The following is a 144,179-nucleotide window of genomic DNA, read 5'->3' as shown; positions in this document are numbered from 1 at the left end:
TCTTTGAAACTTGGCACAATAAACTAGTTCCAAGTTCTATCTCTATTGTTTGTTTGCTATTGATGTAGCCCAAAGAAGAGACTTGTAAAAATCACTTTCATTGAAAGAACTTGCACAGTTTCCAAAAACTAGGAATCTCCTTGAATATTAGCAAATGTTTTTTCAACCAATCTTGATAATACTTCCAATTAATGATCACTACACCAGTCCCACTTGGCTCACCAAATTTCGTTCTTGTACGTTAAACGGTTCGTTTGCAGTAACCGTTTTCATTTTGCGGTTTTCCTCTGTTTTCTTCTATATGCATACATGTACTTGGAACTCTAAATCAAACACGGTTTGTGCTAGCTCTTTGAAACTTGGCACAATAAAGTAGTTCCAAGTTCTATTTCTATGGTTTGTTTGCTATTGATGTAGCCCAAAGCAGAGACTGGCGAAAATCACTTGCATTGAAAGGGCTTGACCAGCATTCAAAAAACTATGAATCTCCTGGAATTAGAGCAAATGTTTTTTTACCCAATCTTGATGATACTTTCAGGTAATGATCAGTACACCAGTCCCACTTGGCTCACCGAATTTCGTTCTTCTAAGTTAAACCGTTCGTTTGCAGTAACCGTTTTCATTTTGAGGTTTCACTCTGGTTTCTCCTATAAGGATACATGTATTTGGAACTCTAAATCAAACACGGTTTGTGCTAGCTCTTGGAAACGTGGGACAATAAAGTAGCTCCAAGTTCTATCTCTATGGTTTGTTTGCTTTTGATGTAGCCCAAAGTAGAGACTGGCGAAAATGTCTTTCATTGAAAGGGCTTGCCCAGCTTCCAAAAAACTACGAATCTCCTGGAATCAGGAAATGTTTTTTCACCCAATCTTTATGATACATTCAGGTAATAATCAGTACACCAGTCTAACTTGGCTCACCAAATTTCGTTCTTCTAAGTTAAACCATTCGTTTGCAGTAACCGTTTTCATTTTGAGGTGTCACTCTGTTTTCTCCAATATGGATACATGTATTTGGAACTCTAAGTCAAACACGGTTTGTGCTAGCTCCTTGAAACTTGGCACAATAAAGTAGTTCCACGTTCTATCTCTATGGTTTGTTTGCTACTGATGTAGCCCAAAGCAGAGACTGGCAAAAGTCACTTTCATTTAAATGGCTTGCCCAGCTTCAAAAAAACTACGAATGTCCTGGAATCTCAGCAAAGGTTTTTTCACCCAATCTTGATGATACTTTCAGGTAATGATTAGTACACCAATCCCAGGTTGGTTCACCAAATTTCGTTTTTCTAGGTAAAACCGTTCGTTTGCAGTAACCATTTTCATTTTGAGGTTTCACTCTGTTTCCTCCTATATGGATACATGTAGTTGGAACTCTAAATCAAACACAGTTTGTGCTACCTCCGTGAAACGTGGCACAATAAAGTAGTTCCAAGTACTATCCCTGTGGTTTGTTTGCTATTTATGTAGCCCAAAGCAGAGACTAACGAAAATCACTTTCATTGAAAGGGCTTGCCCAGCTTCCAAAAAACTACAAATCTCCTGGAATCTCAGCAAATGTTTTTTTACCCAATCTTGATGATACTTTGAGGTAATGATGAGTACACCAGAGCCACTTGTCTCACCAAATTTCGTTATTCAAGGTTAAACCGTTCGTTTGCAGTAACCGTTTTTATTTTGAGGATTCACTCTGTTTTCTCCTATATGGATACATGTAGTTGGAACTCTAAATCAAACACGGTTTGTGCTAGCTCTTTGAAACTTGGCACAATAAAGTAGTTTAAATTTCTATCTCATTGGTTTATTTGCTATTGATGTAGCCCAAAGCAGAGACTGGCAAAAATCACTTTCATTGAAAGGGCTTGCCCAGCTTTCAAAAAACTACGAATCTCCTGAAATCTCAGAAAATGTTTTTTTACCCAATCTTCATGATACTTTCAGGTAATGATCAGTACACCAGTCTCACTTGGATGCCAAAATTTCGTTTTTCTAGGTTGAACCATTCGTTTGCAGTAACCCTTTTCATTTTGAGGTTTCACTCTGTTTTCTTCTATATGGATACATGTAGTTGAAACTCTAAATAAAACACGGTTTGTGCAAGTGCTTTGAAACTTGGCACAATAATGTAGTTTTCAAGTTCTATCTCTATGGTTTGTTTGCTATTGATGTAGCCCAAAGCAGAGACTGGCGAATATCACTTTCATTGAAAGGGCTTGCCCAGCTTCCAAAAAACTACGAATCTCCTGAAATCTCAGCAACAGGTTTTTCACCCAATCTTGATGATTCTTAAGGGTAAAGATCAGTACAGCAGTCCTACTTGGCTCACCAAATTTCGTTCCTCTAGATTAAACCGTTCGTTTGCAGTAACTGTTTTCATTTTGAGGTTTCACTCTGTTTTCTCCTATATGGATACATGTAGTTGGAACTCTACATCAAACACGGTTTGAGCTAGCTCTTTGAACCTTGGCACAATGAAGTAGTTCCAATTTCTATCTCTATGGTTTTTTTGCTATTGATGTAGCCCAAAGCAGAGACTGGCGAAAATCTCTTTCATTGAAAGGGCTTGCCAAGCTTCCAAAAACTAGGAATCTTCTGAAATCTCAGAAAATGTTTTTTCACCCAATCTTGATGATACTTTCAGGTAATGATCAGTACACCAGTCCCACTTGGCTCAGCAAATTTCGTTCTTCTAGGTTGAACCGTTCGTTTGCAGTAATCGTTGTTATTTTGAGGTTTCACTATGTATTCCCCTATATGGTGACATGTAGTTGGAATTCTAAATCAAACACGGTTTGTGCTAGCTCTTTGAAACTTGCAGAATAAAGTAGTTCCAAATTCTATCTCTATGGTTTGTTTGCTATTGATGTAGCCCAAAGCAGAGACTGGCGAAAATCACTTTCATTGAAAGGGCTTGCCTAGCTTTCAAAAAACTACGAATCTCCTGAAATCTCAGCAACAGGCTTTTCACCCAATCTTGATGATTCTTAAGGGTAATGATCAGTACTCCAGTCCTACTTGGCTCACCATATTTCGTTCCTCTAGATTAAACCGTTCGTTTGCAGTAACCGTTTTCATTTTTAGGTTTCACTCTGTTTTCTCCTTTATGGATACATGTAGTTGGAACTCTACATCAAACACGGTTTGTGTTAATTCTTTGAAACTTGGCACAATAAAGTAGTTCCGAGTTCTATCTCTATGGTTTGTTTGATATTGATGTAGCCCAAAGCAGAGCCTGGCGAAAATCACTTTCATTGAAAGGGCTTGCCCAGATTCAAAAATCTACGAATCTCCTGGAATATCAGCAAATGTTTTTTCATCCAATCTTGATGATACTTTCAGGTAATGATAAGTACACCAGTCCCACTTGGCTCCCCAAATTTCGTTCTTCTAGGATAAACCGTTCGTTTGCAGTAACCGTTTTTATATTGATGTTTCACTCAGTTTTCTCCTGTATGGATACATGTATTTGGAACTCTAAATCAAACACGGTTTGTGCTTGCTCTTTGAAACTTGGCACGATAAAGTAGTTCCAAGTTCTATCCCTATGGTTTGTTTTCTATTGATGTAGCCCAAAGCAGAGACTGGCGAAAATAACATTAATTGAAAGGGCTTGCCCAGCTTCCAAAGAACTACGAACCTCCTGGAATCTCAGCAAATGTTTTTTCACCCAATCTTGATGATACTTTCTGGTAATGATCAGTACACCAGTCCCACCTGGCTCAGCAAATTTCGTTCTTCTAGGTTGAACCATTCGTTTGCAGTAACCGTTTATATTTTGAGGTTTCACTATGTTTTCCCTCTATGGTGACATGTAGTTGAAACTCTAAATAAACACGGTTTGTGATAGCTCTTTGAAACTTGGCACAATAAAGTAGTTTCAAGTTCTATCTTTATGGTTTGTTTGCTATTGATGTAGACAAAGCAGAGACTTGCGAAAATCACTTTCATTTAAAGGGCTTGCCCAGCTTTTAAAAAACTACGAATCTCCTGAAATCTTACCAAATGTGTTTTCACCCCAATCTTCATGATACTTTCAGGTAATGATCAGTACACCATTTTCACTTGGCTCCCCAAATTTTGTTCTTCTAAGTTAAAGTGTTCATTTTCAGTAACCGTTTTCATTTTGAGGTTTCACTCTCCTTTCTCCTATATGGATACATGTATTTGGAACTCAAAATGAAACACGGTTTGTGCTAGCTCTTTGAAACTTGTCACAATAAAGTAGTTCCAAGTTCTATCTCTATGGTTTGTTTGCTATTGATGTAGCCCAAAGCAGAGACTGGCGAAAATCCCTTTCATTGAAAGGGCTTGCCCAGCTTTTAAAAAAACTACGAATCTCCTGAAATCTTACCAAATGTTTTTTCACCCAATCTTCGTGATACTTTCAGGTAATGGTCAGTACACCAGTCCTACTTGGCTCAGCAAATTTCGTTCTTCTAGGTTAAACCATTCGTTTGCAGTAACAGTTTTCATTTTCAGGTTTCACTCTGTTTTTTTTTATATGGATACATGTAGTAGGAATTCTAAATCAAACACGGTTTCTGCTAGCTCTTTGAAACTTGGCACAATAAAGTAGTTCCAAGTTCTATCTCTATGGTTTGTTTGCTATTGATGTATCCCAAGCAGAGACTGGCGAAAATCACTTTCATTGAAAGGGCTTGCCCAGCTTCCAAAAAACTACGAATCTCCTGTAATCTCAGCATATGTTTTTTAAACCAATCTTGATGATACTTTCAGGTAATGATCAGTACACGAGTCCCACCTGGCTCACCAAATTTCGTTCTTCTAGGTCAAACAGTTCGTTTGCAGTAACCGTTGTCATTATGAGGTTTCATTCTATTTTTTCCTATATGGTTACATGTATTTGGAACTTTAAATCAAACACGGTTTGTGCTAGCTCTTTGAAACATGGCACAATAGAGTAGTTCCAAGTTTTAACTTTGTGGTTTGTTTGCTGTTGATGTAGCCCAAAGAAGCGACTTGCAAAAATCACTTTCATTTAAAGGGTTTGCATAACTTCAAAAAAAAAACGAATCTCCTGGAATCTCAGCAAATGTTTTTTCACAAATCTTGATGATACTATCAGATAATGATCAGTACACCAGTCCTACTTGGCTCACCAAATTTCGTTCTTCTAGGTTAAACCGTTCGTTTGACGTAACCATTTTCATTATGAGGTCTCACTCTGTTTTCTTCTATATGGATACACGTAGTTGGAACTCTAAATAAAATACGGTTTGTGCTAGCTCTTTGAAACTTGGCACAATAAAGTAGTTCCAAGTTCTATCTCTATGGTTTTTTTTGCTATTGATGTAACCCAAAGCAGAGACTGGCGAAAACCACTTTCATTGAAAGGGCTTGCCAGCTTCCAAAAAACTACAAATCTGAACTGGGAATGTGGCTTAAGTGGTAGCCCACTCGCCTGGCATGCGTACAGCCCGGGTTCGATTCTCAGCACTGTATACCAACAAAGATGTTGTGTCCGCTGAAAACAAAAAAATTATATATTAAAAAAAATTCACTCTCTCTCTGTTTCTCTCTCTCTCTCTCTCTCTCTCTCTCTCTCTCTCTCTCCTCTCTCACTCTCTAAAAAAAAAAAAAAAAAAAAACTACGAATCTCCTGAAATCTCAGCAAATTTTTTTCACCCAATATTGATGATACGTTCAGGTTATGATCACTACACCAGTCCCACTTGGCTCACCAAATTTGGTTCTTCTAGGTTAAACCGTTCATTTGCAGTAACCGTTTTCATATTGTGGTTTCACTCTGTTTTCTCCTATATAGGTACATGTAGTTGGAACTCTAAATCAAACACGGTTCGAGCTAGCTCTTTGAAACTTGGCACAATAAAGTAGTTCCAAGTTCTATCTCTATAGTTTTTTTGCTAATGATGTAGCCCAAAACAGATTGGCGAAAATCACTTTCTATTAAAGGGCATGCCCAGCTTCAAAAAAAAAAACTACGAATCTCCTGGAATTTCAGAAAATGTTTTTTCAACCAATCTTCATGATACTATCCGGTAATGATCAGTACACCAGTCCCACATGGCCCACTAAATTTCGTTCTTCTAGGTTAAACCATTCGTTTGCAGTAACAGTTTTTATTTGGAGGTTTCACTCTGTTTTCTTCTATATGGATACATGTAGTTTGAACTCTAAATCAAACACGGTTTCTGCTTGCTTTTAGAAACTTTGCACAATAAAGTAGTTCCAAGTTCTATCTCTATGGTTTGTTTGCTATTGATGTAGCCCAAAGCAGAGACTGCGAAAATCTCTTTCATTGAAAGGGCTTGCCCAGCTTCCAAAAAACTACGAATCTGCTGAAATCTCAGCAAATGTTTTTTCATCTAATCTTGATGATACTTTCTGGTAATGATCAGTCCACTAGTCCCACTTGGCTCCAAAATTTCGTTCTTCTAGGTTAAACCGTTCGTTTGCAGTAACCGTTTTCATTTTGAGGTTTCACTCTGTTTTCTCCTATATGGATACATGTATTTGGAACTCTAAATCGAATACGGTTTGTGCTAGCTCTTTGCAACTTGGCACAATGAAGTAGTTCCAAGTTCTATCTCTACGGTTTGTTTGCTATTTATGTAGCCCAAAGCAGAGACTGTTGAAACCCACTTTCATTGAAAGGGCTTGCCGAGCTTCCAAAAGACTACGAAACTCCTGAAATCTCAGGAAATGTTTTTTTAACCAATCTTGATGATACATTCAGGTAATGATCAGTACACCAGTCCCACTTGTCTCACCAAATTCTGTTCATCGAGGTTAAACCTTTCGTTTGCAGTAACCATTTTCATTTTCAGGTTTCACTCTGTTTACTCCTATATGGATACACGTAGTTGGAACTCTAAATCAAACACGGTTTGTGCTAGCTCTTTGAAACTTGGCCCAATAAAGTAGTTTTATGTTCTATCTCTATGGTTTGTTTGCTATTGATGTAGCCCAAAGCAGAGACTGGCGAAAATCCCTTTCATTGAAAGGGCTCTCCCAGCTTCCAAAAAACTATGTATCTCCTGAAATCTCAGCAAATGTTTTTTCACCAAATCTTGATGATACTTTCAGGTAATGATCAGTACACCAGTCCCACATGGCTCACCAAATTTCGTTCTTCTAAGTTAACCGTTCGTTTTCAGTAATTATTTTCATTTTGAGGTTTCACTCTGTTTTCTCCTATATGGATACATGTAGTTGGAACTCTAAATCAAAAACGGTTTGTGCTAGCTCTTTGAAACTTGGCACCAATAAAGTAGTTCCAAGTTGTATCCCTGTGGTTTCTTTGCTATTGATGTAGCCCTAAGCAGAGAATGGCGAAAATAACTTTCATTGAAAGGGCTTGCCCAGCTTCCAAAAAACTACGAATCTCCTGGAATCTCAGCAAATGTTTTTTCACCCAAACTTGTTGATACTTTCTGGTAATGATCAGTACACTAGTCCCACTTGGCTCCCCAAATTTTGTTCTTCTAGGCTAAACCGTTTGTTTGCAGTAACTGTTTTCATTTGCAGGTTTCACTCTGTTTTCTCCTATATGGATACATGTAGTTGGAACTCTAAATCAAACAATGTGCTAGCTCTTTGAAACTTGGCACAACAAAGTACTTCCAAGTTCTATCTATGGTTTGTTTGCTATTGATGTAGCTGGAATCAGAGACTGGCGAAAATCACTTTCATTGAAAGGACTTGCCCAGCTTCCAAAAAAATAAGAATCTACTGAAATCGCAGCAACACTTTTTTCACCCAATCTTGATGATACTTTCAAGTAATGATCAGTACTCCAGTCCTACTAAGCTCACCAAATTTTCTTCCTCTAGGTTATACCGTTCATTTGCAGTAACCGTTTTCATTCTGAGGTTTCACTCTGTTTTCTCCTATATGGATACATGTAATTGGAACTCTAAATCAAACACGGTTTGTGCTAGCACTTTGAAACCTGACACAATAAAGTAGTTTCAAGTTCTATCTCTATGGTTTGTTTGCTATTGATGTAGCCCAAAGCAGAGACTGGTGAAAATCACTTTCACCGAAAGGGCTTGCCCAGCTTCAAAAAAAGTACGAATCTCCTGAAATCTCAGCAAATGTTTTTTCACGCAATCTTGATGATACTTTCAGTTAATGAACAGTACACCAAGCCCACTTGGCTCACAAAATTTCGTTCTACTAGGTTAAACCGTTCGTTTTCTGTAACCGTTTTCATTTTGAGGTTTCACTCTGTTCTCTCCTATATGGATACATGTAGTTGGAACTCTAAATCAAATACGGGTTCTGCTAGCTCTTTGAAACTTGGCACAATAAAGTAGTTCCAAGTTCTATCTCTATGATTTATTTGCTATTAATTGAGCCCAAAGCACAGACTGGCGAAAATCACTTTCACTGAAAGGGCTTGCCCAGTTTCCAAAAAACTACGAATCTCTTGAAATCTCAGCAACAGTTTTTTCACCCAATCTTGATGATACTTTCAGGTAATGATCAGTACACCAGTCAGCCTTGGCTCACCAAATTTCGTTCCTCTAGGTTAAACCGTTCGTTTGCAGTAACCGTTTTCATTTTGTGGTTTCACTCTGGTTTCTCCTATATGGATACATGTAGTTGAAACTCTAAATCAAACACGGTTTGTGCTAGCTCTTTAAACCGTGGGAAAATATAGTAGTTTCAAGTTCTGTTTCTGTGGTGTGTTTGCTATTGACGTAGCCGAAGGCAGAGACTGGCGAAATCACTTTCATTGAAAGTTTTTTCCCAGCTTCCAAAAACTACAAATCTCCTGAAATCTCAGCAAATGTTTTTTTCACGCAATCTTGATGATACTTTCAAGTAATAATCAGTACACCAGTCCCATTTGGCTCAGCAAATTTCGTTCTTCTAGGTTTAACCGTTCGTTTGCAGTAACCGTTTTCATTTTGAGGTTTCACTCTGTTTTCTCCTACATGGATACATGTAGTTGGAACTCTAAATCACACACGGTTTGTTCTAGCTCTTTGAATCTTGGGACAATAAAGTAATTGCAAGTTCCCTCTCTATGGTTTGTTTGCTATTGATGTAGCCCGAAGGAGAGACTGGCGAAGTTCACTTTCATTGAAAGGGCTTGCCCAGCTTCCAAAAAACTATGCATATCCTGGAATCTCAGCAAATGTTTTTTCACCCAATCTTGATGATACTTTCAGGTAATAATCAGTACACCAATCTTACCTGGCTCACCAAATTTCGTTCTTCTAAGTTAAACCGTTCATTTGCAGTAACCGTTTTCATTTTGAGGTTTCTCTCTGTTTTCTTCTATATGGATACATGTAGTTGGAATTCTAAATCAAACACGGTGTGTGCTAGCTTTTTGAAACTTGGCAGAATAAAGTATTTCCAAGTTCTATCTCTTTGGTTTGTTTACTATTGATGTAGCCCATAGCAGAGACTTGCGAAAATCACTTTCATTGAAAGGGCTTGCCAAGCTTCCAAAAAACTACGAATATCCTTGAATCTAGGAAAATGTTTTTTCACCCAATCTTCATGATACTTTCAGGCAATAATCAGTACACCAATCTTACCTGGCTCACGAAATTTCGTTCTTCGAGGTTACACCGTTCGTTTGCAGTAACCGTTTTAATTTTGAGGTTTTACTTTGTTTTCTCCTATATGGATACATGTATTTGGAACTCTAAATCAAACACGGTTTGTGCTAGCTCTTTGAAACTTGGCACAATAAAGTAGTTCCAAGTTCTATCTCTATGGATTGTTTGCTATTGATGTAGCCCAAATCAGGGACTGGCGAAAACCACTTTCATTTAAAGGGCTTGCCCAGCTTCCATAAAATACGAATCTCCTGAAATCTCAGAAAATGTTTATTCACCCAATCTTCATGATACTTTCAGCTAATGTTCAGTACACCAGTCCCACTTGGCTCCCCAAATTTCGTTCTTCTAGGTTAAACCGTTAGTTTGCAGTAACCGTTTCCATTTTGAGGTTTCACTCTGTTTTCTCCTATATGGATACATGTAGTTGAAACTCTAAATCAAACACGGTTTCTGCAAGCTCTTTGAAACTTGGCACAATAAAGTAGTTCCCAGTTCTATCTCTATGGTATTTTTACTATTGATGTAGCCCAAAGCAGAGACTGGCGAAAATCACTTTCATTAAAAGGGCTTGCCCAGCTTCCAAAAAACTACGAATCTCCTGGAATCTCAGCAAATGTTTTTTCACCCAATCTTGATGATACTTTTAGGTAATGATCAGTACACCAGTCCCACTTGGCTCCCCAAAATTCGTTCTTCTAGGTTAAACCGTTTGTTTGCAGTAACCGTTTTTATATTGAGGTTTCACTCTCTTTTCTCCTGTATGGATACATGTAGTTGGAACTCTAAATCAAACACTGTTTGTGCTTGCTCTTTGAAACTTGGCACAATAAATAGTTCCAAGTTCTATCCCTATGGTTTGTTTGCTATTGATGTAGCCCAAAGCAGAGACTGGCGAAAAAACATTAATTGAAAGGGCTTGCCAAGCTCCAAAAAACTAGGAATCTCCTGGAATCTCAGAAAATGTTTTTTCACCCAATCTTGATGATACTTTCAGGTAATGATCAGTACACCATTCCCACTTGGCTCAGCAAGTTTCGTTCTTCTAGGTTGAACCGTTCGTTTGCAGTAACCGTTTTTATTTTGAGGTTTCACTATGTATTCCCCTATATGGTGACATGTAGTTGGAATTCTAAATCAAACACGGTTTGTGCTAGCTCTTTGAAACTTGGCACGATAAAGTAGTTCCAAATTCTATCTCTATGGTTTGTTTGCTATTGATGTAGCCCAAAGCAGAGACTGGCGAATATCACTTTCATATAAAGGGCTTGCCCAGCTTCCAAAAAACTACGAATCTCCTGAAATCTCAGCAACAGGTTTTTCACCCAATCTTGATGATTCTTAAGGGTAATGATCAGTACACCAGTACTAATTGGCTCACCAAATTTCGTTTCTCTAGATTAAACCGTTCGTTTGCAGTAACAGTTTTCATGTTGAGGTTTCACTCTGTTTTCTCCTATATGGATACATGTAGTTGGAACTCTACATCAAACACGTTTTGTGCTAATTCTTTGAAACTTGGCACAATAAAGTAGTTCCGAGTTCTATCTCTATGGTTTGTTTGATATTGATGTAGCCCAAAGCAGAGACTGGTGAAAATCACTTTCATTGAAAGGGCTTGTCCAGCTTCCAAAAAACTACGAATCTCCTGAAATCTCAGCAACAGTTTTTTCACCCAATCTTGATGAATCTTAAGGGTAATGATAAGTACACAAGTCCTACTTGGCTCACCAAATTTCGTTCCTCTATATTAAACCGTTCGTTTGCAGTAACCGTTTTCATTTTGAGGTTTCACTCTGTTATCTCCTATATGGATACATGTAGTTGGAACTCTACATCAAACACGGTTTGTGCTAGCTACATGAAACTTGGCACAATAAAGTAGTTTCGAGTTCTATCTCTATGGTTTGTTTGATATTGATGTAGCCCAAAGCAGAGACTGGCGAAAATCACTTTTATTGAAAGGGCTTGCCCAGCGTACAAAAAACTACGAAACTCCTGGAATCTCAGCAAATTTTTTTTTCACCCAATCGTGATGATACTTTCATGTAATGATCAGTACACCAGTCCCACTTGGCTCCCCAAATTTCGTTCTTCTAGTTTAAACCGTTTGTTTGATGTAACCGTTTTCATTTTGAGGTTTCACTCTCTTTTCTCCTATATAGATACATGTATTTGGAACTCTAAATCAAACACGGTTTGTGCTAGCTCTTTGAAACTTGGCAGAATAAAGTAGTTTCAAGTTCTATCTCTATGTTTTGTTTGATATTGATGTAGCTCAAAGCAGTGACTGGCGAAAATCACTTTCATTGAAAGGGCTTGCCCAGCTTCCGAAAAACTACGAATCTCCTGAAACCTCAGAAACAGTTTTTCCACCCAATTTAGATGATACTTTAAGGTAATGATAAGTACACCAGTCCTACTTGGCTCACCAAATTTTGTTCTTCTAGGTTAAACCGTTCTTTTGCAGTTTCCGTTTTCTTTTGGAGGTTTCACTCTGTTTTCTCTTATATGGATACATGTAGTCGGAACTCTAAATCAAACACGGTTTGTGCTAGCTCTTTGAAACTTGTCACAATAAAGTAGTTCCAAGTTCTATCTCTATGGTTTGTTTGCTATTGATGTAGCCCAAAGCAGAGAATGGCGAAAATTACTTTCATTGAAAGGGCTTGCCCAGCTTCCAAAAAACTACGAATCTCCTGAAATCTCAGAAAATGTTTTTTCACCCAATCTTCATGATACTTTCAGGTAATGGTCAGTACACCAGTCCCATTTGGCTCAGCAAATTTCGTTCTTCTAGGTTAAACCGTTCGTTTGCAGTAACCGTTCTCATTTTGAGGTTTCACTCTGTTTTCTTTCATATGGATACATGTAGTTGGAACTCTAAATCAAACACGGTTTGTGGTAGCTCTTTGAAACTTGGCACAATAATGTAGTTCCACGTTCTACCTCTATGGTTTGTTTGCTATTGATGTATCCCAAAGCAGAGATTGGCGTAAATCACTTTCATTAAAAGGGTTTCCCAGCTTCCAAAAACTATGAATCTCCTGAAATATCAGCAAAGGTTTTTCCACCAATCTTAATGGTACTTTCAGGTAATGATCAGTACACCAACACCTCTTGGCTCACCACATTTTGTTCTTCTAGGTTCAACCCTTTGTTTTCAGTAACCGTTTTCATTTTGATTTTTCACTTTGTTTTTTTCTATAGGGATACATGTAGTTGGAACTCTAAATCAAACACGGTTTGTGCTAACTCTTTGAAACTTGGCACAATAAGGTAGTTCCAAGTTCTATCTCTATGATTTGTTTGCTATTGATGTAGTCTAAAACAGAGACTGCCGAAAATCACTTTCATTGAAAGGGCTTGCCCAGGTTCCAAAAAACTACGAATCTCCAGGAATCTCAGCAAATGTTTTTTCACCCAATCTTGATGATACTTTCAGGTAATTATCAGTACACCAGTCCTACTTCACTCATCAAATTTCGTTCTTCTAGGTTGAACCATTCGTTTGCAGTAACCGTTTTCATTTAAAGGTTTCACTCTGTTTTCTCCTATATGGATACATGTAGTTGGAACTCTAAACCAAACACGGTTTGTGCTAGCTCTTTAAAACTTTGCACAATAAAGTAGTTCCAAGTTCTTTCTCTATGGTTTGTTTGCTATTGATGTATCCCAAAGCAGAGACTGGTGAAAATCACTTTCATTGAAAGAGCTTGCCCAGCTTCCAAAAAACTATGAATCTCCTGGAATCTAAGCAAATGTTTTTTCACCCAATCTTGATGATACTTTCAGACAATGATAAGTACACTAGTTCCACTTAGCTCACCAAATTTAATTCTTCTAGGGTAAACCGTTTGTTTGCAGTAAGCGTTTTCATTTTGAGGTTTCACTCTGTTTTCTCCTATATGGATACATGTAGTTGGAATTCTAAATAAAGCACTATTTTTGCAAGCTCTTTACAACTTGTCACAATAAAGTAGTTCCAAGTTCTATCTCTATGGTTTGTTTGCTATTCATTTAGACCAAAGCAGAGACTGGCGAAAATCACTTTTATTTAAAGGGCTTGCCCAGCTTCCAGGAAACTAAGAATCTCCTGAAATCTCAGCAAATGTTTTTTCACCCAATCTTGATGATACTCAGGTAATGATCAGTACACCAGTCCCACTTGGCTCCCCAAATTTCGTTCTTCTAGGTGAAACTGTTCATTTGCAGTAACCGTTTTCATTATGAGGTTTCACTGTGTTTTCTCCTATATGGATGCATGTAGTTGGAACTCTAAATCAAACACGGTTTGTTCTAGCTTTTTGAAACTTGGCACAATTACATAGTTCCAAATTCTAACCCTGTGGTTTGTTTGCTATTGATGTAGCCCAAAGCAGAGAATGGCGAAAATCACTTTCATTGAAAGGCTTGCCAAGCTTCCAACAAACTACTAATCTCCTGGAATCTCAGCAAATGTTTTTTAACCCAAACTTTATGATACTTTCAGGTAATGATAAGTACACCAGTCCCACTTGGCTCACCAAATTTCATTCTTTTAGGTTAAACCCGTCGTTTGCAGTAACCGTTTTCATTTTGAGGTTTCACTCTGTTTTTTTTTAATATGGATACATGTAGTAGGAATTCTAAATCAAACAAGGTTTCTGCTAGCTCTTTGAAAGTTGGCACAATAAATTAGTTCCAAGTTGTATCTCTATGGTTTGTTTGCTATTGATGTAGCCCAAAGCAGAGGCTGGCGAAAATCACTTTCATTTAAAGGGCTTGCCCAGCTTCCGAAAAACTACGAATCTCCTGTAATCTCAGCAAATGTTTTTTTAACCAATCTTGATGATACTTTCAGGTAATGATCAGTACACGAGTCCCACTTGGCTCACCAAATTTCGTTATTCTAGGTCAAACTGTTCCTTTGCAGTAACCATTTTCATTATGAGGTTTCATTCTATTTTTTCCTATATGGTTACATGTATTTGGAAATCTAAATCAAACACGGTTTGTGCTAGCTCTTTGAAACATGGCACAATAGAGTAGTTCCAAGTTTTATCCCTATAGTTTGTTTGCTATTGATGTAGCCCAAAGAAGAGACTTGCGAAAATCACTTTCATTTAAAGGGCTTGCATAACTACAAAAAAAACAACGAATCTTCTGAAATCTCAGCAACAGTTTTTTTTAACCAATCTTGATGATACTTTCATGTAATGATAAGTACAAGAGTCCCACTTGGCTCCCCAAATTTCGTTCTTCTAGGTAAAAACGTTCGTTTGCAGTAACCGTTTTCATTATGAGGTTTCACTCTGTTTTCTCCTATATGGATACATGTAGTTGGAACTCTAAATCAAACACGGTTCGTTCTAGCTCTTTGAAACTTGGCACAATTAAGGAAGTCCAAGTTCTATCTTTATGGTTTGTTTGCTATTGATGTAGCCATAAGCAGAGAATGACGAAAATCACTTCAATTGAAAGGGCTTGCCCAGCTTCCAAATAACTACGAATCTCCTGAAATCTCAGCAAATGTTTCTTTCACCCAATCATGATAATACTTTCAGGTAATTATCAGTACACCAGTCTCACTTGGCTCTCCAAATTTCGTTATTCTAGGTTAAACCGTTCGTTTGCAGTAACCGTTTTCATTTTTAGCTTTCACTCTGTTTTCTCCTGTATGGATACATGTAGTTGGAACTCTAAATCAAATACGGTTTATGCTTGCTCTTTGAAACTTGGCACAATAAAGTTGTTTCAAGTTCTATCCCTGTGGTTTGTTTTCTATTGATGTAGCCCTAAGCAGAGACTGGCGAAAATAACATTAATTGAAAGGGCTTGCCCAGCTTCCAAAGAACTAAGAATCTCCTGGAATCTCAGCAAATGTTTTTTCACCCAATCTTGATGATACTTTCAGGTAATGATCAGTACACCAGTCCCACTTGGCTCAGCAAATTTCGTTCTTCTAGGTTGAACCATTCGTTTGCATTAACCGTTTTTATTTTGAGGTTTTACTATGTTTTCCCCTATATGGTGACATGTAGTTGGAATTCTAAATCAAACACGGTTTGTGCTAGCTCTTTGAAACGTGGCACAATAAAGTAGTTCCAAATTCCATCTCTATGGTTTGTTTGATTTTGATGTAGCCCGAAGCTGAGACTGGCGAAAATCACTTTCATTGAAAGGGCTTGCCCAGCTTCCAAAAAACTACAAATCTCCTGAAATCTCAGCAAATGGTTTTTCACCCAATCTTGATGATACTTTCCGGTAATGATCAGTACACCAATCCCACTTGGCTCACCAAATTACGTTCTTCTAGGTTAAACCGTTCGTGTGCAGTAACCTTTTTCATTTTGAGGTTCCACTCTATTTTCTACTATATGGATACATGTATTTGGAATGCTAAATCAAACACAGTTTGTGCTAGCTCTTTGAAACTTGGCACAATAACGTAGTTCCAAGTTCTATCTCTATGGTTTGTTTGCTATTGACGTAGCCCAAAGGAGAGACTGGCGAAAACCTCTTTCATTTAAAGGGCTTGCCCAGCTTCCATTAAACTACGAATCTCCTGAAATCTCAGAAAATGTTTATTCACCCAATCTTCATGATACTTTCAGGTAATGATCAGTAAACCAGTCCCACTTGGCTCCCCAAATTTCGTTCTTCTAGGTTAAATCGTTTGTTTGATGTAACCGTTTTCATTTTGAGGTTTCACTCTCTTTTCTCCTATATAGATACATGTAGTTGGAACTCCAAATCACACACGGTTTGTGCTAGCTCTTTGAAACTTGGCAGAATAAAGTAGTTTCAAGTTCTATTTCTATGTTTTGTTTGATATTGATGTAGATCAAAGCAGAGACTGGGGAAAATCACTTCCATTGAAAGGGCTTGCCCAGCTTCCAAAAAACTACGAATCTCCTGAAACCTCAGAAACAGTTTTTTCACCCAGTCTAGATGATACTTTAAGGTAATGATCAGTACACCAGTCCTACTTGGCTCACCAAATTTCGTTCTTCTAGGTTAAACCGTTCTTTTGCAGTTACCCTTTTCATTTGGAGGTTTCACTCTGTTTTCTCCTATATGGATACATGTAGTTGGAACTCTAAATCAAACACGGTTTGTGCTAGCTCTTTGAAACTTGTCACAATAAAGTAGTTTCAAGTTCCATCTCTATGGTTTGTTTGCTATTGATTTAGCCCAAAGCTGAGACTGGCGAAAATCCCTTTCATTGAAAGGGCTCTCCCAGCTTCCAAAAAACTACGAATCTCCTGAAATCTCAGAAAATGTTTTTTCACCCAATCTTCATGATACTTTCAGGTAATGGTCAGTACACCAGTCCTACTTGGCTCAGCAAATTTCGTTCTTCTAGGTTAAACCGTTCGTTTGCAGGAACCGTTCTCATTTTGAGGTTTCACTCTGTTTTCTTTCATATGGATACATGTAGTTGGAACTCTAAATCAAACACGGTTTGTGGTAGCTCTTTGAAGCTTGGCAAAATAATGTACTTACAAGTTCTACCGCTATGGTTTGTTTGCTATTGATGTATCCCAAAGCAGAGATTGGCGAAAATCACTTTCATTAAAAGGGTTTCCCAGCTTCCAAAAACTAGGAATCACCTGAAATCTCAGCAAAGGTTTTTCCACCAATCTTAATGGTACTTTCAGGTAATGATCAGTACACCAACACCTCTTGGCTCACCACATCTTGTTCTTCTAGGTTCAACCGTTTGTTTTCAGTAACCGATTTCATTTTGATTTTTCACTTTGTTTTTTTCTATATGGATACATGTAGTTGGAACTCTAAATCAAACATGGTTTGTGCTAACTCTTTGAAACTTGGCACAATAAGGTAGTTCCAAGTTCTATCTCTATGGTTTGTTTGCTATTGATGTAGTCTAAAACAGAGACTGGTGAAAATCACTTTCATTGAAAGGGCTTGCCCAGGTTCCAAAAAACTACAATCTCCTGGAATCTCAGTAAATGTTTTTTCCCCCAATCTTGATGATACTTTCAGGTAACGATCAGTACACCAGTTCGAGTTTGCTCACCAATTTTGTTCTTCTAGTTTAAATTGTTCGTTTGCAGTAACCGTTTTCATTTTGAGGTCTCACTCTGTTTTCTCCTATATGGATACATGTATTTGGAACTCTTAATGAAACACGGTTTGTGCTAGCTCTTTGAAACTTGGCACAATAAAGTAGTTCCAAGTTCTATCTCTATGGTTTGTTTGCTATTGATGAAGGCCAAAGCAAGACTGGCGAGAATCACTTTCATTGAAAGGGCTTGCCCAGCTTCCAAAAAACTACGAATATTTTGAAATCTCAGCAAAAGTTTTTCACCCAATCTTGATGATACTTTTAGGTGTTGATCAGTACACCAGTCGCACTTGGCTCACCAAATTTAGTTCCCCTAGGTTTAACCGTTCGTTTGCAGTAACCGTTTTCATTTTGAGGTTTCACTGTGTTTTCTCCTATATGGATACATGTAGTTGGAACTCTATATCAAACACGGTTTGTGCTAGCTCTTTGAAACTTGCAACAAGAAAGTAGTTGCAAGTTCTATCTCTATGGTTTGTTTGCTATTGATGTAGCCCAAAGCTAAGACTCTGAAAAATCACTTTCATTGAAAGTGATTTTTCAGGAAATGTTTTTTCACCCAATCTTTATGATACTTTCAGGTAATGATCAGTACAGCAATCCAACTTGGCTCACCAAATTACATTCTTCTAGGTTAAACCGTTCGTTTGTAGTAACCGTATTCAGTTTGAGCTTTCACTCTGTTTTCTCTTTTTGGATACATGTAGATGAAACTCTAAATCAAACACGGTTTGTGCTAGCTCTTTGAAACTTGGCACAATAAAGTAGTTCCAAGTTCTATCTCTATGGTTTGTTTGCTATTGATGTAGCACAAAGAAGAGACTTTTGAAAATTACTTTCATTGAAAGGGCTTGCCCAGCTTCCAAAAAACTACGTGTCTTCTGAAAACTCAGCATATGTTTTTTCACACAATCTTCATGATACTTTCAGGTAATGATCTGTCCACCAGTTTCACTTGGCGCACCAAATTTCGTTCTTCTAGGTTAAACCGTTCATTTGCAGTAATCGTTTTCATTTTGAGGTTTCACTCTGTTTTCTCCTATATGCATACATGTAGTTGGAACTCTAAATCAAACACGGTTTGTGCAAGCTCTTTGAAACTCGGCACAATAATGTAGCTCCAAGTTGTATCTCTATAATTTGTTTGCTATTGATGTAGCCCAAAGCAGAGACTGGCGAAAATCACTTTCATTGAAAGGGCTTGCCCAGATTCCATAAAACTACGAATCTCCTAGAATCTCAGCAAATGTTTTTTAACCAATCTTCATGATACTTTGAGGAATGATCAGTACACCAGTCCCACTTGGCTCACCAAATTTCGTTCTTCTAGTTTAAACCGTTCATCGGCAGTAACCGTTTTCATTTTCGGTTTCACTCTGTTTTCTCCTATATGGATACATGTAGTTGGAACTCTAAATCAAAAACGGTTTGTGCTACCTCTTAGAAACTTGGCACAATAAAGTAGTTCCATCTTCTATCTCTATGGTTTGTTTGCTATTGATGTAGCCCAAGGCAGAGACTGGCGAAAATCACTTTCATTGAAAGGGCTTGGCCAGCTTCCAATAAACTACGAATCTCCTGAAATCTCAGCCAATGTTTTTTCATCCAATATTGATGATACTTTCAGTTAATGATCAGTACAGCAATCTTACTTGGCTCACCAAATTTCGTTCTTCTATGTTACACCCTTCGTTTGCAGTAACAGTGTTCTTTTTGACGTTTCACTCTGTTTTCTCCTATTTGGGTATATGTAGTTGGAACTCTAAATCAAACACGGTTTGTGCTAGCTTTTTGAACCTTGGGACAATAAAGTAGTTTCAAGTTCTATTTCTATGGTTTGTTTGCGATTGATGTAGCCCAAAGCAGAGATTGGCGAAAATCACTTTCATTGAAAGGGCTTGCCCAGCTTACAATAAACTACGAATCTCCTGAAATCTCAGCCAATGTTTCTTCATCCAATATTGATGATACTTTCAGGTAATGATCAGTACAGCAATCTTACTTGGCTCACCAAATTTCGTTCTTCTATGTTACACCGTTCGTTTGCAGTAACTGTGTTCTTTTTGACGTTTCACTCTGTTTTCTCCTATATGGGTATATGTAGTTGGAACTCTAAATCAAGCACGGTTTTTGCTAGCTCTTTGAAACTTGGCACAATAAAGTAGTTCCAAGTTCTATTTCTATGGTTTGTTTGCTATTGATGTAGCCCAAAGCAGAGACTGGCGAAAATCACTTTCATTGAAAGGGCTTGCCTAGCTTCCAAGGAACTACGAATCTCCTGTAATCTCAGAAATTGTTTTTTCACCCAATCTTGATGATACTTTCAGGTAATGATCAGTACACCTATCTTACTTGGTTCCCCAAATTTCGTTCTTCTATGTTAAGCCGTTCGTTTGCAGTAACCGTGTTCATTTTGACGTTTCACTGTCTTTTCTCCTATATGGGTACATCTAGTTGGAACTCTAAATCAAACACGGTTGGTGCTAGCTTTTTGAAATTTGGCACAATAAAGTAGTTCCAAGTTCTATCTGTATGGTTTGTTTGCTGTTGATATAGCCCAAAGCAGAGACTGGCGAAAATCACTTTAATTGAAAGGGCTTTCCCAGCTTCCCAAAAACTAAGAATTTCCTAAAATCTAAGCAAATATTTTTTCACCCAATCTTGATGATACTTTCAGGTAATGATCAGTACACCAATATTATCTGGCTCACCAAATTTCGTTCTTCTAGGTTAAACCATTCATTTGCAGAAACCGTTTTCATTTTTAGGATTCACTCTGTTTTCTCCTATAAGGATACATGTATTTGGTACTCTAAATCAAATACGGTTTGTGCTAGCTCTTTGAAACTTGGCACAATAAAGTAGTTCCAAGTTCTATATCTATGGTTTGTTTGCTATTGATGTAGCCCACAGCAGAGTTGGCAAAAATCACTTTCATTGAAAAGGCTTGCCCAGCTTCCAAAAAACTAGGAACCTCCTGGAATCTCAGCAAATGTTTTTTCACCAAATCTTGATGATACTTTCAGGTAATGATCAGTACAGCAATCTTACTTGGCTCACCAAATTTCGTTCTTCTATGTTACACCGTTCATTTGCAGTAACCGTTTTCATTTTGATGTTTCACTCTGTTTTCTCCTATAGGGACCCATGTAATTGGAACTTTAAATCAAACACGGTTTTTGCTAGTTGTTTGAAACTTGCCACAATAAAGTAGTTCCAAGTTCTATCTGTATCGTTTGTGTGCTATTGATGTAGCCCAAGAAGGGACTGTCGAAAATCACTTTCATTGAAAGGGCTTGCCCAGCTTCCAAAAAACTACAATCTCGTGAAATCTCAGCAAATGTTTTTAACCCAAACTTGATGATACTTTCCATTAATGATCAGAACACCTGTCCCTCTTGGCTCACCAAATTTCGTTCTTCTAGGTTTAACTGTTCATTTGCAGTAACCGTTTTCATTTTGAGGTTCACTCTCTTTTCTCCTATATGAATACATGTAGTTGGAACTCTAAATCAAACACGGTTTGTGCTAGCTCTTTGAAACGTGGCACAATAAAGTAGTTCCAATTCTATGGTTTGTTTGCTATTGATGTAGCCCAAAGCAGAGACTGGCGAAAATCACTTTCATTGAAAGGGCATGCCTAGCTTCCAAAAAACTACTAATCTCCTGAAATCTCAGCCAATGTTTTTTCATCCAATCTTGATGATACTTTCAGTTAATGATCAGTACACCAATCTTACTTGCCTCACCATATTTCGTTTTTCTTTGTTAAACCGTTCGTTTGCAGTAACCGTGTTCATTTTGAGGTTTCACTCTGTTTTCTCATATATGGGTATATGTAGTTGGAACTCTAAATCAAACACGGTTTTTGCTAGCTCTTTGAAACGTGGGACAATAAAGTAGTTCCAAGTTCTATCTCTATGGTTTGTTTGCTATTGATGTATCCCAAAGCAGAGACTGGCGAAAATCACTTTCATTGAAAGGGCTTGCCCAGCTTCCAAAAAACTACGAATCTCCTGGAATCTCAGCAATTGTTTTTTCACCCAATCTTGATGATACTTTCAGGTAATGATCAGTACACAAGTCCCACTTGGCTCACTAATTTTGTTCTTCTAGGTCAAACCGTTCGTTTTCAGTAACCGTTTTCATTTTGAGGTTTCACTCTGTTTTTTCCTATATGGATACATGTAGTTGGAACTCTATATCAAACACGGTTTCTGCTAGTTCTTTGAAACTTGGCACAATAAAGCAGTTCCAAGTTCTGTCTCTATGGTTTGTTTCCTATTGATGTGGCCCAAAGCAGATACGGGCGAAAATCACTGTCATTGAAAGGGCTTGCCCAGCTTCCAATAAACTACGAATCTCCTGGAATATCATCAAATGTTTTTTCACCCAATCTTGATGATACTTTAAGGTAATGATCACTACACCAATCTTACTTGGCTCACCAAATTTCGTTCTTCTATGTTAAGCCGTTCGTTTGCAGTAACCGTGTTCATTTTGACGTTTCACTGTGTTTTCTCCTATATGGGTACATTTGGTTGGAACTCTAAATCAAACACGGTTTGTGCTAGCTCTTTGAAACTTGGCACAATAATGTAGTTCCAAGTTTTATCTCTATGGTTTGTTTGCTATTGATGTAGCCCAAAGCGGAGTTGGTGAAAATCACTTTCATTGAAAGGGCTTGCCCAGCTTCCAAAAAACTAGGAATCTCCTGGAATCTCAGCAAACATTTTTTTTTTTTTATTGGTTGTTCAAAACATTACAGAGCGATCCCCCGCAGCGGACACTCCACCAAGGGAATCAGCAGTCAGCATCTTGAGCAGCTGATATATCCACCCATTCTCCGACAGATCTCAACAACAAAACAGGTGTGTGGCACTCAGCCCATCCCCCATACATCGGGAACTCGCATAAACTCTCTCCTAGGCTTGCCGGGGGAGGGAGAATCAGAGTGAGCCTGCATAAAGACTAGGGGGGAACTAGAGGCACCTGACCTGCAACCCCCCCACCCATCTGCAGCCAAAAGGAAACCTGTCTGGCTAGAGCTGGGGGTGGGGCAAGCAGGAAAATCCAAAGGACAGAGTGCCTGGGATCCCAATTGCCAACTGTGGGACCCCGGAGATCCAGGCCCACTGATTCCTGCGGCCTGCCCTGCGGCTACAGAAGGCGTGGCGCCCCAGGGAAGCCATTAATTAGCAAGCAGGGAGAGGCTTGGCTGCGACCAGGTGGAATCCCACCAGCCAAGCCCGCACTGACCCCCCGGGCTGAGTACGGGAGTTTAGACGGGGAAGGAAGCGGTACAGTCCCATCCCCCGCAGCGGACACTCCACCAAGGGAATCAGCAGTCAGCATCTTGAGCAGCTGATATATCCACCCATTCTCCGACAGATCTCAACAACAAAACAGATCTCAACAACAAAACAGGTGTGTGGCACTCAGCCCATCCCCCATACATCGGGAACTCGCATAAACTCTCTCCTAGGCTTGCCGGGGGAGGGAGAATCAGAGTGAGCCTGCATAAAGACTAGGGGGGAACTAGAGGCACCTGACCTGCAACCCCCCCACCCATCTGCAGCCAAAAGGAAACCTGTCTGGCTAGAGCTGGGGGTGGGGCAAGCAGGAAAATCCAAAGGACAGAGTGCCTGGGATCCCAATTGCCAACTGTGGGACCCCGGAGATCCAGGCCCACTGATTCCTGCGGCCTGCCCTGCGGCTACAGAAGGCGTGGCGCCCCAGGGAAGCCATTAATTAGCAAGCAGGGAGAGGCTCGGCTGCGACCAGGTGGAATCCCACCAGCCAAGCCCGCACTGACCCCCCGGGCTGAGTACGGGAGTTTAGACGGGGAAGGAAGCGGTACAGTCCCATCCCCCGCAGCGGACACTCCACCAAGGGAATCAGCAGTCAGCATCTTGAGCAGCTGATATATCCACCCATTCTCCGACAGATCTCAACAACAAAACAGGTGTGTGGCACTCAGCCCATCCCCCATACATCGGGAACTCGCATAAACTCTCTCCTAGGCTTGCCGGGGGAGGGAGAATCAGAGTGAGCCTGCATAAAGACTAGGGGGGAACTAGAGGCACCTGACCTGCAACCCCCCCTACCCATCTGCAGCCAAAAGGAAACCTGTCTGGCTAGAGCTGGGGGTGGGGCAAGCAGGAAAATCCAAAGGACAGAGTGCCTGGGATCCCAATTGCCAACTGTGGGACCCCGGAGATCCAGGCCCACTGATTCCTGCGGCCTGCCCTGCGGCTACAGAAGGCGTGGCGCCCCAGGGAAGCCATTAATTAGCAAGCAGGGAGAGGCTCGGCTGCGACCAGGTGGAATCCCACCAGCCAAGCCCGCACTGACCCCCCGGGCTGAGTACGGGAGTTTAGACGGGGAAGGAAGCGGTACAGTCCCATCCCCCGCAGCGGACACTCCACCAAGGGAATCAGCAGTCAGCATCTTGAGCAGCTGATATATCCACCCATTCTCCGACAGATCTCAACAACAAAACAGGTGTGTGGCACTCAGCCCATCCCCCATACATCGGGAACTCGCATAAACTCTCTCCTAGGCTTGCCGGGGGAGGGAGAATCAGAGTGAGCCTGCATAAAGACTAGGGGGGAACTAGAGGCACCTGACCTGCAACCCCCCCACCCATCTGCAGCCAAAAGGAAACCTGTCTGGCTAGAGCTGGGGGTGGGGCAAGCAGGAAAATCCAAAGGACAGAGTGCCTGGGATCCCAATTGCCAACTGTGGGACCCCGGAGATCCAGGCCCACTGATTCCTGCGGCCTGCCCTGCGGCTACAGAAGGCGTGGCGCCCCAGGGAAGCCATTAATTAGCAAGCAGGGAGAGGCTTGGCTGCGACCAGGTGGAATCCCACCAGCCAAGCCCGCACTGACCCCCCGGGCTGAGTACGGGAGTTTAGACGGGGAAGGAAGCGGTACAGTCCCATCCCCCGCAGCGGACACTCCACCAAGGGAATCAGCAGTCAGCATCTTGAGCAGCTGATATATCCACCCATTCTCCGACAGATCTCAACAACAAAACAGGTGTGTGGCACTCAGCCCATCCCCCATACATCGGGAACTCGCATAAACTCTCTCCTAGGCTTGCCGGGGGAGGGAGAATCAGAGTGAGCCTGCATAAAGACTAGGGGGGAACTAGAGGCACCTGACCTGCAACCCCCCCACCCATCTGCAGCCAAAAGGAAACCTGTCTGGCTAGAGCTGGGGGTGGGGCAAGCAGGAAAATCTAAAGGACAGAGTGCCTGGGATCCCAATTGCCAACTGTGGGACCCCGGAGATCCAGGCCCACTGATTCATGCGGCCTGCCCTGCGGCTACAGAAGGCTAGCAGGAGAAACCAGGAAGCTAGAGGCAAGGCCCTCAAGACTGGGCAGCTGGAAATTGCAGGCCCGCCGGCGACAGTTCACCCACTGCCCGCATAGCTGGGTGGTAGGAGAACACCCGGCCACAGGTGACCGATCACCCGCCCGCGGCCTGTGATACTGGGCGGCTAGAGACCGCCTGCCTGCCGCGACTGGGAGCTGAAATCAAACAGAGACAGTGCAGTCACACCACCTCATCAGGACACCCAGGCAAGGAACTGGGGCCAGTCATAGCAAAGTAGTGTCGTCACTGGAGCTGGGACGTCGGATCTTCCTTCACAGTGGAATCCACGTCAGCAGGCATAGTTTAACAACACTAAGGAGAGGCATCAGAGTAAAACAGAACCAAAACAAATCTATAGAAGAGAACAGAAACACGACAATCAAATAGAGCTGGAAAGCAACGGGGACAGCATGAGAAAACAAGGGAAAAAAGGAGTACAAACAATGCAAGACAACTTAATTCTACAAGAGGACATAGAAACATCAGAAGCAAGGATAGGGAAAGAACTCAAGGCATTCCTAACTCAAATGGAAAGGAATATTAGAGAAGACATGAGACAGCAAGTCCAAGCAATAAAAATATATTTTGAAAATGAATTAAACAAACAAATTCAAATGGCAAAGAACGAGCTCTACCAGGAGATAGAGATCTTAAAAAAGAATCAAACTATAATCCTAGAATTGCAGGAAACTATAAACCAAATTAAAAACTCAAACGAGAATATTACAAATAGACTTGATCAAGTAGAAGTCAGAACATCAGATAATGAAGACAAGGTTTATCAACTTGAAAAGAGTATAGTCAACACAGAAAAGATGCTTAAATCCCATGAGCAATCTATTCAAGAGATATGGGATGTCATTAAAAAACCAAATTTGAGAGTCATCGGGATAGAAGAAGGCACAGAGATTCAAACCAAAGGAATGGACAGCATATTAAATGAAATAATTGTAGAAAACTTCCCAGAGATGAAAGATGGAATGGATTGCCAAATCCTGGAAGCCTACAGGACCCCAAACATTCAAAACTATAATAGACCAACTCCAAGACACATAATTATGAAGATAGCCAACATACAGGACAAGGAGAGAATATTAAAAGCTACCAGAGAAAAGAGACAGATTACATTCAGGGGTAAACCAATTAGGTTAACGACTGATTTCTCAGCACAGACTTTGAAAGCGAGAAGATCCTGGAACAATGTATTTCAAACGCTGAAAAATAATGGATTTCAACCAAGAATACTGTATCCAGCAAAATTGAGCTTCAGATTTGACAACGAAATTAAAATCTTTCACGATAAACAAAAGCTAAAAGAATTTGCAGCAAGAAAACCAGCACTGCAAAGCATTCTGAGCAATATACTACAAGAAGAGGAATTGAAAAATAGTGCCCAAAACTAACAACAAGAGGTATCTCAGTAAAGGAGGAGGAAAATAACCAAAAAAAGTAAAACTAGCCAAACTAAAATAAATAAATAAAGAAGCATGACTGGAAGTACAAATCATATCTCAATTGTGACTTTAAATGTTAATGGCCTAAACTCACCAATCAAGAGACATAGGCTAGCAACCTGGATCAAAAAAACAAATCCAACAATATGCTGCCTTCAGGAGACTCATATGATAGGAAAAGACATACACAGGCTGAAGGTAAAAGGTTGGGAAAAATCATACCACTCACATGGCCCTCGGAAGCAAGCAGGAGTGGCCATACTCATATCAAATAAAATCAACTTCAAACCTAAGTTAATTAAGAAGGATAAAGAAGGACACTATATACTGTTAAAAGGGACCATCCACCAACAAGACATAACAATTATCAATTTGTATGCACCAAACAATGGAGCTGCAATCTACATAAAACAAACGCTCCTCAAGTTCAAGAGTCAAATAGACCATAACACAATAATTACGGGTGACTTCAACACACCGCTCTCGCCATTAGACAGATCCTCTAGACAAAAACTGAATAAAGAAACTATAGAACTCAACAGCACAATCAATAACCTAGACCTAACTGACATATATAGAATATACCAACCATCATCAAGTGGATACACGTTCTTCTCAGCAGCACATGGATCCTACTCAAAAATAGACCATATATTATGCCATAAGGCAAATCTTAGTAAATATAAAAGTGTGGAGATAATACCATGCACCATATCTGACCATAATGGAATGAAATTGGAAATCAATGATAAAAAAAGGAAGGAGAAATCCTACACCACATGGAAAATGAACAATATGTTATTGAATGATCAATGGGTTACAGAAGACATAAAGGAAGAGATAAAAAAATTCTTAGAGTCAAATGATAATACAGACACAACATACCGGAATCTATGGGACACAATGAAAGCAGTTTTAAGAGGGAAATTCATATCCTGGAGTTCTTTCATCAAAAAAAGAAAAAACCAACAAATAAATGAACTCACACTACACCTCAAAAACCTAGAAAAGGAAGAACAAAACAACAGCAATTGTAGTAGAAGACAAGAAATAATTAAAATTAGAGCAGAAATAAACGAAATTGAAACAAAAAAAACCATTGAAAAAATTGATAAAACTAAAAGTTGGTTCTTTGAAAAAATAAATAAGATAGACAAGCCCTTAGCTATGCTAACAAAAAGAAGAAGAGAGAGAACTCAAATTACTAATATACGGGATGAAAAAGGCAATATCACAACAGACACTACAGAAATACAGAAGATAATTAGAAAGTATTTTGAAACCCTATATTCTAATAAAATAGAAGATAGCGAGGATATCGATAAATTTCTTAAGGCATATGATTTGCCCAGATTGAGACAGGAAGACACACACAGTTTAAACAGACCAATAACAAAGGAAGAAATAGAAGAAGCCATCAAAAGACTACCAACCAAGAAAAGCCCTGGACCTGATGGGTATACAGCGGAGTTCTACAAAACCTTCAAAGAAGAACTAATACCAATACTTTTCAAACTATTTCAAGAAATAGAAAAAGAAGGAGCTCTTCCAAATTCATTCTATGAGGCCAACATCACCCTGATCCCAAAACCAGACAAAGACACTTCAAAGAAAGAAAACTACAGACCAATATCTCTAATGAACTTGGATGCAAAAATTCTCAATAAAATTCTGGCGAATCGAATACAAAAACATATCAGAAAACTTGTGCACCATGATCAAGTAGGATTCATCCCTGGGATGCAAGGCTGGTTCAATATACGGAAATCAATACATGCTATTCACCACATCAATAGGCTTAAAGACAAGAACCATATGATCATCTCGATAGATGCAGAAAAAGCATTTGACAAAATACAACATCCCTTTATGTTCAAAACATTAGAAAAACTAGGGATATCAGGAACTTACCTCAACATTGTAAAAGCTATATATGCTAAACCTCAGGCTAGCATCATCCTAAACGGAGAAAAACTGAAGGCATTCCCTCTAAAATCTGGAACAAGACAGGGATGTCCTCTATCACCACTTCTATTCAATTTAGTTCTCGAAGTACTAGCCAGAGCAATTAGACAGACAAAAGAAATTAAAGGCATAAAAATAGGAAAAGAAGAAATTAAATTATCGCTATTTGCAGATGACATGATAATCTACTTAACAGACCCAAAAGGATCTACAAAGAAGCTACTAGAGTTAATAAATGAATTCAGCAAAGTGGCAGGATATAAAATCAACACGCACAAATCAAAGGCATTCCTGTATATCAGCAACAAAACCTCTGAAATGGAAATAAGGAAAACCACTCCATTCACAATATCCTCAAAGAAAATAAGATACTTGGGAATCAACCTAACAAAAGAGGTGAAAGATTTATACAATGAAAACTACAGAACCTTAAAGAGAGAGATAGAAGAAGATCTCAGAAGATGGAAAAATGTACCCTGTTCATGGATAGGCAGAACTAACATCATCAAAATGGCGATATTACCCAAAGTTCTCTACAGGTTTAATGCGATGCCAATCAGAATCCCAAAGACATTTCTTGTAGAAATAGATAAAGCAATCATGAAATTCATATGGAAAAACAAAAGACCCAGAATAGCAAAAGCAATTCTAAGCAGGAAGTGTGAATCTGGAGGTATAGCGATACCAGAGCTCAAACTGTACTACAAAGCAATAGTAACAAAAACAGCATGGTACTGGTACCAAAACAGGCAGGTGGACCAATGGTACAGAATAGAGGACACAGAGACTAATCCACAAAGTTACAACTATCTTATATTTGATAAAGGGGCTAAAAACATGCAATGGAGGAAGGATAGCATCTTCAACAAATGGTGCTGGGAAAATTGGAAATCCATATGCAACAAAATGAAATTGAATCCCTTTCTCTCGCCAGCCACAAAAGTTAACTCAAAATGGATCAAGGAGCTAGATATAAAAACAGAGACACTGCGTCTGATAGAAGGGAAAGTTGGCTACGATCTACATATTGTGGGGGCGGGCTCCAAATTCCTTAATAGAACGCCCGTAGCCCAAGAGTTAATGACAAGAATAAATAAATGGGACCTACTTAAACTAAAAAGTTTTTTCTCAGCAAGAGAAACAGTAAAAGAGGTAAATAGAGAGCCTACATCCTGGGAACAAATTTTTACCCCTCACACCTCAGATAGAGCCCTAATATCCAGAATGTACAAAGAACTCAAAAAATTAAACAATAAGATAACAAATAATCCAATCAACAAATGGGCCAAGGACCTGAACAGACACTTCTCAGAGGAGGACATACAATCAATCCACAAGCACATGAGAAAATGCTCACCATCTCTAGCAATCAGAGAAATGCAAATCAAAACCACCCTAAGATACCATTTCACTCCTGTAAGATTGGCAGCCATTATGAAGTCAAACAACAATAAGTGTTGGCGAGGATGTGGGGAAAAGGGCACACTTGTTCACTGCTGGTGGGACTGCAAAATGGTGAGGCCAATCTGGAAAGCAGTATGGAGATTCCTGGGAAAGCTGGGAATGGATCCACCATTTGACCCAGCTATTGCCCTTCTTGGACTATTCCCTGAGGACCTTAAAAGAGCACACTATACGGATACGGCCACATCAATGATTATAGCAGCACAATTCACAATAGCTAGACTGTGGAACCAACCTAGATGCCCTTCAATAGATGAGTGGATAAAAAAATTGTGGCAGCTATACACAATGGAGTATTATGCAGCACTAAGAAACGACAAAATCATAGAATTTGCAGGGAAATGGATGGCATTAGAGCAGATTATGCTAAGTGAAGCTAGCCAAGCCCTAAAAAACAAATGTCAAATGTCTTCTTTGATATAAAGAGAGCCACTAAGAATAGAACAGGAAGGAAGAGCATGAGGAAAAGACTAACAGTAAACTAAGACGAATGGGGGGAGAGAAAGCAAGAGAGAAGGGAAAACATATGGAAATGGTAGGAGACCTTCAGTGATACACAAAATTATAAGAGGTTATGAGGGGCAAGGGGGTGGGGGGAAAAAAAAAAAAGGGGGAAAGAATTGAACAACAGCAGAGGAGGTAGAGAGGGAAGATGGGAGGGGAGGGGAGGGGAGGGGGGATAGTAGGGGATAGGAAAGGTAGCAGAATACAACAGTCACTAATAAGCCATTATGTAAAAATGTGAGTATGTAACAGAAGTGAGTCTGTATTATGTATTTGGGGAGTACAAAACCCAATTGAGTCAAATGTATGAAAGATGATATGTCTTGAGCTCTGTAATGTTTTGAACAATCAATAAAAAAAAAAAAAAAAAAAAAAAAAAAAAAAAAAAAAAAAAAAACATTACAGAGCTCAAGACATATCATCTTTCATACATTCGACTCAATTGGGTTTTGAACTCCCCAAATACATAATACAGACTCACTTCTGTTACATACTCACATTTTTACATATGGCATATTAGTGACTGTTGTATTCTGCTACCTTTCCTATCCCCTACTATCCCCCCTCCCCTCCCCTCCCCTCCCAACATCCCTCTCTACCTCCTCTGCTGTTGTTCAATTCTCTCCCCTTTTTTCCCCCCACCCCCTTGCCCCTCATAACCTCTTATTATTTTGTGTATCACTGAAGGTCTCCTACCATTTCCATATGTTTTCCCTTCTCTCTTCCTTTCTCTAGCCCCCATTCGTCTTAGTTTACTGTTAGTCTTTTCCTCATGCTCTTCCTTCCTGTTCTATTCTTAGTGGCTCTCTTTATATCAAAGAAGACATTTGGCAATTTGTTTTTTAGGGCTTGGCTAGCTTCACTTAGCATAATCTGCTCTAATGCCATCCATTTCCCTGCAAATTCTAAGATTTTGTCGTTTCTTAGTGCTGCATAATACTCCATTGTGTATAGCTGCCACAATTTTTTTATCCACTCATCTATTGTAGGGCATCTAGGTTGGTTCCACAGTCTAGCTATTGTGAATTGTGCTGCTATAATCATTGATGTGGCCATATCCGTATAGTGTGCTCCTTTAAGGTCCTCAGGGTATAGTCCAAGAAGGGCAATAGCTGGGTCAAATGGTGGATCCATTCCGAGCTTTCCCAGGAATCTCCATACTGCTTTCCAAATTGGCCTCACCATTTTGCAGTCCCACCAGCAGTGAACAAGTGTGCCCTTTTCCCCACATCCTCGCCAACACTTATTGTTGTTTGACTTCATAATGGCTGCCAATCTTACAGGAGTGAAATGGTATCTTAGGGTGGTTTTGATTTGCATTTCTCTGATTGCTAGAGATGTTGAGCATTTTCTCATGTGCTTGTGGATTGATTGTATGTCCTCCTCTGAGAAGTGTCTGTTCAGGTCCTTGGCCCATTTGTTGATTGGATTATTTGTTATCTTATTGGATTATTTGTTATCTTATTGTTTAATTTTTTGAGTTCTTTGTACATTCTGGATATTAGGGCTCTGTCTGAGGTGTAAAGGCATAAAAATAGGAAAAGAAGAAATTAAATTATCGCTATTTGCAGATGACATGATAATTTACTTAACAGACTCAAAAGGATCTACAAAGAAGCTGCTAGAGTTAATAAATGAATTCAGCAAAGTGGCAGGATACAAAATCAACACGCACAAATCAAAGGCATTCCTGTATATCAGCAACAAAACCTCTGAAATGGAAATAAGGAAAACCACTCCATTCACAATATCCTCAAAGAAAATAAGATACTTGGGAATCAACCTAACAAAAGAGGTGAAAGATTTATACAATGAAAACTACAGAACCTTAAAGAGAGAGATAGAAGAAGATCTCAGAAGATGGAAAAATGTACCCTGTTCATGGATAGGCAGAACTAACATCATCAAAATGGCGATATTACTCAAAGTTCTCTACAGGTTTAATGCGATGCCAATCAGAATCCCAAAGACATTTCTTGTAGAAATAGATAAAGCAATCATGAAATTCATATGGAAAAACAAAAGACCCAGAATAGCAAAAGCAATTCTAAGCAGGAAGTGTGAATCTGGAGGTATAGCGATACCAAAGCTCAAACTGTACTACAAAGCAATAGTAACAAAAACAGCATGGTACTGGTACCAAAACAGGCAGGTGGACCAATGGTACAGAATAGAGGACACAGAGACTAATCCACAAAGTTACAACTATCTTATATTTGATAAAGGGCCTAAAAACATGCAATGGAGGAAGGATAGCATCTTCAACAAATAGTGCTGGGAAAATTGGAAATCCATATGCAACAAAATGAAATTGAATCCCTTTCTCTCGCCAGCCACAAAAGTTAACTCAAAATGGATCAAGGAGCTAGATATAAAAACAGAGACACTGCGTCTGATAGAAGGAAAAGTTGGCTACGATCTACATATTGTGGGGTCGGGCTCCAAATTCCTTAATAGAACGCCCGTAGCCCAAGAGTTAATGACAAGAATAAACAAATGGGACCTACTTAAACTAAAAAGTTTTTTCTCAGCAAGAGAAACAGTAAAAGAGGTAAATAGAGAGCCTACAACCTGAAAACAAATTTTTACCCCTCACACCTCAGCAAACATTTTTTCACCCAATCTTGATGATACTTTCAGGTAATGATTAGTACACAAGTCCCACCTGGCTCACAAAATTTCGTTCTTCTAGGTTAAACCGTTCATTTGCAGTAACCGTTTTCATTTTGATGTTTCACTCTGTTTTCGCCCTATAGGGATACATGTAGTTGGAACTTTAAATCAAGCACGGTTTTTGCTAGCTCTTTGAAACTTGGCACAATAAAGTAGTTCCAAGTTCTATCTGTATGGTTTGTGTGCTATTGATGTAGCCCAAATTAGAGACTCGCGAAAATCACTTTCATTGAAAGGGCTTGCCCAGCTTCCAAAAACCTACAATCTCGTGAAATCTCAGCAAATGTTTTTCACCCAATCTTGATGATACTTTCCAGGAATGATCAGTACACCAGTCCCACTTGGCTCACCAAATTTCGTTCTTATAGGTTAAACCGTTCGTTTGCAGTAACCGTTTTCATTTTGAGGTTTCACTCTGTTTTCTCCTATATGGATACATGCAGTTGGAATTGTAAATCAAACATGGTTTGTGCTAGCTCTTTGAAACTTGGCACAATAATGTAGTTCCAAGTTCTATCTCTACGGATTTTTTGCTATTGATGTAGCCAAAAACCAGAGACTGGTAATAATCACTTTCATTGAAATTGCTTGCCCAGCTTCCAAAAAACTAGGAATCTCGTGGATTTTCAGCAAATGCTTTTTCACAAAATCTTGATAATATTTAAAAAAATGATCAGTTCACTAGTCTCACTTGGCTAACCAAATTTCGTTTTTCTAGGTTAAACCGTTCGTTTGCAGTAACCATTTTCATTTTGAGGTTTCACTCTGTTTTCTCCTACATGGATAAATGTAGTTGGAACTCTAAATCAAACACGGTTCCTGCTAGCTCTTTAAAACTTCGGAAAAATGAAGTAGTTCCAAGTTCTATCTCTATGGTGTCTTTGCTATTGATGTATCCCAAACCAGAGACTGGAGAAAATCCCTTTCAATGAAAGGGCTTGCCCAGCTTTCAAAAATCTACGAATCTCCTGAAATCTCAGAAAATGTTTTTTTCCCAAATATTGATGATACTTTCAGGTAATGATCAGTACACCAATCTTACTTGGCTCACATAATTTCGTTTTTCTAGGTAAAACCGTTCGTTTGCAGTAACCGTGTTTATTTGAGGTTTCACTCTGTTTTCTCCTATATGGGTACATGAAGTTGGAACTCTAAATCAAACACGCTTTGTGCTAGCTCTTTGAAACGTGGCACAATTAAGTAGTTCCAAGTGCTGTCTCTATGGTTTATTTGCTATTGATGTAGCCAAAAGCAAAGACTGGTGAAAATCACTTTCATTGAAAGGGCTTGCCCAGCTTCCAATAAACTACGAATCTCCTGAAATCTCAGCAAATGTGTTTTCACCCAATCTTGAAGATACTTTCAGGTAATGATCAGTACACCAGTCCCACGTGGCTCACCAAATTTCGTTCTTCTAGGTTAAACCATTCGTTTGCAGTAACCGTTTTTTTTTTTTGAGGTTTCACTCTGTTTTCTCCTATGTGAATTCATGTATTTGGAACTCTAAATCAAATACGGTTTGTGCTAGCTCTTTGAAACTTGGGAAAATAAAGTAGCTCCAAGTTCTGTCTCTATGGTTTTTTTGCTATTGATTTAGCCCAAAGCAGAGACTGGCAAAAATCTCTCTCATTGAAAAGGCTTTACCAGCTTCCAAAAAACTATGAATCTCCTGGAATCTCAGCAAATGTTTTTTCACCCGATCTTGATGATACTTTCAGGTAATGATCAGTACACCAGTCCAATTTTGCTCACCAAATTTCGTTCTTCTAGGTTAAACCGTTCGTTTGCAGTACCCGTTTTTATTTTGAGGTTTTACTCTGTTTTCTCCTATATGGATACATGTAGTTGAAACTCTAAATAAACCACGGTTTGTGCTAGCTCTTTGAAACTTGGCACAATAAAGTATTTCCATGTTCTATCTCTATTATTTGTTTGTTTTTTATGTAGCCCAAAGCAGAGACTGGAGAAAATCACGTTCACTGAAAGGACTTGCCCAGCTTCCAAAAAACTAAAATCTCCTGAAATCTCAGCAAATTTTTTTTTCACCAAATCTTGATGATACTTTCAGGTAATGATCAGTACACGAGTCCCACTTGGCTCACCAAATTTTGTTCTAATAGGTTAAACTGTTTGTTTGCAGTAACCATTTCCTTTTGAGGTTTCACTCTGTTTTCTCCTATATGGATACATGTACTTGGAATTGTAAATAAAACACGGTTTGTGCTAGCTCTTTGAAACTTGGCACAATAAAGTAGTTCCAAGTTCTATCTCTATGGTTTGTTTGCTATTGATGTAGCCCTAAGTAGAGACTGGCTAAAATCACTTTTAGTGAAAGGGCTTGCCCAGCTTCCAAAAAACTACAATCTCCTGGCATCTCAGCAAATGTTTTTTAACGCAATCTTCATGATACGTTCAGTTAATGATCAGTACATCAATCCCACTTGGCTCACCAAATTTCGTTCTTCAAGGTTAAACCATTCCTTTGCAGTAACCGTTTTCATATTGAGGTTTTACTCTGTTTTCTCTTATATGGATACATGTAGTTGGAACTCTAAATCAAACACCGTTTCTGTTAGCTTTTTGAAACTTGGCACAATAAAGTAGTGCCAAGTTCTATCTTTATGGTTTGTTTGCTATTGATGTAGCCCTAAGCAGAGACTGGCTAATATCACTTTCAGTGAAATGGCTTGCCCAGCTTCCAAAAAACTACAATCGTCTGAAATCACAGCAAATGTTTTTTTACCCAATCTTCACGATACTTTCAGGTAATGATCAGTACACCAGTCCCACTTGGTTCACAAATTTCGTTCTTCTAGGTTAAACCGTTCTTTTGCAGTAACCGTTTTCATTTTGAGGTTTCACTCTGTTTGCTCCTATATAGATACATGTATTTGGAACTGTAAATCATAAAGGGTTTCTTCTACCTCTTTGAAACGTGGCACAATAAAGTAGTTCCAAGTTCTATCTCTATGGTTTGTTTGATATTAATGTATCCCAAAGCACAGTGTGGCGAAAATCACTTTCATTGAAAGGGCTTGCACACCTTCAAAAATCCTACGAATCTCCTGGAATCTCAGAAAATGTTTTTTCAAGAAATCTTGATGATACTTTCAGGTAATGATCAGTACACCAATCCCACTTGCCTCACCAAATTTCGTTCTTCTAGATTAATCCGTTCGTTTGCAGTAACCGTTTTCATTTTGAGGTTTCACTCTGTTTTCTCCTATACGGATACATGTAGTTGGAACTCTAAATCAAACACGGTTTGTGCTAGCTCTTTGAAACTGGGAACAATAAAGTAGTTCCAAGTTCTACCTCTATGGTAGGTTTGCTATTGATGTAGCCCTAAGCAGAGACTGGCGAAAATCACTTTCATTGAAAAGGCTTGTTCAGCTTCCAAAAAACTACGAATCTCATGGAATCTCAGGAAATGTTTTTTAACCCAATCTTTATGATACTTTCAGTTAATGATCAGTACACCAATCTCACTTGGCTCAACAAATTTCGTTTTTCTAGGTTAAACCGTTTGTTTGCAGTAACCGTTTTCATTTTGAGGTGTCACTCTGTTTTCTCCTATATGGATACATGTTTTTGGAACTCAAATCAAACACGGTTTGTGCTAGCTCTTTGAAACTATGCACAATAAAGTAGTTCCAAGTTCTCTCTCTATGGTTTGTTTACTATTGATGTATCCCAAAGAAGAGACTGGCGATAATCACTTTCATTGAAAAGGCTTGCCCAGCTTCCAAAAAACTACGAATGTTTTGAAATCTCAGCAAGTGTTTTTTCACCCAATCTTGATGATACTTTTAGGTAATGATCAGTACACCAATCCCATTGGCTCACCAAATTTCGTTCTTCTAGGTTAAACCGTTCGTTGGCAGTAACCGTTTTCATTTTGAGGTTTCACTCTGTTTTCTCCTATATGGATACATATAGTTGGAACTCCAAAGCAAACACGGTTTGTGCTAGCTCTTTGAAACTTGGCACAATAAAGTAGTTCCAAGTTCTATCTCTATGGTTTGTTTGCTATTGATGTAGCCCAAAGCAGAGACTGACGAAAATAACTTACATAGAAAGGGCGTCCCAGCTTCCAAAAAACTACGAATCTCCTTAAATCTCAGCAAATGTTTTTTCACCCAATCTTGATGATACTTTCAGGTAATGATCAGTACACCACTTCCACTTGGCTCAACAAATTTCGTTCTTCTAGGTTAAACCGTTTGTTTGCAGTAACTTTTTTCATTTTGAGGTTTCACTCTGTTTTCTCCTATATGGATACATGTTGTTGGAACTCTAAATCAAACACGGTTTTTGCTAGCTCTTTGAAACTTGGCACAATAAAGTACTTGCACGTTCTATCTCTTTGGTTTGTTTCCTATTGATGTAGCCCAAAACAGAGTCTGGCAAATATCACTTTTATTTAAAGGGCTTGCCCAGCTTCCCAAAAACTAAGAATGTCTTGGAATCTCAGCAAATGTTTTTTCACCCAATCTTGATGATACTTTCAGGTAATGATTAGTACACCAGTCCCACTTGGCTCACCAAATTTCGTCCTTTTAGGTTAAACCGTTCGTTTGCAGTAACCGTTTTAATTTTGGGGTTTCACTCTGTTTTCTCCTATATGGATACATGTTGTTGGAACTCTAAATCAAACACGGGTTCTGCAAGCTCTTTGAAACTTGGCACAATAAAGTAGATCCAAGTTCTATCTCTATGGTTGTTTGCTATTGATGTAGCCTAAAGCAGTGACTGGCGAAAATCACTTTCATTGAAAGGGCTAGCCAGGCTTCGAAAAAACTAGAAATCTCCTGGAATCTCAGCAACTGTTTTTTCACTGAATCTAGATGATACTTTCAGGTAATGATCAGTAAACCAGTCCCACTTGGCTCACCAAATTTCGTTCTTCTATGTTAAACCGTTCGTTTGCAGTAACCATTTTCATTTTGAGGTTTCACTCTGTTTTCTCCTATATGGATACAAGAAGTTTGAACTCTAAATAAACACGGTTTCTGCTATCTCTTTGAAACTTGGCACAATAAAGTAGTTCCAAGTTTTATCTCTATTGTTTGTATGCTATTGATGTAGCAAAAAACAAAGACTGGCGAAAACCACTTTCATTGAAAGGGCTTGCCCAGTTTTTAAAATACTACGAATCTCCGGGAATCTTAGCCAATGTTTTTTTACCCAATCTTGATGATACTTTCAGGTAATGATCAGTACGCCAATCCCACTTGGCTCACCAAATTTTGTTCTTCTAGGTTAAACCGTTCGTTTGCAGTAACCGTTTTCATTTTGAGGTTTCACTCTGTTTTCCCCTATATGAATACATGTAGTTGAAACTTTAAATCAAACACGGTTTCTGCTAGCTCTTTGAAACTTGGCACAATAAAGTAGTTCCAAGTTCTATCTCTATTGTTTGTTTGCTATTGATGTAGCCCAAAGCAGAGACTGGCGAAAATCACTTTCATAGAAAGGGCTTCCCAGCTTCCAAAAAACTACGAATCTTCTGGAATCTCAGCAAATGCTTCTTCACCCAATTTTGATGATACTTTCAGGTAATGATCAGTACACCAATCTGATTTTGGGCACCAAATTTCGTTCTTCTAGGTTAAACCGTTCGTTTGCAGTAACCATTTTCATTTTTAGGTTTCAATCTGTTCTCTCGTATATAGATAAATATATTTGGAACACTAAAACAAACAAGGTTTGTGCTAGCTTGTTGAAACTCGGCACAAGAAAGTAGTTTCAAGTTCTATCTTTATTGTTTCCTACTGATGTAGCCCAAAGAAAAGACTGACGAAAATCACTTTCATTGAAAGGGGTTGCCTAAATTTTAAAAAAACTACGAGTTTCCTGAAATCTCAAAAAAAACTATTTTCAACCAAACTTGATGATACTTTCAGGTAATGATCAGTACACCAATCCCACTTGGCTCACCAAATTTTGTTCTTCTATGTTAAACCGTTCGTTTGCAGTAACTGTTTTCATTTCTAGATTTCATTTCTTTTTCTTCAATATGGATACAGGATTTGGATCTCTAAATCAAACACGGTTTGTGCTAGCTCTTTGAAATGTGGCACAATATAGTAGTTTTACTTTGTATCTCAATGGTTTGTTTCCTATTGATGTAGTCCCAAGCAGAGACTGACGAAAATCACTTTCATTGAAAGGAGTTGCCAAGCTTCCATAAAACTACAAGTTTCCTGAAATCTCAGCAAACATTTTTTCACCCAATCTTGATGATACTTTCAGGTAATGATCAGTACACCAATCCCACTTGGCTCCATACATTTCGTTCTTCTAGGTTAAACCATTCTTATGCAGTAACCGTTTTCATTTTTAGGTTTCAATCTGTTTTCTCCAATAAGAATACATGGATTTGGAACTCTAAAACAAACACGGTTTGTGCTAGTTCTTTGAAACTTTGCACCAGAAAGTAGTTTCAAGTTCTATCTTTATGGTTTGTTTCCTATTGATGTAGTCCTAAGAAGAGACTGACGAAAATCCCTTTCATTGAAAGGGGTTGCCTACCTTCAAAAAAACTACGAATTTCCTGAAATCTCAGCAAACATTTTTTCACCCAATCTTGATGATACTTTCAAGTAATGATCAGTAAACCAATCCAAATTGGCTCACCATATTTTGTTCTTCCAGGGTAAACCTTTTATTTGCAGTAACCATTTTTATTTTTAGGTTTCACTCTGTTTTCTTCAATATGGATACATTCATTTGGAACTCTAAATCAAACACGGTCTCTGTTAGCTCTTTGAAACTTGGCACAATAAATTAGTTTCAAGTTGTATCTTGATGAGTTGTTTCCTATTGATGTAGCCCAAAGCAGAGACTGACGAAAATCACTTTCATTAAAAGGGGTTGCCTACCTTCCAAAAAACTACGAGTTTTTTGAAATCTCAGCAACATTTTTTCACCCATTCTTGATGATACTTTCAGGTAATGATTAGTACACGAATCCCACTTTGCTCACCAAATTTCGTTCTTCTAGGTTAAACGGTTCGTTTGCAGTAACCGTTTTCATTTTTAGGTTTCACTCTGTTTTCTTCAATGTGGATACATGCATTTGGAACTCTAAATCAAACACGGTTTGTGCTCTCTTTGAAACTTGGCACAATAAAGAAGTTTCAAGTTGTATCTTTATTGTTTGTTTCCTATTGATGTAGCCCCAAGCAGAGACTGACGATAATCACTTTCATTGAAAGGGGTTGCCTACCTTCGAAAAAAGTACGAGTTTTCTGAAATCTCAGAAACATTTTTTCACCCAATCTTGATGATACTTTCAGGTAATGATCAGTACACCAATCCCACTTGGCTCCACAAATTTCGTTCTTCTATTTGAAACCGTTCGTTTGCAGTAACCGTTTTAAATTTAGGTTTCACTCTGTTTTCTCCTATATAGATACATGGATTTGGAACTCTAAAACAAACACAGTTTTTGCTAGCTCTTTGAAACTTGGCACAATATAGTAGTTTTACGTTCTCTCTCTATGGTTTGTTTTCTATTGATGTAGTCCCAAGGACAGACTGACGAAAATCACTTTTATTGAAAGGGGTGGCCAAGCTTCCATAAAACTACGAGTTTTCTGAAATCTCAGCAAACCTATTTTCACCCAATCTTGATGATACTTTCAGGTAATGATCAGTACACCAATCTCACTTGAATCACCAAATTTTGTTCTTCTACATTAAACCGTTCGTTTGCAGTAACCGTTTTCATTTTTAGGTTTTACTCTGTTGTCTTCAATATGGATACATGCAGTTGGAACTCTAAATCACACACGGTTTGTGCTAGCTCTTTGAAACTTGGCACAAGAAAGTAGTTTCAAGTTGTATCCTTATGGTTTGTTTCCTATTGGTGTAGCCAAAGCAGAGACTGACGGAATCACTTTCATTGAAAGGGGTTGCCTAACTTCCAAAAATCTACGACTTTCCTGAAATACCAGCAACATTTTTTCACCCAATCTTGATGATACTTTCAAGTATTGATCAGTACACCAATCCTACTTGGCTCAACAAATTTCGTTCTTCTAGGTTAAACCGTTCGTTTGCAGTAACCATTTTCATTTTTAGGTTCCACTCTGTTATCTTCAATATGGATACATGCAGTTGGAACTCTAAATCAAACACGGTTTGTGCTAGCTCTTAAAACTTGGCACAATATAGTAGTTTTATGTTCTATCTCTATGGTTTGTTTCCTATTGATGTAGTTACAAGGAGAGACTAACAAAAATTCCTTTCATTGAAAGGAGTTGCCAAGCTTGCATAAAACTACAAGTTTTCTGAAATCTCAGCAAACATTTTTTGACCCAATCTTGATGATACTTTCAGGTAATGATCAGTACACCAATCCCACTTGGCTCCACACATTTCGTTCTTCTAGGTTACACCGTTCGTATTCATTAACCGTTTTCATTTTTAGGTTTCAATCTGTTTTCTCCAATAGGAATACATGGATTTGGAAATCTAAAACAAACACGGTTTGTGCTAGTTCTTTGAAACTTTGCACCAGAAAGTAGTTTCAAGTTCCATCTTTATGGTTTGTTTCCTATTGATGTAGTCTTAAGAAGAGACTGACGAAAATCCCTTTCAATGAAAGGGGTTGACTACCTTCAAAAAAACTACGAATTTCCTGAAATCTCAGCAAACATTTTTTCACCCAATCTTGATGATACTTTCAGGTAATGATCAGTACACCAATCCCAATTGGATCACCATATTTCGTTCTTCCAGGGTAAACCTTTTATTTGCAGTAACCATTTTTATTTTTAGGTTTCACTCTGTTTTCTTCAATATGGATACATGCATTTGGAACTCTAAATCAAACACGGTCTATGCTAGCTCTTTGAAACTTGGCCCAATAAATTAGTTTCAAGTTGTATCTTGATGGGTTGTTTCCTATTGATGTAGCCCAAAGCAGAGACTGAAGAAAATCATTTTAATTGAAAGGGGTTTCCTTCCGTCCAAAAAACTACGAGTTTCCTAAAATCTCAGCAAACATTTTTTTACCCAATCTTGATGATACTTTCAGGTAATGATCAGTAGACCAATCCCAATGACTCACCAACTTTTGTTCTTCTAGGTTACACCGTTCGTTTGCAGTAACCTTTTTCATTTTTAGGTATCACCTTGTTTTCTTCAAAGTACTTTCAAGTTATATCTTTATGGTTTTTTTCCTATTGATGTAGCCCCAAGCAGAGACTTACGAAAATCACTTTCATTGAAAGGGGTTGCCTACCTTCCAAAAAACAAAGAGTTTCCTGATATCTCAGCAAACAAATTTTCACCCAATCTTGATGATACTATCAGGTAATGATCAGTACACCAATCCCACTTGGCTCACCAAATTTCGTTTTTCTAGTTTAAATCGTTCGTTTGCAGTAACCGTTTTCACGTTTAGGTTTCACTCTCTTGTCTTCAATACGGATACATGCAGTTGGAACTCTACATCAAACACGGTTTGTGCTAGCTCTTTGAAACTTGGCACAATAAAGTAGTTTCAAGTTCTATGTTTATGGTTTGTTTCCTATTGATGTAGCCCCAAGCAGAGACTGACGAAAATCACTTTCATTGAAAGGGGTTGCTAAGCTTCAAAAAAACTACGAGTTTCCTGAAATCTCAGCAACATTTTTTTCAACCAATTTGATGATACTTTCAGATAATGAGGAGTACACCAATCTTCCATGGCTCACCTAATTTCGTTCTTCTAGGCTACACTGTCCATTTGTAGTAACCGTTTTCATTTTTAGGTTTCACTCTTTTCTTCAACATGGATACATGCAGTTGGAACTCTAAATCAAACACGGTTTGTGATAGCTCTTTGAAACTTGGCACAATATAGTAGTTTTACGTTCTATCATTATGGTTTGTTTCCTATTAATGTAGTCCCAAGCAGAGACTGACAAAAATCACTTTCATTGAAAGGGATTGCCTACCTTCCAAAAAACAACGAGTTTCCTGAAATCTCAGCAAACATTTTTTCACCCAATCTTGATGATACTTTCAGGTAATAATCAGTACACCATCCCACTTGGCTCACCAAGTTTCGTTCTTCTAGGTTAAAGTGTTCATTTGCAGTAACCGTTTTCATTTTTAGGTTTTACTCTGTTTTCTTCAATTTGGATACATGCAGTTGAAACTCTAAATCAAACACAGTTTGTGCTAGCTCTTTGAAACTTGGTACAATAAAGTAGTTTCAAGTTCTATCTTTATGGTTTGTTTCCTATTGATGTATCCCCAAGCAGTGACTGACAAAAACCACTTTCATGAAAGGGGTTGCCTACCTTCCAAAAAACTACGAGATTCCTGTCATACCAGCAAACATTTTTTCACCCAATCTTGATGATACTTTCAGGTAATGATCAGTACACCAATCCCACTTGGCTCACCAAATTTAGTCTTCTAGGTTAAACCGTTTGTTTGCAGTAACCTTTTTCATTTTTAGGTTTCATTCTGTTTTCTTCAATATGGAAACATGCAGTTGGAACCCTAAATCAAACACGGTTTTTGCTAGCTCTATGAAACTTGGCAGAAGAAAGTACTTTAAAGTTATATCTTTATGGTTTGTTTCCTATTCATGTAACCCCAAGCAGAGACTGAGGAAAATCACTTTCATTAAAAGGGGTTGCCTACCTTACAAAAAACTACGAGTTTCCTTAAATCTCAGCAAACATTTTTTCACCCAATCTTGATGATACTTTCAGATAATAATCACTACACCATCCCACTTGGCTCACCAAGTTTTGTTCTTCTAGGTTAAAGTGTTCATTTGCAGTAACCGTTTTCATTTTTAGGTTTTACTCTTTTTTCTTCAATTTGGATACATTCAGTTGAAACTCTAAATCAAACACAGTTTGTGCTAGCTCTTTGAAACTTGGTACAATAAAGTAGTTTCAAGTTCTATCTTTATGGTTTGTTTCCTATTGATGTAGCCCCAAGCAGATACTTAGCAAAACCACTTTCATTAAAAGGTGTTGCCTACCTTCTATAAAACTGCGAGTTTCCTGAAATCTCAGCAAACATTTTTTCACCCAAACTTGATGATACTTTCAGGTAATGATCAGTACACTAATCTCACTAGGCTCACCAACTTTTGTTCTTCTAGGTTAAACCGTTCGTTTGCAGTAACCTTTTTCACTTTTTGGTTTCATTCTGTTTTCTTCAATATGGAAACATGCATTTGAAACTCCAAATAAAACACGGTTTGTGCTTGCTCTTTGAAACGTGGCACAATAAAGTAGTTTCAAGTTGTATCTTTATGGTTTGTTTCCTATTGATATAGCCCCAAGCAGAGACTGACGAAAATCACTTTCATTGAAAGGGGTTACCTACCTTCTAAAAACTATGAGTTTCCTGAAACCTTAACAAACATTTCTTCATCCAATCTTGATGATACTTTCAGGTAATGATCAGTACACCAATATCACTTGGCTGGCCAAATTTCATTCTTCTAGGTTATACCGTTCATTTGAAGTAACCGTTTCCATTTTTAGGTTTCATTCTGTGTTCTTCAATATGGATACATGCAATTGGAACTCTAAATCAAACACGGTTTGTGCTAGCTCTTTGAAACGTGGCAAAATATAGTAGTTTCAAGTTCTATCTTTATGGTTTGTTTCCTATTGATGTAGTTCTTAGTAGAGACTAACGAAAATCACTTTCATTGAAAGGGGTTGCCTACCTTCCAAAAAACTACGTGTTTCCTGAAATCTCAGCAAATATTTTTTCACCTAATCTTGATGATACTTTCAGATAATGATCAGTACACAAATCCCACATGGCTCACCTAATTTCGTTCTTCTAGGTTAAACCGTTCATTTGCAGTAACCATTTCCATTTTTAGGTTTCACTCTTTTCTTCAACATGGATACATGCAGTTGGAACTCTACATTAAACACGGTTAATGGTAGCTCTTTGAATCTTGGCACAATATAGTAGTTTTACGTTCTATCATTATGGTTTGTTTTTTATTGATGTAGTCCCAAGCAGAGACTGACGAATATCACTTTCATTGAAAGGGGTTGCCTACCTTCCAAAAAACTAAGAGTTTCCTGAAATCTCAGCAAACATTTTTTCACCCAATCTTGATGATATATTCAGGTAATGATCAGTACACCAATCCAACTTGACTCACCAACTTTCGTTCTTCTAGGCTAAACCATTTTTTTTGCAGTAACCTTTTTCATTTTTAGGTATCACCCTGTTTTCTTCAAAGTACTTTCAAGTTATATCTTGATGGTTTGTTTCCTATTGATGTATCCTCAATCAGAGACTTACGAAAATAACTTTCATTGAAAGGGGTTGCCTACCTTCCAAAAAAAAACGAGTTTTCTGAAATCTCAGCAAACATTTTTTCACCCAATCTTGATGATACTTTCAGGTAATAATCAGTACACCAATCCCACTTGGCTCACCAAGTTTCGTTCTTCTAGGTTAAACCGTTCATTTCCAAACACTGTTTTAATTTTTAGATTTCACTCTCTTTCCTTCAATATGGATACATGCAGTTGGAACTCTAAATAAAACATGGTTTGTGCTAGCTTTTTGAAACTTGGCACAATATAGTAGTTTTAGGTTCTATCTCTATGGTTTGTTTCCTATTGTTGTAGCCCCAAGCAGAGACTGACGAAAACCATTTTCATTGAAAGGGGTAGGCAAGCTTCCAAAAAAGTACGAGTTTCCTAAAATATCACCAAATCTTTTTTAACCCAATCTTGATGATACTTTCAGGTAATGAGCAGTACACCAATAGCACTTGGCTCATCAAATTTCGTTCTTCTAGGTTAAACCGTTCGTTTGCAGTAAGCGTTTTCATTCTTAGGTTTCACTCTGTTTCCTTCAATATGGATACATGCAGTTGGAACTCTAAATAAAACACGGTTTGTGCAAGCTCTTTGAAATTTGGCACAATAAAGTAGTTTCAAGTTGTATCTTTATGGTTTGTTTCTTATTGATGTACCCCAAGCAGAGACTGACGAAAATCACTTTCATTGAAAGGGGTAGCCAATCTTCCAAAAAAGTACGAGTTTCCTAAAATCTCAGGAAACATTTTTTTAATCCAATCTTTATGATACTTTCAGGTAATGATCAGTACACGAATCCCACTTGGCACATCAAATTTCGTTCTTCTAGGTTAAACCGTTCGTTTGTAGTAACGTTTTCATTTTTAGGTTTCACTCTCTTTTTTTCAATATGGATACATGCAGTTGGAACTCTAAATCAAACACGGTTTGTGCTAGCTCTTTGAAACTTAGCACAATAAAGTAGTTATACGTTCTATCTCTATTGTTTGTTTCCTATTGATATAGCCCCAAGCAGAGACTGACGAAAATCACTTTCATTGAAAGGGATTGCCTACCTTTTAAAAAGCTACGAGTTTCCTAAAACTTTAGCAAACATTTCTTCATCCAATCTTCATGATACTTTCAGGTAATGATCAGTACACCAATACCACTTGGCTCGCCAAATTTCGTTCTTCTAGGTTAAACCGTTCGTTTTATGTAACCGTTTCCATTTTTAGGTTTCATTCTGTTTTTTTTCAATACGGATACATGCAATTGAAACTCTAAATCAAACACGGTTTGTGCTAGCTCTTTGAAACGTGGCACAATATAGTAGTTTTACGTTCTGTCTCTATGGTTTCTTTCATATTGATGTAGCCCCAAGAAGAGACTGACGAAAATCACTTTCATTGAAAGGGGTAGCCAATCTTTCAAAAAAGTACGAGTTTCCTAAAATCTCAGCAAACATTTTTTCACCCAATCTTGATGATAGCTTCAGGTAATGGTCAGTACACCAATTCCACTTGGCTCATCAAATTTCATTCTTCTAGGTTGAACCGTTCGTTTGCAGTAAGCGTTTTCATTTTTAGGTTTCACTCTGTTTTCTTAAATATAGATACATGCAGTTGGAACTCTAAATCAAACACGGTTTGTGCAAGCTCTTTGAAATTGGACACAATAAAGTAGTTTCAAGTTGTATCTTTATGGTTTGTTTCTTATTGATGTAGCCCCAAGGAGAGACTGACGAAAATCACATTCATTGAAAGGGGATGCCAAGATTCCAAAAATTACGAGTTTCCTCAAATCTCAGCAAACCTTTTTTCACCCAATCTTGATGATACTTTCAGGAAATGATCAATACACCAATCCCACATGGCTCATCAAATTTCGTTCTTCTAGGTAAAACCGTTCATTTGCAGTAACCGTTTTCATTATTAGGTTTCACTCTGTTTTCTTCAATATGGATACATGCATTTGAAACTCCAAATAAAACACGGTTTGTGCTTGCTCTTTGAAACGTGGCACAATAAAGTAGTTTCAAGTTGTATCTTTATGGTTTGTTTCCTATTGATATAGCCCCAAGCAGAGACTGACGAAAATCACTTTCATTGAAAGGGGTTACCTACCTTCTAAAAACTATGAGTTTCCTGAAACCTTAACAAACATTTCTTCATCCAATCTTGATGATACTTTCAGGTAATGATCAGTACACCAATATCACTTGGCTGGCCAAATTTCGTTCTTCTAGGTTATACCGTTCATTTGAAGTAACCGTTTCCATTTTTAGGTTTCATTCTGTGTTCTTCAATATGGATACATGCAATTGGAACTCTAAATCAAACACGGTTTGTGCTAGCTCTTTGAAACGTGGCAAAATATAGTAGTTTCAAGTTCTATCTTTATGGTTTGTTTCCTATTGATGTAGTTCTTAGTAGAGACTAACGAAAATCACTTTCATTGAAAGGGGTTGCCTACCTTCCAAAAAACTACGTGTTTCCTGAAATCTCAGCAAATATTTTTTCACCTAATCTTGATGATACTTTCAGATAATGATCAGTACACAAATCCCACATGGCTCACCTAATTTCGTTCTTCTAGGTTAAACCGTTCATTTGCAGTAACCATTTCCATTTTTAGGTTTCACTCTTTTCTTCAACATGGATACATGCAGTTGGAACTCTACATTAAACACGGTTAATGGTAGCTCTTTGAATCTTGGCACAATATAGTAGTTTTACGTTCTATCATTATGGTTTGTTTTTTATTGATGTAGTCCCAAGCAGAGACTGACGAATATCACTTTCATTGAAAGGGGTTGCCTACCTTCCAAAAAACTAAGAGTTTCCTGAAATCTCAGCAAACATTTTTTCACCCAATCTTGATGATATATTCAGGTAATGATCAGTACACCAATCCAACTTGACTCACCAACTTTCGTTCTTCTAGGCTAAACCATTTTTTTTGCAGTAACCTTTTTCATTTTTAGGTATCACCCTGTTTTCTTCAAAGTACTTTCAAGTTATATCTTGATGGTTTGTTTCCTATTGATGTATCCTCAATCAGAGACTTACGAAAATAACTTTCATTGAAAGGGGTTGCCTACCTTCCAAAAAAAAAAAACGAGTTTTCTGAAATCTCAGCAAACATTTTTTCACCCAATCTTGATGATACTTTCAGGTAATAATCAGTACACCAATCCCACTTGGCTCACCAAGTTTCGTTCTTCTAGGTTAAACCGTTCATTTCCAAACACTGTTTTAATTTTTAGATTTCACTCTCTTTCCTTCAATATGGATACATGCAGTTGGAACTCTAAATAAAACACGGTTTGTGCTAGCTCTTTGAAACTTGGCACAATATAGTAGTTTTAGGTTCTATCTCTATGGTTTGTTTCCTATTGTTGTAGCCCCAAGCAGAGACTGACGAAAACCATTTCCATTGAAAGGGGTAGGCAAGCTTCCAAAAAAGTACGAGTTTCCTAAAATATCACCAAATTTTTTTTAACCCAATCTTGATGATACTTTCAGGTAATGAGCAGTACACCAATAGCACTTGGCTCATCAAATTTCGTTCTTCTAGGTTAAACCGTTCGTTTGCAGTAAGCGTTTTCATTCTTAGGTTTCACTCTGTTTCCTTCAATATGGATACATGCAGTTGGAACTCTAAATAAAACACGGTTTGTGCAAGCTCTTTGAAATTTGGCACAATAAAGTAGTTTCAAGTTGTATCTTTATGGTTTGTTTCTTATTGTTGTACCCCAAGCAGAGACTGACGAAAATCACTTTCATTGAAAGGGGTAGCCAATCTTCCAAAAAAGTACGAGTTTCCTAAAATCTCAGGAAACATTTTTTTAATCCAATCTTTATGATACTTTCAGGTAATGATCAGTACACGAATCCCACTTGGCACATCAAATTTCGTTCTTCTAGGTTAAACCGTTCGTTTGTAGTAACATTTTCATTTTTAGGTTTCACTCTCTTTTTTTCAATATGGATACATGCAGTTGGAACTCTAAATCAAACACGGTTTGTGCTAGCTCTTTGAAACTTAGCACAATAAAGTAGTTATACGTTCTATCTCTATTGTTTGTTTCCTATTGATATAGCCCCAAGCAGAGACTGACGAAAATCACTTTCATTGAAAGGGATTGCCTACCTTCTAAAAAGCTACGAGTTTCCTAAAACTTTAGCAAACATTTCTTCATCCAATCTTCATGATACTTTCAGGTAATGATCAGTACACCAATACCACTTGGCTCACCAAATTTCGTTCTTCTAGGTTAAACCGTTCGTTTTATGTAACCGTTTCCATTTTTAGGTTTCATTCTGTTTTTTTTCAATACGGATACATGCAATTGAAACTCTAAATCAAACACGGTTTGTGCTAGCTCTTTGAAACGTGGCACAATATAGTAGTTTTACGTTCTGTCTCTATGGTTTCTTTCATATTGATGTAGCCCCAAGAAGAGACTGACGAAAATCACTTTCATTGAAAGGGGTAGCCAATCTTTCAAAAAAGTACGAGTTTCCTAAAATCTCAGCAAACATTTTTTCACCCAATCTGGATGATAGCTTCAGGTAATGGTCAGTACACCAATTCCACTTGGCTCATCAAATTTCATTCTTCTAGGTTGAACCGTTCGTTTGCAGTAAGCGTTTTCATTTTTAGGTTTCACTCTGTTTTCTTAAATATAGATACATGCAGTTGGAACTCTAAATCAAACACGGTTTGTGCAAGCTCTTTGAAATTGGACACAATAAAGTAGTTTCAAGTTGTATCTTTATGGTTTGTTTCTTATTGATGTAGCCCCAAGGAGAGACTGACGAAAATCACATTCATTGAAAGGGGATGCCAAGATTCCAAAAATTACGAGTTTCCTCAAATCTCAGCAAACCTTTTTTCACCCAATCTTGATGATACTTTCAGGAAATGATCAATACACCAATCCCACATGGCTCATCAAATTTCGTTCTTCTAGGTAAAACCGTTCATTTGCAGTAACCGTTTTCATTATTAGGTTTCACTCTGTTTTCTTCAATATGGATACATGCATTTGAAACTCCAAATAAAACACGGTTTGTGCTTGCTCTTTGAAACGTGGCACAATAAAGTAGTTTCAAGTTGTATCTTTATGGTTTGTTTCCTATTGATATAGCCCCAAGCAGAGACTGACGAAAATCACTTTCATTGAAAGGGGTTACCTACCTTCTAAAAACTATGAGTTTCCTGAAACCTTAACAAACATTTCTTCATCCAATCTTGATGATACTTTCAGGTAATGATCAGTACACCAATATCACTTGGCTGGCCAAATTTCGTTCTTCTAGGTTATACCGTTCATTTGAAGTAACCGTTTCCATTTTTAGGTTTCATTCTGTGTTCTTCAATATGGATACATGCAATTGGAACTCTAAATCAAACACGGTTTGTGCTAGCTCTTTGAAACGTGGCAAAATATAGTAGTTTCAAGTTCTATCTTTATGGTTTGTTTCCTATTGATGTAGTTCTTAGTAGAGACTAACGAAAATCACTTTCATTGAAAGGGGTTGCCTACCTTCCAAAAAACTACGTGTTTCCTGAAATCTCAGCAAATATTTTTTCACCTAATCTTGATGATACTTTCAGATAATGATCAGTACACAAATCCCACATGGCTCACCTAATTTCGTTCTTCTAGGTTAAACCGTTCATTTGCAGTAACCATTTCCATTTTTAGGTTTCACTCTTTTCTTCAACATGGATACATGCAGTTGGAACTCTACATTAAACACGGTTAATGGTAGCTCTTTGAATCTTGGCACAATATAGTAGTTTTACGTTCTATCATTATGGTTTGTTTTTTATTGATGTAGTCCCAAGCAGAGACTGACGAATATCACTTTCATTGAAAGGGGTTGCCTACCTTCCAAAAAACTAAGAGTTTCCTGAAATCTCAGCAAACATTTTTTCACCCAATCTTGATGATATATTCAGGTAATGATCAGTACACCAATCCAACTTGACTCACCAACTTTCGTTCTTCTAGGCTAAACCATTTTTTTTGGAGTAACCTTTTTCATTTTTAGGTATCACCCTGTTTTCTTCAAAGTACTTTCAAGTTATATCTTTATGGTTTGTTTCCTATTGATGTATCCTCAATCAGAGACTTACGAAAATAACTTTCATTGAAAGGGGTTGCCTACCTTCCAAAAAAAAACGAGTTTTCTGAAATCTCAGCAAACATTTTTTCACCCAATCTTGATGATACTTTCAGGTAATAATCAGTACACCAATCCCACTTGGCTCACCAAGTTTCGTTCTTCTAGGTTAAACCGTTCATTTCCAAACACTGTTTTAATTTTTAGATTTCACTCTCTTTCCTTCAATATGGATACATGCAGTTGGAACTCTAAATAAAACACGGTTTGTGCTAGCTCTTTGAAACTTGGCACAATATAGTAGTTTTAGGTTCTATCTCTATGGTTTGTTTCCTATTGTTGTAGCCCCAAGCAGAGACTGACGAAAACCATTTTCATTGAAAGGGGTAGGCAAGCTTCCAAAAAAGTACGAGTTTCCTAAAATATCACCAAATCTTTTTTAACCCAATCTTGATGATACTTTCAGGTAATGAGCAGTACACCAATAGCACTTGGCTCATCAAATTTCGTTCTTCTAGGTTAAACCGTTCGTTTGCAGTAAGCGTTTTCATTCTTAGGTTTCACTCTGTTTCCTTCAATATGGATACATGCAGTTGGAACTCTAAATAAAACACGGTTTGTGCAAGCTCTTTGAAATTTGGCACAATAAAGTAGTTTCAAGTTGTATCTTTATGGTTTGTTTCTTATTGATGTACCCCAAGCAGAGACTGACGAAAATCACTTTCATTGAAAGGGGTAGCCAATCTTCCAAAAAAGTACGAGTTTCCTAAAATCTCAGGAAACATTTTTTTAATCCAATCTTTATGATACTTTCAGGTAATGATCAGTACACGAATCCCACTTGGCACATCAAATTTCGTTCTTCTAGGTTAAACCGTTCGTTTGTAGTAACGTTTTCATTTTTAGGTTTCACTCTCTTTTTTTCAATATGGATACATGCAGTTGGAACTCTAAATCAAACACGGTTTGTGCTAGCTCTTTGAAACTTAGCACAATAAAGTAGTTATACGTTCTATCTCTATTGTTTGTTTCCTATTGATATAGCCCCAAGCAGAGACTGACGAAAATCACTTTCATTGAAAGGGATTGCCTACCTTTTAAAAAGCTACGAGTTTCCTAAAACTTTAGCAAACATTTCTTCATCCAATCTTCATGATACTTTCAGGTAATGATCAGTACACCAATACCACTTGGCTCGCCAAATTTCGTTCTTCTAGGTTAAACCGTTCGTTTTATGTAACCGTTTCCATTTTTAGGTTTCATTCTGTTTTTTTTCAATACGGATACATGCAATTGAAACTCTAAATCAAACACGGTTTGTGCTAGCTCTTTGAAACGTGGCACAATATAGTAGTTTTACGTTCTGTCTCTATGGTTTCTTTCATATTGATGTAGCCCCAAGAAGAGACTGACGAAAATCACTTTCATTGAAAGGGGTAGCCAATCTTTCAAAAAAGTACGAGTTTCCTAAAATCTCAGCAAACATTTTTTCACCCAATCTTGATGATAGCTTCAGGTAATGGTCAGTACACCAATTCCACTTGGCTCATCAAATTTCATTCTTCTAGGTTGAACCGTTCGTTTGCAGTAAGCGTTTTCATTTTTAGGTTTCACTCTGTTTTCTTAAATATAGATACATGCAGTTGGAACTCTAAATCAAACACGGTTTGTGCAAGCTCTTTGAAATTGGACACAATAAAGTAGTTTCAAGTTGTATCTTTATGGTTTGTTTCTTATTGATGTAGCCCCAAGGAGAGACTGACGAAAATCACATTCATTGAAAGGGGATGCCAAGATTCCAAAAATTACGAGTTTCCTCAAATCTCAGCAAACCTTTTTTCACCCAATCTTGATGATACTTTCAGGAAATGATCAATACACCAATCCCACATGGCTCATCAAATTTCGTTCTTCTAGGTAAAACCGTTCATTTGCAGTAACCGTTTTCATTATTAGGTTTCACTCTGTTTTCTTCAATATGGATACATGCATTTGAAACTCCAAATAAAACACGGTTTGTGCTTGCTCTTTGAAACGTGGCACAATAAAGTAGTTTCAAGTTGTATCTTTATGGTTTGTTTCCTATTGATATAGCCCCAAGCAGAGACTGACGAAATCACTTTCATTGAAAGGGGTTACCTACCTTCTAAAAACTATGAGTTTCCTGAAACCTTAACAAACATTTCTTCATCCAATCTTGATGATACTTTCAGGTAATGATCAGTACACCAATATCACTTGGCTGGCCAAATTTCGTTCTTCTAGGTTATACCGTTCATTTGAAGTAACCGTTTCCATTTTAGGTTTCATTCTGTGTTCTTCAATATGGATACATGCAATTGGAACTCTAAATCAAACACGGTTTGTGCTAGCTCTTTGAAACGTGGCAAAATATAGTAGTTTCAAGTTCTATCTTTATGGTTTGTTTCCTATTGATGTAGTTCTTAGTAGAGACTAACGAAAATCACTTTCATTGAAAGGGGTTGCCTACCTTCCAAAAACTACGTGTTTCCTGAAATCTCAGCAAATATTTTTTCACCTAATCTTGATGATACTTTCAGATAATGATCAGTACACAAATCCCACATGGCTCACCTAATTTCGTTCTTCTAGGTTAAACCGTTCATTTGCAGTAACCATTTCCATTTTTAGGTTTCACTCTTTTCTTCAACATGGATACATGCAGTTGGAACTCTACATTAAACACGGTTAATGGTAGCTCTTTGAATCTTGGCACAATATAGTAGTTTTACGTTCTATCATTATGGTTTGTTTTTTATTGATGTAGTCCCAAGCAGAGACTGACGAATATCACTTTCATTGAAAGGGGTTGCCTACCTTCCAAAAAACTAAGAGTTTCCTGAAATCTCAGCAAACATTTTTTCACCCAATCTTGATGATATATTCAGGTAATGATCAGTACACCAATCCAACTTGACTCACCAACTTTCGTTCTTCTAGGCTAAACCATTTTTTTTGCAGTAACCTTTTTCATTTTTAGGTATCACCCTGTTTTCTTCAAAGTACTTTCAAGTTATATCTTGATGGTTTGTTTCCTATTGATGTATCCTCAATCAGAGACTTACGAAAATAACTTTCATTGAAAGGGGTTGCCTACCTTCCAAAAAAAAAAAAACGAGTTTTCTGAAATCTCAGCAAACATTTTTTCACCCAATCTTGATGATACTTTCAGGTAATAATCAGTACACCAATCCCACTTGGCTCACCAAGTTTCGTTCTTCTAGGTTAAACCGTTCATTTCCAAACACTGTTTTAATTTTTAGATTTCACTCTCTTTCCTTCAATATGGATACATGCAGTTGGAACTCTAAATAAAACACGGTTTGTGCTAGCTCTTTGAAACTTGGCACAATATAGTAGTTTTAGGTTCTATCTCTATGGTTTGTTTCCTATTGTTGTAGCCCCAAGCAGAGACTGACGAAAACCATTTTCCATTGAAAGGGGTAGGCAAGCTTCCAAAAAAGTACGAGTTTCCTAAAATATCACCAAATTTTTTTTAACCCAATCTTGATGATACTTTCAGGTAATGAGCAGTACACCAATAGCACTTGGCTCATCAAATTTCGTTCTTCTAGGTTAAACCGTTCGTTTGCAGTAAGCGTTTTCATTCTTAGGTTTCACTCTGTTTCCTTCAATATGGATACATGCAGTTGGAACTCTAATAAAACACGGTTTGTGCAAGCTCTTTGAAATTTGGCACAATAAAGTAGTTTCAAGTTGTATCTTTATGGTTTGTTTCTTATTGTTGTACCCCAAGCAGAGACTGACGAAAATCACTTTCATTGAAAGGGGTAGCCAATCTTCCAAAAAAGTACGAGTTTCCTAAAATCTCAGGAAACATTTTTTAATCCAATCTTTATGATACTTTCAGGTAATGATCAGTACACGAATCCCACTTGGCACATCAAATTTCGTTCTTCTAGGTTAAACCGTTCGTTTGTAGTAACATTTTCATTTTTAGGTTTCACTCTCTTTTTTTCAATATGGATACATGCAGTTGGAACTCTAAATCAAACACGGTTTGTGCTAGCTCTTTGAAACTTAGCACAATAAAGTAGTTATACGTTCTATCTCTATTGTTTGTTTCCTATTGATATAGCCCAAGCAGAGACTGACGAAAATCACTTTCATTGAAAGGGATTGCCTACCTTCTAAAAAGCTACGAGTTTCCTAAAACTTTAGCAAACATTTCTTCATCCAATCTTCATGATACTTTCAGGTAATGATCAGTACACCAATACCACTTGGCTCACCAAATTTCGTTCTTCTAGGTTAAACCGTTCGTTTTATGTAACCGTTTCCATTTTTAGGTTTCATTCTGTTTTTTTTCAATACGGATACATGCAATTGAAACTCTAAATCAAACACGGTTTGTGCTAGCTCTTTGAAACGTGGCACAATATAGTAGTTTTACGTTCTGTCTCTATGGTTTCTTTCATATTGATGTAGCCCCAAGAAGAGACTGACGAAAATCACTTTCATTGAAAGGGGTAGCCAATCTTTCAAAAAAGTACGAGTTTCCTAAAATCTCAGCAAACATTTTTTCACCCAATCTTGATGATAGCTTCAGGTAATGGTCAGTACACCAATTCCACTTGGCTCATCAAATTTCATTCTTCTAGGTTGAACCGTTCGTTTGCAGTAAGCGTTTTCATTTTTAGGTTTCACTCTGTTTTCTTAAATATAGATACATGCAGTTGGAACTCTAAATCAAACACGGTTTGTGCAAGCTCTTTGAAATTGGACACAATAAAGTAGTTTCAAGTTGTATCTTTATGGTTTGTTTCTTATTGATGTAGCCCCAAGGAGAGACTGACGAAAATCACATTCATTGAAAGGGGATGCCAAGATTCCAAAAATTACGAGTTTCCTCAAATCTCAGCAAACCTTTTTTCACCCAATCTTGATGATACTTTCAGGAAATGATCAATACACCAATCCCACATGGCTCATCAAATTTCGTTCTTCTAGGTAAAACCGTTCATTTGCAGTAACCGTTTTCATTATTAGGTTTCACTCTGTTTTCTTCAATATGGATACATGCATTTGAAACTCCAAATAAAACACGGTTTGTGCTTGCTCTTTGAAACGTGGCACAATAAAGTAGTTTCAAGTTGTATCTTTATGGTTTGTTTCCTATTGATATAGCCCCAAGCAGAGACTGACGAAAATCACTTTCATTGAAAGGGGTTACCTACCTTCTAAAAACTATGAGTTTCCTGAAACCTTAACAAACATTTCTTCATCCAATCTTGATGATACTTTCAGGTAATGATCAGTACACCAATATCACTTGGCTGGCCAAATTTCGTTCTTCTAGGTTATACCGTTCATTTGAAGTAACCGTTTCCATTTTTAGGTTTCATTCTGTGTTCTTCAATATGGATACATGCAATTGGAACTCTAAATCAAACACGGTTTGTGCTAGCTCTTTGAAACGTGGCAAAATATAGTAGTTTCAAGTTCTATCTTTATGGTTTGTTTCCTATTGATGTAGTTCTTAGTAGAGACTAACGAAAATCACTTTCATTGAAAGGGGTTGCCTACCTTCCAAAAAACTACGTGTTTCCTGAAATCTCAGCAAATATTTTTTCACCTAATCTTGATGATACTTTCAGATAATGATCAGTACACAAATCCCACATGGCTCACCTAATTTCGTTCTTCTAGGTTAAACCGTTCATTTGCAGTAACCATTTCCATTTTTAGGTTTCACTCTTTTCTTCAACATGGATACATGCAGTTGGAACTCTACATTAAACACGGTTAATGGTAGCTCTTTGAATCTTGGCACAATATAGTAGTTTTACGTTCTATCATTATGGTTTGTTTTTTATTGATGTAGTCCCAAGCAGAGACTGACGAATATCACTTTCATTGAAAGGGGTTGCCTACCTTCCAAAAAACTAAGAGTTTCCTGAAATCTCAGCAAACATTTTTTCACCCAATCTTGATGATATATTCAGGTAATGATCAGTACACCAATCCAACTTGACTCACCAACTTTCGTTCTTCTAGGCTAAACCATTTTTTTTGCAGTAACCTTTTTCATTTTTAGGTATCACCCTGTTTTCTTCAAAGTACTTTCAAGTTATATCTTGATGGTTTGTTTCCTATTGATGTATCCTCAATCAGAGACTTACGAAAATAACTTTCATTGAAAGGGGTTGCCTACCTTCCAAAAAAAAAAAACGAGTTTTCTGAAATCTCAGCAAACATTTTTTCACCCAATCTTGATGATACTTTCAGGTAATAATCAGTACACCAATCCCACTTGGCTCACCAAGTTTCGTTCTTCTAGGTTAAACCGTTCATTTCCAAACACTGTTTTAATTTTTAGATTTCACTCTCTTTCCTTCAATATGGATACATGCAGTTGGAACTCTAAATAAAACACGGTTTGTGCTAGCTCTTTGAAACTTGGCACAATATAGTAGTTTTAGGTTCTATCTCTATGGTTTGTTTCCTATTGTTGTAGCCCCAAGCAGAGACTGACGAAAACCATTTCCATTGAAAGGGGTAGGCAAGCTTCCAAAAAAGTACGAGTTTCCTAAAATATCACCAAATTTTTTTTAACCCAATCTTGATGATACTTTCAGGTAATGAGCAGTACACCAATAGCACTTGGCTCATCAAATTTCGTTCTTCTAGGTTAAACCGTTCGTTTGCAGTAAGCGTTTTCATTCTTAGGTTTCACTCTGTTTCCTTCAATATGGATACATGCAGTTGGAACTCTAAATAAAACACGGTTTGTGCAAGCTCTTTGAAATTTGGCACAATAAAGTAGTTTCAAGTTGTATCTTTATGGTTTGTTTCTTATTGTTGTACCCCAAGCAGAGACTGACGAAAATCACTTTCATTGAAAGGGGTAGCCAATCTTCCAAAAAAGTACGAGTTTCCTAAAATCTCAGGAAACATTTTTTTAATCCAATCTTTATGATACTTTCAGGTAATGATCAGTACACGAATCCCACTTGGCACATCAAATTTCGTTCTTCTAGGTTAAACCGTTCGTTTGTAGTAACATTTTCATTTTTAGGTTTCACTCTCTTTTTTTCAATATGGATACATGCAGTTGGAACTCTAAATCAAACACGGTTTGTGCTAGCTCTTTGAAACTTAGCACAATAAAGTAGTTATACGTTCTATCTCTATTGTTTGTTTCCTATTGATATAGCCCCAAGCAGAGACTGACGAAAATCACTTTCATTGAAAGGGATTGCCTACCTTCTAAAAAGCTACGAGTTTCCTAAAACTTTAGCAAACATTTCTTCATCCAATCTTCATGATACTTTCAGGTAATGATCAGTACACCAATACCACTTGGCTCGCCAAATTTCGTTCTTCTAGGTTAAACCGTTCGTTTTATGTAACCGTTTCCATTTTTAGGTTTCATTCTGTTTTTTTTCAATACGGATACATGCAATTGAAACTCTAAATCAAACACGGTTTGTGCTAGCTCTTTGAAACGTGGCACAATATAGTAGTTTTACGTTCTGTCTCTATGGTTTCTTTCATATTGATGTAGCCCCAAGAAGAGACTGACGAAAATCACTTTCATTGAAAGGGGTAGCCAATCTTTCAAAAAAGTACGAGTTTCCTAAAATCTCAGCAAACATTTTTTCACCCAATCTTGATGATAGCTTCAGGTAATGGTCAGTACACCAATTCCACTTGGCTCATCAAATTTCATTCTTCTAGGTTGAACCGTTCGTTTGCAGTAAGCGTTTTCATTTTTAGGTTTCACTCTGTTTTCTTAAATATAGATACATGCAGTTGGAACTCTAAATCAAACACGGTTTGTGCAAGCTCTTTGAAATTGGACACAATAAAGTAGTTTCAAGTTGTATCTTTATGGTTTGTTTCTTATTGATGTAGCCCCAAGGAGAGACTGACGAAAATCACATTCATTGAAAGGGGATGCCAAGATTCCAAAAATTACGAGTTTCCTCAAATCTCAGCAAACCTTTTTTCACCCAATCTTGATGATACTTTCAGGAAATGATCAATACACCAATCCCACATGGCTCATCAAATTTCGTTCTTCTAGGTAAAACCGTTCATTTGCAGTAACCGTTTTCATTATTAGGTTTCACTCTGTTTTCTTCAATATGGATACATGCATTTGAAACTCCAAATAAAACACGGTTTGTGCTTGCTCTTTGAAACGTGGCACAATAAAGTAGTTTCAAGTTGTATCTTTATGGTTTGTTTCCTATTGATATAGCCCCAAGCAGAGACTGACGAAAATCACTTTCATTGAAAGGGGTTACCTACCTTCTAAAAACTATGAGTTTCCTGAAACCTTAACAAACATTTCTTCATCCAATCTTGATGATACTTTCAGGTAATGATCAGTACACCAATATCACTTGGCTGGCCAAATTTCGTTCTTCTAGGTTATACCGTTCATTTGAAGTAACCGTTTCCATTTTTAGGTTTCATTCTGTGTTCTTCAATATGGATACATGCAATTGGAACTCTAAATCAAACACGGTTTGTGCTAGCTCTTTGAAACGTGGCAAAGTATAGTAGTTTCAAGTTCTATCTTTATGGTTTGTTTCCTATTGATGTAGTTCTTAGTAGAGACTAACGAAAATCACTTTCATTGAAAGGGGTTGCCTACCTTCCAAAAAACTACGTGTTTCCTGAAATCTCAGCAAATATTTTTTCACCTAATCTTGATGATACTTTCAGATAATGATCAGTACACAAATCCCACATGGCTCACCTAATTTCGTTCTTCTAGGTTAAACCGTTCATTTGCAGTAACCATTTCCATTTTTAGGTTTCACTCTTTTCTTCAACATGGATACATGCAGTTGGAACTCTACATTAAACACGGTTAATGGTAGCTCTTTGAATCTTGGCACAATATAGTAGTTTTACGTTCTATCATTATGGTTTGTTTTTTATTGATGTAGTCCCAAGCAGAGACTGACGAATATCACTTTCATTGAAAGGGGTTGCCTACCTTCCAAAAAACTAAGAGTTTCCTGAAATCTCAGCAAACATTTTTTCACCCAATCTTGATGATATATTCAGGTAATGATCAGTACACCAATCCAACTTGACTCACCAACTTTCGTTCTTCTAGGCTAAACCATTTTTTTTGCAGTAACCTTTTTCATTTTTAGGTATCACCCTGTTTTCTTCAAAGTACTTTCAAGTTATATCTTGATGGTTTGTTTCCTATTGATGTATCCTCAATCAGAGACTTACGAAAATAACTTTCATTGAAAGGGGTTGCCTACCTTCCAAAAAAAAAAAACGAGTTTTCTGAAATCTCAGCAAACATTTTTTCACCCAATCTTGATGATACTTTCAGGTAATAATCAGTACACCAATCCCACTTGGCTCACCAAGTTTCGTTCTTCTAGGTTAAACCGTTCATTTCCAAACACTGTTTTAATTTTTAGATTTCACTCTCTTTCCTTCAATATGGATACATGCAGTTGGAACTCTAAATAAAACACGGTTTGTGCTAGCTCTTTGAAACTTGGCACAATATAGTAGTTTTAGGTTCTATCTCTATGGTTTGTTTCCTATTGTTGTAGCCCCAAGCAGAGACTGACGAAAACCATTTCCATTGAAAGGGGTAGGCAAGCTTCCAAAAAAGTACGAGTTTCCTAAAATATCACCAAATTTTTTTTAACCCAATCTTGATGATACTTTCAGGTAATGAGCAGTACACCAATAGCACTTGGCTCATCAAATTTCGTTCTTCTAGGTTAAACCGTTCGTTTGCAGTAAGCGTTTTCATTCTTAGGTTTCACTCTGTTTCCTTCAATATGGATACATGCAGTTGGAACTCTAAATAAAACACGGTTTGTGCAAGCTCTTTGAAATTTGGCACAATAAAGTAGTTTCAAGTTGTATCTTTATGGTTTGTTTCTTATTGTTGTACCCCAAGCAGAGACTGACGAAAATCACTTTCATTGAAAGGGGTAGCCAATCTTCCAAAAAAGTACGAGTTTCCTAAAATCTCAGGAAACATTTTTTTAATCCAATCTTTATGATACTTTCAGGTAATGATCAGTACACGAATCCCACTTGGCACATCAAATTTCGTTCTTCTAGGTTAAACCGTTCGTTTGTAGTAACATTTTCATTTTTAGGTTTCACTCTCTTTTTTTCAATATGGATACATGCAGTTGGAACTCTAAATCAAACACGGTTTGTGCTAGCTCTTTGAAACTTAGCACAATAAAGTAGTTATACGTTCTATCTCTATTGTTTGTTTCCTATTGATATAGCCCCAAGCAGAGACTGACGAAAATCACTTTCATTGAAAGGGATTGCCTACCTTCTAAAAAGCTACGAGTTTCCTAAAACTTTAGCAAACATTTCTTCATCCAATCTTCATGATACTTTCAGGTAATGATCAGTACACCAATACCACTTGGCTCGCCAAATTTCGTTCTTCTAGGTTAAACCGTTCGTTTTATGTAACCGTTTCCATTTTTAGGTTTCATTCTGTTTTTTTTCAATACGGATACATGCAATTGAAACTCTAAATCAAACACGGTTTGTGCTAGCTCTTTGAAACGTGGCACAATATAGTAGTTTTACGTTCTGTCTCTATGGTTTCTTTCATATTGATGTAGCCCCAAGAAGAGACTGACGAAAATCACTTTCATTGAAAGGGGTAGCCAATCTTTCAAAAAAGTACGAGTTTCCTAAAATCTCAGCAAACATTTTTTCACCCAATCTTGATGATAGCTTCAGGTAATGGTCAGTACACCAATTCCACTTGGCTCATCAAATTTCATTCTTCTAGGTTGAACCGTTCGTTTGCAGTAAGCGTTTTCATTTTTAGGTTTCACTCTGTTTTCTTAAATTACATGCAGTTGGAACTCTAAATCAAACACGGTTTGTGCAAGCTCTTTGAAATTGGACACAATAAAGTAGTTTCAAGTTGTATCTTTATGGTTTGTTTCTTATTGATGTAGCCCCAAGGAGAGACTGACGAAAATCACATTCATTGAAAGGGGATGCCAAGATTCCAAAAATTACGAGTTTCCTCAAATCTCAGCAACCTTTTTTCACCCAATCTTGATGATACTTTCAGGAAATGATCAATACACCAATCCCACATGGCTCATCAAATTTCGTTCTTCTAGGTAAAACCGTTCATTTGCAGTAACCGTTTTCATTATTAGGTTTCACTCTGTTTTCTTCAATATGGATACATGCATTTGAAACTCCAAATAAAACACGGTTTGTGCTTGCTCTTTGAAACGTGGCACAATAAAGTAGTTTCAAGTTGTATCTTTATGGTTTGTTTCCTATTGATATAGCCCCAAGCAGAGACTGACGAAAATCACTTTCATTGAAAGGGGTTACCTACCTTCTAAAAACTATGAGTTTCCTGAAACCTTAACAAACATTTCTTCATCCAATCTTGATGATACTTTCAGGTAATGATCAGTACACCAATATCACTTGGCTGGCCAAATTTCGTTCTTCTAGGTTATACCGTCATTTGAAGTAACCGTTTCCATTTTTAGGTTTCATTCTGTGTTCTTCAATATGGATACATGCAATTGGAACTCTAAATCAAACACGGTTTGTGCTAGCTCTTTGAAACGTGGCAAAATATAGTAGTTTCAAGTTCTATCTTTATGGTTTGTTTCCTATTGATGTAGTTCTTAGTAGAGACTAACGAAAATCACTTTCATTGAAAGGGGTTGCCTACCTTCCAAAAAACTACGTGTTTCCTGAAATCTCAGCAAATATTTTTTCACCTAATCTTGATGATACTTTCAGATAATGATCAGTACACAAATCCCACATGGCTCACCTAATTTCGTTCTTCTAGGTTAAACCGTTCATTTGCAGTAACCATTTCCATTTTTAGGTTTCACTCTTTTCTTCAACATGGATACATGCAGTTGGAACTCTACATTAAACACGGTTAATGGTAGCTCTTTGAATCTTGGCACAATATAGTAGTTTTACGTTCTATCATTATGGTTTGTTTTTTATTGATGTAGTCCCAAGCAGAGACTGACGAATATCACTTTCATTGAAAGGGGTTGCCTACCTTCCAAAAAACTAAGAGTTTCCTGAAATCTCAGCAAACATTTTTTCACCCAATCTTGATGATATATTCAGGTAATGATCAGTACACCAATCCAACTTGACTCACCAACTTTCGTTCTTCTAGGCTAAACCATTTTTTTTGCAGTAACCTTTTTCATTTTTAGGTATCACCCTGTTTTCTTCAAAGTACTTTCAAGTTATATCTTGATGGTTTGTTTCCTATTGATGTATCCTCAATCAGAGACTTACGAAAATAACTTTCATTGAAAGGGGTTGCCTACCTTCCAAAAAAAAAAACGAGTTTTCTGAAATCTCAGCAAACATTTTTTCACCCAATCTTGATGATACTTTCAGGTAATAATCAGTACACCAATCCCACTTGGCTCACCAAGTTTCGTTCTTCTAGGTTAAACCGTTCATTTCCAAACACTGTTTTAATTTTTAGATTTCACTCTCTTTCCTTCAATATGGATACATGCAGTTGGAACTCTAAATAAAACACGGTTTGTGCTAGCTCTTTGAAACTTGGCACAATATAGTAGTTTTAGGTTCTATCTCTATGGTTTGTTTCCTATTGTTGTAGCCCCAAGCAGAGACTGACGAAAACCATTTCCATTGAAAGGGGTAGGCAAGCTTCCAAAAAAGTACGAGTTTCCTAAAATATCACCAAATTTTTTTTAACCCAATCTTGATGATACTTTCAGGTAATGAGCAGTACACCAATAGCACTTGGCTCATCAAATTTCGTTCTTCTAGGTTAAACCGTTCGTTTGCAGTAAGCGTTTTCATTCTTAGGTTTCACTCTGTTTCCTTCAATATGGATACATGCAGTTGGAACTCTAAATAAAACATGGTTTGTGCAAGCTCTTTGAAATTTGGCACAATAAAGTAGTTTCAAGTTGTATCTTTATGGTTTGTTTCTTATTGATGTACCCCAAGCAGAGACTGACGAAAATCACTTTCATTGAAAGGGGTAGCCAATCTTCCAAAAAAGTACGAGTTTCCTAAAATCTCAGGAAACATTTTTTTAATCCAATCTTTATGATACTTTCAGGTAATGATCAGTACACGAATCCCACTTGGCACATCAAATTTCGTTCTTCTAGGTTAAACGGTTCGTTTGTAGTAACCGTTTTCATTTTTAGGTTTCACTCTCTTTTCTTCAATATGGATACATGCAGTTGGAACTCTAAATCAAACACGGTTTGTGCTAGCTCTTTGAAACTTAGCACAATAAAGTAGTTTTACGTTCTATCTCTATTTTTTGTTTCCTATGGATATAGCCCCAAGCAGAGACTGACGAAAATCACTTTCATTGAAAGGGATTGCCTACCTTCTAAAAAGCTACGAGTTTCCTAAAACTTTAGCAAACATTTCTTCATCCAATCTTCATGATACTTTCAGGTAATGATCAGTACACCAATACCACTTGGCTCGCCAAATTTCGTTCTTCTAGGTTAAACCGTTCGTTTTAAGTAACCGTTTCCATTTTTAGGTTTCATTCTGTTTTTTTTTTCAATATGGATACATGCAATTGAAACTCTAAATCAAACACGGTTTGTGCTAGCTCTTTGAAACGTGGCACAATATAGTAGTTTTACGTTCTGTCTCTATGGTTTCTTTCATATTGATGTAGCCCCAAGAAGAGACTGACGAAAATCACTTTCATTGAAAGGGGTAGCCAATCTTCCAAAAAAGTACGAGTTTCCTAAAATCTCAGCAAACATTTTTTCACCCAATCTTGATGATAGCTTCAGGTAATGGTCAGTACACCAATTCCACTTGGCTCATCAAATTTCATTCTGCTAGGTTGAACCGTTCGTTTGCAGTAAGCGTTTTCATTTTTAGGTTTCACTCTGTTTTCTTAAATATAGATACATGCAGTTGGAACTCTAAATCAAACATGGTTTGTGCAAGCTCTTTGAAATTGGACACAATAAAGTAGTTTCAAGTTGTATCTTTATGGTTTGTTTCTTATTGATGTAGCCCCAAGGAGAGACTGACGAAAATCACATTCATTGAAAGGGGATGCCAAGATTCCAAAAATTACGAGTTTCCTCAAATCTCAGCAAACCTTTTTTCACCCAATCTTGATGATACTTTCAGGAAATGATCAATACACCAATCCCACATGGCTCAACAAATTTCGTTTTTCTAGGTTAAACGGTTCGTTTGCAGTAACCGTTTTCATTTTTAGGTTTTACTCTCTTTTATTCAATATGCATACATGCAGTTGAAACTCTAAATCAAACACGTTTTGTGCAAGCTCTTTGAAATTTGGCACAATAAAGTAGTTTCAAGTTGTATTTTTATGGTTTGTTTCTTATTGATGTATCCCCAAGCAGAGACTGACAAAAATCACCTTCATTGAAAGGGTTGCCAAGATTCCAAAAATTACGAGTTTCCTGAAATCTCAGCAAACCTTTTTTCACCCAATCTTGATGATACTTTTGGGAAATGATCAATACACCAATCCCACATGGCTCAGCAAATTTCCTTCTTCTAGGTTAAACCGTTCGTTTCCAGTAAACGTTTTCATTTTTAGGTTTCACTCTGTTTTCTTCAATAAGGATACATGCTGTTGGAACTCTAAATCAAACACGGTTTGTGCTAGGTCTTTGAAACTTGGCACAAAATAGTAGTTTTACATTCTATCTCTATGGTTTGTTTCCTATTGATGTAGTCCCAAGCAGAGACTGACAAAAATCACTTTCATTGAAAGGGGTTGCCAAGCTTCCATAAAACTACGTTTTTCCTGAAATCTCAGCAAACATTTTTTTCACCCAGTCTTGATGATACTTTCAGGTAATGATCCGTACACCAATCCAACTTGGCTCAGCAAATTTCCTTCTTCTAGGTTAAACCGTTCGTTTCAAGTAACCATTTTGATTCTTAGGTTTCACTGTGTTTTTTTCAATATGGATACATGCATTTGGAATTCCAAATCAAACACGGATTGTGCTCGCTCTTTGAAACTTGGCACAATAAAGTAGCTTCAAGTTGTATCTTTATGGTTTGTTTCCTATTGATATAGCCCCAAGCAGAGACTGACGAAAATCAATTTCATTGAAAGGGGTTGCCTACCTTTCCAAAACTACGAGTTTCCTGAAACCTTAGCAAACATTTCTTCACCCAATCTTGATGATACTTTCAGGTATTGATCAGTACACCAATACCACTTGGCTCACCAAATTTCGTTCTGCTCGGTTAAACCGTTCGTTTGCAGTAACCTTTTCCATTTTTAGCTTTCATTCTGTTTTCTTCAATATGGATAATTGCAGTTGGAACTCTAAATCAAACACGGTTTGTGCTAGCTCTTTGAAACTTGGCACAAGAAAGTAATTTCCAGTTGTATCTTTATGGTTTGTTTCCTATTGATGTAGCCCCAAGCAGAGACTGACGAAAATCACTTTCATTGAATGGTGTTGCCTACTTTCCAAGAAACTACGAGTTTCCTGAAATCTCAGCAAACATTTTTTCACCCAATCTTGATGATACTTTCAGGAAATGATCAGTACACCAATCCAATTTGGCTCACCAAATTTCCTTATTCTAGGTTAAACCGTTCGTTTGCTGTAACCGTTTTCATTTTTAGATATCACTGTGTTTTCTTAAATATGGATACATGCAGGTGGAACTCTAAATCAAACACGGTTTGTACTAGCTCTTTGAAACATGTCACATGAAAGTAGTATCTAGTTGTATCTTTATGGTTTTTTTCCTATTGATGTAGCCCCAAGCAGAGACTGACTAAAATCACTTTCATTGAGAGGGGTTGCCAAGCTTCCAAAACTCTACGAGTTTTCTGAAATCTCAGCAAACATTTGTTCACCCAATCTTGATGATACTTTCAGGTAATGATCAGTACACCAATCCCACTTGGCTCACCAAATTTTGTTCTTCTAGGTTAAACCGTTTATTTGCAGTAAACGTTTTTATTTTTAGGTTTCACTCTGTTTTCTCCTATAGGGATACATGTATTTGGAACTCTAAATCAAACATGGTTTGTGCTAGCTCTTTGAAACTTGGCTAAATAAAGTAGTTTCATTTTCTGTCTTTATGGTTTGTTTTCTATTGATGTAGCCCTAAGCAGAGACTGACAAAAATCACTTTCATCAAAAGGGGTTGCCTACCTTCCAAAAAACTACTAGTTTCATGAAATCACAGCAAACATTTTTTCACCCAATCTTAATGATACTTTCAGGTAATGATCAGTACACCAATTCCTCTTGGCTCACCAAATTTTGTTCTTCTAGGTTAAACAGTTCGTTTGCAGTAACCGTTTTAATTTTTAGGTTTCACTCTGTTTTCTTCAATATGGATACATACAGTTGGAGGTCTAAATCAAACACGGTTAGTGCTAGCTCTTTGGAACTTGGCACAATATAGTAGTTTTACATTCTATCTCTATGGTTTGTTTCCTATTGATGTAGTAACAAGCAAAGACTGACGAAAACCACTTTAATTGAAAGGGGTTTCCAAGCTTCCATAAAACTACGAGTTTCCTGAAATCTCAGCAAACATTTTTTCACCCAATCTTGATGATACTTTCAGATAATGATCCATAAACCAATCCCACTTGGCTCTCCAAATTTGGTTCTTCTAGTTTAAACTGGTCATTTGCAGTAACCGTTTACATTTTTAGGTTTCAATCTATTTTCTCCTATATAAATATATGTATTTGGAACTCTAAAAAAAAAAAACACGGTTCTTGCTACCTCTTTGAAACTTGGTACAAGAATGTAGTTTGAAGTTCTATCTATGTTTTGTTTCCTATTGATGTAGCCCCAAGCAGAGACTGACGAAAATCACTTTCATGGAATGGGGTTGCCTACCTTCCAAAAAACTACGAGTTTTCTAAAATCTCAGCAAACATTGTTTCACCCAATCTTGTTGATACTTTCAGGTAATGATCAGTACACCAATCCCACTTGGCTCACCAAATTTCGTTCTTCTAAGTTAAACCGTTCGTTTGCACTAACCGTTTTTATTTTTACTTTTCAATCTGTTTTCTTCAAATAGATACATGCATTTGGAACTCTAAATCAAACACGGTTTGTGCTAGCTCTATCAAACTTGATACAATAAAGTAGTTTCAAGTTCTATCTTTATGTTTTGTTTTCTATTGATGTAGCCCCAAGCAGAGACTGACAAAAATCACTTTCATTGAACGGGTTGCCTACCTTCCAAAAAACTACGAATTTCCTGAAATCTCAGCAAACATTGTTTCACCCAATCATGATGATACTTTCAGGTAATGATCAGTACACCAATCCCACTTGGCTCACCAAATTTCGTTCTTCTAGGTTAAACCGTTCATTTGCAGTAACCGTTTTCATTTTTAGGTTTCACTCTGTTTACTTCAATATGGATATATGCAGTTGGAACTCTAAATCAAACACGCTTTGTTCTAGCTCTTTGAAACTTGGCACAATATAGTAGTTTTACATTCTATCTCTATGGTTTGTTTCCTATTAATGTAGTAAAAAGCAGAGACTGACAAAAATTACTTTTATTGAAAGGGGCTGCCAAGCTTCCATAACACTAAGAGTTTCCTGAAATCACAGAAAACATTTTTTCACCCAATCTTAATTAATCTATCAGGTAATGATCCGTACACCAATCCCACTTGGCTCACCAAATTTGGTTCTTCTAGGTTAAACCGGTCCTTTGCAGTAACCATTTTCATTTTTAGGTATCAATCTGTTTTCTCCTATTTAAATATATGTATTTGGAACTCTAAAACAAACACGATTTGTGCTACCTCTTTGAAACTTGGCACAAGAATGTAGTTTGAAGTTCTGTCTATGGTTTGTTTCCTATTGATGTAGCCCCAAGCAGAGACTGACAAAAATCAGTTTCATTGAAAGAAGATGCCTACCTTCCATAAAACTACGAGTTTCCTTAAATCTCAGCAAATATTTTTTCACCCAATCTTGATGATACTTTCAGGTAATGATCAGTACACCAATCCCACTTGGCTCACCAAATTTCGGTTTCATTTTTAGGTTTCACTCTCTTTTCTTGAATATGGATACATGCAGTTGAAAGTCTAAATCAAACACGCTTTGTGCTAGCTTTTTGAAACTTGGCACAATAAAGAAGTTTCCAGTTTTATCTTTATGGTTTGTTTCCTATTGATGTAGTCCCAAGCAGAGACTGACGAAAATCACTTTCATTGAAAGGGGTTGCCAAGCTTCCATAATAATACAAGTTTTCTGATCTCAGCAAACATTTTTTCAACCAATCTTGATGATCAGGTAATGATCCGTACACCAATCCCACTTGGCTCACCAAATTTCGTTCTTCTAGGTTAAACCGTTCGTTTGCAGAAACCGTTTTCAATTTTAGGTTTCACTCTGTTTTCCTCAGTATGGATACATGCAGTTGGAACTCTAAATCAAACATGGTTTGTGCTATCTCTTTGAAACTTGGCACAAGAAAGTAGTATCAAGTTGTAGCTTTATGGTTTGTTTCCTTTTGATGTAGCCCCAAGCAGAGACTGACGAAAATAACTTTCATTGAAATGGGTTGCCAATCTTCCTAAAAACTACGAGTTTCCTGAAATCTCAGCAAACATTTCTTCACCCAATCTTGATGATACTTTCAGGTATTGATCAGTACACCAATACCACTTGGCTTTTCAAATTTCGTTCTGCTAGGTTAAACCGTTCGTTTGCAGTAACCGTTTCCATTTTTAGGTTTCATTCTGTTTTCTTCAATATGGATACATGCATTTGGAACTCTAAATCAAACACGGTTTGTGCTAGCTCTTAGAAACTTGGCACATTATAGTAATTTTATGTTCTATCTCTGTGGTTTGTTTCCTATGGATATAGTCCCAAGTAGAGACTAACTAAAATCACTTTCATTGAAAGGGGTTGCCAAGCTTCTATGAAACTATGAGTTTCCTAAAATCTCAGCAAACATTTTTTCACTGAATCTTGATGATACTTTCAGGTAATGATCCGTACTCCAATCCCACTTAGATCACCAATTTCGTTCTTCTAGGTTAAACCGTTCGTTTGCAGTAACTGTTTTGATTTTTAGGTTTCACTCTGTTTTCCTCAATATGGATACATGCAGGTGGAACTCTAAATCAAACACGGTTTGTGCTAGCTTTTTGAAACTTGGCTCAATAAAGTAGTTTCATGTTCTATCTTTATGGTTTTTTTCCTATTGATGTAGCTCCAAGCAGAGACTGACGAAAATCACTTTCATTAAAAGTGGTTGCCTAGCTTCCAAAAAGCTACAAGTTTCCTGAAATCTCAGCAAACATTTTTTCACCCAATCTTGATGATTCTTTCAGGTAATCATCAGTAAACCAATCCCACTTTGTTCACCAAATTTCGTTCTTCTAGGTTAAACCCTTCGTTTGCAGTAACCGTTTTCATTTTTAGGTTTCACTCTGTTTTCTTCAATATGGATACGTGAAGTAAGAGCTCTAAATAAAACACGGTTAGTTCTAGCTCTTTGAAACTTGGCACAATATAGTAGTTTTACGTTGTACATCTATGGTGTGTTTCCTATTGATATAGTAACAAGCAGAAACTGACGAAAACCACTTTCATTGAAAGGGGTTGCCAAGCTTCTATAAAACTACAAGTTTCCTGAAATCTCAGCAAATATTTTTTCACCCGATCTTGATGATACCTTCAGGTAATGATCCATACACCACTCCCACTTGACTCATCAAATTTGGTTCTTCTAGGTTAAACCGATCATTTGCAGTAACCGTTTTCATTTTAGGTTTCAATCTGTTTTCTCCTATATAAATACATGTATTTGGAACTCTAAAACAAACACGGTTTGTGCTACCTCTTTGAAACTTGGCACAAGAATGTAGTTTAAAGTTCTATCTATGGTTTGTTTCCTATTGATGTAGCCCCAAGCAGAGACTGACGAAAATCACTTTCATTGAAAGGGGTTGCCAAGCTTCCAAAAAACTACGAGTTTCCTGATATCTTAGCAAACATTTTTTCACTTAATCTTGATGATACTTTCAGGTAATGATCAGTACACGCGTCCCATTTGGCTCACCAAATTTTGTTCTTCTAGGTTAAACCGTTCGTTTGCAGTAACTGTTTTCATTTTTAGTTTTCACTCTGTTTTCTTCAATATGGATACATGCAGTTGGAACTCTAAATCAAACACGCTTTGTGCTAGATCTTTGAACCTTGGCACAATATAGAAGTTTTACGTTCTATCTTTATGGTTTGCTTTCTATTGATGTAGTACCAAGCAGAGATTGACGGAAATCTGTTTCATTGAAAGGTGTTGCCAAGCTTCCATAAAACTACGAGTTCCCTGAAATCATGGCAAATATTTTTTGACCAAAATTTGATGATACTTTCAGGTAATGATCAGTACACCAATCCCACTTGGCTCACCAAATTTCGTTCTTCTAGCTTAAACCGTTCGTTTGCAGTAATTGTTTTCATTTTTAGGTTTTACTCTGATTTCATCAATATGGATATATGCAGTTGGAACTCTAAATCACACTCGGTTTGTGCTAGCTCTCTGAAAATTGGCACAAGAAAGTAGTATCAAATTGTATCTTTATGGTTTGTTTCCTTTTGATGTAGACCAAAGCAGAGACTGACTAAAATCACTTTCATTGAAAGAGGTTGCTTACCTTCCAAAAAACTACGAGTTTCCTGAAATCTAAGCAAACATTTTTTCACCCAATCTTCATGATACGTTCAGGGAATAATCAGTACACCAATCCCACTTGGCTCACCAAATTTCGTTCTTCTAGGTTAAAACGTTCGTTTGAAGTTAACTTTTTCATTTTTAGGTTTCACTGTTTTCTTCAGTATGGATACATGCATTTGGAACTCTAAATCAAACACGGTTTGTGCCAGCTCTTTGAAACTTTGCACAGTATAGTAGTTTTACGTTCTAACTCTATGGTTTTTTTCTCATTGATGTAGTCTGAAGCAGAGACTGACGAAAATCACTTTCATTGAAAAAGGTTGCCAAGCTTCCAAAAATGTACGAGTTTCCTGAAATGTCAGCTACCATTTTTTAAACCTATCTTGATAATAATTTCAGGTAATGATCAGTACACCAATCCCACTTGGGTCACCAAATTTCGTTCTTTTAGGTTAAACCGTTCGTTTGCAGTAACCGTTTTTATTTTTAGGTTTCAATCTGTTTTCTTCAATATAGATACATGCAGTTGGTACTCTAAATCAAACACGGTTTGTGCTAGCTCTTTGAAAGTTGGCATCAAAAAGTAGTTTCAAGTTCTATCATTATGGTTTGTTTCCTACTGATGTAGCTCCAATCAGAAAATGAAGAAAGTCACTTTCATTGAAAGGGGTTTCCTACCTTCCAAAAAGCTACGAGTTTCCTGAAATCTCAGCAATCATTTTATCACCCAATCTTGATGATACTTTCAGGAAATGATCAGTATGCCAATCTCACTTGGCTCAACAAATTTCGTTCTTCTAGGTTAAACCGTTCATTTGCAGTAACCGTTTTCATTTTTAGGTTTCAATCTGTTTTCTCCTATATGGATACATGTATTTGGAACTCTAAAGCAAACACGGTTTGTGCTAGCTCATTGAAACTTGGCACAAGAAAGTAGTTTTAAGTTCTATGTTTACGGTTTGTTTCCTATTGATGTAGCCCAAGCACAGACTGACAAAAATCACTTTCATTGAACGGGTTGCCTACCTTCCAAAAAACTACGATTTTCCTAAAAGCTCAGCAAACATTTTTTCACCCAATCTTGATGATAATTTCAGGTAATGTTCAGTACACCAATCCCACTTGGCTCTTCAAAGTTCGTTTTTCTACGTTAAACCGTTCGTTTGCAGTAACTGTTTTCATTTTTAGGTTTCACTCGGTTTTCTTAAATATGGATACATGCAGTTGGAACTCTAAATCAAACACGGTTTGTGCTAGCTCTTTGAAACTTGGCACAAGAAAGTAGTTTCAAGTTGTATCTTTATGGTTTGTTTCCTATTGATGTAGCCCCAAGCAGAGACTGACGAAAATCACTTTAATTGAAAGGGGTTACCAAGCTTCCAAAAAACTACGAGTTTCCTGAAATCTCAGCAAACACTTTTTCACCCAATCTTGATAATATTTTCAGATAATGATCAGTACACCAATCCCACTTGGCTCACCAAATTTCGTTCTTCTAGGTTAAACCGTTCGTTTGCAGTAACCGTTTTCATTTTTAGGTGTCACTCTGTTTTCTTCAATATGGATACATGAAGTTGGAACTCTAAATCAAACACGGTTTGTGCTAGCTCTTTGAAACATGGCACAATAACGCTGTTTCAAGTTCTATTTTTATGGTTTGTTTCCTATTGATGCAGTCCCAAGCAGAGACTGACAGAAATCTCTTTCATGGAAAGGTGTTGCCAAGCTTCCATAAAACTACGAGTTCCCTGAAATCACAGCAAATATTTTTTGACCAAAATTTGATGATACTTTCAGGTAATGATCAGTACACCAATCCCACTTGGCTCATCGAATTTCGTTCTTCTAGCTTAAACCGTTCGTTTGCAGTAACTGTTTTCATTTTTAGGTTTCACTCTGTTTTCTTCAATATGGATACATGCAGTTGGAACTCTAAATCAAACATGCTTTGTGCTAGATCTTTGAAACATGGCACAATATAGAAGTTTTTAGTTCTATCTTTATAGTTTCTTTCCTATTGATGTAGTCCCAAGCAGAGACTGACGGAAATCTCTTTCATTGAAAGGTGTTGCCAAGCTTCCATAAAACTACGAGTTCCCTGAAATCACGGCAAACAATTTTTCACCAAAATTTGATGATACTTTCAGGTAATGATCAGTACAGAAATCCCACTTGGCTAACCAAATTTTGTTCTTCTAGCTTAAACCGTTCGTTTGCAGTAATCGTTTTCATTTTTAGGTTTCACTCTGTTTTCTTCAATATGGATACATGCATTTGGAACCCTAAATCAAACACGGTTTGTGCTAGCTCTTTGAAACTTGGCACAATAAAGTAGTCTCAAGTTCTATCTTTACGGTTTGTTTCCTATTGATGTAGCCCCAAGCAGAGACTGACAAAAATCACTTTCATTGAAAGGGGTTGCTAAGCTTCAAAAAAACTACGAGTTTCCTGAAATCTCAGCAAACATTTTTTTTACCAAATCTTCATGATACTTTTATTAATGATCAGTACACCAATCCCACTTGGCTCACCAAATTTCGTTCTTCTAGGTTAAACCGTTCATTTGCAGTAACCGTTTTCATTTTTAGGTTTTACTCTGTTTTCTTCAATATGGATACATGCAGTTGAAACTCTAAATCAAACACAGTTTCTTCTAGCTCTTTGAAACTTGGCAGAATAAAGTAGTTTCAAGTTCTATCTTTATGGTTTGTTTCCTATTGATGTAGCCCCAAGCAGAGATTGACGAAAATCACTTTCATTGAAAGGGGTTGCCTACCTTCCAAAAAACTAGGAGTTTCCTGAAATCTCAGCAAACATTTTTTCACCCAATCTTGATGATACTTTCAGGTAATGATCAGTACACCAATCCCACTTGGCTCACCAAATTTTGTTCTTCTAGGTTAAACAATTCGTTTGCAGTAACCTTTTTAATTTTTAGGTTTCATTCTGTTTTCTTCAATATGGATACATGCAGTTGGAACCCTAAATCAAACACGGTTTGTGCTAGCTCTTTGAAACTTGGAAGAAGAAAGTACTTTAAAGATATATTTTTATGGTTTGTTTCCTATTGATGTAGCCCCAAGGAGAGACTGAGGAAAATCACTTTCATTAAAAGGGGTTACTAAGCTTCCAAAATACTACGAGTTTCCTGAAATCTCAGCAAATATTTTTTCACCCAAACTTGATGATACTTTTAGGTAATGATCAGTACACCAATCTCACTTGGCTCACCAAATTCCGTTCTTATAGGTTAAACCGTTCGTTTGAAGTAACCTTTTTCATTTTTTGGTTTCACCTTATTTTCTTCAAAGTACTTTCTAGTTATATTTTTATGGTTTGTTTCCTATTGATGTAGACCCAAGCAGAGACTGACGAAAATCACTTTCATTGAAAGGGTTTGGCTACCTTCCAAAAAACTACCAGTTTCCTGAAATCTCAGCAAACATTTTTTCACCCAATCTTGATGATACTTTCAGGTAAGGATCAGTACACCAATCCCACTTGGCACACCAAATTTCGTTTTTCTAGGTTAAACTGTTCGTTTGCAGTAACCGTTTTCATTTTTAGGTTTTACTCTGTTGTCTTAAATATGGATACATGCAGTTGGAACTCTACATCAAACACGGTTTGTGCTAGCTCTATGAAACTTGGCACAATATAGTAGTTTTACATTCTATCTTTGTGGTTTGTTTCCTATTGATGTAGCCCCAAGCAGAGACTGACGAAAATCACGTTCATTGAAAGGGGTTGCCTACCTTCCAAAAAACTACGAGTTTTCTGAAATCTCAGCAAATATTTATTCACCCAATCTTGATGATACTTTCAGGTAATGATCAGTACACCAATCCCACTTGGCTCACCAAATTTTGTTCTTCTAGGTTAAACCATTCATATGCAGGAACCGTTTTCATTTTTAGGTTTCATTCTGTTTTCTTCAATATGGATACATGTAGTAGAAACTCTAAATTCAAGACGGTTTGTGCTAGCTCTTTGTAACTTGGCACAATATAGTAGTTCCTAGTTCTATCTCTATAGTTTTTTTTTTTGGTTTTGATTAAGTCCAAAGCAGAGACTGACGAAAATCACTTTCATCTAATGGTGTTGCCAAGCTTCTAAAAAACTACGAGTTTCCTGAAATCTCAGAAAACATTTATTCACACACTCGTGATTATGCTTGCAGGTAATGATCAGTACACGAATCCCACTTGGCTCACCAAATTTCGTTTTTCTAGGTGAAATCGTTCGTTTGCAGTAACCATTTTCATTTTTAGTTTTTGCTCTGTTTTCTTCAATATGGATACGTGTAGTTGGAACTCTAAATTAAACACGGTTTGTGCTAGCTCTTTGAAACTTGGCACAATATAGTACTTTCAAGTTCTATCTCTATGGTTTGTTTCCTATTAACGTAGTACCTAGCACAGACTGATGAAAACCACTTTCATTGAAAGGGGTTGCCAAGCTTCAAAAAAACTACAGTTCCCTGATCTCAGCAAATATTATTTCACCCAATCTTGATTATAATTTCAGGTAATGAGTAGTACACCAATCTTACTTGGCTCACCAAATTTTGTTTTTTTGGTTAAACCGTTCGTTTGCAGTAACCGTTTTCATTTTTAGGTTTCACTCTTTTTTCTTCAATATGCATACATGCAGTTGGAACTCTAAATCAAACACGGTTTGTGCTAGCTCTTTGAAACTTGGCAAAATATAGTAGTTCCATGTTCTAACTCTATGGTTTGTTTCCTATTGATGTAGTCCCAAGCAGAGACTGACAAAAATCACTTTCATTGAAAGGGGTTGCTGAGCTTCCAAAAAACAACGAGTTTCCTCAAATTTCAGTAAATTGTTTTTCACCCAATCTTGACGATACTTTCAGGGAATGATCCGGACACGAATCCCACTTGTCTCACCAAATTTCGTTCTTCTAGTTTAACCGTTCCTTTGCAGTAACTGTTTTCATTTTTAGGTTTCACTTTGTTTTCTTCAATATAGATACAACTAGTTGGAACTCTAAATAAAACACGGATGTGCTAGCTTTTTGAAACTTGGCATAATATAATAGTTCCAACTTCTATCACTATGGTTTGTTTCCTATTGATGTAGTCTCAAGCAGACACTGACGAAAATCACTTTCATTGAAAGGGGTTTCGAAGCTTCTAAGAAACTATGAGTTTCCTGAAATCTCAGCAAACATTTTTTTTTCCCAATCTTATTATACTTTCAGGTAATGATCAGTACATCAATACCAATTGGCTCAACAAATTTCGTTTTCATAGGTTAAACTGTTCGTTTGCAGTAACCGTTTTTATTTTTAGGTTTCACTCTGTTTTCTTCAATATGGATACATGTAGTTAGAACTCGAAATCAAAATGATTTGGGCTAGCTCGTTGAAACTTGGCACAATATAGTAGTTCCAAGTTCTATCTCTGTGTTTTTTTTCTTATTAATGTAGCCTTAAGCAGAGACTGACAAAAATAACTTTCATTGAAAGGGGTTGCCAAGCTGCCAAAAAACTACGATTTTCCTGAAATCTCAGCACACATTTATTCAAGCAACCCTGATGATACTTTCAGGTAATGATCAGTACACCAATCAATCTTGGCTCACCGAATTTCATTCTTCTAGGTTAAACCGTTCGTTTGCAGTAACCGTTTTCATTTTTACGTTTCACTCTGTTGTCTCCTATATGGATACATGTGGTTGGAACTCTAAATAAAACATGGTTTGTGCTAGCTTTTTGAAACTTGGTACAATAATTAAGTTCCAAGTTCTATCTCTATGGTTTGTTTCTTATTAATGTAGTACCTAGCAGAGACTGACGAAAATTACTTACATTGAAAGAGGTTGCCAAGCTTCCAAAGAACTATGAGTTTTCTGAAATCTCAGCAAATATTTTTTCATCCAATCTTAATTATACTTTCAGGTAATGATCTGTACACCAATCCCAATTGGCTCACCAAATTTCGTTTCTGTAGGTTAAACCGTTTGTTTGCAGTAACCGTTTTCATTTTTAGGTTTCACTCTGTTTTCTTCAATATGGATACGTGTAGTTGGAAATCTAAATCAAACACGGTTAGTGCTAGCTCTTTGAAACTTGGCACAATATAGTAGTTCCATGTTCTATGTTTATGGTCTGTTGCCTAATGATGTAGTCCCAAGCACAGACTGACGAAAATCACTTTCATTGAAAGGAGTTGCCAAGCTTCCAAACAACTTCGAGTTTCCTCAAATCTCAGCAAACTTTTTTTCACCCAATCTTGATGACACCTTCAGGTAATGATGAGTGCATCAATCCCACTTGGCTCACCAAATTTCTTTCTTTTAGGTTTAAACGTTCGTTTAAAGTAAACATTTTTATTTTGAAGTTTCACTCTGTTTTCTCCTATAGGGATACATGTAGTTGGAACTTTAAATCAAACACGGTTTGTCGTAGTACTTTGAAACTTGGCACAATAAAGTAGTTTCATGTTCTGTCTCTATGGTTTGTTTCCCATTTAATTTGCCCCAAGCAGAGACTGACGAAAATCACTTTCATTCAAAGGGGTAGCCAAGCTTCCAAAAAACAACTACTTTTCTCTAATTTAAGACAATATTTTTTCACCCAATCTTGATGATACTTTCATGTAATGATCAGTAAACGAATTTCACTTGGCTCACCAAATTTCGTCCTTCGAGTTTAAACCGTTAGTTTGCACTAACTTTTTCATTTTTAGGTTTCACTCTGTATTCTCCTATATGGATACATGTTTGTTGGAACTCTAAATCAAACACGGTTTGTCGTAGTACTTTGAAACTCGGCACAATAAAGTAGTTTCATGTTCTGTCTCTATGGTTTGTTTTTTCGTTGATGTAGCCCGTGCAGACACTGAAAAAATTCACTTTCATTGAAAAGTCTTGCCAAGTTTCCAAATAACACGAGTTTCCTAAAATCTCAGCAAACATTTTTTAACCAATCTTGATGATACTTTCAGGTAATGACCAGTTCACAAATCTCACTTGGCTCACCAAATTTTGTACTTCTAGGTTAAACCTTTCGTTTGCAGTAACCATTTTCATTTTGAGGTTTCACTCTGTTTTCTCCTATATCCATACATGTAGTTGCAACTCTAAATCAAACATGGTTTTTGATAGCTCCTAAAACCTTGGAACAATAAAGAAGTTCCAAGTTGTATCTCTGTGGTTTGTTTTCTATTAATGAAGCCCCAAGCAGAGACTGATGAAAATCACTTTCATTGAAAGGGGTTGCCAAGCTTCAAAAAAAATAAGAGTTTCCTGAAACATCAGCAAACATTTTTTCACCCAATCTTGATGATACTTTCAAGTAATGATCAGTACAAAAATCCCACTTGGCTCAACAAATGTCATTCTTCTCGGTAAAACCATTCGTTTCCAGTAACCGTTCTTATTTTTAGGTTTCATTCCCTGTTCTCCTTTATGGATACATGTACTTGGATCTCTAAATCAAACACAGTTTGTGCTAGCTCTTTGAAACATCGCACAATAAAGTAGTTCTAAGTTCTGTCTCTGTGGTTTGTTTCATATTGATGTAGCTTCAAGCAGAGACTGACGAAAATCACTTTCATTGAAAGGGGTTGCCAAACTTCCAAAAAACTACGAGATTCCTAAAATCTTAATAAAGAGTTTTTCACCCAATATTGATGATAATTTCACATAATGATCAGTACACCAATCCCACTTGGCTATATAAATTTCGTTCTTTTAGGTTAAACCTTCTTTTTCAGAAAGCGTTTTTATTTTTAGGTTTCACTCTGTTTTTTCCTATATGGATACGTATTGTTGGAACTCTAAATCAAACAGGGTTTGTCCTAGCTCTTTGAAACTTGGCACAATAAAATAGTTCCAAGTTGTATCTTTATTGTTTGTTTCCTATTGATGTAGCCTCAAGCTGAGACTGATGAAAATCACTTTTATTGAAAGGGGTTTCCAAGCTTCCAAACAACAACGAGTTTTTTTTACATGTCAGCAAACATATATTCAAGCAATCTTGGTGATACTTTCAGGAAAAATCAGTACACTTATCCTACTTGGCTCACCAAATTTCATTCTTCTAGGTTAAACCTTTCGTTTGCAGTAACCGTTTTCATTTTCAGATTTCACTCTGTTTTATTTTACATAGATACATGTAGTTGGAATTCTAAATCAAACACGGTTTGTGCTACCTCTTTGAAACTTAGTACAATAGAGTAGTTCCAAGTTATATTTCTATGGTTTGTTTTCTATTGATGTAGAACAATACAGAGACTGACAAAAATCACTTTCATTGAAAGGGGTTGCCAACTTCAAAAAAACTACGAGTTTCCTGAAATCTCAGAAAAAACTTTTTGACCCAATCTTGATGGATCTCTCAGGTAATGATCAGTACAGCAATCCCACATGGCTCACCAAATTTCGTTCTTCTTGGGTAAACCGTTCGTTTGCAGTAACAGTTTTCATTTTTAGGTTTCACTCTGTTTTCTCCTGTATGGATACATGTACTTGGAACTCTAAATTACACACGGTTTGTTCTAGCTCTTTGAAACTTAGCACAATAAAGCAGTTCCAAGTTCTATCTCTATGGTTTGTTTTCTATTGTTGTAGCCCCAAGCAGAGACTGAGGAAAATAACTCTCCTTGAAAGGGGTTGCCAAGCTTGCAGAAAACTACGAGTTTCCTGAAATGTCAGCACATAATTTTTTAAGCAAACTTGATGATACTTTCAGGAAATGATCTGTACACCAATCCTACTTGGCTCACCAAATTTCATTTTTCTAGGTTAAACCATTTGTTTGCAATAACCGTTTTCATTTTTAGGTTTCACTTTGTTTTCTCCTATATGGATACATGTAGTTGGAACTCTAAATCAACCACGGTTTGTGGTGGCTCTTTGAAACATGGCACAATAAACTAGTTCCATGTTCTATCTCTATGGTTTGTTTCCTACTGATGTAGCCCCAAGAAGAGACGGACGAAAATCACTTTCATTATAAGGGGTTACCAAGCTTCCAAAAAACTACGTGTTTCCTGAAATCTCAGCAAACATTTTTTGACCCAATCTTGATGATACTCTCAGATAGTGATCAGTACACCAACCCCAATTGGTTCACAAAATTTTGTTGTTCTAGGTTAAACCGTTTGTTTGCAGTAACCGTTTTTATTTTTAGGTTTCACTCTGTTTCCTCCTATATGGATACAAGTAGGTTGAACTATAAATCAAACACGGTTTGTGCTAGCTATTTGAAATTTGTCACAAATGAGTAGTTCAACGTTCTATCTTTATAGTTTGTTTCCTATTGATGTAGCCCAAAGAGAGACTGACGAAATTAACTTTCATTGAAAGGGGTTGCCAAGCTTCCAAAACACTACGAGTTCCTAAAATTTCAGCAAACATTTTTTCATCCAAATTTGATGATACTCTCAGGTAATGATCAGTACTTCAATCTTACATGGCTCACCAAATTTTGTTCTTCTAGGATAAACCGTTCGTTTGCAGTAACCGTTTTCATTTTAACGTTACACTCCGTTTTCTTCTATCTGGATACATGTAGTTAGAACTCTAAATCAAACACGGTTTGTGCCAGCTGTTTGAAACTTGGCACAATAAAGTAGTTCCACGTTCTATCACCATCATTTGTTTTCTATTGATGTAGCCAAAAGCAGAGATTGACGAAAATCTCTTTCATTGAAAGGGGTAGCCAAGCTTTCAAAAAACCACAAGTTTCCAGAAATCTCAGCAAACATTTTTCACCCAATCTTGATGATACTTTCACGTAATAATCAGTACACCATTCCCACTTGGCTCCTTAAATATCGTTCTTCTAGGATAAACCATTGATTTGCAGTAACCGTTTTCATTTTTAGGTTTCACTCTGTTTTTTCCTAAATGGATACATGTAGTTTGAACACTAAATAAAACACGGTTTGCGCTAGCTGTTTGAAACATGGCACAAAATGTAGTTCCAAGTTCTATCTCTATTTTTTGTTTCCTATTGATGTATCCCGAAGAAGAGACTGACGAAAATCACATTCATTAAAAGGGATTGCCACGCATCCAAATAACTACGAGATATCTGAAGTATCAGCAAAACTTTTTTAAAGCAATCTTGATGATACTCTCAGGTAATGATCAGTACACCAATCCCACTTGTGCTACCTCTTTGAAACTTGGTACAATAGAGTAGTTCCAAGTTCTATTTCTATGGTTTGTTTCCTATTGATGTAGAACCAAGCAGAGACTGACAAATATCACTTTCATTGAAAGGGGTTGCCAAGCTTCCAAAACACTATGAATTTCCTGAAATCTCAGCAAACATTTTTTCATCCAAATTTGATAATACTCTCAGGTAATGATCAGTACTTTAATCTTACTTGGCTCAACAAATTTCGTTCTTCTAGGTTAAACCGTTCGTTTGCAGTAACCGTTTTCATTTTTAGGTTTCACTCTGTTTTCTCCTATCTGGGTACATGTAGTTGGAACTCTAAATAAAACACGGTTTGTGCTAGCTCTTTTAAACTTGGCACAATAATGTAGTTCCACGGTCTATCTCTAGGGTTTGTTTGCTATTGATGTAGCCCCAAGCAGAGACTGACGAAAATCACTTTCGTTCACAGTGGTTGCCAAGCTTCCATACAACTACGAGTTTCCTAAAATGTCAGCACACATTTTCTCAAGCAATCCTGATGATACTTTCATGTAATGATCAGTACACTAATCCCAATTGGCTCACCGAATTTCGTTCTTCTAGGTTAAACCATTCATTTGCACTAACCGTTTTCATTTTTAGGTTTCACTCTGTTTTCCCCTATAGGGATACAGGTTGTTGGACTCTAAATAAAACAAGGTTTGTGCTAGATCTTTGAAACTTGGCACAATAAAGTAGTTCCAAGTTCCTTCTTTATGGTTTTATTTCCTATTGATGTAGGCCTAGCAGAGACTGATGAAAATCACTTTAATTGAAAGTGGTTGCCAAGCGTCCAAAAAACTACGAGTTTCCTGAAATCTCAGCAAACATTTTTTGAAGCAATCCTCATGATACTTTCAGGTAATGATCAGTATAAACCTCCTACTTGGCTCACCAAATTTCGTTCTTCTGGGTTAAACCGTTCGTTTGCAGTAACCATTTTCATTTTTAGGTTTCACTTTGTTTTCTCCCATATGGATACATGTAATTGGAACTCTAAAGCAAACAGGGTTTATGGTAGCTCTTTGGCACAATAAAATAATTCCAAGATCTGTCTCTATAGTTTGTTTCCTATTGATGTAGCCCGAAGCAGAGACTTACGAAAATCACTTTCATTGACAGGGGTTGCCAAGCTTCCAAAAAACTACGAGTTTCCTGAAATCTCAGCACACATTTTTTCAAGCAATCCTGATGATACTTTCAGGTAATGATCAGTTCAAAAATCTTACTTGGCTCACCAAATTTAGTTCTTCTAGGTTAAACCATTCCTTTGGAGTAACGTTTTCATTTTTAGGTTTCACTCTGTTTTCTTCTATAAAAATACAAGCAGTTGGAACTCTAAATCAAACAGAGTTTGTGCTAGCTCTTTGAAACTTGGCACAATAATGTAGTTCCAAGTTCTTTCTCTATGGTTTGTTTTTTATTGACGAAGCAACAAGCCAATAATGACGAAAATCACTTTCATTGACAGGGGTTGCCAAGCTTCCAAAAAACTACAGTTTCCTGAAATCTCAGCAAACATTTTTCACCCAATCTTTACTATACTGTGCAGGTAATGATCAGTACACAAATCCAACTTGGCTTACCAAATTTTGTTCTTCTAGGTTAAACCATTCGTTTGCATTAACTGTTTTTATTTTTAGGTTTCACTCTGTTTTCTCCTATATGGATACATGTAGTTGGAACTCTAAATCAAACACGGTTTGTGCTAGCTCTTTGAAACTTGGCAGAATAAGTAGTTTCAAGTTCTATCTCTATGGATTTTTCCTATTGATGTAGCCCCAATAAGGGACTGACGAAAATCCCTTTCATTGAAAGGGGTGGCCAAGCTTTCAAAAAAATACGAGTTTCCTGAAATCTTTGAAAACTTTTTTTCACCCAATCTTGATAATACTTTCAGGTAATGATCAGTACACCAATCCTACTTGGCTCTCCAAATTTCGTTCTTCTATGTTAAACCGTTCGTTTGCAGTAACCGTTTTCATTTTTAGGTTTCACTCTGTTTTCGCCTATATAAATACATGGAATTGGAACTCTAAATCAAACAGGGTTTCTGCTACCTCTTTGTAATTTGGCACAATAAAGTAGTTCCATATTCTATCACTATGTTTTGTTTCCTATTGATGTAGCCCCTAGCAGAGACTTACGAAAATCTCTTTCATTGAAAGGGGTTGCCAAGCTTCCAAAAAACTACGAGTTTCCTGAAATCTCATCAAACATGTTTTTTAAGAAATTTTGATGATCCTTTCAGGTAATAATCAGTACACCAATCCCACTTGGCACACCAAATTTTGTTCTTCTAGGTTAAAGTGTTCGTTTGCAGTAACCATTTTCATTTTTAGGTTTCACTCTGTTTTCTCCTATATGGATACATGTAATTGGAACTCTAAATCAAACAGTGTTTGTCCCAGCTCTTTGAAACATGGCACAATAAAGTAGTACCAAGTTCTGTCTGTATGGTTTGTCTTCTATTGATGTAGCCCCAAGCAGAGACTGACGAAAATCACTTTCATTGACAGTGGTTGCCAAGCTTCCAAAAAACTACGAGTTTCCAAAAATCTCAGCACACATTTTTTCAAGCCATCCTGATGATACTTTCAGGTAATTATCACTACACAAATCCTACTTGGCTCACCAAATTTTGTTCTTCTAGGTTAAACCGTTCGTTTGGAGTAATCGTTTTCATTTTTAGCTTTCACTCTGTTTTCTTCTATAAGGATACAAGTAGTTAGAACACTAAATCAAATTCAGTTTGTGCTAGCTCTTTGAAACTTGGCACAAGAAAGTAGTTTCAAGTTCTATCTTTATGGTTTGTTTCCTATTTATGTAGTCCCAAGCAGAGACTGACGAAAATCACTTTCATTGAAAGGGGTTGCCTACCTTCCAAAAAACTACGAGTTTCCTGAAATCTCAGCAAACATTTATTCAAGCAATTCTGATGATACTTTCAGGTAATGATCAGTACACCAATCCCACTTGGCTCACCAAATGTCGTTCTTCTAGTTTAAACAGTTCGTTTGCAGTAACCGTTTTCATTTTTAGGTTTCACTCTGTTTTCTCCTATACGGATACATGTAGTTGGAACTCTAAATCAAACACGCTTTGTGCTAGCTCTTTGAAACTTGGCTGAATAAAGTAGTTCCAAGTTCTATCTCTGTAGTTTGTATCCTATTTTTTTTATTGTTGGTTGTTCAAAACATTACATCTAATTTGATATATTTCACAGTTTTATTCAAAAGCGTTATGAACTCCCATTTTTACCCTGTATACAGATTGCTGAATCACAGCAGTTACATCAATTATTACATTTCCATTGATTTACATATTGCCATTCTAGTGTCTGATGAATTCTGCTCTCTATCCTATTCTCTACTATCCCCCCTCCCTCCCCTCCTCTCCCCTCTTCTCTCTCAACCCCCTCTACTGTAAAACACTTCTTTCACTTGTATTATTCTTTCCTTACCCCTCACTTCCTCTTGTATGTAATTTTGTATAACCCTAATGATCACCATCCCTTTCCATGCAATTTCCCTTCTCTCTCCCTTTCCATCCCCCCATCCCTATTAATGTTGATCTTCTTCTCCTACTCTTCGTCCCTACTCTGTCCTTAGTTACTCCCCTTATAACAAAGAAGTCATTTGGCATTTGATTTTTAAGGATTGGCTAGCTTCACTTAGCATAATCTGCTCTAATGCCATCCATTTCCCTCCAAATTCTATGATTTTGTCGTTATTTAATGCAGAGTAATACTCCATTGTGTATAAATGCCACATTTTTTTATCCATTCATCTATTGAAGTGCATCTAGGTTGGTTCCACAATCTTGCTATCGTGAATTGTGCTGGTATGAACATCAATGTAGCAGTGTCCCTGTAGCATGCTTTTATTAGGTCTTTGGGGAATAGACCAAGAAAGGGAATGCTGGGTCAAATGGTGGTTCTATTCCTAGCTTTCCAAGAAATCTCCATACTGCTTTCCAAATTGGCTGCACCAATTTGCAGTCCCACCAACAATGAACCAGTGTACCCTTTTCCCCACATCCTTGCCATCACTTGTTGTTATTTGACTTCATAATGTTTGCCAATCTTACTGGAGTGAGATGGTATCTTAGGGTGGTTTTGATTTGCATTTATCTGACTGCTAGAGATGGTGAGCAGTTTTTCATGTACTTGTTGATTGATTGTATGTCCTCCTCTGAGAAGTGTCTGTTCAGGTCCTTGGCCTATTTGTTGATTAGTTTATTTGTTGTCTTTTTGTCTAATTATTTGAGTTCCTTGTATACTCTGGATATTAGGGCTCTATCTGAAGTGTGAGGAGTAAAGATTTGTTCCCAGGATGTAGGCTCCCTATTTACCTCTCTTATTGTTTCTTTTGCTGAGAAATAAAACTTTTTAGTTTGAGAAAGTCCCATTTGTTAATTCTAGTTGTTAACTCTTACGCTATGGGTGTCCTATTGAGGAATTTGGAGCCCGACCCCATGGTATGTAGATCATAGCCAACTTTTTATTCTATCAGATGCTGTGTCTCTGTTTTGATATCAAGCTCCTTGATCCATTTTGAGTTAACTTTTGTGCATGGCGAGAGAAAGCGATTCAGTTTCATTTTGATGCAAATGGATTTCCAGTTTTCCCAGCACCATTTGTTGAAGATGCTATTCTTCCTCCATTGCATGCTTTTAGCCCCTTTATCAAATATAAGATAGTTGTAGTTTTGTGGATTGGTTTCTGTGTCCTCTATTCTGTACCATTGGTCCACCCGCCTGTTTTGGTACCAGTACCATGCTGTTTTTGTTACTATTGCTCTGTAGAATAGTTTGAAGTCTGGTATCGCTATCCCACCTGATTCACACTTCCTGCTTAGTATTGTTTTTGCTATTCTGGGTCTTTTATTATTCCATATGAACTTCATGATTGTTTTATCTATTTCTACAAGAAATGCTATTGGGATTTTGATTGGCATTGCATTGAACTTTTGGTAATATCGCCCTTTTGATGATGTTAGTTCGGCCTATCCATGAAAGGGGTATATTATTCTATCTTCTAAGGTCTTCTTCTATTTCTTTCTTTAGGGTTCTGTAGTTTTTATTGTATAAGTCTTTCACCTCTTTTGTTAGGTTGATTCCCATGTATTTTATTTTTTGGGGGGATATTGTGAATGGAGTAGTTGTCCTCATTTCCATTTCAGAGGATGTGTCGCTGATATACAGGAATGCATTTGATTTATGCGTGTTGATCTTATACCCTGCCACTTTGCTGAATTCATTTATTAGCTCTAATAGTTTCTTTGTGGACCCTTTTGGGTCTGCTAGGTAAAGAATCATGTCATCTGCAAATAGTGATAATTTAAGTTCTTATTTTCCTATTTTTATGCCTTTAATTTCTTTCATCAATTGCTCTGGCCAGTGTTTCGAGGACTATGTTGAACAGAAGTGGTGAGAGAGGGCATCCCTGTCTTGTATCAGATCGTAGAGGGAATGCCTTCAATTTTTCTCCATTCAGAATGATGCTGGCCTGTGGCTTATCATAGATTGCTTTTACAATGTTGAGGTATGATCCTGTTATCCCTAATTTTTTTAGAGTTTTGAACATAAAGGGATGCTGTACTTTGTCGAATGCTTTTTCTGCATCTATCAAGATAATCATATGGTTCTTATTTTTAAGTCTATTGATATGGTGAATAACATTTATTGATTTCCATATATTGAACCAGCCTTGCATCCCAGGGATGAATCCTATTTGATCATGGTGTATGATTTTTTTGGTATTTTTTGAATCTGATTCGCCAAAATTTTATTGAGGATTTTTGCGTCTAGGTTCATGAGATCTATTGGTCTGTAGTTTTCTTTCTTTGAAGTGTCTTTGTCTGGTTTAGGGATCAGAGTGATATTGGCCTCATAGAATGAATTTGGAAGTTCTTCCTTTTTTTCTATTTCCTGAAATAGTTCGAAAAGTATTGGTGTTTGTTCCTCTTTAAAGGTTTTGTAAAACTCTGCTGTATACCCATCCGGTCCTGGGCTTTTTTTAGTTGGTAGTCTTTTGATGGTTTCTTCTATTTCCTCTATTGTTATTGGTCTGTTTAGGTTGTCTATATCCTCCTGACTCAATCTGGGCAGATCATTAGACTTAAGAAATTTATCTATGCCTTCACTATCTTCTATTTTATTGGAGTATAAGGATTCAAAATAATTTCTGATTATGTTCTGTATTTCTGAAGTGTCTGTTGTGAAATTACCTTTTTCATCCCGTATGCTAGTAATTTGGGTTCTCTCTCTTCTTCTCTTCATTAGCATGGCTAAGGGTCTGCTGATTTTATTTATTTTTTCAAAGAACCAACTTTTAGTTTTGTCAATTTTTTCAATTGTTTCTTTTGTTTCGATTTCATTAATTTCAGCTCTGATTTTAATTATTTCTTGCCTTGTACTTCTTTTACTGTTGTTTTGCTCTTCTTTTTCTAGGATTTTGAGATGAAGTATGAGATCGTTTATTTGTTGGTTTTTTCTTTTTTTAAGGAATGAACTCCAGGCAATGAATTTTCCTCTTAGAACTGCTTTCAATGTGTCCCATAGATTCCGATATGTTGTGTCTGTGTTTTCATTTAACTCTAAGAAGTTTTTAATTTCCTCCTTGATGTCTTCTAAAACCCATTGATCATTTAGTAACCTATTGTTCATTCTCCAAGTGATACTTGATTTTTCCTTCCTTCTTTTATCATTGATTTTCAGTTTCATTCCATTATGATCAGATAAGATGCATGGTATTATCTCTACTCCTTTATATTGTCTAAGAGTTGCCCTGTGACATAGTATATGGTCTATTTTTGAGAAGTTTCCATGTGCTGCTGAGAAAAAAGTGTAGCTACTTGATGTTGGGTGGTATAGTCTATATATGTCAATTAAGTTTAGGTTATTAATTGTGTTATTGAGTTCTATAGTTTCCTTATTTAACTTTTGTTTGAAAGATTTGTCCAGTGGTGAGAGAGGTGTGTTGAAGTCTCCCATGATTATTGTATGGTGGTCTATTAGACTCTTGAACTTGAGAAGAGTTTTCTTGATGAACATAGCTGCACCATTATTTGGAGCATATATATTTATGATTGTTATGTCTTGTTCGTGTATGGTTCCCTTGAGCAGTATGTAGTGTCCTTCTTTATCCCTTTTGATTAACTTTGGCTTGAAATCTATTTTATTAAATATGAGTATGGACACTCCTGCTTGTTTCCGCAGTCCATATGAATGGTATGATTTTTCCCAACATTTCACTTTCAGTCTATGTATATCTTTTTCTATCAGATGTGTTTCCTGTAGGCAGCATATTGTTTGGTCTTGTTTTGTGATCCATTCTACTAGCCTGTGTCTCTTAATTGGTGAGTTTAAGTCATTAACATTAAGAGTTATTATTGAGATATGGTTTGTTATTCCAGCCATATTTGTTTATTAATGTTACTAAACCTGATTTGTTTTCCTCTTTGATAGCTTTCCCCCTTTTACTGTCCTACCTCCCGCTGTTGGTTTTAAATGTTATTTTCCATTTCCTCTTCCTGTAATGTTTTGCCAAGGATTTTTTGAAGAGATGGTTTTCTAGCTGCGAATTCTTTTAACTTTTATTTATCATGGAAGTTTTAATTTCATCTTCCATCCTGAAGCTTAATTTCACCGGATACACGATTCTTGGTTGGAACCCATTTTCCTTCAGTGTGTGAAATATGTTATTCCAGGATCTTCTAGCTTTCAGAGTCTGTGTTGAGAGATCAGCTGTTATCCTGATTGGTTTACCCCTTCATTGTCTGATTTTGCTGTCGCATGTCTTCCTTGAAATTACAGATCATCTGTAGCATGTATATCCTGAACTCTCTCTCTGACATTCCCTCTGTTGCAGCTATTACCTCTTCTAAAGTTGAGTTGACCTGCATTGCTTGTTGTCCTTTCTTTCCTTGTCTTTTCATGCTGCTCACATTTCTTTCTGCTTGGTGAAACTGTTGTGTATATGAGATTTTCCCCCTAATTATTTATATTGCAATTGTATAGTTGAAAAATCTCCCTTGCAGGGCAGGTAGTGGCTGTGCTCCTCCTCTAATTGGGGTGATCTGTATACTGTGCTGGCAGGCCACTAGGCCTGCTCTGCCAGTTGATCGCAGGTCTGCCCACCCTGCAGGTGCAGGTGGCAGCTCTGCTCTGTTCCCACTCCAATTGTGGCGATGTGACTACCACCCCCTCGAGCCTGATCTGGATGCAGGCAGCTGCTCTGCTCTGCCCCTACTCCAATTGGAGTGACGTGTCTACCATACTGGCAGGCCTCTAGGCTTTTTCTGCTGGTGGGTCTCAGGTCTGCCTGACTCTGGCAGTAGGGGGAGTTGGGGGTCGAGAGTCCTTTGGTCCTTGCAGTCACGCCCACAGAGAGATTTTGAAGTATCCCGGTTGTTCACCCGTTGGGAGGGGCTGTTAGCAGAGCCCGGAGGGCATGGCCATGTGCTGGGCCATGCGGGGACCCTTCTAGCTGAGTCAAGCCACCGGGAGCTGCCTGAAGAGCGGGGCAGCTGTGTCTGCATGGCTAAGATCCAGGCGGTTTGTTTGGCTGTTCGCAGAGCGAGAGCAGGGCCTCCCGGGAGAGCCAGGATGTCGGGGGCGTCTGCCAGTTTGGGCAGCCACTCTGCTCCAGGCTGCTGCAGCTTGCAGAAGCTGCTGGTGGCCGCGGGATTGGACCTCTGTGCCCGCCGGGGTGGCCACCTGTAGAACCGGGTAGCTGCGGCCGCGTGGTTAGGAACCAGGCAGGTGAGGCAGCTGCTCCCAGAGCGAAAGCTAGGCCTCCCAGGGGAGCCCGGATAACAGAGGCCGACTGCCGGTTCGGGTGGGGTGGGCCAAGCCGCTCAGGGTGCCGGCCGCTTGCAAAGGTGGCTACTGGCTGCAGGACTTGACTTCTGCACCCGCCACGGGACCACATGTAGAGCCGGGTAGCTTCGGCCACGTGGTTAGGAACCGGGTGGGTGGGGCGGCTGCTCGCAGAGCAAAAGCTAAGCATCCCGGGGAAGCCCAGATGGTAGAGGCCGACTGCCGGTTCAGGCGGGGCGGGCCAAGCCGCTCTGGGTGTCGGCCGCTTGCAAAAGCGGCTGCTGGCTGCAGGACTTGTGTTCTGCACACGCCGCGGAGCCACCTGTAGAGCCGGGTAGCTGTGGCCTCGTGTTTAGGAACCGGATGGGTGGGGCAGCTGCTCGCAGAGGGAGAGCTAGGCCTCCCGGTAGAGCCGCTTGCCAGAGCGGCTGATGGATACGGTACTAGACCTTTGTGCCCGCGTGGCTGACCAAGATCCACTTCTCTGGAACAAACTGTCACTTCCAATAAACCTACCAGTTCACGGCAGCTCTCCTCTTAAAGGAATTATGCTAGAAGTTTCTCCATAGGTAGGCTGCAGCTGTTCCGATGGGTCTTTCTTATCTCGTTAAAGTGGAGACGTTGGAATCGCTGCTTCCTCGCCGGCTGCCATGTTGGATCCCCTTGTATCCTATTCATGTACCCCAAGAAGAGACTGCCAAAAATCACTTTCATTGATAGGGGTTGCCAAGCTGCCAAAAAACTACGAGTTTTCTGAAATCTCAGCAAACATCTTTTCACCCAATCTTGACGATACTCTCAGGTAATGATCAGTACACAAATGCCACTTGGCTCATCAAATTTCATTCTTTTAGGTTAAACCGTTCGTTTGCAGTAACCATTTTCATTTTTAGGTATCACTCTGTTTTCTCTTATATGGATACATGTAGTTGGAACTCTAAATCAAACACGGTTTGTGCTAGCTCTTTAAAACTTGGCACAATAAACTAGTTCCAAGTTCCATCTCTATGGTTTGTTTCCTATTGATGTAGCCCCAATCAGAGAATGATGAAAATCACTTTCATTGAAAGGGGTTGCCAAGCTTTTGAAAAACTACGAGTTTCCTTAAATCTAAGCAAACATTTTTTCAAGTAATCCTGATGATACTTTCAGGTAATGATCAGTACACCAATTCCACTTGGCTCACCAAATTTTGTTCTTCTAGGTTAAATCGTTCGTTTGCAGTAACCATTTTCATTTTTAGGTATCACTCTGTTTTCTCCTATATAGATATATGTAGTTGGAAGTCAGAATCAAACACAGTTTGTGCAAACACTTTGAAACTTGGCACAATAAAGTAGTTCCAAGTTCTGTCTCGATGGTTTGTTTCCTATTGATGTAGCCTCAAGAAGAGACTAATGAAAATCTCTTTCATTGAAAGGGGTTGCCGACCTTTCAAAAAACTACGAGTTTCCTGAAATGTCAGCAAAAATTTTTTTCACCAAATCTTGATGATACTTTCACGTAATGATCAGTACACAACTCCTTCTTGGCTCAACAAATTTTGTTCTTCTAGGTAAAACCGTTCGTTTGCAGTAATTGTTTTTATTTTTAGGTTTCACTCTGTCTTCTCCTATATGGATACATGTAATTGGAACTCTAAATCAAACATGATTTTTGCTAGCTCTTTGTAATTTGGCACAATAAAGTAGTTCAATATTATATCACTATGCTTTGTTTTCTATTGATGTAGCCCCAAGCAGAAACTGACGAATATCACTTTCATTGAAAGGGGTTACCAAGCTTCCAAAAAACTACGAGTTTTCTGAAATCTAAGCAAACATTTTCTCAAGCAATCTTAATGATACTTTCAAGTAATGATAAGTACACCAATCCTACTTGGCTCACCAAATTTTGTTCTTTTAGGTTAAACCGTTCGTTTGCAGTAACCATTTTCATTTTTAGGTTTCACTCTGTTTCCTCCTATATGAATACATGTAGTTGGAACTCTCAATAAAACACGGTTTGTGCTAGCTCTATGAAACTTGGCAAAATAAAGTAGTTCCCAGTTCTTTCTCTATGGTTTGTTTCGTATTGTTGTAGCCCAAAGCAGAGACTGATGAAAAAAACTTTTATTGAAAGCGGTAGCCAAGTTTCCAAAAAACTACGAGTTTCCTGAAATCTACCAAACATTTCTTTACTCAATCCTCATAATATGCTCATGTAATGATAAGTTCACCAATCCCACTTGGCTCACCAAATTTCGTTCTTCTAGGTTAAACTGTTCGTTTTCAGTAACCGTTATAAATTTTAGGTTTCACTCTGTTTTCTCCTATATGGATACATGTAGTTGGAACTCTCAGTCAAACACGGTTTGTGCTAGTTCTTTGATACTTGGCACCATAAATTAGTTTCAAGTTCGATCTCTATGGTTTGTTTCCTATTGATGTAGCCCCAGGCAGAGACTGAAGAAAATTACTTTCATTGAAAGAAGTTGCAAAGCATCCAAACACCTATAAGTTTCCTGAAATCTCATTAAATATTTTTTCACCCAATCTTGATGATACTTTCAGGTAATGATCAGTACACATATCCCACTTGGGCCACCATACTTCGTTCGTCTTGGTTAAACCGTTCGTTTGCAGTAATTGTTTTTTATTTTTAGGTTTCACTCTGTCTTCTATATGGATACATGTATTTGCAACTCTAAATAAAACAGGGTTTTTGCTAGCTATTTAAAATTTGGCACAATAAAGTAGTTCCATATTCTATCACTATGGTTTGTTTTCTATTGATGTAGCCCCAAGCAGAGACTGACGAAAATCACTTTCATTGAAAGGGGTTGCCTAGCTTCCAAAAAACTACGAGTTTTCTAAAATCCAAGCAAATATTTTTTTTAAGCAATCCTAATGATACTTCCAGGTAATTATCAGAACACCAATCCTACTTGGCTCACCAAATTTTGTTTTTTTAGGTTAAACAGTACCTTGGCAGTAACTGTTTTTATTTTCAGGTTTCACTCTGTTTCCTCCTATGTGAATACATGTAGTTGGAACCCTCAATTAAACACGGTTTGTGCTAGCTCTATGAAACTTGGCACAATAAAGTACTTCCCAGTTCCATTTATATGGATTGTTTTCTATTGATGTAGCCCCAAGCAGAGACTGACGTAAATCACTTTCATTGAAAGGGGTTGCCAAGCTTCCATAAAACTACGAGTTTCCTGAAATCTCAGCACACATTTTTTGATGCAATATTGATGATACTTTCAGGTAATGATCAGTACACAAATCCTACATGGCTCACCAAATTTCATTCTTCTAGGTTAATCCGAAAGTTAGCAGTAAACGCTTTTATTTTTAGGTTTCAGTCTGCTTTCTCCTATATAGATACATGTAGTTGGAACTCTCAATAAAACACGGTTTGTGCTAGTTCTTTGAAACTTGGAACAATAAAGATGTTCCAAAGTTCTCTCTCTATGATTTGTTTCCTATTGATCTAGCCCAAAGCAGAGACTGACGAAAATCACTTTCCTTGAAAGGGGTTGCCAAGCTTCCAAAAAACTACGAGTTTCCTGGAATCCAACCAAACATTTTTTTCAAGCAATCCTGATGATATTTTCAGGTAATTAAAAGTACCCCAATCCTACTTGGCTCACCAAATTTCGTTCTTCTAGGTTAAACAGTTCGTTTGCAGTAACCGTGTACATTTTTAGGTTTCACTCTGTTTTCTCCTATGTGGATACATGTAGTTGCAACTCTAAATCAAACACGGTTTCTGCTAGCTCTTTGAAACTTGGCACAATAAAGTAGTTACAACTTTTACCTCTACGGTTTGTTTCCTATTGATGTTGCTCCAGGAAGAGACTCACGAAAATCACTTTCATTGAAAGGGGTTGCCAAGCTTCCAAAAAACTACGAGTTTCTTGAAATCTCAGCAAACCTTTTTTCACCCAATCTTGATGATACTCTCAGGTAATGATCAGTACACCATTCCCACTTGGCTCACCAAATTTCGTTCTTCTAGGTTAAACCGTTCGTTTGCAGGAACTGTTTTCATTTTTAGGTTTCACTCTGTTTTCTCCTATATGGATAAATGTATTTGGAACTCTAAATCAAACACGGTTTTCGCTAGCTCTTTGAAACATGGCACAATAAAGATGTTCCATGTTCTATCTCTATTATTTGTTTCCTATTGATGTAGCCCCAAGCAGAGACTGACGAAAATCATTTTTATTGAAAGGGGTTGCCAAGCTTCCAAAAACTATGAGTATCCTGAAATCTCAGCAAACATTTTTAATGAAACCCTGATGATACTTTCAGGTAATGAAAAGTACACCAATTCCACTTGGCTCACCAAATTTCGTTCCTCTAGGTTAAACCATTCATTTGCGGTAACCGTTTTCAATTATAGGTTTCACTCTCTTTTCTCCTATGTGAATACATGTAGTTGGAACTCTAAATCAAACACGGTAATTTTTAGCTCTTTGAAACTTGGCATAATAAAGTAGTTAGAATTTCTATCTCTATTGTTTGTTTCCTATTGATGTAGCCCCAAGCAGAGACGGAGGAAAATCACTTTCAATGACAGGTATTCCCAAGCTTCCAAAAAACTACTAGTTTCATGAAATCTCAGCACACATTTATTTAAGCAATCCTGATGACACTTTCAGGTAATGATCAGTACACAAATCCTACTTGTCTTACCAAATTTTGTTCTTCTAGGTTAATACGTTCATTTGCAGTAACCGTTTTCATTTTTAGATTTCACTCTGTTTTCTCCTATACGGATACATATATTTGGAACTCTAAGTCAAACACGGTTTGTGCGAGCTCTGTGAAACTTTTCACAATAAAGTAGTTTCAAGTTCTATGTCTATTGTTTGTTTCCTATTTAAGCAATTCCAAGCAGAGACTTAGGAAAATCACTTTCATTGAAAGTGGTTGCCAAGGTTCCAAAAAACTACACAATTCCTGAAATCTCAGCAAACAATTTTTTCACCCAATCCTGATGACACTGTCATGTAATGATCAGTATGCAAATCCGAATTGGCTCACCAAATTTAGTTCTTCTAGGTTAAACTATTCATTTGCGGTAACCGTTTTCAGTTTTAGGTTTCACTTTGTTTTCTTCTATATGGATACATATATTTGGAACTCTAAGTCAAACATGGTTTGTGCTAGCTCTTTGAAACTTGGCAAAATAAAGTAGTTCCAAGATCTATCTCTATGGTTAGTTTCCTACTGATGTAGCCCTAAGCAGAGACTGATGAAAATCACTTTCATTGAAAGGGCTTGCCAGGCTTCCAAAAACTACGAATCTCCTGAACTCTCAGCAAAAGCTTTTTCACCCAATCTTGATGATACTTTCAGGTAATGATCAGTACACCAGTGCCACTTGGCTCACCTAATTTCGTTCTTCTAGGTCAAACCGTTCGTTTTCAGTAACCGTTTTCATTTTGAGGTTTCACTCTGTTTTCTCCTATATAAATAAATGTAGTTGGAACTCTAAATCAAACACGGTTTGTGCTAGCTCTTTGAAACTTGGCACAATACAGTAGTTCCAAGTTTTATCTCTATGGTTTGTTTCCTATTGATGTAGCCCTAAGCAGAGACTGGCGAAACTCACTTTCATTGAAAGGCGTTGCCGCATTTCCTTATAACTTCGTGTTTCCTGAATATTAGCAAACATTTTTTCACCCAATCTTCATGATACTTTCCGGTAATGATCAGTACACCTTTCCCAATTGGCTCAAGAAATTTTATTATTCTAGGTTAAATCGTTTGTTTGCAGTAATCATTTTCATTTTTAAGTTTCACTCTCTTTTCTCCTATCTGGATATTTGTATTTGGAAATCTAAATCCAACACGGTTTTTGCTAACTCTTTGAAACTTGGCACAATAAAGTAGTTCCAAAATCTATCTCTATGGTTTTTTTTTTATTGATGTAGCCCTAAGAAGAGATTGTCGAAAATCACTTTCATTGAAAGGTGTTGCCAAGCTTCAAACAAACTACGAGTTTCCTGAAATCTCAACAAATATTTTTTCACCCAATCTTGATGATACTTTCTGGTAATCAGCAGAACACAAATCCCACTAGGCTCACCAAATTTCGTTTGTCTAGGTTATACCATTCGTTTGCAGTAACCATTTTCATTTTTAGGTTTCACTCTGTTTTCTCCTATAAGAATACATGTATTTGGAACTCTAAATCAAACACGGTTTGTGCTAGCTCATTGAAAATTGGCACAATAAAGTATTTCTAAGTTCTCTCTGTTTAGTTTGTTTCCTATTGATATATCCCTAAGCAGAGACTGGCGAAAATCACTTTCATTGAAGGGGTTGCCAACTTCCAAAATACTACGAGTTTCCTGAAATCTAAGCAAACTTTTTTTCACCCTAACTTTATGTGACATTCAGGTAATCATCAGTACACTAATCCCACTTGGCTCAATAAATTTCGTTTTTCTAAGTTAAACCGTTCTTTTCCAGTAACCGTTTTCATTTTTAGGTTTCACTCTGTTTTCTTCTATAGGGATACATATATTTGAAACTCTAAATCAAACACGGTTTGTGCTTGCTCTTTGAAACGTGGCACAATAATGTAGTTCCAAGTTCTATCTCTATGGTTTGTTTCCTATTGATGTAGACCCAAGCAGAGACTGACGAAAATCACTTTCATTGAAAAAGGTTGCCAAGCTTCCAAAAAACTAAGAGTTTTCTGAAATCTCAGCAAACATTTTTTCACCCAATCATGATACTTTCAAATAATCATCAGTACTCCCATCCAACTTGACTCACCAAATTTCGTTCTTCTAAGTTAAACCGTTCATTTGCAGTAACCATTTTCATTTTTAGGTTTCACTTTATTTTCTCCTATATGGATACATGTATTTGGAATTCTAAATCAAACACGATTTGTGCTAGCTCTTTGCAACTTGGCACAATAAAGTAGTTCCAAGTTCTATCTCTATGGTTTGTTTTCTATTGGTGTAGCCCCAAGGAGAGACTGGCGAAAATCCCTTTCATTGAAAGGGGTTGCAAAGCTTCCAAAGAACTAAGAGTTTCCTGAAATCTCAGCAATCTTTTTTCACCCAATCTTCATGATACTTTCAGGTAATCATCAGTACACCAATCTGACTTGGTTCACAAAATTCACCAAATTTCGTTTTTCTAGGTTAAACCGTTCGTTTGTAGTAACTATTTTCATTTTTAGGTTTCACTCTGTTTTCTCCTACATGGATACATGTTGCTGGAACTATATATCAAACACGGTTTGTGCTAGCTGTTTGAAACTTGGCACAATAAAGTAGTTCCAAGTTCTATATCTAGGGTTTGTTTCCTATTGATGTAGCCCCAAGCAGAGACTGAGGAAAATCACTTTCATTGAATTCAGTTGCCAAGCTTCCATAAAAGTATGAGTTCCCTAAAATCTCAGCAAACATTTTTCCCCCAATCTTGATGATACTCTCAGGTAATTATCAGTACACCAATCGCACTTGGCTCACCAAATTTCGTTGTTCTAGGTTCAACCGTACATTTGCAGTATTCGTTTTTATTTTTAGGTTTCACTCTGTTTTCCCCTGTATGGATACATGAATTTGGAACTGTATATCAAACACGGTTTGTGCTAGCTCTTTGATACTTGGCATAATAAAGTAGTTCCAAGTTCTATCTCTATGGTTTGTTTTTTATTGATGTACTCCCAAGCAGATACTGGCGAAAATTACTTTCATTGAAAGAGGTTAACAAGCTTTTAAAAAACTATGGGTGTCCTGAAATCTCAGAAACCCTTTTTCACCCAATCTTGATGATAATTTCAGGTAGTCATCAGTACACCTGTTAGACCAGGATGCAAGAAAAGACCACTGACTCCAATTAAAATAAAATTAAAGCAAGCTTATTATTTCGACCGGCCAGGCTGCCTTTCTCTCCCAAATTGGTGGGAAGAAAACAGCAGGCCCACCTTTCCTACAGCCCAGCTTTATCGCCCAGAAAGTTACACAAAGTGGGGGAGGGGGGTTTACAAATAACAGAACTCTGACAAGCATCACACTAATGGTAGTTTACATTTTTTGCTGGCCCCAACATCAGAATTTATGAGGACTTTTACAGCCTCAGAGAGGGTCGTTGTCTGGCCAGGAAAGGCCAATATTTATGTCACTAAAATTTCAGAGAAGCCTGCTATCTGGTCAGAGAGCCAGGCATTGGTGATTTCAAGGCAGGGGCAGGCATTCCAAGCAGTTTCAGAATTTGCAGTAATTTATAGTAAAGCCGAAATTAGCTTTTCATGGCTTTGTGGCAAGATTGCTTCCAATTTTAATAAAAGATCAGGTTGGGTTGATCATCCTCCCCTTTTCTTATGTGTCCCTTTCAAATCTTTGATAGGGTAGGGGAAGAGCACGGAGGGAATTTTAATCCCTCAGGTAACAGTCTCCAAATTTTTAGAACTCACCCAAAACCGATCTCCCTGATTTTACCTGACTTAATTAATTACTTATATTGATAATGTATTTATTTTTGGCTCCATTGTTTTAAGAAGAGAAGTGTCACTTATTTTGGCTTCTTCTGAGCTGAGAGAGGGTGACGTGAGGGGGCATGGCATGGGGGACATGAGTTGCCTTTTAGAAGTCAGTTCGGTTTGTAGTCTGGTTTGGGAAGAACAGGTTGTAAAGTCATCTGGGAATGGTGCTTCTATGAGAGAAACAAAAACCATGAGTACTGAGTAAATGTTGCAGCAGCTGGAACGTGTCACTGTATAGAAGTTTCCTCACCAGGCTTTAACAATTATCAGTAAGCATAACATTTAACTTTTAGTGTTACAGATGTCCTTCCCCATAAGATACTGTTTAATAATTTAATGTCATCTGATCTTGCAAAATTTTTTTACTAGTATGAGCTCTGTGTCTAGTAGAGAAACCTTTAGTTCTGTTACTCAGGGCTAGATAATCATACTAGAAAACATGAAGCCTACCTGTGTAGGTTAGGAATAACTGTAGGCCTTAAACTAAAAACTTCTGTCTCTGGCAGCTCCTCTTGATACTCTCTTTTTATAGTTATCAGGCATTTCTGTCTGAGAATCCTTCTTTGTAGCCTCCAGTCTTACTTATTTTGGAAGGCTAACATAAAGTGTATACCTTAAATAATAATAATAATAATTATTATTATTATCATCATTATTATTATTTAAAATGCCCAGGAATGGCTGTATTTTGGTTTTAACTGTCTTTGCTAAGTGTTTAAGATGAAGCAGTCAAACTGACTTTTGTTTCTATCTATTGTTAATAGTCAGCTGAGCTTTAATGGGAGTCATTCCTGGGGAAACTTCTCAGTTCTGCTAGTGCCATTTGCGGGATGGGTCTAGGTCTTGCTTGACCATGTGGCTTCCCTCAGAAGCACCAGGGATGTCTCCCTTCTCTGATGACTCTCCTCTTTATAGCAAATAAACTGATTGGCTTTCTGTTCTCCAGTGGTCTCATTAGTCTCCCTGATCGGGAGGTTATGTGGCCCAGAGTTGCAAAGCTCTTTAGAGAAGTCCCCTGTTCCCTGGATTCAGACTGACTCAGAGGGCAAGAGCCAAATATTGGTTTTTCTGGCCCTTTTAATTTAAATTTAATTTTAAAACTTAATCTTAAACATCCAGTAAATAAATTTTAACAGCCTTATATTAAGAGTACTGGGCTTTAATGTCTATAACTTTATAATTATTTATCTTTTTATTAATTGGTATCTGTATTATCCTATCTGTCTTGTAGGTGATGGCTTATTATCTCAAACTAACACATGTTGTGTTCTTAAAGCAACACTTCTGTAAAATACTAACAGGGATTCTTTAGATCACTTATAAGGAAATTACAAAATAAAATTAACAAGAGTAAAAACACTTAGTTCGTGTAACAGCTACCCTGAATTTTTGGCTGAGTTATACATTATATCCCCTGTTTGAGATCCTAGTAATCTTGACAGAAAAAAACAACAAAAAAACATACTTTTGAACATAACTTTAAATGAACTAAAATCTGGCCTACTGCTTTCATAGTCATTCTTACATGTAGTAAGATGGGACACAGAGCCTCATCTCAGGTAAGGCAGGGCTCTTTATAAATCTTAAGTGTTTTAGTTCTAAAGCTGATATTTGTATTTTTAAATATCATTTTACAAAGTTTACATAAATTGTTTGAGGTCACATGAACATTAGCTAACACCATATGATATCACATTTAAAACATGAATTAAAGAAAGGCTGAAAGTTTTTAACCTTTACATAGATTAGGCTCTCATTAACTTAAAAATACATTTAAATTGTTCCCCAATGTAAGAAGTAACAAAACTTTACATATCTTATTGATAACAGGTAAATAACTCCCCAATATATTTTTTACCATACAACTTCCAAAAACCAGCTTGATATAATGCTCTTTCAAAGTTTCTACCTTACAGACTTGTATACCTGGAAGATATGAGCACATTAATAGCATCACAATTACATTGATGTTTCTACATTAACCAAGTTTAGCTTTTAAAGAAATGGCAGTACAGTGCTCTAAAATAACAGTTCTTATTTAACCAGTCGTTTAATTTTTATGGTTACTTGCTCTAGAAAAAAGTAAAACTTAATAAACACAATGTTATGGGTAAACTTATGTTTTAAGAAATTTTTGTCTCTTTAACACATGACTGATTTTTACAATCTTATACAGATTTTAGTACAAACTTATACAGACCTTAGTAAATCAATCAGACATCCAACAAAAGTACTAGTGAGTAATCCGATATCAAATTTACTTTACTTATTTATCAAAATATTAGACAAATGGATGGAACAGTTTAAACCATTTTTTGTTGAAGGAAAAGTCCTAGAACCAAGGCATATTAGACATTTTATAGACATTAATATTTTATGAGGTTTTTGAACACCTAGAAAAACTTGTAAGCTTAAATTTTAAAGACATTTATTTTTATCTGTTTATCCAATTTAAATTGAACCATTTAAATCACATGAATTAAAGATCTTTGGATCCATTTTTTTAAATTTGTTTTTATGAGCGCTCCTTATATATGTTAATTTGTATATCATATATATGATATACGGACATATGTATATATAGACATACAACACATAACAAAAGTGTGCACACATAACAATAATAAAGGCCTTAGTAGCTTTTTGCAGGTGAAATCTCCATTGCAATGTTTCAAAAACTCCACAGTTGGTCAAAGATAGCACTGATCAGAAAAACATTAACCTAGGTCTGTAGGGTCAAAATCATGAGCTCAAAAAAATACAGAATCTAAGGAAAAAAACAAGAGTCCTAGTAAAAATGACTGGCCAGTAATTAGTAAATACCATACAATTTACTTTTTTTTTCCTTAGGTCTCAGATCAGTCTCCTACTGAGCTTGCAGGCTTCTTTCATTTGTATTTCAACCTAAGTCCTGGCTGAGGTCTGGAAGGAGCTGGGGAAAACTGCTATTCTGAGCAGACACCTCAGGCCTAAGGCATTTTAGCTATAAGTCATAATTTTCAGGTTCGAATGTTGAAAATTATGATACAAGTTTAAGATACAATTCATAAAATTTTATATCTTTACAACTTGTTTTGTCAACAGATACCATACTATGATTTACTATCCTTGTCCAAATTAATGCACTGGTACACACAATAACATTTTCCCAAGCTACCCAATTCAAAATTGGTGAAGGAAAGACTGAATGATTGGGAAGTTACTTGCCAACTTGGAAGTAGAGTTCTTTAGTTTTCCATCCTAAGTATTTAAGTTGTCTGGCATGAATTATCTGAAATCATAAACTAAACAATTACCTAAACCCAACTTTTAACTGCAGCATTGTGCACTGCATCAAAAACCCATTCAGATACCAGATTGTTACAATAAAACATACTCTTTTAGACACACATTCAGCCAAGATCATTCCTAAGAAACAATTTATAATATCAACACACTATTGCACATGTCTTAAAGGGTCAGAAACAAAGACACAGGACAGACAGAGAGGAGCTCCAGACTATGGCTGACAGACAGAAACCTTTAAAACAGAGCTGATAAGAGAAAAATCTCCTACACAAGTGGCCTCATAGATGTTCCCACAAGGGAACCAGATGTTTTCACAGAGGGGCAACCTGAAATATAAAATCAAGGGTCTCCATGGTGACTTTACTGCATTAAGTGTCTCCTTTTTCTTTTTCTCTTTTCAAGAAGATAGAGGTGGCATAATCTTTACTTTGCAGGGAAAGAAGGAGGGAATCCCCGAAGCAACAGGGCTTAGACAGCTGCTGGGAGTCCCTCAGTCCCTCCTATTACTTACAGGATTTCACCCCAAGCACACTCCATCTCCTAACATTTCAGTAGTCAGCTCTCAAAAAGTTCCGGGGGGGGGGGATATCAAAATTTGTAACTGAAAGTTTGGTTCCTGACCTTAGAGCCAATTAATGCCAATTTAATAATGAGAACAGGGTTTTGAGAAAAAGAAAAAGGGAGGTTTATTGCTTTGCTAACAAACGAGAAACACCGGGGACTCTGCCCAAAGGTTGCGACTCTCTTGATCTGGAGGGACAAGGGGTTTTAAAGGAGTCTCACTTGTTAACCTGAAAGATACTCAGTTCTTAGGTCCCCAGCAGGCATTGCCCTCTGCACTGGAGGTGCTTCAAGCATCCAGCTAGGGGTTTTTCTCCTCCTGCTTAACAAAGAGGGATAAAGTTCACCACAGTTTCTTAAAAGACAGTCCAAAGGGATGTCAGGCTTCCTTGCTTTATTACCCATATTCACATCCAATATGTTTAAGTTTTCACCACAGAAATCACACAACAAAATGCACAAAAACAAACAAAAACAAACAAACCAAAAAAACATGTAGAACACAGAACAAAAACAAGAAAACAGAAACCCAGCACCGAAACAGAAAAACAGAGGAGCAATGCAACATCTTGCTAAAGCTCCAGGGTAGGAGTGCGTGCGTGCCTGTTGGCACCTCTCTACCCGTTCAGAGGAATTCCCTACAGAACAGAACAGAAGACAGAACGATTTCTCCTTACTGTCTGGACAGGAGTATATGTGAGCCTCGCCAGGCCACCTCTCTGTCATCAGAACAGAAGTCCCTTAACCGGATATCAGAGTTATAAAGGCGCCACTTACCTATTGAGGCCTCCTCCACCAGGTGCTTGCTAATAGTTTTAGTGCAGCAGTTCACTGCAGGGTTCCGGGGAATGAAGGCTCACCCGAGGCCTTGTAACGTCTCAAGTTGCGCACCCCCTAGAGTGGCTGTCCAGCCCGGAGCCCTGGAGCCAAGGCTAGCTTCAAAATTTCCAGCAGTCTGGACTTGTGGTCTGGTCGGGAAGGGTCATCTAGCTGGGGAACACCAAAATGTTAGACCAGGACGCAAGAAAAGACCACTGACTTCAATTAAAATCAAATTAAAGCAAGCTTATTATTTCGACCAGCCGGGCTACCTTTCCCTCCAAGAACGGCGGGAACAAAACAGCAGCCCCATCTTTCCTACAGCCCAGCTTTATAGCCCATAAAGTTACACAAAGGACGGGGGGTTACAGATAACAGAACTCTGACAAGCATCACACTAATGGTAGTTTACATTTTTTGCTGGCCCCAACATCAGAATTTATGAGGACCATTACAGCATCAGAGATGGTCGTTCTCTGGCCAGGAAAGGCCAATATTTATGAGGTGTCACTAAAGTTTCAGAGACGGCTGCTATCTGGTCAGAGAGCCAGGCATGGTTGAGTTCAAAGCACGGGCAGGCATTCCAAGCAGTTTCAGAATTTGCAGTAATTTATACTAAAGCCGAAATTCGCTTTTCAATGAATTGTGGTAAGATGGCTTCCAATTTTAATAAAAGATCAGGTTGGGATTATAACACCAATCCCACATGACTAAACAAATTTCGTTCTTCTAGGTTAAACCTTTCGTTTGCAGTAATTGTTTCCATTTTTAGGTTTAACTCTGTTTTCTCCTATTTGGATACATATAGTTAGAACTCTAAAACAAACACAGTTTGTCCTAGCTCTATGAAACTTGGCACAACAAAGTAGTTCCAACTTCTATCTCTATGGTTTGTTTCCTACTGATGTAGCCCCAAAAAGTGACTGACGAAAATTACTTTCATTGAAAGGGGTTGCCAAGCTTCCAAAAAACTACCAGTTTCCTGATTTCTCAACAAACATTTTTTCACCAATCTTGATAATACTCTCAGGTAATGGTCAGTACACCAATCCCACTTGGCTCAAAAATTTCGTTCTACTAGGTTAAACCTTTCGTTTGCAGTAACCGTTTTCATTTTTAGGTTTCACTCTGTTTTTTCCTATATGGATACATGTAGTTAGAACTCTAAAACAAACACGGTTTGTGCTAGCTCTTTGAAACTTGGCATGATAAAGTAGTTCCAAATTCTATCTCTATGGTTTGTTTTCTTTTGATGTAGCCCCAAGCAGAGACTGAAGAATGTCACTTTCATTGAAAAAGATTGCCAAGCTTCCAAAACACTACGAGTTTCCTAAAATCTCAGCAAACATGTTTTCACCCAATCTTGATGATACTTTCAGGTAATCATCAGTACATCAATCCCACTAGGCTCACCAAATTTCGTTCTTCTATGTTAAACCTTTGGTTTGAAGTAACCATTTTCATTTTTAGGTTTCACTCTGTTTTCTACATTATGGACACATGTACTTGGAACTCTAAATCAAACACGGTTTGTGCTAGCTCTTTGAAACGTGGCACAATAAAGTAGTTCCAAGTTCTATTTCTATGGTTTGTTTTCTATTGATGTAGCCCCAAGCAGCGACTGAAGAAAATCACTTTCATTGAAAAAGTTGCAAAAATTCCACAAAACTAAAAATTTCCTGAAATCTCAGCAAATATTTTTTTACCCAATCTTGATGATACTTTCAGGAAATGATCAGTACACCAATCCCACTTGGCACACAAAATTTCGGGCTTCTAGGGTAAACCCTATGTTTGCAGTAACCATTTTCAATTTTAGGTTTTACTCTTTTTTCTCCTATATGGATACATATAGTTGGAACTCTAAATCAAACACGGTTTGTGCTAGCTCTTTGAAACTTGGCACAATTAAGTAGTTCCAAGATCTAACTCAATGGTTTGTTTCCTATTGATGTAGCCCCAAGCCAAAACTGAGGAAAATCACTTTCATTGAAAGGGGTTGCCAAGCTTCCAAAAAACTACGAGTTTCCTGAAATCTCAGAAAATATTTTATCACCCAATCTTCATGATACTTTCAGGTAATGATCAGTACACCAATCCCACTTGGCTCACCAAATTTCGCTCTTCTAGGTTAAACCGTTCATTTGTAGTAGCCCTTTCATTTTTGGGTTTCACTCTGTTTTCTCCTTTACGAATACATGTACTTGGAACCCTATATAAAACACGGTTTATGCTAGCTCTTTGAAATTCTTCTTAATAAAGTAGTTCCAAGTTCTGTGTCTATGTTTTGTTTTCAATTAAAGTAGCCCTAATCAGAGACTGGCGAGAATCACTTTCATTGAATGGGGATGCCAAACTTCTAAAAAACTACGAGGTTCCTGAAATCTCAGGAAACATTTTGTCACCCAATCTTGTTGATACTCTCAGGTAATGATAAGTACACCAATCCCACTTGGCTCACCAAATTTTATTCTTCTATGTTAAACCATTCTCTTGCAGTAACCGTTTTCAATTTTATGTTTCACTCTGTTTTTTCCTATATGGATACATGTATTTGGAACTCTAAATCAAACAGGGTTTGTGCTAGCTCTTTGAACCTTGGCACAATATGGTAGTTCCAAGTTTTATCTGTATGGTTTGTTTCCTATTGATGTAGCCTAAAGCAGAGACTGAGGAAAATCACTTTCACTGAAAGGGGTTGCCAAGGGTTCAAAAAACTACGAGTTTCATAAAATTTCAGCAAACCTTATTTCACCCAATCTTGATGATACTTTCACGTAATAATCACTACACCAATCCCACTTGGCTCACCAAATTTCTTTCTTCTAGGTTAAACCGTTCGTTTACAGTAACCATTTCATTTTTCGGTTTCACTCCCTTTTCGCCTATATGGATACATGGATTTTGAAGCCTAATTCAAACACGGTTTGTGCTAGGTCTTTGAAACTTCGCAAAATAAAGTAGTTCTAAGTTCTATCTCTATGGTTTTTTTTCCTATTGATGTAGCTGTAAGCAGAGTCTGGCAAAAATCACTTTCATTGAAAGGGGTTGCCAAGCTTCCAAAAAACTACGAGTTGCCTGAAATCTCAGCAAATATTTTTTCACCCAATCTTGTTTTTTAATTGTTGGTCGTTCAAAACAATCCATCTTTCTTGATATATCAAATTTCAAAGTTTGATTCAAAAGAATTATGAACTCCCATTTTTACCCCGTATTCAGATTGCTGAATCACATCAGTTATATCAATTACATTTTCATTGATTTACATATTGCCATTCTAGTGTATGATGAATTCTGCTCTCTATCATATTCTCTGCAATCTCCCCTCCTCTCCTCTCCCTTCACCTCTTCTAGCTCAACAGCCTCTGCTGTAAAACATTTCTTCCACTTGTATTATTCTTCTCTTACCCCTCACTTCCTCTTGTATGTAATTTTGTATAACCCTGAGGATCACCAACCAATCTTGATTATACTTTCAGGTAATTATCAGTACATAATTCCCACTTGGCTCACCAAATTTCTTTCTTCTATGTTAAACCGTTTGTTTGCAGTAACCGTTTCATTTTTAGGTTTCAATCTGTTTTCTCCTATATGGATACTTGTAGTTGCAACTCTAAATCAAACACGGTTTGTGCTAGCTCTTTGAAATTGGCACAATAAAGTGGTTCCAAGTTACATCTCTATGGTTTGTTTTCTATTGATGTAGCCCCCAAAAAAGACTGGTGAAAATCGCTTTCATTGAAAGGGGTTGCCAACCTTCCAAAAAAGTACGAGTTTCCTGAAATCTCAGCAAACATTTCTTCACCCAAACTTGATGATACTTTCGCTTAATTATCAGAACAAAAAATTCACTTTGCTCAACACATTTTGTTCTTCTAGGTTAAACCGTTCATTTTCAGTAATCGTTTTCATTTTAAGTTTTCACTCTGTTTTCTCCTATATGGATACATATAGTTGGAACTCTAAATAAACACGGTTTTTGTTACCTCTTTGAAACTTCACAGAATAAATTGTTTCCTGTTATATCTCTATGGTTTGTTTCCTATTGATGTAGTGCTTAGCAGAGACTGGAGAAAATAAATTTAATTGAAAGGTTGCCAAGCTTCCAAAAAAGTACGAGTTTCCTCACATCTCAGCAACCACTTTTCCAACCAATCTTGATGATACTTTCAAGTATCGATCAGTACACCAATCCCACTTGTTTCACCAAATTTCGTTATTCTAGGTTAAACCGTTTGTTTCCAGTATCCGTTTTCATTTTTAGTTTTCACTCTGTTTTCTCCTCTATGGATACTTGTAGCTGGAACTCTAAATGAAACACGGTTTCTGCTAGCTCTTTTAAACTTTACACAATAAAGTAGTTCCAAGTTCTATCTCTATGGATTGTTTCCTGTTGATTTAGCCCTAAGCAGAGACTGGCGAAAATCACTTTCATTTAAAGGGGTTGCCAACATTCCAAAACCTACGAGTTTACTGAAATCACATCAAACATTTTTTCATCCAATATTGATGATACTTTAAGGTAATGATCAGTACACCAATCCCACTTGGCTCAACAAATTTCGTTCTTCTAGGTTAAGCCATTCATTTGAAGTAACTGTTTTCATTTCTAGGTTTCACTCTGTTTTCTTCTATATGAATACATGTAGATAGAACTCTAAATGAAACACGGTTTGTGCTAGCTCTCCGAAACGTGACACAACAAAGGAGTTCCAGGTTCTATCTCTATGGTTTTTTTTTTTTTCTATTCATGTAGCCCTAAGCAGAGACTGGATAAAATCACATTAATTGAAAAGGGTTCCCAAGCTTCCAAAAAATACGATTTTTCTGAAATCTCAGCAAACATTTTTTCCACCCAATATTGATGATACTTTCAGGTAATGATCAGTACACTAATCTAACTTGTCTCACCAAATTTTGATCTTCTAGGTTAAACCGTTCGTTTGCAGTGACTCCTTTCATTTTTAGGTTCCACTCTGTTTTCTCCTATATGGATACATGTAGTTGGAACCCTAAATCAAACACAGTTTGTGCTACCTCTTTGAAACTTGACACAGAAAAGTAGTTCCAAGTTCTATCTCTATGGTTTTTTTCCTATTGATGTAATGCTACGCAGAGACTGAAGAAAATCATATTCATCGAAAGTGGTTGCCAAGCTTCCAAAAACTACGGGTTTCCTGAAATCTCAGAAAATATTTTTTCACCCAATCTTGATGATACTTTCAAGTAATGATCCATAATTCATTCCCACTAGGCTCATCAAATTTCATTCTTCCAGGTTAAACTGTTCGTTTGTAGTAACCGTTTTCATTTTTAGGTTTCACTCTGTTTTCACCTATATGGATAAATGTTTTTGGAAATCGAAATTAAACACTGTTTGTGCTAGCTCTTTGAAACTTGAAACAATAAAGTAGTTCCAAGTTCTATCTCTATGGGTTTTTTTTCCTATTCATGTAGCCATAAGAAGAGACTGGAGAAAATCACTTTCATTGAAAGTGATTGCCAAGCTTCGAAAAAACTACGGGTTTTCTGAAATCTCAGCAAACATTTTTTTTACCCAATCTTGATGATACTTTCAGGTTATGATCAGTACAAAAATCTCACTTTGTTCAACAAATTTCATTCTTCTAGGTTAAACCGTTCATTTGCAGTAACCCTTTTCATGTTTAGGTTTTACTCGGTTTTCTCCTTTATGGATACATGTAGTTGGAACTCTAAATCAAACACAGTTTGTGCTATCTCTTTGAAACTTGACACAATAAAGTAGTTCCAAGTTCTATCTCTTATGGTTGTTTACTATTTATGTAGCCCTAAGCAGAGACTGGAAAAAATTACTTTCATTGAAAGGTGTTGCCAAGCTTTCAAAAAACTACGAGTTTCTTGAAATCTCAGCAAACCTTTTTTTTACCCAATCTCGATGACACTTTCAGGTAATGATCAGTACACCAATCCCACTTGGCTCACCAAATTTTATTCTTCTAGGTTAAACCGTTCGTTTGCTGCTTCAGTCTGGCTGGGCACAACTCAGGAGCCACTAGTCAAAAGAAACTAACTTTATTTTTAGAACTACAAACGCCAAGCAAGCAGCTCCTCAGGAAAAAACCCTCAGAGCCCATCTGCCACCACTGGCTTCCACAAGCCTCTCACCCACACAAGCCTCTCCACTTTTCACAATCCTCCTGTTCTTGAGGCCAATTGGCTGGGTCGCATGGGGGGAGCCAAAAGTCCCCCAATGAGCAGCTCCAATTTCTGAAAAGGCAGGAAAACAGCCTAATGAGCAGCTTCGTGGAGGAGCCAATCAACTGGATGATGCTGGGGCCACTCTGAGCCAATCATCAGCTGGCAGTCTGAAGGGGCGGTAAACCGCCCAATGAACATCACTGCAGAGTAGCCAGTCAGTTAGATGTTGCTGGGGCTGCTGTGAGCCAATCATCACCTGGCAGTCTGAAGGGCAGGGAAACAGCCCAATGAACATCACAGCAAAGGATCCAATCAGCTAGATATTGCTGGGGCCTCTCTGAGCCAATCATCACCTGGCAACTGGAAGTTTGCTGGCCGCTGGAATTTTGCTGGGGCCCCTTTGGCTGTGGCTCTCAACATCTCCCCCCCTCTCTGTTTAAATAACAAGCATGTGGCTTAGGGACCGTGCCTGCCTTAGGTTGTTCAATACTACATATGGTCCTTATCCATCTTTGGATTAGCTGACCTCAGGGCGTCAGCCTTCTGTCTTAGGTTGGTACCATTGTAATTGGATCTTACCCATCATTGACTACGGACCAGTATACAGCAACACCTGTAGAGAGGTACCAGTAAGGGGGTGAGGTTCTTTGCCTCACCTCTGTTGGCCCCCAAATTTTAGCTGAACGATCATGACAAGAAGAAGGAAGGAAGATATACCAAGCCAATTGATGGCTCTTGTTGGAAAAATTGTACCACCGATGAAATCATCATAAAAATACCCCAACACTACCACAAGTCGCTGCACCAACAGATAGTTCGCAATGCATAAAAGTGAGTTCACAATGCATACAAGTGACACATAGTCTAGGCAAGTTCTGCAAGCAGTTCAGTGATGGCTATTGCAGAATTTGTAGATTAGTTTTATCTTTGTCTTCACCGGCACTAGGATGAAGATAGGAATTTTGGCAATAATGGCTAAAGAAAAAATTATGTAACATTCCAGAAGGCACTAAAAGAAAACAATTTTCTGAACAATTTACATTATCTTCACCAGCACTGGGATGAAGATAGGAATTCTGGCAATAATGGCTAAAGAAAAAATTGTGTAACATTCCAGAAGGCACTAAAAGAAAATAATTTTCTTAACAATTTACATTATCTTCACTGGCACTGGGATGAAGATAGGAATTCTGGCAATAATGGCTAAAGAAAAAATTGTGTAACATTCCAGAAGGCACTAAAATAAAACAATTTTCTTAACAATTTACATTATCTTGAAGAGAATTATTAAATATAATGAAAAGGAAAGGTGAAAGTAAACAAACAGATCTGTTAACCTCCTTTTTTGTTTACATATTAAAACAATTCTTAACAGTTATTTACCCAATTTAAATTAAACCATTTAAATTACGTGAATAAAAAAAATATTTGGATCCATATTTTCATGAGCGCTCATCATATATGATATATGGACATACGTACATTCAAACATATAACACAAAACACAAGTGTGCACACATAATACAACACATAACATAATAGTAAAGGTCTTATAACTTTTTACAGGTGAAATCTCCATTGCAATGTTTAAAAACTCTATAGTCAAAAAAATAGGACTGATCTGCAAAACATTAACCGAGGTCTCAAAAAACAAAATAGAACTTCATGATATGGGAAAGGGCAATAATAAAACAGATATTGAAAAAAGCATCCTGGTTGTGTTGCAGATGTAAGGGTAGTCAAATTGGAGTTTTGGATATCAGCTGTTATGGATTTGAGCCAAATCATCTTCTTTTTGGTCTGTAGAAATAGCTTTAGTTAATCTCTCTGGAATCCAAATTGGCTGCTGTTCTCCCTGTGGAAACACACAAACAGACCCCCAACTCCAGACAATCACTGAGTCAGGACCTTTCCATTGTCCTGTTAGAATATCTTTCCAAAGTGCCTTAGGCTTATGTACATTTTTTGGACACATATGCCTTTCTGCAGCACTAAGTCCTGATGAATCCAAATTTAAAAAGTTTAGAGTAAAAAGCGTTATTTTAAGTTTATCTTTGGGGAATATATACCCCTTCCCAATTCCATCTTTTTGCTTTAATAAGTACATTTTAATAGTTTGATGAGCTCTTTCAACTATGCCTTGTCCCTGTGGATTGTATGGGATTCCTGTTATATGAGTAATGCCAAATGATGAGCAAAATTGTTTAAAAGAGGTAGAAGTATAACCAGGGGCATTATCTGTTTTTAACTCTTTTGGAATGCCCACAGTGGCAAAATTTTGTAAGCAATGAGCTATAACATCTTTAGTTTTTTCTCCAGCATGAAGGGAGCCCATCAAAAATCCAGAAGAAGTATCAACTGTAACATGCAAATATTTTAATTTTCCAAATTCTGGCAAGTGTGTTACATCCATCTGCCAAATATGGTTAGGTATCAATCCTCTAGGATTGACTCCAAGATTAACTTGTGGTAAAAAGATCACACAATTTTGACATTGTTTTATTATTTGTCTAGCTTGTTTCTTAGTTATTTTAAAACGCATTTGTAAAGTATTAGCATTGACATGGAACCTTTTATGAAAATTTATAGCTTCTTCTAGTGTAGAGAAAATATGTATGTCATATGTAGTTTTATCTGCTAAATCATTGCCCAAAGTAAGGGCTCCAGGCAATCCTGTATGTGCCCTGATATGTCCTATAAATAATGGATCTTTTCTGTCCCAGATTAAACTTTGTATAGTGGAAAACAAAGAGAAAACAGTAGAAGAAGGGGAAATCCTACCAGCATCTTCAAGGGATACTATAGCATTAACTATATACTGACTATCAGAAAATAAATTAAAATTCAGAATCTTTAAACATCACAAAAGCTTGTATACTGCATTAAGCTCAACCTTTTGAGCTGATTGTTTGGGTACTAAAAATGTAAAAGTTTGATCAGGTGTAACTATTGCTGCTGTACCATTATTTGACCCATCAGTGAATATATTTGGAGCATTCATGATAGGTGTTTTTCTTGTTATTTTTGGAAAAATTACAGGATGCAATGACCAAAAAGACAATAAAGGATTAGATGGTAAGTGGTTATCAAAGGAAACATTAGATTTGCACATGATTATTGCCCAAGTATTTAACTCATTAGCTAATTCATCAATTTGATTCATAGTATATGGAGTAATAATTTTATTGGGAGAAATTCCAAACACTCCCTTTGCTGTTTTTATTCCTTTGAGTATTAATTGTCCTACAGTCTCAGGATACCTAGTAAGAATAGTGTTAGGAGAATAAGATAAATGTATCCATAATAATGGACCTTCTTGCCAAAATACTCCTGTAGGAATATTTTTTGTTTGTAGTACAATAAATAATAAAGGCAAACATATATCAATTCTATCCAAATGCATATTTTCCATATATGTTTCAATGATTTTTAATGCCTTTCTTGCTTCAGGCATTAACATTCGGCATGAATTTGGATCTGATGGACCTTTTAGGATATCAAATAAAGGTCCCAATTCTCCTGTTGGAATACCTAGATAAGGCCTTATCCAATATATGTCTCCTAATAACTTTTGAAAGTCATTAAGTGATTTGAGTTGATCTATTCATATTTGAATTTTTGATGGACCATGGTTGAGGATAATAGAACTCCTAAATAATTAATTGGAAAATTTAATTGTACTTTATCTATTGCTATCTCTAGATTATAATTTTTTAATAAGTTTGTAAGTGTGGCATAACATTCTAGCAATGTGTTTTTAGCTTTGTGTGCTAATAATACATCACCCATATAGTGAAATATTTGTAGCTCAGGATTTTGATTTCTAAGTGGCAGGATTACTTTGTTAACATAAATTTGACACATAGTTGGGCTATTAGCCATCCCTTAAGGGAGTACTTTCCATTCATATCTCTGATCAGGACCTTCATGATTTAGTGCAGGGATAGTAAATGCAAAACGTGGACTATCCTCAGGATGAATTGGAATTGAAAAAAAAATCTTTAATATCTATAACTAAAACATAACAAGTTTTTGGCAAAGCAGACAATTGAGGAATCCCCGATTGAGCAGGTCCCATAATGACCATTTCATTATTAATGGCTTTTAAATCTTGCAATAATCTCCATTTACCAGATATATTTTTGATGACAAAAATGGAAGTATTATGGGGAGATACAGAAGGTTGTATATGTCCTTCTGCTAATTGTTGTTTGACCAGATCATGGGCTACTTGTATCTTTTCTTTAGTCAAGGGTCACTGAGGAACCCATACTGGTCTTTCTGATTTCCATGTAATTTTTATTGTCTCAGTGGCCCTTTGTGAAAATCCAACCCATATCTGTCTGTTCCTTGATCTATTTGTATTGGTGCTGCTATACCTTGTTCTTGTTTTTCTAATCTTTTTCCTTTCCTAAAACCTTGTCTAGCCATAATAGTGGGTGCATTTTGATTGATGTTATTTGTTAATGTCAAACCTAATTGATCTAGGACATCTCGTCACCATAAATTTACGGGAAGATGATCCAATACATATGGCTGTATAGTTCCTTCACATCCTTCAGGATCCTTCCAATCTAATACCATTGCACTTCTATCGGGATTAGTCACCACTCCTAGGCCTCGAAGCATTTGAGTAGCTTGTTGTAATGGCCAATGTTTTGGATATTCTAGACAAGAGATGATGCTAAGGTCTGCACCTGTATCCAGTAGCCCATTAAATTCATGTCCTTGAATATTTAGTTTTAGCATGGGGCGAAAATCTAAATTTAAAAAAAGCATAGCCCAATCTACACCTGTGGAGCCTAATCCCTTGGAAACTCTTTCTACACTGTGACTGGAAAATTTATCATGTAGGCTTGGTATTATTAATAAATGTGCTATTCTATCTCCTGGTGAAATTACCGATATACCCTTTGGAGAACTGGCTATAATTTTTATTTCACCTTCATAATCGGGATCAATTACCCCAGGACTTATCAAAAGTCCTTTTAGAGTAGAAGAGCTGCGTCCCAATAATAAATCTACTGTTCCTTTGGGAAGAGGTCCTTTCACCCCTGTGGGAATGATTTGAGCTCCCATCTCTGGAGTTAGTACTGATCTGGCGGAGGCACAGATGTCCAACCCTGCACTCCCTGTGGTTTGTCTGATGAGGGATCTGATGTCCTGATCACTACCCTAATGGGGTTGTTGGGGTTGCTGGGTTCCTCCAGTGCTCTGTATATTTGTGGTTTGGGGCCCCGGAGCATTGGGGCCCCCTGTCCATTTTTTGGCAACGGAGCCCGATGCCTTTGTCCACAATATTGTGGATAAACACCTTGTCCTTGTTCGTTTTTTGATAATGGAGTGCCCTCTATGGTGGTTTGAGAATGGCATTCATTAGCCCAATGTAATGGAGTACCCTCTATGGTGGTTTGAGAACGGCATTCATTAGCCCAATGTCTCCCTCTATGGCATCGTGGGCAAATACTCGGTATTCTACTACTTTGATACCTAGTTTTGTTAAACCCTCCTCCTATGGGGCAATTCCTTTTAAAATTTCCTGTTTGTTTACAATTGTAGCGTTCGTTTGCAGTAACAGTTTGAATTTTAGGTTTCACTCTGTTTTCTTTTCTAAAGATAGATGAATATGGAACTCTAAATCCAACATGTTTGTAGTAGCTCTTTGAAACTTGACAAAATAAAGTAGTTTTCAGTTTTGTCACTATGTTTTGTTTTCTCTTGAGGTAGCCCTATGCAGAGACTGGCAAAAAACACTTTCATCAAAAGGGGTTGCCAATCTTCTAAAAAACTAAGAGTTTTCTGAAATCTCCGCAAGTACTTTTTCACCCAATCTTGATGATTTTTGGTTTTAATGATCAGTACACCAATCCCAGTTGCCTCACCAATTTTCGTTCTTCTAGGTTAAAGTGTTTGTTTGCAGTAACAGTTTGAAATTTTAGGTTTCACTCTGTTTTCTCCTACATAGATAGATGAATATGGAACTCTAAATCCAACATGGTTTTTAGTAGCTCTTTGAAACTTGACAATATAATGTAGTTCTCAGTTTTATCTCTATAGTTTGTTTCTTCTTGAAGTAGCCCTAAGCAGAGACTGGTGAAAAACACTTTCATCTGAAGGGTTTTCCAAGCTTTCAAAACACTACGAGTTTTCTGAAATCTCCGCACATACATTTTGACCAATTTTGATAATTCTTTGTTGTCATGATCAGTACACCAATCCCACTTGGCTCACCAATTTTTGATCTCCTAGGTTTCATTTACAGTAAATGTTTGAATTTTTATCATTCACTTTGTTTTCTCCTATGTAGAAGATGAATATGGAACTCTACATTCAACATGGTTTGTAGTAGCTCTTTGAAACTTGACAAAATAAAGTAGTTCTCAATTTATTCTCTATAATTTTTTCCTCTCGAAGGAGCCCTTAGCAGAGACTGGTGAAAAACACTTAAATCGAAAGGGTTGCCAAGCTTCCAAAAAACTACGAGTTTATTGATATATCAGCAAATATCTTTTCACTCGATCTTGATGTTACTTGTTGTAATGATCAGTACACCAATCCCACTTGGCTCACCAATTTTAGTTTTTTTTTTTTTACATTGAAGCATTCGTTTGCAGTAACTGTTTGAATTTTTTGGTTTCACTACGTTTTCTCCTATATAGAAGATAAATATGGAACTCTAAATCTAACTTGGTTTGTAGTACCTCTTTAAAACTTGATAAAATTGAGTAGTTCTCAGTTTTGTGTCTATGGTTTGTTTTCTAGTGATGTAGCCAAAGCAGAATCTGGCGAAAAACACTTTCATTGAATGAAGTTGCCAAGCTTCCAAAAACCTATGAGTTTTTTGAATCTAAGGAAATATTTTTACACCAATCTTGATGATACCTGTATGTAATGATCAGTTCAGCAATCCCACTTGGCACACCAATTTTTATTCTTTTAGGTTGAAGCATTCTTTTTCAGTAACAATTTAAATCTTTAGGTTTCAATCTGCTTTCTCCTATATAGATAGATGAATATGAAAATCTAAATACAACATGGTTTGTAGTAGCTCTTTGAAAGTTGACAAAATAATGTAGTACTCAGGTGTGTCTGAATGTTTTGTTTCCTCTTAAATAGCCCGAAGAAGAGACTGGTGAAAAACAGTTTCATCGAAAGGGGTTGACAAGCTTCCAAAAAACTACGAGTTTTCTAAAATCTATGCAAATACCTTTTCACCAATCTTGATGATACTTGGTGGTAATGATCAGTACACCAATCCCACTTGGCTCACAAATTTTCATTTTTCTAGGTTGAAGAATTAGTTTGTAGTAACAGTTTGAATTGTTAGGTTTCACTCTGGTTTCTCCTATATAGAAGATTAATATGGAACTCTAAATCCAACATGGTTTCTAGTAGCTCTTTTAAACTTGAAAAATAAAGTAGTTCTCAGCTTTTCTATATGGTATTATTCTCTTGAAGTAGCCCTAATAGGAGATTTGCAAAATACACTTTCTTTGAAATGGGTTGCCAAGCTTACAACAATCTATAAGTTTCCTGAAATCTAAGCAAATATTTTGTCACTCAATCTTAATTATACTTGGTTTTAATGATAAGTACACCAATCCCACTCTGCTCACCAATTTTCTTTCTTCTAATTTGACGCATTCATTTGCAGTAACAGTTTGAATTTTTTGGTTTCACTCTTTTTTTCCTATGTAGAAGATGAATATGGAACTCTAAATCCAACATGGTTTGTAGTAGCTCTTTGACACTTGAAAAATACAGTAGTTCTCAGTTTTGTCTCTATGGTTTGTTTCCCCTTGAAGTAGTCCTAAGCATAGACTGGTGAAAAACACTTTCATCGAAAGGGGTTGCCAAGCATCCAAAAAACTATGAGTTTTCTGAAATCTCTCAAACACTTTTTCATCATTTTGAAGATACTTGGTAGTAATGATCAGTACACCAATCCCACTTGGCTCACCAATTTTGGTTCTTCTAGGTTCAAGCGTTACTTTGAAATAACAGTTTGAATTTTTAGGTTTCACTCTGTTTTCTCTTATATAAATAGTTGAATATAAAACTCTAAATCCAACATGGTTTGTAGTAGCTTTTTGAAACTTGACAAAATAAAGTAGTTCTAAGTTTTGTATCTATTGTTTGTTTCCTCATGAAGTAGGCCTAAGCAGAGACTGGCGTAAAACATTTTCATTAAAAGGGGTTGCCAAGCTTCCAAAAAACTACGAGTTTCCTGAAATCTCAGCAAATATTTTTTCACCCATCTTGATAATACTTGTATGTAATGATAAGTACATCAATCCCACTTGGCTTAAAAAATTTCTTTCTTCTATTTTGAAGCATTTGTTTGTAGCAACAGTTTGAAATTTTAGGTTTCACTCTGTTTTCTTTTATATAGATATATGAATATGGAACTCTAAATCCAACATGGTTTGTAGTAGCTCTTTGAAATTTGACAATATAATGTAGTTATCAGTTTTGTCTCTATGGTTTGATTCCGCATGAAGTAGCCCTAAGCAGAGTCTTGCAAAAACACTTTCATTGAAAGAGGTTTCCAAGCTTTCAAAAAACTACGAGTCTCCTGAATCTCAACAAATATTTTTTAAGCCAATCTTGATGATACTTGGTTGTAATGATCAGATCGCCAATCCCACTTGGCTCACCAATTTTGGTTCTTCTAGGTTCAAGTGTTACTTTGAAATAACAGTTTGAATTTTTAGGTTTCACTCTGTTTTCTCTTATATAAATAGTTGAATATGGAACTCTAAATACAACATGGTTTGTAGTTGCTCTATGAAAGTTGAAAAAATATAGTAGTTCTCAGTTTTGTCTCTATGGTTGTTACTTCGTGAAGTAGCCCTAAGCAGAGACTGGCGAAAAACTCTTTCATTGAAAGGGGTTGCCAAGCTTCCAAAAAACTACGAGTTTTCTGAGATCTAATAAAATATTTTTTAACCCAATCTTGATGATACTTGGTTGTAATGATCAGTACACCAAACTCGCTGGGCTCACCAAATTTCATTCTTCTAGGTTAAAACGTTCGTTTCCAGGAACAGTTTAAAATTTTAGGTTTCACTATTTTTTATCCTATATAGATAGATGAATATGGAACTCTAAATCCAACATGGTTTGTAGTAGCTCTTTGAAACTAGAAAAAATAAAGAAGTACTCAGGTTTGATTCTATGTTTGTTTCCACTTGAAGTAGCCCTAATCAGAGACTGGCGAAAAACTCTATCATCAAAAGGGGTTGCAGAGCTTGCAAAAAACTATGAGTTTCCTGAAGTATCCACTAACACTTTTTTACCCAAACTTGATGATTATTGATTGTAATGATCAGTACACCAATCGCACTTGGCTCACCAATTATTGTTCTAGGTTGAAGCGTTCGTTTGCAGTAACAGATTGAATTTTTAAGTTTCACTCTGTTTTCTCCCATATAGATAGATGAATTTGGAACACTATATCCAACATGGTTTGTAGTAGCTCTTTGAAACTTGAAAAACAAAGTAGTTCTCAGTTTTGTCGCTATGGTTTGTTTCCTCTTGAATTAGTTCTAAGCAGAGACTGGCTAAAAACACTTTCATTGAAAAAGGTTGCCAAGGTTACAAAAAACTACGAGTTTCCTGAAATCTAAGGAAGTATTTTTTCACCCAATGTTGATGATAATTTGTTGTAATGATCAGTACACCAATCCCACTTGGCTCAACAATTTTCATTCTTCTAGGTTGAAGCAAACGTTTGCAGTAACAGTTTGAAATTTTAGGGTTCACTTCGTTTTCTCCTATATAGATAGATTGGCATATATATTTCTACTTTTTAACTTCTGTGTGTGTGTTTTTTTGTGTGTGTATGTGTATATATATATTTATACATACCCACACTCTCCAGAATTTTCTAAATATGAAATATATATGTCTTATTATACACTCTCTAAATTCATTCATGTTCATGTATGTGGATTTATAATCAGCTTTTCACAAGATTATTCTCAGCAATATTCATCCACCTGAAATACATATTGGTTTCCTAGTACTGAAAACTAACTTCAGTGAATGGTGCATAGAAATCCTAACATTTCTACAGTAACTGACCCAGTTTAACATCAATGCAAGTAGATTCCTATGGGACATGATGTGTATTTTGATGTTCATTTTTATTCAACACTGGTACATTACTATTTTTTCAGTTGATACACATCATATGATATATATTTCATCCACAAATTCCCAATTTTTGAGGCATTTGGTTCACTTTCAATATCTTCCTGCTTCAGAACACATGTACTCCTGTATGTTTCTTGACTGTCTTTTCATGAGACTTCTTTCCAAACACATTATTTTCGATTTCCATAATCACTTTTGAAGCAAAACTCACATATCCTTCATGGTAAACCATAACCCTAATATTACCATTAGATGTATAACTGGTTGGAATGAATGATTGTGTATCAATATAAGATTTTCTATATATTTTCAGATATCAATTCAATCCATCATTTAAATTGGAACCTGTTATATTATTTATTCACAGTATGGTCTATTCTTGCATTATCTCTATATTCATAGACACAGGGTACACCTATTTGTACCTCCAAATACTAATTAATACGTCTTCAACATATTGCTCCTAGAAATGGTGGACGAAATACTCATGTCACCTGATCTACATATACATTTTATCACAGTGATATTCTGGACACAAAATGCAAAATTCACACTTATGATTGTACCAAAATTTAAATGGAAAGTGAGCATGGATTACTAAAAATATCCTTGTCCAGGTTGCCTAATGGTCTCAAATGTCAATCCTATTGGTGACTACACAGTTGCTTCTTCCTAAGATTATATATTCAACCTCAACGCTGTTGAAAATATCTAATCCTATCACTCACTTTATACTTTGCCTGATTTCCTAATGTCTCTGTTGATATTTGCTTTCCAACATAATTTGCCCAGTTCATCATTGTGACTGACTATTCATATGTGCTGACATTTACATGCACTCTCTATCTGACACCCTACTGCTAAAAAACTTTTGGTCTAAATTTTATAGTCTTTCTTCTTCCTAAACGTACTGACTATCTTCCTAATCCTACCTACTCTCCCTTTTTGACTGGATGTTCTCTTCTACATTCAAAAATCTAAGGTACAAGGTCTTATGCCATTGTATATCAACTTATCTGAGACATCTGTGCAGAATGTAATTTAAAGCTAAGTATCCCAATCAAGGGCCCAATGCCCTTCTGGGCTTCAAATCTTAGTTAGATTTCTGTTTTCATACATACATTTCATCTATATATTATTATAAATATTGCAGGTTCCCAATTACCATTCTTCATCCAGCAGAATGATTCCTAAACCAAATCAAACATGTTCTTAACCCTAACCATACACTGTTCGCTCGACCCAACTTTACAGAAGAGCAGGGACAGAGTTTCTCTTACAATAGAGGAATTTAGGGGATCTTAAACCTGCTGAGAACCTCAAAGGTCCATGCAGAAATGATCTCTGGAGAAGATGTAGGCAGCTATGTGAGACCTGAGACAGCAAAAGTCATCTTCCATGGCAAACAACCTGGTCAGCATGAAGGGATGTGTCTGAATGAGCCTCTCTCTTCTTAATGTAGACAAGATGGACCAAACCAGGCTTGTATGGAGAGCTGTTCCTGGGTGCCTATGGTTGATAGATCATTCTAACTTGAGAAAGTGTCACAGGAAGCAGGGACAGCCTCCATCTCATGGGACCCTTGGAAGCAACTGTTAGGACAAAGTGGTTGCCAAGGCAGTGACCTCATTTAGTTCCTGAAGAAAGTGACCTCACCTCACTTTCTTGGTGATGGAACACTCTGAACTTGGGATCCAGGAAGCCAGGCACTCAGAACCAGTCCCAGTCCCAGTCCCAGTCCCAGTGGGCTCACTTGTTTGGATTTACCAAGGACAGAGTCAGTCTTTCTTGGTACCTACTGATGTGAGGATGGACAAATGCAAAGAAAGCTCTGAAGAGGGGACTATCCTGACAAAGCAGGTAGTGAGTGGCTCACCGCTGGCTCCTGACAACTTCACAGAGTTGGCCAAGGAGGCCAGATCTGAGAGAGGACAGGACATTTTGGGGGAACATAATATGGTCCACCAGTCAGACGACACTCCGGATAGTCACAGACCTACTTGGGGGAAGGAGGTGCTTTTGTGGGTGTGGGTGTGATTTTGTAGTTCTGTCTCATGTTCTGACAATAGATAGGAAAGGTGGTTTGTTTGGTGTGGAGTGGACTGTTTCTAGTAAGTCATTTGACAAGGCGAGGGTTTCTATGTCTGTGTATCCCACTGTGTCCATGGTTGTAGACATTAGAAAGAGAATGCATCAATGGATGTGTCCTGTCTAGTAGAAAGCTTCCAGCATTCATCCTGCCCAATTTATGAATGGAATGCGGCTTGCCTTATCCATGGGCAAAACCTACTATCTTCCTAAATTCCTGTTTTCTTCCTGAATTCTGGCCACTCTTCAGAATAGGCCACTTTGCTGAAAACATTTATTAGTTCTAGTAGTTTTTTTGTAGACCCTTTTGGATCTTCTAGGTATAGAATCATGTCACCCGCAAATGGTGATAATTTAAGTTCTTCTTTTCCTATTTTTATGCCTTTAAATTCTTTTGTCTGTCTAATTTCTCTGGCCAGTGTTTCTAGAACTACATTGAATAGATGTGGTGATAGAGGGCATCTCTGTCTTGTTCCAGATTTTAGAGGGAATGCCTTCAATTTTTCTCCATTTAGAATGATGTTATCCTGAGGCCTAACATAGATAGCTTTTACAATGTTGAGGTAATTTCCTGTTATCCCTAGTTTTTCTAATGTTTTGAACATAAAGGAATGCTGTACTTTGTCAAATGTTTTTTCTGCGTCTATCGAGATGATCATATGGTTCTTATCTTTAAGTCTATTGATGTGGTGAATAACATTTATTGATTTCCGTATATTGAACCAGCCTTGCATCCCAGAAATAACTCCTACTTGATCATGGTGCACAATTTTTTTTGATGTGTTTTTGTATCCAATTCGCCAGAATTTTATTGAGTATTTTTCCATCTAGGTTCATTAGAGATATTGGTCTGTAGTTTTTCTTTCTTTGAGGTATCTTTGTCTGGTTTTGGAATCAGGGTGATGTTGGCCTTATAGAATGAATTTGGAAGAACTCCCTCTTTTTCTATTTCCTGAAATAACTTGAAAAGAATTGGTATTAATTCTTCTTTAAAGGTTTTGTAAACCTCCACTGTATACCCATCTGGTCCTGGGCTTTTCTTGGTTGGTAGTCTTTTGATTGCATCTACTATTTCATCCATTGATATTGGTCTGTTCAAATTGTGTGCATTCTCCTGACTCAGTCAGGGCAAATCATATGACTTAAGAAATTTATCGATGTCGTCACTATCTTCTATTTTATTGGAATATAGGTTTTCAAAATAATTTCTAATTGTCTTCTGTATTTCTGTAGCATCTGTTGTGATATTGCCTTTTTCATCCTATATATTAGTAATTTGAGTTCTCTCTCCTCTTTGTTAGCATGGCTAAGGGTCTGTCAATCTTATTTATTTTTTCAAAGAACCAACTTTTAGTCTTGTTAATTTTTTAAAATTTTCTTTTGTTTCAATTTCGTTGATTTTGACTCTGATTTTAATTATTTCTTGCCTTCTGCTATATTTGCTGTTGTTTTGCTCTCCCTTTTATAGGGCTTTGAGATAAAGTGTGAGCGCATTTATTTGTTGTTTTTCTCTATTTTTGAGGAATGACCTGCAGGCAATGAATTTTCCTATTAAAACTGTTTTCATTGTGTTCCATAGATTCTGATATGTTGTGTCTGTATTTTCATTTGTCTCTAAGAATTTTTTGATTTCCTTCTTTATGTCTTCTGTAACCCATTGATCATTTAGTAACATACTGTTCATTTTCCATGTGATGTAGGATATTTCCTTCTTTCTTTTATTATTGATTTCCAGTTTCATTCCATTATGATCAGATAAAATGCAAGGTATTATATCCACTCCTTTTTATTTACTGAGGGTTGCCCTATGGCATAATATATGGTCTGTTTTTGAGAAGGATACATGTGCTGCTGAGAAAAAAGTATATCCACTTGATGATGGTTGATATATTCTATATATATTAGTTAAGTCTAGGTTATTGATTGTAATATTGTGTTCTATAGTTTTTTTTATTCAACTTTTATTTGGAGGATCTGTCCAAGGGTGAGAGAGGTGTGTTGAAGTCACCCATAATTATTGTGTTGTGGTCTATTCTTGAACTTGAGGAGAGTTTGTTTTATGAATGTCACAGCACCATTATTTGGTGCATAAATATTGATAATTGTTATGTCTTGTTGGTGAATGGTTCCTCTTAACAGTATGTAATGTCCTTCCTTATCCCTTTTGATTAACTTAGTCTTGAAGTCGACTTTATTCAAAATGAGGATAGCCATCCCTGCTTGCTTACGAGGACCTTGTGCGTGGTATATTTTTCCCAACCTTTCACCTTCATCCTGTGTATGTCTTTTCCAATCAGATGTGTCTCCTGGAGGCAGCATATTGTTGGATTTGTTTTTATAATCCATGTTACCACCCTATGTCACTTTATTGGAGAGTTCAAGCAATTAACGTTTAGAGTTACTATTGATATATGGTTTGTACTTCCAGCCATGTTTGATTATTTATGTTTTTTTTTAATTTAGTTTGTTTCTCCATGATTGGCTTTCCCCCTGCCCTCTGTCTTTACTGAGGCACTTCCCACTGATGATTTTGGTTATTGTTTTTCATTTCTTCCTCATGTAGTGTTTTGCTCAAGATGCTTTGCAATGCTGGTTTTCTGGCTGCAAATTTTTTTAACTTTTGTTTATCATGAACGATTTTTATTTCATTGTCATACCTGAAGCTTAATTTTGCTGAATACAAAATTCTTGGTTGGCATCCATTGTCTTTCAGTGTTTGAAATATGTTATTCCAGGATCTTCTCGCTTTCACCGTCTGTGATGAAAAATTCACTGTTAACCTTATTGGTTTACCCCTGAATGTAATCTACACCCTTTCTCTTGTAGCTTTTAATATTTTCTCTTTTTTCTGTATATTGGATATCTTTTTTTTAGAGAGAGAGTGAGAGAGGAGAGAGAGAGAGAATTTTTAATATTTATTTTTTAGTTCTCAGCGGACACAACATCTTTGTTGGTATGTGGTGCTGAGGATTGAACCTGGGCCGCACACATGCCAGGCAAGCGTGCTACTGCTTGAGCCACATCCCCAGCCGAATATTGGATATCTTCATAACAATGTGTCTTGGCATTGGTCTACTGTGATTTTGTATGCTCGGTGTCCTGTATGCATCTACAATTTGTATATCTGTTTCCTTTTTTATTTCTAGAAAGTTTTCTGTAATTATTTCATTCAGCAGGTTATTCATTCCCTTGGTTTGAACTTCTATACCTTCCTCTCTCCCGATGACTCTTAAGTTTGGTTTTTTTTATGTTATCCCATACCTCTTTGATATTTTTATCATGATTTTTTACCATTCTTTTTGAGTTGGCTGGACTCTTTTCAAGATGTATTTTCAAGATGTATATTTTGTCTCCATAATCTGACGTTCTGGCTTCTACTTGCTCCACTCTGTTAGTGATACTCTCATTTGAGTTTTTAATTTGGTTTATAGTTTCTTTCATTTCTAGAATTATTGTTTGATTTTTTTTATAATCTCTATCTCCTGAGAAAGATGCTTAACTTCTTCTTTTTTCTGTTTATGTAATTCATTTTCAATGTGTTCTTTCACTGTTTGAATTTGCTGTCTCATATCCTCTTTAACGTTCCATACCATCTGTCTAAGGTATTCCTTGAGTTCCTTATTTGACCATTTTTCTGATTCCTATAGGTCCTCCTGAATATTTAGGCTGTCCTGCATTGTTTGTAATTTTTTTCTTCCTTGCTTTTCCATGCTGCTCATGTTACTTTTTGTTCTGTTTGACTGCTGAGTTACTGTTTACACCTATAAATTTATTTGATGCTTGGGAGGAAAGGTATGAAAAAAGAAGGGAATAAGTCACTAAAGAGAGAGGGAGTAAGCAGGTAGAATTCAAGGAAGGGGAAATAAGAAAATTGAAAAGAAATGAAAAGACAAAAGAAAGAAAATAGAAAAGAAAAAAAGAAAATTTTTTTAAAAAAAATAAAAATTTAAATTTAAAATAAAATTTAAAAAAAATTTAAAAAATTTAAAAAACAACAAAATAAACCAAAAATTTTTAAAAAATTAATAAATTTAGTCTTAGAATTTGGTTAACTTCCCTTCCAGTAGGTGCAGCTGTGCCCACCGGGCCAAGCTTCTCCTCTCAATAGGCAGGAACCAATCACTGTGCAGCTGCTCCTCCTCCCAGACTGGGCAGGTCTCCAATCCTAAGTGCCTAGGGCCTTCTCTTGTGTCTAGGCACTTTCCCACTTTTCCTCAAGCCAGGCCCTGCTCACCAGTGATGCTCACCACAATATTGGCTACACTCCAGGTCCACTGCTCCCGGGAGCCCTCTTTTCATGAATGACTGGGCACACTCTCCCTGTTTGCCATTCCCTCAGACCCTAAGTTTGTAGAGCTTGAGGCTGAGAACCCTCAGCAAATTTTGCTTGCCCTCCTGTAGCCACGTCCCCGTAGGTGGTGCCAGAAACTTCAGTTGTCAGCACTGGTGGGAGTGGTAGCCTGGAGTTCCGTGCCGCAGGTCCTGCACCACTCCTGATTCTCTTGGTCTGGCTATCGTGCTCAAGGGAGAGCTGGAAGGGGCCCTTTCAGGAGAGCTGGGAGGGGCCCTAAAGTTTTCCCGCTGTGAGTAGAGGGAAGGCTAGGGGATTACACACCTGTCGCCGCAGGTTTCGATGATGTTATCTCCTCTGCCACATTCTGGTGACGTCAGTTCTCTGCCATAGTGGTATCCCATGCAAATGGCATCAGTTCGTTCCCTTTGCCAGGTAACCAATGCAACGGGTGGGTCCTGACTGTCTCTCCCAAGCCCCGTTTCAATCCTGTGGCCACGCCTATGAAGGCTCAGTTGGCATTAACCTCCATAGGATCCGAAGGACCGACCAGTTGTTTCAGTGGAATCTTTTAGTGCTGAGTCACAGCAGTTTGTCTGCAAGAAGCAGGCGAAAGGGAGCTTGAATTCAGCAGATCCGGGCTTGGTGTGTGTTTTGAGAGGCCCAGAATGTTCGCCCCAGATCCATGTCAGCTCAGCATTGCTTAGTGATCCTGAGCAAACAGCATTTAGATAGTTTACGACTCCCTATGCCCGCGCAGCTGAAGAGGTCAGAGACTTGATCTCTCTGCACCTGCCGCCATGTTGGATCTCCCCATTATGTTTATTTTGTCTTTGTGATTCCTTTTAGATATTTTCCTTTAATCTGCCAAGTTTTTCAATAATCTAATAACATCTTCTTTAAATTCATCTATTATTATAATTTCAGATATTATTAGACTTTATAGTTAAAAATAACTATTTTTTTAAATTCCCATTATTTTAAAAAATTCCTCTATTTTTCTGTTCCCTGAATATATTGATCAGTTGTGTTAAAGTTCTTGTCTACATAGTTCATAGCTGAGTGACCCCAGGACTCTGTTTCTCATGGTTCTTCTTTATCAATTATGTTGTCTCTCCTCTTTACATGTTTGTATTTTAAAAGACTGGCAATATTCACACTTAACTTTTAATATCATTTATATACTTGTCAACAGAGACAGCAATAACAAGGTGACGTTTTCTAACAGGAAATCTGCAACACAGAGTTCTCTCTCCCTTAGGGCACCAGCATCATATTTAAATTTACATTATTTTTTTAAGATAGATATTCAGTTACTCCCAGAAAAATTGCATTTGGTCAGGTTTGGTTTGCAGTTTTAGCAGGTTTTACTGAGGTTTGGTCTTCTCTCTAGTTCACCTCTGCTCCTGGGGTTCAGTTCCATCTGTAGGTTCTCCCTGAATAATGATGGAAGACCCACTTTTTCTTTTCAATTTACCCTTGATATAATCAGCCAACAATCTCAAAATCCCACAATCCCCTCCCTTCCCATAGATGGCTAGATGTGTGTTTCAAGGCCTTCAATTTCACCATTCTTACCTCTTCCCGCCGAAGCAGATGTCCCCCTACACTGCCTCACTGGCTCCATAACCATGAAGGTGGCCTCTTTCTATCAGACATAGAATGTGGTAGCCAAATTATTGTGGAATAAATTTCAAAGAAACATGAAAAGCAAAAAATTAAGGAGTATAGTGAACCCTCAAGGGCAGAGTGCTCAGGGAACTCTAAGTTTCTGTTAAAAGTCAGTGGTTGATATTGACTGAGTACATGTACTCCAAAAATGTAGGAAAGTTTGCAGAAGGATTTTAGAATTTGGAAGGTTTTCCATGTGGCAATTGGTAGTTTTAATTGATTCTTATTAATATGAACAATTTCACCTGTCACTAAACAAAATATATGAAAACGAAGTCTTATTTTCTGCTGAAAGTGTCAAAGATACTACAAATAAACATTTTTGGAAAGAAAATGTCTGGAGAAAAGTCAGTCTGTTGGATGGCCTTCAGGAAGTAGCTTCATTTTGAGGCAGAGTTTCCCCTTTTTTATGTTTCTTGGGTCACATTTTAAAGCATTACTCAATGCCTGCCTTACAAATATTATGTAACACTTAGGTGAAACAAATAAATTCATATGTAAACATCAATCATGTAATTTATAAACAACAAATATGTGTATTTTATATGAATAAAATACATGAAAATATTCTTTTCATTTAATGTGGTATATGGTATAATTTTACCATCTATTAACTCACTAGTAAAAATCATCTCTATGATTTTATATACTCTATTTCCTTTACTAGGTTTCGTGCTAAATAGAGTGGAGTTACCATTAAGTAAATCTAGAAAGTAATCTCCAGTGATGACTGCAACGTGCACTTCTACTATCATGAAATGTTCCTTTGGCAGAACTGCCCAATATGGTGGCTTCTAGCTACCTGTGTGGCTGTTGAGAATTTGAATGGTGGATGGCAAAACTCAAATAAAGTACCGAGTTTTGGGTTTTGTTTGTTTGTTTTTATCGTATTGAGTTTTAAGTAAGTTAAACTTACTTACAGGAGGTCAGTGAGTAGCACAGATGTAGAGTGACCTTACAAGTTAGCTTTGTCTGAAATGACATTTTACAGAAGCCAGATTCTACTCTTGACTTATAAGAAAGTATACAGAGTTCAAATTCAAAGGTGCTTCCTCATTTAAGTAAGTTTTCCTAAAATAGAGAAAGTTCAATTCAGAGCAACAAATTCAATCATTGATTAATGCTTTGCTGAATTTTTTAAAAAAAAAAATACTTTATGTACATTATAATTATACATAATAGCGGGGTCATGCATCCATGAGATATAATTTACTCCATGTCATTTCTTAGTACTTTCTCTTTCCATCCCTTTCTCCCGCCACCTATTCCTCTTTCTGAACTGGTCTTCTATTTTTTTTTTATTTAATTTTTTAAAAAGATACATGCTTAATCTATTAGTAGAAAAAAAGTACTTAAAAAATTTTATGACAGGCCCGCCCCTCCGCCCCAATCTTTCTGCACAAACTCGAGGTCAACACCCTGCGGATCCAAGAACTGGGGTTTGGCTGACTGCGTGGGGCGAGGCAACTGAGGGGCGGGCACTGATCTGGCCCTTTGGCTAGTGAGGTGGCGTAGGTGTGACATAGCCGCTCCAGTTCCTCGTGAATCACTGGACTGGGCACCCGCTGCTCTCATCAGGTATCAACACCTAAGGCAGAGACGGAGTCCGTGGTGGAGCTCTGTGAGCCTGGCCGGCAGATCTGCTTGCAGTGTGAATGTAGAGGAAGAGGAGGAGGAGCTAGAATCGAGGTTATGGTGGATCTCCTGGGCCCAGCCAAGGTGAGGCGTCCTGGCGGGGCAGGGGATAGGGGTGCCCTGATGCTGCAGGAAGCGACTGGCTACAAGGGCGCAGCCGCCCTCCGCAGGGTCTGTGACTAGGAATTTCGGCTCTGCCCAAGGACGGGTCCCGCGGTCTCTTTTGGGCCTGGGTGAAACTTCAGAGATGAATGTATTTGTAGATGATCCATGATTTGCTGGTATTATTATATTGAGAGCCGAACAAACAATAAAAGTGGAAGTTTTTCCAGAAAGAGTCTCTGAGGGTCAACTGGAAGTTACTTCGTAAAGGATCTTAAGAGAAATATTATTGATGTGTTTAAACCTAAATCAAAGAGCCTTAGGGTCAACTGAATCCAAAATGGACCAAGGACGACCACAAGGTCTGCTGCCCTTGCTGCTTTGGCAGAGGCTGCCTGATTCTTAACCAAGGCCTCCCTTGACCTACCTTGGGATGAAAAGCTTCATCTGGACATTGTACCCAAAACAAATGTGGTTTGGCTTGTGAGTGAGGCATTTAATACAGTGCAATTGACCATGCAAAACCTAGAGGCAAAAAGTATGCCTCACAGAAAGTGCCAAAAGTGGGTAGAAAGATTTATCAGATAGGACTCCCTCCTAAGATTGGTTCCTTTCAGTTATTCATTGAAGGTTTCAAGGAGGCTGAATGTTGGCTTAGGAAATTTGAAGGTGATTCTTTGCCTGAGAATATTAGAAAACAATTGTTTTGAATTACATCATCAGAAATATAAACAAGGTGAATGTTAACTGATTAGTCAGCTATGAAAAGGAGAAATGTAAAAAGGAAAGCTGCCATGAGGACTCAAACTGGATCAATGATAAAGAATTACTTATTAAAATAGTTGCAGTTGATAAGGGTCTATCATTTCCTTTTAAACATCCTGAATGAAGAACATATCCATATCTTTCCTCAAGCAAAAGTTCCTGTTCTGAAGAAATCAAAAACTTGGTTCTGCCGTGTATTTAGGACATGAACCTTTTGCAAGATCTTTATGAACTTTTTAAGACTCACAAGTTTTGACAAAGCTTTTAAAAGTCAGATGTTTGTAAGAAGGGGTCAGATCTTAAATCTTGCTCCACATTGAGAAATAGGAAGAGTCTTGGTCATCTAGTACAAATGCCTGTGTGATGTGGAGCACAGGAAAGGAAGAAGTCAGGGTTGGATTACTCAGTTGGGCAGCTCCTTTATCCATACCTTCCATTGCAAGAAGCCATTTTTTTTTCCCTCGGGATAGCAGGTGAAACAACCCTTGGACATTACTACAGCAATGTATTCTGCTGTTCAGAACTCCAGGTGAAAAAACTTCAAATAATTTAAGTTACTTTAAAAAGATTACATTTTGAATGTAATCAAAAGTTTACAGTTTTTGTCCAAATATTAAATGTCTATAGCAGGGAAGAAGTGATAAGTCTTCTATATTGTATTTTTATAGAAAATTTGCATTTTTGGTTTTTGTTAGTTTAAAATGTAAATTCGTGGTTTACACAGCTAGAGTGACTAAATTACTGTATAATTCCAAGTAAAAATAAAAGATATTTGTTGACTTTGAATATAATAACTTTTTCTATATTTTTTAAGCACTGAGAAGAATGTTCTTGTTAACTCTTCTTACATTGTGTTACAAAGGCCTTTGAGGTTGGGTAAATCTAAAATCACTCTTGTGAACTTTAACAGAGTAGTCAGTAGAAAAATAAATAAGAATAAATCAACACTGACTTAATTTTAAAAGCTGCTATTTTAAAACTCGAGTAAGTGCTGCTAAAGTGGTCATTTTGGGAGACCTAAAAATTAAATATTTTGTGGAAGTGACAGATGACCATTTTTGTTTGTTTGTTTGTTTTGTATCTTAGAATTATTTTTGTGGGGGGATCACACTTAATCACTAAGTCATATTCCCAACCCTTTTTATTTTTTTTTATTTTGAGGCAGAGGCTTGCTAAGTTGTTTATGGCCGTACTCAGCTGGCTTTGAACTTGTGATCTTTCTGCCTCAGCCTCCCAAGCCACTGGGATTACAGGCATTTTCTCCCATGCCTAGCTCCTTAGAGTATTTTTGATGAATTGTTTTGTTTTAGTAAGGAAAGACATCTAAAAACAAATGGATATACTCAAATGAGACTTGAGGGGAATGCTATAAATTTAAGGTAGACCTCTAGTACTTTGAAATTTCATAATAACTTTAAAAATTCCCTTTTGTTTCTTACATAAGATCAAGTGATTAATCAGAATAGTGGTCTAATTCATTATTAAAGTCATTGAAAAGTAAATCATATCCCAGAGTGTATATTGGATTGCATTTTGGAGTTCTTATAAGTTCTTAAAAATAATAGTGGTGCTTGAAATTAAAATGCTTTTATAATTAGAGTAAGTTTTAGGTTATTAGCCCAAATTATAGGGAAACATGAGAACCACAAATCATTTATATTTTATTTTGAAGCTTTTATATTTGATTTTGAATATCAGTATGTCTCATATTCTTGGAATTTGTAACACTATTAAGTCTCCAAGTGTTTTAAATTGAAATGAGCCTGAAATAAAGATGTGATTCCAGAGAAGAGAAGTTTAATTTCTTCTTCAATCTCAAAGCTTGTAATTAATACTTGGACTAAACTGGGCAATTGGTAGTCTAGGTCTTTTGGTGTTTTAGGTTTACTTTCATGATTTTTTTTAAAAAATGAGTAATTTTCTGTAAAAAGCATATCCAGGTGGTTATTCTAGGATGTAGGACAGACATGCAGTTTCTCTTCCTCAAATCATTCTCTTGATGTTCATGGGTGTGATGAATGAGCATACTGCTTCCTTCAAGGAACTAATTGGAAACCTGTGTTTTCCTATCATCTACAACCTTCCATTTGCTCATTTTTGAGAAAAATGGAAAAAATGACTGGAAAATGAAAAATCAAAGTACTATCTTTAGGTAAATACTAGTAATCAAAATTTGCCTTTCAAAGATATAGCTAAAAGAAAGGATATAAGTTGTTGTGATGTGGGTTTGACTTTCATAAAGTGTTTTTTCAATATTTTGAGGATTCCTATATTAGTTTTTATAATGAAGAATTTAGTAAGTTACTATCATTTTATATCTTAAATTAGTGTGGACTGGGATTGTGGATCAGCGGTAGAGTGCTCACCTAACACATGTGAGGCCCTGGGTTCGATCCTCAGAACCACACACACACACTAAATAAATAAATAAATAAAGATATTGTGTCCAACTGCAACTTAAAAATAAATATTTTTTTTTAAAAATTAAAACAGTGTGAGTATATTTTTACCTATCTAACCATTGTACAAAAGTAAAGTTGAGATATTAAAATAAGATTAAAAATTAGGGTATATTTGCTATGTTTTGCAAACTTTCATGAACTTAATTCTTATTTAAATGTTCTGTTTTCTTCTATAAGTATATTTATATTGTCAAACCTGGTTGACTAAAGGTAATAAAACTCATTGTCTTGAGGCTAAAAAAAGAATTTACAAGAAACTTTTTAGGCTTCTGTGTTGTTAACCATTGCATTTTCTTCTTTCCAACAAGGAGTTCTTGTTATTCTTGTAATGAAGAGACAACATTTATTGAGAAGAACCAGCAATATCAATATGTGCATAGCTAACATGAAGATATACGATATTTATATGGGGCCTTTGGGAAGTAACCGGGTTTGGTGGAGGTCATGATTGGGGCTCCCACAAATGGATTAGTGTTCTTATGAGACAGCAGACAGCTTATTTTCTCTGTGTCACAAAGGGACACTAGAAAATAGCCATCTGTTAGCCAGAAAGAAAGCCCTCACCAGAACCCAACCATGCTGTACATCCAAAACAGAAAAATCAATCTTTGGTTGCTTAAGCCACCTAGCCTGTAGTACTCAATATGACAATCCATGCTGACTACAGAATAGGCCATTTCTCCAATTTATATAAACCACTTCTAATCTGATTCCCATACCCAAGGCCTAAAAGAAGTGCCACTTGTCAGGAGGAAAATAAGAATGGAAGGCAAAGGACATTGCAGGAGCTGTGACCTGATGCTCTTTTGGGTCATCATTAAAGATAGGGCTTGGAGGATGTTTCAGTGGTAGAGCCCTTGCCTAGCATGTAGTAGACCCTGGGTTCAAGCTTCAGAACTTGAAATAGAAAAAAGACAAGAATGAGAGGCCTAGACATGCAGGGAAGGGGTTGTCTTTGCATGACTGTGGGACTTCCTGAGCTTGTAGGGAGGGACCATGACCTTAACTATGCGGGTGGGACAGGTCTGAAGCCTAAGAGTCAACTCACTTGAGTGGCCTCCTCCCTGACCAACCTGGTACCTGAAGAAGCCTCCCTCAGGGCATTGGAAAGTTTGATGATAGAATTTTTCTATGATTGTACAACCAATTAAATAAAATGTGAGATAGAAGAGTTTCTTGATAATTTTGCCCAGCAAATAGGAGCCTAGATATTCTGCCTCTTCTTTCCAGCACAAAGGATGACTAAGTAATAATGTACAGTTAACTATTTTGTGTGTGCAACTTTAAAAGACCATTTTATTTTAGCAGTCAAATGTGAAATCATTAATATCAAATGTGTCTGATTTTACCACTGAATAAAATCATTTCATATTTATTTTTAAGTGAACTCATTAGGAGTCTAAAGTCTTCTAGTCCAGTATGTTGAGGTTCTGACCAAGATCAATCTAATAGTTTAGAATTATACCACTTGCACTGGTCACATTAGCTATGTGAGAGACACAGAGTCATGGTTCTACAGGCAAAACCATCTTGAGACGTATCTCATGACTTCCTAAATTGGCAAGTTAAAAAAGAGAAAAAAAAATGTGCTGCATTATGGTGCACAACTGCAATCTCTTTGAAAAAAACTGTTTAAAAATCAATTATTTTTCTAGTCTCTCCACATAAAATGATAGAAGGCTAATGTTTAGAATGGCTTTATTTTTGTATAAAAATTATCTCACCCACTTTACCTCAGATTCCAGTAAAATTAACATTGGAAAAAATCTGTTTATACCCTATTTTGAGGGGCTATTAAGTGACTAAAATTTTTATGCTTTATTTTCAATTCTAGAAGCCCTAGTGGTATTTAGTTCAGAAAAACAAAAACATTTTTTTCAATTCCCACAATAATACCCAAAGTCAACACATTTCACACAAGTGTTCAAGGTTTTTTTGGGCAAAGATATTCTATCAAGACACAATTAGCATGTGGTGAAGAGAAAAGATGATCTACTCTGTCTGATGCATCAATATCATTTAGTCCTTCACTATTTTCAGAATTCCTTCCATTTGTTTGAAAAAAAAAATAATAATTTAAGATGATCACTCAGCAGGAATGAGAAATATGTTCCAAACATCCTAATATCTTCTGCAAGGCAAAAAAAAATGTAACATTGAATTTAGTAAATTCTATTCATTCCCATTGCATGACTTCTACTTTATACTATTGTTTCAAATCCACTCCCAAAGTCAATGGGTTAAAAGAGCACCCATTTGGTAGTTAGATTATTTTATCTAAAGCCAGAATTCTAAGTATTCTTGATTTAAACTTTCTTAAATTCTTAACTTAGAACATTGGCCATAATGGCTAATTACAATAATTGTAAATGCTTAGAAGAGTAATTGGCATTTTAATGAACATTTATTCTGAACCCTATACATAAGAAAGTGGTTTAGTTTTTGTTGCATATCGAATATCCTGAGATGATGACTTTTTGTGGTGCTTTCTTGTGTTTTCTTGTTTAGCTGTAACCACTGTCTATATGCTTCTGGGAAAATAACATAGACAGTTAAAGATTTGGATTCATCTGCATTGGAAATGAAGTTTTTACTATACTTTTTATGCAGACGAAGAAATTAAATGATGAATCCTGGCATTTGTTCTTTTTACATTCTTTAATACTATTAGGAGAATCTCGGGGAAAAGGCTGATAAATATTACAAAAATTATGGCCAACCATGTGGATATAGGAGACAGCATTTGAGCAAATATGAAATATATTTTCTGTTGTTTGAGAAAAGGCCAAATAATTTCTCCCCAGAAGGATGAGAAAAAGACATAAAAGGCTAAAGAACCCCAAGTGATTTATCTATGTCCCGAATCGAGTATCCAAGGCAAGCTTCAGAGTTACAGTGAATACTAAGACTGTAAAAACAATGGTTCCAAAAGTCCAGTTTCTGTTTACTTTCCATTATCTTCTAGAGATGTAGTCTGAAAGAGAAAGCAAGTCCCAAAGAAGAATATTTTCTCTTCAAAGGCAGCCAGAAATGTTCACTCCAAGAAGAGGCCCAACTCTAGCATAGCATTACCAGAAATTTTCATATACAATCATGGGTGTGAGGTCAGAGTGTAAATGTTGATGTGCCATTCCAGGAGACTGTAGGCTAGAATAAGCAGGGAGGTGAAGTGGATATTCTACATTCTAAGTAGCATCATACAGTGGCTATTTATTGTGAGAATCCCCAGAAGAACTAGTATAAAAACTGTGGCAAAATGAAACAAAGTTCTTATAAAAGAAATACTGTATAAGATGTGCTATTCTCACATAGTATAGATGTCTGTGAGCCAATAATAGTTTCTTTAAATGTTTAAACCTGGGAACAGAATAATCACTGTTCCTGGCTGCTCGGCTACCTTCTTTGCCTTTAATACCTATGCCCACATGGGATTCCAAGATCATGCTAACATTGTTGGCACCATCACTGATGGACAGTGTTATTGGGCTGCCTTTTAATTCTTCACCATTCTGACAATCTGGGCTTTCTCTAACCATGCCTTCCAGCAGCAAAGCACTGCAATGCACTTCATAGAAATTTGTAGGAAAATGCTTTTTGAACTAGAGTCCTGACTAGAATTTAGTATAAATGAGAATATGGAATCATCAATGATTAATCCATATTCTTGATGTTCTGTCCATGCTTTTTTAAGGCTGCTAGTACTTTTAAAAATTCATGTAGCAACTTCTTCCAGTATTCTAACAACAATTAATGGACTCGATCTTCTTTCCTTTCACTTTCTTCAAGAGATTTTGTGGTCAATTCTAAGTGCTCAGTGCAAGTTTGGAAAAGGTAGCAGGCATAGCATGTGGATTTGGGTGTCTCCATCTTGGCCCCAATAAGCACCCAGATTTTAAGGCCGACTGCATGCAGAGTTTCACTGGTCTCTGCAGCTTGATCTTTTAGCTTGTCTTCCACTGAAGTAGCTCAAATTAAATTCATGTTTGTCTCAATATCATTATAAACCTTTTCCATCTTTTTTCTCTGTCTTATAAGGCCATATTTGCCTTCATAAACTGTCTTAATTATTTCATAGTCATCTGGAGTAATTTATTTGAAGGCCACACACAGTGTTTTATACCTATCCATTGCATTACATTCCACATGAGCTAAAGCTCAATTTCATGATTTTTTTACCCTGGGAAAAACTGCTGAATCTGCTCCTTTAAAAAAACAAAAGAAGTATGTTTCCTCCTTGAGTTTTCACAATTACCCTCAGACATTGGTGGATGGAATCAAAGTTTAAGGTGTAAAGAAGTTCATACTCTTCTATTTTTCTTCCTTTGGTTTTTTAGTCCCTTACATCCATTCTGACTTCCTAAAATTGTGTACCCATACTTTTTAGCTCTTTCACCCAAGCTATTTTATCTGGTGAGGAGAAGATATAGGTTAATTTAGCTTATTCTGTAGCTCCATCAACAGGATCATTTCTTTTCATTTCTAAACATAAGGCATGCAGAAAGTGTTCTTCTTGATTCTTATCTGCTTTGTCAAAATATGTTAAATGTCTAAAATAATCCATCAACTTCCTGAGTTACACCTTTATTTTTGTGCCAATCTATGCGGCATTCAATAAATTACATGATATTTTCAGTAAGTGTTCCAGTCTTATCTGTAAGCACATAATCCACCTGACCGAGTTCTTCATTGAGATCTGGTGTGTTAACCAAGCCTCCTCATTAATCTCTTCATTATAAAAGTTTTTATCACATGAGATGAAGAAGAAGCCCAAGAATTTCTGCATTTCTACTGTGACATACATGGAGACAGGGATGAAAAAGTTGAATAGAACCATAAAAGATAGGAAGTCCGTGAGCATTTTCAAAACATTTAAAGTCTCCACTTCTTTCTGTGTCTTTTGGTTATACCAAGGTTCATTCATTGTATGGGGTACTTTACCATACCTACGATAGAGTAGTGCATCCTGCAGCTTTAGTTAAAAAGATAAATAAATATACCATCAAGGAGGCATTAATGTAGTTTTCAACAGCAGAACATTTTTGAGATTTCCCTTGATAGTTCAGAGCCATTTTGGTTTCCATCCCAATGTAAGCAGCAACTCCATGTATCTTCTTGGTTTTTTTTTTTAATGTAGCTCCCTTCATCAAAAGATTTTCAGGTCCTAAAGGCCTGGCAACAGTCTCAAGACTATTACTATAGATATTGATTTGCCCAACACACTTGTATAGGTCATGTTGAGGCTGTTCAATCACTGCTTGGAGGTTATCATTGGACTCAGATGTACACATTTCAATGGTATCCCATACTGCATAATCTGTCTTTCAGTTAGATTCCCCATCAAGACTAGCTGTAGTGACATAACAGGTTTCATCAATGGTACCGGATGATAGAAGAATAAGATCACAGAGGAAGGTTTCATCTGCATTAACTTTTACTACATCACCAATGTTAATTTTTTAACTTTTGTTTTGCAGTTGCTTTGCATTTTCAGTAATGTAAACAGTGCTCTTGTTGACTTCATTGTTGGCTCTGTGTGTCAGCTCATCTTTATATTCCTGTTTGACGGCTATACCAGTTATAACAAAGAAAAACCGAAGTCCACTGGTAACTGGGCTAATTGGTGAGTCTACTGTGACCTATACAAGGAAAATCATGAGAAAACAAAAATTTGCAATCCTTCTAAACTGTTCAAACAGGTTTTTAGGGAGGAAATTCCAAAGTGTATACTTAGATGAGATTATTATTCCAAAATCTGTGCAATATAAGCTTCTGTTTCTGAAACTGGATGACTGCCAACAAATACTGTGTACGTAACAACTCATTTCTCTTCTCAAGCACAATTCACTTTCTCTGTGAGGTTGTAAACTCAGACTTTGTCCAGTTTAACAGTTTTTAAGAATCTGATCAATAAAATGTGGCTTGAGGGTCCCATCTCAGGATAAGATAAAAATTTGTGGCTGCCTGCCCAAATTTATTTTGTCTCACCATAAAACCTTACCTGATTTTATCCAGATCAAACTCTGCAAACTTACTTTCATATAGGATGTCAAGATTGGCCCATGTTCTACCATGACTTTTCTACTAACATATTACAGTTGATCCAGTCCTCTGTGACAACCCACCTTGGGCTGATCATGTTGAAGACAACTTCAGAAGAGCTGGTTTGTTTCCGTGAGGACTTCAGTGTGGCTTGGAAAAAGGAATTGTGGAAGCGCCCTCTGGACCAGGTGCAGAAGGTGCTTAGGCTCCTGACAGGTATCTTGTAGACTGTATGGGACAAACAGTGTTACTGCTGGCACTTCATTATCATCTCCATTCTCAGGAGAAAGTGGTGACTTACTGAGTGACTTGTTACAAAGTCCTACTTCAGCCAAATTGTTCAATCATGCAGTTCCCACCCTCTAAGCTGAGAGGGAGCATATTTATTCCCTTGCCTTGGAGTGCCTGGCCCACCTCTTCAGTTGTATTCCTCTGCCTTCTAGCATCACCCCATCTTTCCTCACCTACATCTTCCATTTTGCATACGTTGGCTGTGACATCTGGACCAGAAAGATAGCATCAGTGAATGGCAGCAGCCAGAATTATGTCTTGGGTCAGGAGCATTGGCTGGCTTGGGGTCCTGGCTGTCCTGCATCAATAAACTCATGTCTAAGAACTTTGTGCTCATGGAATTTAAGGAGTATTTACTGCATATGTTCCAGCAGACTTTCTACTTCCTGCAGAAAAATCACCAAGGATAACAATGCCCACACAGTGAAGAGCAGGCTAGAAGAGCTGATGAGAGAGTGTGGGGATCCTGGTAAGAAACAGAAAGATCTGAGGTGGTACAGGAACTGAGACTGCTGTTTCTACATAGGCAAGAACAGAAGAGGTCCATGGAGGTATAGGAGTTACAATCGCCCTTTATCACTTGGTGTTGCTTGACAATTTTTACTATTTGACTTTTTCCAAGTGAACATCATGCAACGTATAAGATTGTTGTTATTGTGGGTTTTACACAAATGACAAGTTTCCATCAAAAGATAGGAGAGATGTGAATATGGGTCCAAATTAATGTGGTGCACACCTATTTTGCTCTGTTATGGTTCCCTGGAATGAAGTCTAAAATTTCCCTGGCCCATTTTTTAAAGTACTTTAAAAGATGACTCCATCACAGTAGTCAGAAGAAGTGATCATTATTTATTTTCTTTTCAGATGATGTCATTTATGTGTCTTACAACTTGCAGTAACATGATGCTACTGCTGTATAAAGACAAGGGAAATTGAAAACATATATAACAATTATGTTGACAGTTCAGAAACATCTAAGCTGATAAATTGCATTGAATTAGAAAATATTTATAAATTTCCAGACAGTAAAAATTGTTAATATCTTAATCGGTTTTCCTTGGACTGTCAGTTGTTATTAAGCTATACAGAGTTAAGCTATTTCCTTTTACTTAAAGTTAAATAGCAGAATATAAAGACAACTGCCTAAAGTTAAGAAAGTATTATGCTTTTTTAAATTGAACAATTTTAACTGTGTCTAAAGTTTAGAAATTTGATACATAAGATTATTTTGGTTGGGTCCATTATAAACAAGCTTTATGTGGCATTTGTTTTGTATAAATACAGAAACTCATAGTATAGAATTTTTTATGACTTAATGATAACTTTGTATATGAACACAGAGGTTTTAGTATTCACATAATTTCATATATTTTCTAGTTTTGGTTAAGAAAGTCTGTCTTGTCTTCATATGTAAATAAAGTGTAGCTGCTCTACAAACCATCAAAAACATAATGCTGGAATTCAATATACAAATGTGAATATATTTATGATGCAATATAAAAGACACATCTACTACTTAAAAATTCTTTTATCTTCTTAATCTACCAAAGACTATACGTTTTATTATTGAATCTGTATTTAGTATTGCTTGTGAGTTCTTTAGACATGAAATTATGGGGATTTAAATAGAATATGTAAAAATAATCAGTATTAATGACAATAACAACAATAGCTGATTTTTAAAAATATTTATTTTTAGGTGATTATGGCCTTTATTTTTATATGGTGTTGAGGATCGAACCCAGATCCTGCCTGTGCTAGGTGAGTGCTCTACCCCTGAGCCACAATCCCAGCTTTTATATGAACACATACTCAGCACAAAAATGTCATGAATAAGGAGCAGTTATGGTGTCCACTTTGCAGACAAGAAAAGGGAAGCAAAGAGTGGTTTTTCATTTTCAAATATATGCAGCTCATATAATAATATATTCTGGGATCTCACTGTAGAAATCATTAATAGATCATGTTAAATTATTTTTGTGCTTTAAAAAATTCTTCTCAGAATAGAGATGTAGCTCAGTGGTGGAGCCCTTGCCTAGCATGTGTGAAAACCTGGGTTCAATTGCCCAGAACCACCAAAAAAAAAAAAAAAAAAAAAAAACATCTCATGGCGTTTGTTTTATGAGTAATTCATCTCTTTGGAAAGTGATAGTAAGATTCAGGGACGCTATGAAAAAGGTTGACAATATTCTTTTAATTTCCAGTTACAACCTGTCTCTCATTTATTAAACAACTACTTGGATGACTGAGATGTGGCAAATGCAACTTTTTCAAATTTCTATTCAGTTAACTAATACATTGTGATTACTACTACTATTAACATTAATTAAGCTATGGATAATGCTCTAAAGTTACTTTTTGCAATAAACTTCCCCCCAAAAAATGAAAATCTGTACAAGAAATTCTGTATACAGGATTTGGTTAAGTGTTCTTTTTTCTCACTTTTAAGAATTGAAATTTCTGACATGTTAAGATACTAAAAATAAAATGGTGTATAATTACATTTATATGTAATATCCAGATTAGGTAAATCTATGGAGATATAAAGGTTCATAGTGGCCAGAAGGTGGAGGGATGTGAGAATAGGAAATGACTGCTTAATAAATACAGGTTTTACCTTAATGAGTATGTAAACTTTACCTCAATAACATAAAGTTTCCACAAATATTAGGGGGTAAAGTAGACAGCTCCTCTCTCAAGGGACATAGCCATATTACAAATTCAGATTAACTTAATTTCTAATAGTTAATCTCAGCCCTAAAACTAGAGGAAGTGCATCTCTTAGATTGACCAATAAGAGAAGAAGGACCAAAACACATTTTGAGCCATTATATTTTAATAAGCAAATTTAATACTCATGGTGTGTGTGTGTGTGTGTGTGTGTGTGTGTGTCCATCCATATCTGTTTATCCATAAATGTTGTTGTTGATGCTGGAAGCGAAAGGTTGTATTGGTCTTAATCAGGGCCCTCACCTTCACCTCATGAACAATCACAATGCACTAAGCAGGAGATTGACTAACTTGGCACACTTCTGAGAAGACCACCCTGGCTGCAAGAGAGTGCATGACAGAAATCAAGGGTGGAGGCTTGTGTCTCTGCTGAGGGCAAGAAAGGGGCAGAAAGATTTGGAAGATGTGGGAGCAAAAACTTCATGGCTGAATTTGAAGTAGCCTTAGGAGAGGACCAGAGTGACTGGATATTGGGAGACAAGGATGTCAGGGACACTGCTGGGTCTGCCTTGTACAGCTGGTAAGATAATAATACCCTCTTCCAAAACACTAGGTGTGGAGTCAAGGGGTCCTTTTCCCACATGGTGGTCTGTGGTGTATTTGATGATTCCTGACGAGGTGGACAAGCAATCCACACTTCCAAGCTGAGGCTGGGGAGGCAATGCTCATTCTCTTCATAGGTGTTAACAGAAGCCACTGGCATAGAGAAGATAGATTTAAAGTGAAATCTAGATCCATTTCTACTTGATGATTGGGGGCAGATCTTGAAGCTCTTGTGAATTTATAGTTGTAGGTCAATGTTAAAGCTAAAAGGGGAGAAATATTAATATTTAGGTTAAACACAAAATTATATTTTAACATTTATTCTAAACACAAAAATGCATTTGGATATTGTCTAACCAATCTGTCCTTCTGGCATTTTCTAATTAGTTATATATCTCACATTTTAGAGCCAGAGTGAATTCATGGATAACTTTGTTTCCTCTCATTTATAATAAGACTTCATAAAGCCAACTTTTACTCCAGAGAAAACCTCTGATGGGTTGAAACCCATGATCCTTGCTTTATATCTGCTTAGGGCTCACTGTCCTTGTCTTTAACTGCTTTATGGCAACCTGACTAATTTTTAGAACTTTGTGTCAAGGTTGACTTTTGTGTATTTCAGTTCTGATGGGATATGATGTGAATTTTCTTTTTTCTTTTTTTACGTGCTGGGTATTGAACCCAGTGGAAATGTATCACTGAATACAATCCTAGCCCTTTTTATTTTTAATTTTGAGACAGAGTCTCACTAAGTTGCTTGGGTCTTGCTACTGTGCTGAGGCTGGCCTTGAAGAATTCTCCTGCCTCAGATTTCCAAGTTCTGGGAT

General features: G+C 37.1%; 2 pseudogenes; one reads left to right on the top strand and one right to left on the bottom strand.

Moving 5' to 3' along the window:
- The first annotated feature begins 91,432 nt into the window (after positions 1 to 91,432).
- LOC101955255 (phosphatidylinositol 4-kinase type 2-beta pseudogene) lies at positions 91,433 to 131,757 on the top strand (annotated as a pseudogene).
- Positions 131,758 to 136,253: 4,496 nt separating this feature from the next.
- Positions 136,254 to 140,265, bottom strand: LOC144369654 (phospholipid-transporting ATPase IG pseudogene; annotated as a pseudogene).
- Positions 140,266 to 144,179: the final 3,914 nt, after the last annotated feature.

Source organism: Ictidomys tridecemlineatus, chromosome 13 (assembly GCF_052094955.1).
Source record: "Ictidomys tridecemlineatus isolate mIctTri1 chromosome 13, mIctTri1.hap1, whole genome shotgun sequence".
In the NCBI taxonomy this organism is placed as follows: Eukaryota; Metazoa; Chordata; class Mammalia; order Rodentia; family Sciuridae; genus Ictidomys; species Ictidomys tridecemlineatus.
Note: the sequence above shows the minus strand (reverse complement) of the source record. Positions and strands in the feature narration are given on the sequence as shown.